The sequence below is a fragment of the Oncorhynchus tshawytscha genome, linkage group LG11, assembly GCF_018296145.1.
Source record: "Oncorhynchus tshawytscha isolate Ot180627B linkage group LG11, Otsh_v2.0, whole genome shotgun sequence".
Classification (NCBI taxonomy): Eukaryota; Metazoa; Chordata; class Actinopteri; order Salmoniformes; family Salmonidae; genus Oncorhynchus; species Oncorhynchus tshawytscha.
Genome location: NC_056439.1, coordinates 42,590,295 through 42,712,690, shown reverse-complemented (window position 1 = coordinate 42,712,690; position 122,396 = coordinate 42,590,295). Strand labels below are relative to the sequence as shown.

The 122,396-nt window shown below is 43.7% G+C and overlaps 2 protein-coding genes across 2 annotated transcripts; one reads left to right on the top strand and one right to left on the bottom strand.

Annotated features, from left to right (window-relative positions):
• Window positions 1–15,292: 15,292 nt before the first annotated feature.
• LOC112262026 (DNA-binding protein inhibitor ID-2) lies at window positions 15,293–17,256 on the top strand. The gene is made up of 3 exons (XM_024437692.2): window positions 15,293–15,755; window positions 16,036–16,096; window positions 16,680–17,256. The coding sequence occupies exons 1-2, from the start codon at window positions 15,405–15,407 to the stop codon at window positions 16,090–16,092; spliced, it is 408 nt and encodes a 135-aa protein (XP_024293460.1). The 5' UTR covers window positions 15,293–15,404; the 3' UTR covers window positions 16,093–16,096; window positions 16,680–17,256.
• Window positions 17,257–19,436: 2,180 nt separating this feature from the next.
• LOC112262021 (kinase D-interacting substrate of 220 kDa B) lies at window positions 19,437–118,205 on the bottom strand. Its single transcript, XM_042330149.1, is given in 33 exon segments — window positions 19,437–21,602; window positions 22,195–22,428; window positions 24,553–24,651; window positions 25,380–25,517; window positions 29,526–29,588; window positions 30,063–30,185; window positions 31,242–31,273; window positions 31,276–31,324; window positions 31,327–31,466; window positions 52,665–52,843; window positions 78,878–79,040; window positions 80,463–80,607; window positions 82,810–82,898; window positions 83,266–83,506; window positions 86,855–86,995; window positions 87,217–87,402; window positions 87,560–87,660; window positions 89,548–89,699; window positions 89,846–90,011; window positions 91,888–92,067; window positions 92,431–92,595; window positions 93,417–93,594; window positions 96,458–96,556; window positions 96,724–96,822; window positions 97,627–97,725; window positions 100,283–100,480; window positions 101,120–101,218; window positions 101,389–101,487; window positions 101,620–101,718; window positions 102,990–103,088; window positions 103,627–103,725; window positions 104,952–105,089; window positions 118,099–118,205. Coding segments are annotated over 32 exon segments (5,148 nt in total). The 5' UTR covers window positions 105,069–105,089; window positions 118,099–118,205; the 3' UTR covers window positions 19,437–20,525.
• Between the last annotated feature and the right edge of the window lie 4,191 nt (window positions 118,206–122,396).

The following is a 122,396-nucleotide window of genomic DNA, read 5'->3' as shown; positions in this document are numbered from 1 at the left end:
TCACTTCCTCTCTCTCTCTTTTCCCTCCCTCCCTCCCTCCCTCTCTCCCTCTCTCCCTCCCTCTCTCCCTCCCTCTCTCTCTCCCTCCCTCCCTCCCTCCCTCTTTTTCTCTCTCTCGCTCCCTCTCTATTTCTCCCTCACTTCCTCTCTCTCTCTTTTCCCTCCCTCCCTCCCTCCCTCCCTCCCTCCCTCCCTCCCTCCCTCCCTCCCTCCCTCCCTCCCTCCCTCTCACTTTCTCTCTCTCTCCCTCACTTCCTCTCTCTCTCTTTTCCCTCCCTCCCTCCCTCCCTCTCTCCCTCTCTCCCTCCCTCTCTCCCTCCCTCTCTCTCTCCCTCTCTCTCTCCCTCCCTCCCTCCCTCCCTCTTTCTCTCTCTCCCTCCCTCTCCTCCCTCTTCCTTCTCTCTCTCCCTCCCTCTCCCTTCCCTCCCTCCCTCCCTCCCTCCCTCCCTCCCTCCCTCCCTCCCTCCCTCCCTCCCTCCCTTTTTCTCTTTTTCTCTCTCTCTCTCTCTCTCTCTAATCTCCTCACCCTCACCCCCTACACTACCCACTGGACCCTCAGATGCCCCCCCAGTAAAGCATATTTTATGGGGGTTCGATGACAAAGGAGTTGGTCGGGGATCAGAGTCCTTTCCCACCCTCACTATACAAGGACCCAACCATACTAACGGTGAACATTAGCATTTCAAGGAGCCTCCATTAGAGATGGCAAGAAAAGCTGCCCCTCAGTGGGGGGAAATCCATTTTGTCCTTGCTCTCAACATCTGTTCCAACCTTTGGAGCCAGAAGGGGAACTAGATAATACCAAAGAGGCTTTTGATTTACAGTAATGACGGCGCTGACCATCTTTCTGCTGAGCTCGAGAAAAAATTAAGATAAAACCAACTTGTGCAACGCTACAGACTCAATCATTTATTTTCCCCTCGGTATAAGCCCTTAAGAGATCTGTCAGCCACTTAGTTGACTGTGTGCCAAACAATCACTTGTATGTCATTTTCTTGTATAGATTTTTTTCCTGAACTGGCCTTCTTGGAAATGTCATGTACAGTCTTTCATGCAGTCCTCTTGGAAATCCCATTTTATTTAACTGGTCCAGACTCAGTCGACACACAGACAAGCAATGCAATATATCAGGTGATGTACTGACAACCACACACACAGCAACTAACAGCCAGACTGGTTGTCATCTGTAGTGTAGTAGTTGAGCTGAGAATGACAGAGGGAGGAAGAGACAGAAACAGAGATAGAGAGACGGATGTAGGGCCTTGATCCCTGTCCCATCTGCCCTGCTCCTTACAGCTTGCAGCTCAGTGTGATCTTTCTATGTGTGTATGTGTGTGTGCGTGCGTGCGTGCGTGCGTGCGTGTGTGTGTGTGTGTGTGTGTGTGTGTGTGTGCGTGCGTGCGTGTGTGTGTGTGTGTGTGTGTGCGTGAGCATGTGCATGTGCATGAGCGTGTGTGTGTGCGTGTGTGCGTGCGTGCGTGTGTGCATGCGTGTGTGCGTGCGCGTGTGTGTGTGTGCGTGAGCATGTGCATGAGCGTGTGTGTGTGTGTGTGTGTGTGTGTGTGTGTGTGTGTGTGTGTGCAGGGTTCACTTTGGGCCGTTGATACTGGCACACAGACGCTGTGCCAGGCTAAACCCCTCGCAGTCATAAAGTCTGAATAGCATGGAGGTGATCGCTAACTTGCCCCAGTCAGCCAGGAGTCAAAGCTCTTACTGGTCTACTGTATCACCATAACACATGCTTCTAGGGAGACAAGAAGTCACTGTCAATACAATGCAGCTTGATTTATACTAGAGACTGTAGCAGAACTGTACTCATCGTCAATACTAATGTAACATGTTTTTGAAAGGCGCTGCTATCGACTAGCCAAACAAGGCATGCGTTGATGTTTTTGTTCCTTTTATAATGTGTGGCTTGGATGTCATTTAGCAGACACTCTAATCCAGAGAGACTTACAGTAGTGAGTGCAAACATTTTCATATATTTTTTCCCACAGGTCTCCATGCACGAATCAAACCCCCAACACTGGCATTGCAAGCACCATGCTCAACCAACTGAGCTACACAGTATCTCCACAGATATGGACCACTTAGCCACGAGAGCGTGGTAGCGCAGTCTGATTCCCGAGGAAGACTCCTCAACAGCACTCTTTGACACGACCAAGCAGCACACAGACAAACACAAACCCTCTGCGATGGTTACCGGTTATCCCGTTGCTCCCAGAACAAAATGACCAGCAACTGGACTTAGAAACATTGTTTTGTAGATGCAGCCTCCATGCTGCCTTGCTTCTGTGTATCTGTTGTCCACTCATAAGTTAAAAAGATACAGACTATAACAGTGTGCTTAAACAGACAATGGCTTGTGTTGAGTTGTAGCAGCTACGCTAGCTTTAACACAACCAACACTGCTCATTTGCCATAACACGCCTGTTGTAGAGAGAGAGTGATGTCATCAAAACGACTCAGTCGGTATCTCGGCTCAGTCGCCTGCAGTGAGCACCTGGTTTCTTTCACGAAGGGAGCGATTAGTTGTCAGGGCTTACACCATCATTTTGACAGCTGTGGGTCTCTAACTGGAATTGGACAAACAATAGATGTGCACATATATCAAGGCTCATCAAGGCTTTCTGGCTACATTGAAACCTGAGTACATTAGACACGGAAACATCCACTCTCTGTACAGTGCTGGACCGTTGGCTGGTTTACAGTATTAGGCTGGTTTGTGCCAAGCCAGGGGCCATCTTGTGTCAGTGTGGTGTCTGGCTTACGCACGGCGGGCTGACTGATGACTGACTCTGTGTGGTCCTGACGTAAGCCATCCAGGGCTCCGTGGTGGAGTGTTTATCACTGGGCCTCTTCTGAAACCCAGCATTCCTAATGACTATCTTAGGTGTTAGAACACAGATAGGGCACCTCTGCCTTCTCCCTGTTGCCCAGATGAATCACAACCCAGGGCTGGCGTGTGTGTGTGTGTGTGTGTGTGTGTGTGTGTGTGTGTGTGTGTGTGTGTGTGTGTGTGTGTGTGTGTGTGTGTGTGTGTGTGTGTGTGTGTGTGTGTTCGTGCCAGCCAGCCAGAGGAGAAAGTGTAGGAGGCTTACACTGCACTACTGTCAGCATAACTTTAAAAGGAAGGGCTGTGGTCCTAATACCTCAAATGGACCATATCGCACACACACAGAAAGACACACACACGCATACACTCACACACTCACACACACTCACACACAGCCAGATGGACTGCTGTGCTAAGGCTTAGTTTAATGACAAAAGGACCCTCAATCTGGACAAGCAGGCAGGGAGGGATTTATCTCTCACTTTAAAGTCCATCTGCGAGACGTTTGGCCTCAAACCCAACTGCTCAACCTCGCAGTCTCCCTCCCTTCTCTTCTCTTGTTTGAACAGCACCAAAACACAAACGCCAGAGGACACCGCTGCCCCAAACCTGTTTGCCAGTTAGCCGCATGTACCAAATCTAAATAATAAAGGTTTGACCAAGGGAACGAATCATACAGTCACACAGCCCCGGAGCCATATCGTAGCATGTGATCCTCTGCTAGCTAGCATGAATCCTTTATTTATTGAGCCAAACAGTGTCCAAGTGCAGCCAGCAGCCGGAGAGCAGAGAGAGAGAGAGAGAGAGAGAGAGAGAGAGAGAGAGAGAGAGAGAGAGAGAGAGAGAGAGAGAGAGAGAGAGAGAGAGAGAGAGAGAGAGAGGGAGAGAGAGAGAGAGAGAGAGAGAGAGAGAGAGAGAGAGAGAGAGAGAGGGAGAGAGGGAGATAGACAAGAGTGACAGCATGCAGATAGACTAGCTACCTATTTATATCCTGGGCCATCTGCAAAAGCTCCCTCTTGTCTTTGGTCATCCTGTTCCACAAAGGCTGGAGGCAGATTCCAGCAGCCGCCGCATTCACTATTCATTCCAGGAGCCAGGCGGCCCCATATGGATCCGGCCCACTGCTGTGCTGAGCAGGGCCTGTTTTCCCCTGGATTGACATGGTAATGAAGTCCTGGTGCAATGCTCTGAAACTGAAAGAGACTGGGCCCAGTATAGAGCCCTGACTCCCTCCGTTTCTTTTTTTCTCTCTCCTAAGGCCCCTTCTTTCTTTATGCTTGCTTCCTTTCACCCTATTCTTCTTTCTCTCTCTTTCTTTCTCTCTCTTTCTCTCTCTCTCGACCACCCAAATGATCTCATAATTTTTCTCACATCTGTGAAGAGGCTAATTTGGCCTTTGGTGCTTTATAGTGCCTGATCCCTCTCCTTCAATTGGCAAATGGATTCTTCTGAAGGATGTCCAATGAACACTTGAAGGCCTACATAAAGCTAGGCTAAAGGTAGAAATGTCCCCTAACCACAGGTCTAGGAACAGATGAACCCCTAATCCCTAGGATAAAATATGCATTTAGTTTCCTTTTGGCGGGAAACTTCATGGTCAGAACCACACACGAACACACATGCAGTCTGGGAAACACAGAAAAGGACTTATATATATATATAGGGGGGGGCTATGTGGAATTGGTCAGAGGGGGGGAACTGATCAGAGGGAGGGGGCTCCTGTGGAACTGGTCAGAGGGAGGGAGGGAGGGGGCTACTGTGGAGCTGGCCAGTAGGAGAGGAACTGGCCAGAGGGAGGGGGCTACTGTGGAACTGGCCAGAGGGAGGGGGGCTACTGTAGAACTGGTCAGAGGGAGGGGGACTACTGTAGAACTGGTCAGAGGGAGGGGGACTACTGTGGAACTGGTCAGAGAGTGGGGGGGCTACTGTGGAACTGGTCAGAGGGAGGGGGCTACTGTGGAACTGGTCAGAGGGGAGGGGGCTACTGTGGAACTGGTCAGAGTGAGGGGGACTACTGTGGAACTGGTCAGAGAGGGGGGGCTACTGTGGAACTGGTCAGAGGGAGGGGGCTACTGTGGAACTGGTCAGAGGGGGGCTACTGTGGAACTGGTCAGAGGGAGGGGGCTACTGTGGAACTGGTCAGAGGGAGGGGGACTACTGTGGAACTGGTCAGAGAGGGGGGCTACTGTGGAACTGGTCAGAGGGAGGGGGCTACTGTGGAACTGGTCAGAGGGGGGCTACTGTGGAACTGGTCAGAGGGAGGGGGCTACTGTGGAACTGGTCAGAGAGAGGAGAACTGGCCAGACAGACGTGGCTAGTGTAACCAATGTAAAATGGCTAGCTAGTTAGCGGGGTGCGCGCTAATAGCGTTTCAATCGGTGACGTCACTCGCTCTGAGACCTTAAAGTAGTTGTTCCCCTTGCTCTGCAAGGGACGCGGCTTTTGTGGAGCGATTGGTAACGATGCTTCGAGGGTGGCTGTTGTCAATGTGGGCAGAGGATCCCTGGTTCGAGCCCAGGTTGGGGCGAGGAGAGGGACGGAAGCTGTACTGTTACACAACTATGGAACTGGCCAGTGGGAGGTGGGCTAAAAAGCGGCTAAAATGGGTCTGGGGCCTCTAAGAGTGTGGGTGATACCATGAAAAATGGGCCCTAAAGAGAAGCCAAAAGCTTCAGGGGTCCCACTGTGGAACTGACCATAACCAGACCATCGCTGTTGGCTGCCCTTTATCCCCCTATCAGGCGATTCTCTCTGTCCTCCCATCCAACCAGATCTCAGAGGCCTTCGGAATTTCACCGCATCTCATTAGCATTGCTGAATTATTCATGAGGATTATCTCTGTATGGGGCTGGGGGCAAAACTTTGTAGCTTCAAATGCTGGTAAGGAGAGCCACAACATGTGATTGTGTAGATGCTATATGCTCCTCAGCACCCAGTCACAGTCAGTGTCCTAATCAGCACTCTGATGACACAGTTTATGAATAAAGGCATAGATACCTCTTATAACCTGCCTTATGAGTTATAATCAATGAATAAATAAATGAATACAACATGAGACTATATGAACACAATAAGGGATCAGCATCGGAGTAACAGAGCAGGAAAGATTGTCCAACCTGTGTACTAATCTGTGCCATCTATGTGCTTGCCTAAAGATTATAGCTACCTGCGAGAGATCGCAGTGGAGTATAGAAGGGTGTGTGGGTGGTACCATTCTTGTGCTACTGCAGTAGTCACCTTGGGAGACAGAGCCTGGGGCTAAGGCCAGCCCAGTTAGCCCTGTATACTGAGCAGACCCTAACCTAATTAGGTGTCGTCCCAGTGTCAACACTTCTGCGCTCTCTGATAAAAGACATATCAGTAGCCATTTTCTTTCACACTCTGATAGGGGGTTAACATTGTCATGGTAAAAAAAAGGACTTTCACATCTGCAATGTCTATTTTGTGCCTGATGTTGTTGTGTTATCTGGGACTTAGCGGTTAGTGTTTAGCCATTTAGCATTACAGTTGTGCTATGCTTTTTCGGATCTGAACAAAACACAAAAAATCTCACCACATACATCTAAAGTGAGGTCTAGTAAAGATTAAGACAAATTCCCTGGTTCTGTGACCACATATTTTTTGTCAAAGACTACAACAGCATAGCAAAGAGAAGAATATCCATAGAGGAGAAATGTGGAGTTTTTTTGTGAACAAAATCTCATAACAATCTCATAATAACACATCCTAATATTTCCTTTCTCAACGCAGATTGTATCCCTCTTCAGCTTCATTACGGCACATAAACATTTGTACCAAGACCTCAATTAGAGCCAATCAAATATGGTCGCCCGGCACTGGTATCCAGGCAACGGTTGCTTTTAATGCATCGGAAACCATTCCAGTAATTCCATTTATACGGATAAAACACTCTCGCAAATAGATTACCTGCTGCATGTGATCTCCCTTCTCTGTGAAATCGTGGCACAGGGCCACATCCTCCCACTGCCTCTAAGTCCATTAAAATACAGATGAGAGCATTTTACTGCATGGGGCCAGAAGCGACACCTCCCATCTAATCCGCTAACAAATAAAAACATCAGATGAATTACGTGTAATCGAGAGGCGCTATAACCTGGCACCGGCATTGGAGAAATGAAGCAAAATGAGGCTTTATTTGGGTAAATATTTGGATTTCATCTGATTAAGCTCTGTTCTGGGTGTATAATTAGCTAGTATGTATAGATTGAGAAAACGGGTCTATCTTGGAGAGTGGTTACGGTAGATGTACTTCTAACTGTTCTGTTTGGTACTGATGCTTGTGTTCGCCACGTGGATGGAAGCCTACACACAAGATGTATGTATGCAAGATTTGGGAGGAGCTGCAGAAAACATTTAAACACTTCTTTCCATTTTGAAAAGTTCCAGAATTTTCTAAAGCCAATTCCCAGACAGTCTTTCATAGATGCCTCTCTCCATGAATGGTCAGCACAGTAGCACACGTGAAACACTCAATATCTTCAAAGCCAAGCACACAATACTGCCCTGACAGCCCAATCGTTCCTCTGTCGGAATCTCATCTCCTTAAAGCACTATTTATTCAGCACACATCCTTTTAATGCCTGGTCTTGGCAAGAGAACCTGAAACCCTGCACCTTAATTCCATTAGCCTGTTCCTCCAATGAGGCCCAATAATCTAAGGCTAACAGGAACACAGACTCTCCCTCTGAAAACACTAGGCTTATTCTCTCAGGAGCACTTTAATATCACTAATAGCCACCAAAGTTTTGATCAATTATTCTGATATACAGTATGTGTAATGCCAAGTCAGTTTAGGCTAATGTGCAAAGATGGATGAAGATATGAAACGCCACACGGACATTCAGAAGCTAATATCAGTATACAAAAAACATCTCGTGCCATTGTTATAAAACTGTGATTAACATTTAATGTTGTACTCCACAACATAAGGGCGTTTTTTTGTTATTACACAAGCAGAATATGGACCATTGCTATTGCACTCGTGTAATAACACTAAACATAGAACTTGCAATTCGAAACTAATTACAGTATTAAAACTGTTCCTTCTAGTAATAGTGGGAAGGAATATGCATACGCTTAAACCTTATCAGTCTATGTCGGGAGTGCAGCTTCCCACCATTGTGGGTCAAAGACAGGCGCTTCATTTCAGTCCTCAAATGGGGCTTAGCTATTGTAGATGAGAGACTGGAGTTTCACTTCAAATGGGGCTTAGTTATTGTGGCTCAAAAGACTGAATCTTTATTTCAAACGTGACTCAGCTCTATAGAGGGGATTCTTTTTAGACCCTGATGCCCTTGACGAGTCAGGGGAGGGACATTGGAGAGAGTGAGTGAGAGTGAGAGTGAGAGTGAGAGTGAGAGAGAGAGAGAGAGAGAGAGAGAGAGAGAGAGAGAGAGATTGACATAGAGACAGAGAGAGATCATTCCAAAGGAGAAAGTGCAGGATAAAGTGTTTGTACCTTTGTGCCTGACCCTATAGAGAGTGTGGGAGAGAGGGATGAAGAGGAGGGTGAGGAGGGGTGAGGAGGAGGGTGAGGAGAGTGGGAGGGGGGGGAAGGGAAGGATAAGAGCCAAAGAGGATTAGGGGCGGTGAGACCTTTGTTGTTGTGATCAGTTAAAAGTACTAGCTCTCAATCACCCACCTGGCTAGTTGAATGCACTAGACCAGCACATTTGTGTGTGAAGAATAGGAGTACAGGCCACCTTGATGAAGCCTGTAGAGAAAAGAGAACTGACTTCAGTTCGACATTTCAGACGTTTCGGAGTGTGTGAAATTAGTTTCAGTTTGTTCCAATTTGCATGTTTCACGTAATGGCATGATCAAATACACTACAGTTTTTACAGAGCAGCAGCCAAGTAAGACAGGACCTACTGGAATATACAGTGTATGGTAACCATAACAACACCAAGGAACTCTGCACCTATTACAAACACATGACCCATAAATTACCCCCCTCGCAATAACAACTCTAAGTATGGGTGGTAGGTGTGTGAGAGTCTGTGTGTGTGTGTGTGTGTGTGTGTTTGTGTGTGTGTTGGACTTGTTCTCTATTCCTTGGTAGTCGGTCAAGCCAGTCACATGGAGAGGAGTGTGTTTCCTACATTAACTCTCTCTTCCCTCTGCGCTCTATAAACAGTGCAAGATTGAGTAAGAACAACATAGCTGTGGGTGATACCTAGGAGGAAGTGAGCCCCGGTGAAGGCATGGGATAGAGGTTAGGCAAGCGGACACTGGGTCTGGAGTGTGCCGTTAAAACTCAGGCAAAACAGTTACCGCAGAATCCAAGAAGTTGCAGGCAGAGGTAGTATCACAAGCCAGTTTCAGGGCTCAGGCACAACTCTCAATTCCCCATCGGTTAGAAGATCATGGGACGTGGGTTTGAAATGACACCGACATCACATGTCAGCGTCAAACTTTACATAGACTAGCATGGAGCGCAACACAAAATGATTTAAATCACAAATAAAACCAAACCCCCTGACAAACTGACACATTTGAGAAATCTATTCCTATAGGGTTAGAACAACAAGGCACGCCTGTAACTTCAATACCACCATTATCACCATGGATCAGACTGTTGCCTTGGCTACAGATTAACCTTTAGCTCAAAGGATGGACAGAGGGATGAAAAAAAGGACAGCAGCAGACCTTCCCCTCCATCTCCTCCCTCCCTTCTCCTCTTCATCAGAGGAGGCTGGTGGGAGGATCTATAGGAGCTCATTGTTATGGCTGGAATGGAATAAATAAAATGGTATCAAACACATCAAACATATAGAAACCACATGTTTTACTCCGTTCCATTAATTCCATTCCAGGCATTACAATGAGCCCTTTCCTCCTGTAGCTCCTCCCACCAGCCTCCTCTGCTCTTCATCCCCCAGAAGTGCCAGCTGTGTGATGGGCGAGGGGGGTGAGGATGGGGGTAAAGGGGACACCAGGAGGAGGGTTGGAGTGGGCCTCTCCAGCCTGAGCCTTCTGGCTGCGTCTCAGGGAGATACTGGCCCTTTGTCTCCCCTCCAATCTGGCCACATCTCCCCCTGAGCATCCTGCTTGCCTGCCTTGGGCTCCCTGATGCCTGCTGTAGCCTCTCACATATCAATGGAGCCCCAATTGGGTGGTCAGACAGAGAAAAGCCCAGCTAGGATGGCTAGTGAGGGGTGGCAGGGATTGTGGAGGGCCAGCTCTATGTTCCAAACTGGAGACTATCTGTCTGATTGGAGCTTCTGGTGTTGGTTGGTTCTCAGTAATTTACAGCCCACATACTTGAGTTCTATGTCTATAGTCCAATTGTCATTGTATCGTAACTGTAAATTATTCTTAGTTTTGCATAGAAAATATATTGAACTTTGTAACAAGCACATTCATATTGTCAGTTGAATAACTTATTTATATATTTCCTCAGCTTTTCAGTGGTTTATTATGTCCAGAGTGAAAGCGTGATATTGGTATTATAGCCATTAGCAGCCCAGATATCGGACTTTATGATGCATCAAATTGTTATAGCCTAATCGAACAAAGTGACTTCGGGTGACAACCTATTCTTTCAAGTCGAACAATAGGAAAACACTAAAGCCCCGCCCCTGCGGTCGATGTTGCTTCAAGAGTCGTGCGCAAATGTTTTATGTGTGCACTACTGCACGCGACGGCCTAGCCGTAACCTCTCAATCCTGCTCAATCAACAACAGAGCACTATGCTTACATCGCGAATACAGATTGGACACATATGTAAACTTCGCTGCGAACCGGTGCCAGTTGGATGCCCTTCTTCAGTAAACGAAAGGAACGCAGAACTCGCTCAAACCGAAACTGAGAAATCATTTTACCTCAGCCCCTATCATAATCGGATGATGAGGATAATAGACCGGATGATTTATATATATATATTTTTTTAAGGTGGTATGTTAGATAAAAACGAGATATAGGTGCAACTTTATAGGCTAATGTTAAGATTGATCTCACTTGTTTTCTGAAACGCGTTTTACAGTAAGCTTTGTCTGCAAGTTTTTCTTTAAACAGGCTATATATAATAAGCAATCTAGTCCTATGTAATTATTGCACTGCATAAAAAGGCTTGACATTTTTGTTTTGCTATTTTTAAAAGGCTGGCAGTTTATTCGAACTATTTTATTTTACAACTAAACTTCTTTGACGCAAAATCTTCAATTATTATGATAATGATAAATCTTATTTGATCTATAGTAGCTAGACTGAACGGAATCGAAAACAACTATTGGACTCTACAGTATGTCTTCACAATGTACATAGACTAAAATAACACTTTTAGGGATAGTAAAAAGTGCCTATTTTGTTGCAAAAGGCTGACAATCAGGTATGTGGAGCTGCAGACAAGTTCTGACGCTGGCCTGTGGGGCGCACGTCAACTATAGTCTACTGAACAAAAATATAAACGTAACATGCAACAATTTCAAAGATTTGCTGAGTTACAGTTCATATAAGGAAATCAGTACATTGAAATAAATAAAGTAGGCCATAATCGATGGATTTCACATGACTGGAAATCATAGGAGGCTGGTAGGAGGAGCTGCAGGAGGACGGGCTCATTGTAATGGCTGGAATAGAATTGATGGAACAGAATCAAACATGGTTTCCATATGTTTGATGTATTTGAATCTGTTCCGTTTATCGCATTCCAGACATTACAATGAGCCCATCCTCCTATAGCTCCTCCCACTAGCCTCCTCTGCTTGGAATACAGATATGCATCTATTGGTCACAGATACCATAAAAAAAGGTTGGGGTGTGGGTCAAAAAAACAGTCAGTATCTGGTGTGACCACCATTTGCCTTATGCAGCGAGACATCTCCTTCTCATGGAGTTGATCAGGCTGTTAATTGTGGCCTGTGGAATGTTGTCCCACAAGTTGCTGGATATTGGCGGGAACTGGAACACGCTGTCGTACACATCGATCCAGAACATCCCAAACGTGCTTGTCGTGATGTGTGTTTTGTCCTATATTTTTATTTAATTTATATTCATTTTTAATCCCAGCCCTCCGTTCCCACAGGAGGCCTTTTGCCTTTTGGTCGGTCGTCATTGTAAATAAGAATTTGTTCTTAACAGACTTGCCTAGTTAAAAAAGGTTAAATATATCTTCTTTTTTTAAAGCTTAATGGGTGACATGTCTGGTGAGTATGCAGACCATGGAAGAACGGACATTTTCAGCTTCCAAGAATTGTCTACAGATCCTTGCGACATGGGGGCTGTGCATTATCATGCTGAAACATGAGGTGATGACAGCGTATGAATGGCACGACAATGGGATCTCCTCACAGTATCTCTGCCCATACTATAACCCCACCGCCACCATGGGGCACTCTGTTCACAATGTTGACATCAGCAAACCGCTCACCCACACAACGCCATACATGTGGTCTGCAGTTGTGAGGCTGGTAGGACATACTGCCAAATTTTCTAAAATTACGTTGGAGGCGGCTTATGGTAAAGCAATGAACATTCAATTATCTGGCAACAGCTCTGGTGGACATTCCTACAGTCTGCATGCCAATTGCACACCCTCAAAACTTGACACATCTGTGGCATTGTATCGTGTGACAAAACTGCACATTTTACAGTGGCATCTTTTTGTCCCCAGCACAAGGTGCACCTGTGTAATGATTATGCCACACCTGTCAGGTGTATGGATTATTTTGGCAAAGGAGAAATCCTCAATAACAGGGATGTAAATTAATTTGTGCCCAAAATCTGAAAGAAATAAGCTTCTGCGTATGGAACATTACGGGGATATTTTATTTCAGCTCATGAAACATGGGACCAACACTTTACATGTTGCGTTTATAGTTTTGTTCTGTGTAGTTGGCAGTCCTGCATTTTTTACATTTTATTTAGAGTGGTTGAAGCTTTTATAAAAAAATATGTTTAATGAAGAATCAAGTTCTAGTTCAGTTTGGCAATTGTCATGTTGAGGAAGTAAAATATATTGAATATTTGAATTGTTTTATATTATTTTTATTTTGCATATCTACTTCAGAATGCTTTGAAAACTAAAACTTAGCCTGTAATGTTTAATGGGACAGATGTGTCCAAACTCCTTACTTTGTTATGCTGGCAGCCAGTCCTTTTCTTGTCAAATTATTTTCACAAACTGACGAAGGGAGACTTTTCCAACTCAAATGTAAGTTAAGAAATGTTAATGATGCAGGTGTGCGGGCCCCGCAGCACCGAGGTGACGAATCAAACTCCGATCTCTCACAGTTCGGTCCCATTGATCAGCTGAGACCTCGCGCTGATTGACAGCCCCCGTCGCCATAGCAGCCGCCTGAGTGGCGCCGTGAGGACCGGCCCGAGGGCTGCTGTGAATGGGTGACGTCACGGGGCTGGCGCCAGTGAGTCTGCGAGAGTATGAGCTCGCGGCGCAATTCAGTACTGCGGCTCGCTTGGTGCCAATTCATCACCTGTCAGGGATCAGTCAGGGTGTCATGCGAAATGTACACAGCTGTGAGAACAAAAAGAAGAGAGAAAATGAAAAAATCGGATTAGGCCGACACCAGATGTGGACACGACTGCAAGAATTCCACATCGCATCACAGTAGAAATGCATAAAGGCTTGTTAAGTAGGCGAAGTTGTCTCTTGGCTGCAAAATCAAAACTGTATAATGTGTGTAAGTTGCTGCCTTCCAAACATTGAATAGCCTCTTTTTATGCAAGTGTAGGCAATTTCTCTTTGAGAAATGTATTTCACATTGAGAAATGTCAAGCATGTTGCAGAATAGCTGGTGGGTGGGTGGGTAGATGGTGATATGCATTTGTTTGCATAAGATTTGTTATTGCACATGAGGACAGACTACACAGAGGACAGACTACATACACCAAACATAATCAATTGCACTGTGCTTGCCAGGATTGCATTTTTTTTGTTAAAATACTGTATTTGTTCTGCAATACTATTTAGGGCTTTTGGTGTTTTGCAGCGCATTTCTCTCAAATTTATTTTACCGTCATTTTTGGTATAGTATCCATATTATCATTGTTATGAAATATATCCACACAAAAAATATTTTCTAAATAATATTTTGTTGCAGCTGTGCTCAAGGAGAAGACACACATTCTCATCCATTGAAGACGTTGTCACTATGACCCCTAATGCGTTTGTTAAAAATTCATTGACTTTTGTGAGCAACCCAATTTAATCCACAAAGCAAAACGAACACCCGCTGCAGCCCACAACAGCCCCGGGGCAATTCGTTTGTGCCGCATCACTCCGCGCGCTTTGGAGCTCATTGCACAGCACCAGTTGGATAATGCAGCGTTTAATTTATACACAGGAATGCTATTATAGTCTTAACATGTTCGCAACCAAAGGATCTGTTTAACAATGAATTACATTATTGTCAATCTTTGAGGTCATATAATGGCCTTCCTGACGAAATGTTTTCTAAATTGTGTTGAGGACCTTAAACACAGTGTCAATCCAGATGTCATCCAAGTGGCCCCATACACATTGTGACAGTCACTCCTTGACCAGTAGTCACAGATTTCTCACAATAATGTGCATAATCATACACCTATATTATTTCAAATATTCCCTATTCTGCAGATTCAGAATCCATATTTCCCCACTGATCCAATTCGTGCGCAAGCATGCCATATAGGCTAGGTCCGAAGTCCGGTTTAGCCAGCCGGTTTAATGACCCATTCAAAGTTCACATTTCTCTTATCACCAATTTATACATAGCCGATGTAGAGATAAATTATATCAGTCCAAATGTATTCATTCAACATCCGATGCCGTGCCCTGGAATGCAATTTTAATAGCCAATTCCTACAATCACAATTCCTAGTTTTTCCGAATCTTTAGAAATACAATGTGTGTGTAGGCTACCCATCATTTCAAACAAGAGATAATGATGAAATTAATCACCAGGATGTAGTGTTATGTTGACAGTCAAGGACTGTGTGAGAGCGAGACCTCTCCTAATCTTGACTATAAAGCAAGATATTGTGACACTTATCAGCCCCTTCACTTTAATACATCGTGATGCGTAATTGCGCAATTTACGCATGGATACAAATCATTCTAAGATTTCGTATTTAATATTCTTAAATTAATTCATTGAGAAAGGCTTTAAAACAACATTAAAACCAACAGAGAAATGTACGCTCCAGCTTGACAAGCTCCTGGTTCCAAATTACAAATCATTAATTTTCTTGATCAGAAACAGGTAAGGGCTCAATTTTCCAAATTGCCCACCGGAGCTGAAGAGCGCTCTCACAGTGCTACCATCAACATGCGTTTTCACTGGCTGAGAAGACGGGAAAAAGGAGGGACCTGACTGTGAAGCATGCTCAAGCAATGGTTGGGCACGAGGGGAGTGATTGACGTAGATAATCCATCCAATCAGCACCAATAAAACCCCTGCGTAGCAAACCCAGCCTGCTTGCTATATAAACCACAATGACAGCTTGTTAAACCAGTCCGTTTGCTCACCGACCGTCTGTGAAGGAATAGAAAGAATAATATAACAAATATCTCAACGAACAAACTGAACGTCTCACACGAAGTGTTAATATGAAAGCGATAAGCCCAGTAAGGTCTTTCCGGAAAAACAGCGCAAATCTGTCTGAACACAATCTGGGAATCTCTCGGAGCAAGACTCCCGTGGATGATCCTTTAAGCCTGCTTTACAACATGAACGACTGCTACTCCAAGCTGAAGGAGCTGGTGCCCAGTATCCCTCAGAACAAGAACGTAAGCAAGATGGAAATCCTGCAGCATGTCATCGACTATATTCTGGACCTGCAGATCGCACTTGACTCCAATGTCGCAATAACGAGCCTCCATCACCCGCGACCAGGGCAAGCTACACCCAGGACTCCCCTAACAACTCTCAATACAGATATCAGCATCTTGTCATTACAGGTAAGGATGGGCCGGCCTACTATTGTCTGAAATATCCAAAGAATATAAACAAAGACGTAGGCTACATTTGGTTGGGTCGATTTTGCTAATGGTGTGAACGTATTTGAGTGCGTTTTCTATGCGCAATTATGGTATATTGTGAAATTACACCATTTGGTTACAAAAGGCATGTTTGCCATTATCAAGATTGAGAGGGTAGGACTTTTAACGTGTGCGCTCATTAATAATTCCACGTAGGCCTATTTGACTGCGGCAGTGCTAATGAAGGTTTGTTTTTCAGTCTCCGGAGTTCCCATCAGACCTGATAACGGATGACAGCAGGACTCTTCATCGTTAAAGCGGTAAATATGCTTTTATCACCTGTCTACAATATTATGTCTGGGATTTGCTTGTCTATTAGCCTACTACAGCCTGTTGTGGCAGAATAGAAATAAAATGAACGCCAGTGTATTTCTGACAGTATAATCACGCTCATTGTTAATGGTTCAATATATAAACTAATGCATTGCATACTGTTTAAAAAAATGAATAGGCAATTATTTGTTATAACGTCGTAATAGCACAGCTGCAGTGACGCTGTCTATAATGCAGAGCATCTGTAATATAAAATAAATGGTTCAGATTACTACTAGATGTCTGCACATAATTGGTGCAATCGGAGGCTAGGCGCCAGTTGAACTGCAATTACGATCTGATTCTCTCCCAGATTGTAGGCTGAAGTTGTGTGCGAAAGTGCCTTATGCTGCTCTAGTGTCTGTCTGTACTGTGTGTGTGTGTAGGCTACATCTGGAGCCCAGGGTTTGCTCAGTATTTGAGTGTTTGGTTAAATCTTAATACTGCGGCTTCCTCCCTGGCGCCAGTCTGTCCGGATCTCTGCCCTGTTTGCATTTTCTAAACATGCCTTTCTTTCTCAATCTTTTGCAGGCGTTTGGTTAAGACACAACACACACAGGACCTCGGAACCGGGCTTTTTCCCCCTCTATTTTTGTCCTCAGGTTCTGGAATTTCTTTAATTGAATCAAAAGACTTTGCTTAAAGGACAATCTATGTGATGTGTTTTCAGTTCGGACACTCATATTTAATTTAAGACTTTTTTTTAGTCCTTTCTTGAAATGGAAGGCGCGCTATATTCCCGAAACTGGGAGAAAAACAAATGAGATTTGTCACAAGGATTTCCCTTTATCCCCCTTGAAGTCTTTTTGTTTTTTTGCGGAGTTGGCTCGTGAATAGAAGACACATTGGTTAGTTACTGTTTAAAATGTAGTCTGTCTTGTCAGAATTGTTACTCTTCTTGGCACATGAAGGACTGGACATTGTAAAAAATGAAATGAACAAGTGAAACCTTGTGAACTCGCTCGGAGGTTTATCTTGTATAGTTAAAGGAATTGCACATTTCTGCAAAAGTGTAATGCTGTACTTAATTATGCTGAAACTTTTTATAAAAGTAATAATGTAAATTGTACCTTTTTTATACAAAAAATAAACCAAATGCATTATTTGAGCATGTTTTCCTGCTGTATGGAAGCTTGTAGCCTAGATTACAGACCGTGAGATATGCTGAAATTTGCAAAAGGTAGACTGACACTTTTGTCTGGCTGAAAATGGTTCTGCAATGCCAGGTTGTCACGAGTTTCAATTCCAGCACGTTAACCTGCCCATTCAGTGGTAATGTCAATCTTTTATAACAGTTGTCAACTGAATTATGATATTCTAAAGTATTTCTTTGGGGCGCAATGGACAAACTATACAATTCTTATTGACTACGTGAGTCTCTTACAGGCCACACACAGCAGGACTCTAGTTGACCTTTGTCATCTTGACGGTGTTCAGGAATTGAGACCTAATTCTACCTCAAAACACGCGCACTGCAGGGGCATATTCCCAGGGTGTATAGGACATTGGGCCATTAACGCGATTCTCACCTGAGAATAATTCTGCATTAATCTGCTCCTCGGGAAACTGCTAACCTCAACACTTAACAAAACAATGTCATTTTAAATGGCCTGCCAGTGTTGAATAGACTATTTTGTAGAAAAACGCAGAGCCATTTCATAGATCTCCCGGGTGTTGTCTGTTTTTACGATGTGAAAATATTAGGCAACGACACATTAGTTTGTCTGACAGTTACAACTGTACACTGGACCATATGCACCTAACACCACAATCTCCCTCCAAATGGCTTGGATTGACAGTTTACCATGCAAGCTTAAACTATTGCATGTGAAGCACTGTTACATTTGTACAGGTAGAAAACTCAGGTTCACAATTTTCCCACAAGTCTCATTGGCAAGCTCAAGTTCCTTAATTAATAGTACACTTGTAATTGAGCCTATACGTGTGCCCAACATACAAAGGGCATATAATAGGTTAAAATATAATTACATTGCATATGTATATTGTGACATATCAACTAACTTGGCCTTCAAATCATCTTTTCCCTCACAAGTGAAAGTTCATGCACACGGTTTAGTGACCATGGCTAATGAGTTTTTATGGGCAGTCCGCCACCTACTGGTGAAGAAAATACCGCGCTGACACCAGCTAATGCAATTGCGTCTTAACCCATTCTGTACTGACCAAATATAGACTCAACATGGAACAATTTAAAATGAAGTTTCTATAAAAAAATAGGTCAATTTAAATAAATTCACTAGGCCCTAATCTATGGATGTCACATGGCTGGGAATGCAGAAATGCATCTGGTCAGATACCCTAAAAGGGTAGGGCCATGGATCAGAAAACCAGTCAGTATCTGGTGTGACCCTTTTCCTCACGACATTTCCTTCACATATAGTTGATCAGTCTGATTGTGATCGATGGAATCTTCAATGGCTCTGAAGTTGCTGGATATTGCCAGGAAGTCTTAACACGCTGTCGTACCCGTCAATCCAGAGCATCCCAAACTTGGTCAATGGTTGGCATGTCTGAGTTTGCAGGCCATGGAAGAACTGGGACATTTTCAGCTTCCAGGAATTGTGTACTGATCCTTGCATCATCCTGCTGAAACATGAAGTGATAGCGGTGGATGAAATGGTACGACAACAGACCTCAGGATCTCATCACGGTATCTCTGTGCATTGAAATTGCCATCGATAAAATGTAATAGTGTTCGTTGGCCCATACCATAACCCCACCGCCACCATTGGGCATTCTGTTCACAACATTGACATCAGCAAACCACTCGCCCACACAACGCCATACATGTGGCCTGCGCTTGTGAGGCTGGGTGGATGTACATCCGTGGCGTTGTGTGACAAAACTACACATTTTAGAGTGGCCTTTTATTGTCTCCAACACAAGGTGCACCTGTGTAATCATTTAAAAAAAAATCATCTTTGTATGCAGTTGTCAGGTGGATGGATTATCTTGGCAAATTAGAAATGATAATAGGGATGTAAACAAATTTGTTCACATTTGAGAGAAATAAGCTTTTTGTCAGTATGGTAAATTTCTGGGATCTTTTATTTGAGCTCATGAAACATCGGACCAACACTTTACATGTTGCTGCATTTCTATATTTGTTCAGTGTGTATGGGAGCAAGGGATATTCATTTAATTAAATTATGAAATGAATAAAGCGGTCAACTTTTGAGCTCATAGGAAAAGTATAGTTGAAGGGACGGAAGCATGTTTTGAATTGTTATACTTTATGCAGGAAGTAAAACATGTTTCAGGCAAAGCTTCAGAGAATATGTTTATTATTTCACAAATACATGGCTTCACAATGCACTCTGAAAAAGGTTCAGAACCTCGGATGGACATCCGTAGTGCATGGGAAACTCAGGTTTACCACATCACTGTTCACACTAGAGTTCAAATATTTTTTTAATTAAAGCACAAAATATCAGTATATTCTTGGGGAAATAGACCTTTCAGTCAGAACGCCAATCCACAGCCACGCTACATATATTAACAGGTACTTGATAACTAGAAATTAGGAAAACTTATTTTGTTTTCAAGCACATAAAGCCAACTCAGATTTCAGTAACCAATCACAAAGTACAGAACACATTGCACCAATACACACCACTGTACTGTAATGTCACCACCACAACACAACATTCATACACACAACTCCATAATTCACTACCATTATCCAACAATTCACTACCATTATTTAACAATTCACTACCATTAATTAACAATTCACTACCATTATTTAACAATTCACTACCATTAATTAACAATTCACTACCATTATTTAACAATTCACTACCATTAATTAACAATTCACTACCATTATTTAACAATTCACTACCATTATTTAACAATTCACTACCATTAATTAACAATTCACTACCATTATTTAACAATTCACTACCATTAATTAACAATTCACTACCATTATTTAACAATTCACTACCATTATTTAACAATTCAGCTAACAGCTAAAGTGAACATGACAGCACACTTAATTGAATTAGAGGGCCATTTCAATTTGACGTATATTCCATTTTAGTCTGTCATCGTCATTAACTTTCAAATGATTTCACAAAATCTATTCAGGACATTGAATTTCTTCAACCCAAATGATTTAGTATTTATAAGGTTGGAAAAAAATGTGATTCTCTTCATGTAAATTGATGTTTACTGATCCGCATATCAACTTCTTCTCTCAAATATTTTTTAAACAAAGTCACAGATTAATAGGCCTGTTTTGATTGCCATCCATATCAATGTAACACAGGATTGGTAAAAGGCATTTATTTTTGTAGCACATCACAACATCAAACATCTATGGTACCTCCTCCAAAAAGGCCCGGGCCCCTCTCACAGGACACTCTCTCTCTCGTCCTCCAAGACAATAGCGTCAGGGGCCCCTGTGCAGCCTTTGAGGGTCTCGCCGGTGCCCAGCGGCCTCTTATGGATGATCCCACACAGGTTCTGGTTGTGGACGGGCCTCGTGGTGGAGGTAGAGCCGGTGCTGGAGCCTGGGGTGATGAGGACTGGGGTGGAGCTCTCTGTGTCTTGGTTGTCTTGGCTAGTGTTGGTGGTGGCAGCGTTGTTGCTGCTGTTTCTGTTGTTGTTGAGCGTGGTGGTGCTGGGGGTGCGGTTGAGGTTGCTCACGGAGGAGCTGGAGCGGAACCAGGTTTCGTCGGGACTGGAGGCCATTGGGCTGCCCTCGGACGGGGCCTCAGAGCAGATGGACATGCGGGTGATAGTGGAATCCTGAAGGCCGCTCAGACTGCTGGGCAGCAGGCCCCTCTTCTTGACCAGACCCTCCAGTTCCAATTTATTAACCCCTTCCTCTTCTGCTTCCACTAACACTTCCTCCAGGGAGTGGTCTGAGGAGCTCTCGCCAGACCTCACACCCGAGTCGGACGAGTCCTTCTTGTTTAGGGCGATGTTGCTGGACGCTTGGGCACCCCCTTTGTTGAGCAGAGGGGTGTTTTCTGATTCTTCCGGCCCGGACCCCTCCTCCTCGTTGCTGGGAACCTTGTGGTAGCGAGGCCCTGGTCCCTTTACCTTGGAACTGCCTGCTTTAGAGGCGTCAAGCTTCTCATCCTCTTCGCTGATGGGGTCCAGGGGCACATCAGTGTCAACCACGTCCGTGGCTTTAGCACCTCTCTTGGTAGGGAAAGAGGGCTTACGGCCATCCTTCTCGGACCCGTCTTTGGCATTCTCCTCTGGGTTTCTGGCATCTCGGTATTCGAGGAACTGGCCCAGGTGGGGCTGGACAGACTTCTCTCCCCCGCCTCCGGCCACGTCTAGCTGGGTCATCTGGGCGATGTACTCACGGTAGGCATCGCGGTACTCTGCCTGCTGCTTGTCCGTAAGCTTGCAGATGTCGTTGGATGACTCCTGGAAGTTGAGGCTGGACATACTCAGGGTATGGTGGGTGGCCGTCTGGGGGAGGGGAGAAGAAAAGGGGAACGGGGTATAAAGTGTTTCGTTATGGTTGAGGGGGGAACGAGCTCGTCATGGATGTTACTGGTATGGGCGAAAGGGTGAGAAAAAGCACAAACTCATGAAGTTTGTGGTTACGGTGCTGCCGTTGAACTTACAATGCTTTATTGGAGAGCAGAGAGAGCAAAAATAACGTATTTTCTAAGACCCTGCCTTTTGGGGGTGGTGTCCCCCCCCGCCACCTCAACTTCCTCAACCAAGGACTGCTTGAGTAAATGTAGATGTGTGACTGCTTAGATGTGTGACTGCTTAGATGTGTGACTGCTTAGATGTGTGACTGCTTAGATGTGTGCTTTAAGGGTGTTTGGATGGCTTGGTAAGTGTCTGTGAATGTGTTTATCTGTGTTATGAGCAAAAAACAGTGCCAAAGTCTAGGTATGTGTGTGCATATGACGTGTGTTTCAGTGTGTTTGTGTGTGTGTGTATATGTTCAACTCCCCACCGCTGAGTGTGTGTGTATGAGTGTATGTATATGTATGTATGTTCAACTCCCCACCGCTGAGTGTGTGTGTGTGTGTGCTGAACTCCTCACCATGGGCCAGTGCTGTGTAGTCTCTCTGTGTGTCTGGGTGGGTTCCTCCAGGCTCAAGCCCATGTTACTGAGCTCCTCGAAGCTGAGGTTCAAGATGTAGTCACCCACCTCATGGGGAGCTCCCTGGCCCTGGTGCCTGGCCGTCTCCATGTTGACCACGCTGCTGCCCTGCTCGCTGGCTGCACGTGACTCATCCTGCAGGGCCTGGCCCTCCACATTACGCTGTTCCATCACCTGGGAGACAGAGGGAAGAAGAGAGATGACTTGGACAGGCAAATATACTACCAGTTCTAGAGTAAACCTGTCACCACAATACAAGGTAGAGAATCAACATAGGAAATAACCACGAGCTACAGAGCCAATATACAGTATCACCACTAGCTATGAAACCCAACATACAACCACTAACTCTACAGAGCCAATATACAGTATAACCACTATCTATGAAACTCAACATACAACCACTAACTCTACAGAGCCAATACACAGTATAACCACTATCTATGAAACTCAACATACAACCACTAACTCTACAGAGCCAATACACAACCAACAGAAATAGACTCAAAACTGCATCTATAATATACCTGATAACCATCAGATACTGTATGAAGCCAATACATCACCATCATCTTAATAGGTTACAAACGCAAAGTCAGTACTAGTATTTTAGTTCAATACAGAAGGCACCACGGATGGTGATGTCAGAAGTTCGGTTGAACTCTACAGGGCCTGTAGGGGTAAGTGGTCCGGTGTCCACGTCAGATGGCTTGGGATGTGCTTTGAGGAGGAGCTTGGGATGTGCTTTGAGGAGGAGCTTGGGATGTGCTTTGAGGCGGAGCTTGGGATGTGCTTTGAGGAGGAGCTTGGGATGTGCTTTGAGGAGGAGCTTGGGATGTGCTTTGAGGAGGAGCTTGGGATGTGCTTTGAGGAGGAGCTTGGGATGTGCTTTGAGGAGGAGCTTGGGATGTGCTTTGAGGAGGAGCTTGGGATGTGCTTTGAGGAGGAGCTTGGGATGTGCTTTGAGGAGGAGCTTGGGATGTGCTTCAAGGAGGAGCTTGGGATGTGCTTTGAGGAGGAGCTTGGGATGTGCTTTGAGGAGGAGCTTGGGATGTGCTTTGAGGAGGAGCTTGGGATGTGCTTCGAGGCGGAGCTTGGGATGTGCTTTGAGGAGGAGCTTGGGATGTGCTTTGAGGAGGAGCTTGGGATGTGCTTTGAGGAGGAGCTTGGGATGTGCTTCGAGGCGGAGCTTGGGATGTGCTTTGAGGAGGAGCTTGGGATGTGCTTTGAGGAGGAGCTTGGGATGTGCTTTGAGGAGGAGCTTGGGATGTGCTTCAAGGAGGAGCTTGGGATGTGCTTCGAGGCGGAGCTTGGGATGTGCTTTGAGGAGGAGCTTGGGATGTGCTTTGAGGAGGAGCTTGGGATGTGCTTTGAGGAGGAGCTTGGGATGTGCTTCAAGGAGGAGCTTGGGATGTGCTTCGAGGCGGAGCTTGGGATGTGCTTCAAGGAGGAGCTTGGGATGTGCTTTGAGGAGGAGCTTGGGATGTGCTTTGAGGAGGAGCTTGGGATGTGCTTCGAGGCGGAGCTTGGGATGTGCTTCAAGGAGGAGCTTGGGATGTGCTTCGAGGAGGAGCTTGGGATGTGCTTCGAGGAGGAGCTTGGGATGTGCTTTGAGGAGGAGCTTGGGATGTGCTTTGAGGAGGAGCTTGGGATGTGAGGAGGAGCTTGGGATGTGCTTCGAGGAGGAGCTTGGGATGTGCTTCAAGGAGGAGCTTGGGATGTGCTTCGAGGCGGAGCTTGGGATGTGCTTCGAGGAGGAGCTTGGGATGTGCTTTGAGGAGGAGCTTGGGATGTGCTTCGAGGAGGAGCTTGGGATGTGCTTCGAGGAGGAGCTTGGGATGTGCTTCGAGGAGGAGAACATGCTAGTTTTTGTAAAGCCGCGCAACTGGTTTTCAGAATCAGACCCCTGGACTGCGTGGAGACTGGCTGACTGTAGCTCCGACTGACAATAACCTTCCTCCAGATCTCAGGCTGGACGGCCATGTTCTGGCAACACAACGTTAGTTAGTGGAAGGAGGCTCAAACGGACATCTGATCAACGCGAGCTACATGTGTTCCTGATTCCAGCCCCTCGAGTGAGCAAAGCATACTGCAGACTTTCTCTTAATACGGATGATAAAATCCTCCAATGTCTCCAGAAAAGGCTCAAGACGCCCCAATTTTAAGAAGACAAAGAAACAACACACAAAAACACAACTCTGGTGAATGAAAATCAGGATGCTGATATTACAGTACACATTAAATCAATAAAATAAGGATGTAAAGTATTTAAGAGCGGAGGTGGAGGTTTTGTCTTACCATCCCTCTGAAGAGCTGCCAGTCCCCAAAGTTCATGTTCATCTCATTCTTCAGCTCTTCCAGGTTGCACTGAGACAGCACCCGGCCATTCACATTGGCCTAACACAGAAAGAGGCAGAGACAAGTTCACTACTAACCAAATACAGGCACATAGGGCCGGTTTGGACACAGATAAAGCCAAATCCTGGAGTAGAAAGCACTTTCAATGGAGATTCTCAATCAAGATAGCTTTATAGTCTAGGACTATGCTGCTAGGCTTAATCTGTGTCCTGGAAACAGCCCCATACTGTATAAATTAGGGCATAAAAAGGCATAAGTATAAATAGGAATAAGTTGATTGAAGTAGGGCCATATGTTCAATAAAGAAAAGTAGAGGCATATGGAACTCTTTCAGATGGCAAGAAAGCCCTCTCAGAGAGGTTAAAGAAACGTATGCATTTTCAACAGGAGTCCTGTTCTCAAAAGGCGAGCTTGTATTACATATATTTATATACTTCCGGTTCTGTACCTCACCAAACAAGGAGGACTTTTCACATGAAGACACAAGAAGCGTTGTTAGCTGGGTAGACTGACTGTGGTCTAGAGGCTTTCATGACATACTGTCTATAGATCATTTATAAATGGACTAGAAGCTGCTCAATGCAGACAGAGACATTAGCTGTTTTGTTGAGCCATATAAAGTTGATCAAGATATTGATAGACAAAAATAAACCTTGTGTGCAAATGGATACAATTTAGAATCTTTTGTATAAACTTTATTGACTAAGATGTTGTATAAACAGGAGCAATATGTATGTGTGTGTGATGGTGTGTGTAGTAGGCCTGACCTTCTTGATAGTGGCGGTATACTGGCCCAGCATGCTAGAGTCCATGCCGGCGATCTGTTTGACGCGCTCACACACTGCGTCCGTGTTCAGAGAGCTGAGGAGTACCACAGGGGTTCCCGGTACCCCAGAGGCAGAATCCTATCACACACACACACATAAGTCCACACAGAATCACCCATTGATGTTGTAGCATAGCAGGGCTCACTCACCACCACTGCAAAGTCATACGGTTAGCGCAAACTGTTAGCACAACGCTTCAACAACCACAGAACAACGTTTCAACAACCACAGCTAGCTTAACATTAATGGTGGTTAACACTGGAGTAGCTAATCACTGCAACCAGAAACACTATTCCCTTTTTCACAGCATAGCACAAAGACAAAACACTCCAAACCAAATGCATTACTCTTTGTCAGTGCAAGCACCTGTGAGGTAACAATACTAGAGCATGGTAACGAGCGGCACCAGCTGTGCAGTATGGTCTCTGTTGGGCGTCTGCATGTTAATCTGAACACACTGTTGATGGTAGTGCATTATTCACTGTACACAGACGAGCCGTGTGTGTGTCTCTTCCACTGCTCTCCCTCCTTGAGGCTAGAAGAGTGGTCAATACCCTCGCCCCCTAATGCTCTCTAACCTCCCAGCTAACCTAATATGCCACCCACTAACAGAGAAACAAAACAACCTCTCTCTCTCTCTCTCTCTCTCTCTCTCTCTCTCTCTCTCTCTCTCTCTCTCTCTCTCTCTCTCTCTCTCTCTCTCTCTCTCTCTCTCTCTCTCTCTCTCTCTCTCTCTCTCTCTCTCTCTCTCTCTCTCTCTCTCTCTCTCTCTCTCTCTCTCTCTCTCTCTCTCTCTCTCTCTCTCTCTCTCTCTCTCTCTCTCTCTCTCTCTCTCTCTCTCTCTCTCTCTCTCTCTCTCAGCAACAACAAAACAACAGCTTTGTTGACTTGGGCGGGAAGGCGCAGAGGCTTAGAAGACGTCTGTGCTTGCTCTTTTGCTGCGAGAGCTTGCTTGAGAAAATAAGCTGTACACGTCTTAACAGAGCCTAGCAGAACAGGGGGGGGGTGTAACTGTCATCGCTGACTTGGGGAGGTTAGCTACTGTACACAGACAGTCCTGGAGAGTGCAGCGTACTGCGGTGTCAGCTGCACTAATAGGCCAGTGTGTGTGTGTGTGTGTGGCTTTAGCAGGTAACACACTATCTGCATGTCTTTCCCTGTTGCGGAATATAGAGGCATCCATATTAGCATCCGTTAAAAGCACCAGAGAGACTGTAGAGCTCCTCAATAATGACAGCCCAAATTATTTCTGTTTCTTAAGTATTTCTGGCTGGCATTTTAAATCATGCTTCTTAATTGGGTCTTGCAAATTTGGCAAGTAAAACTTTCTGGTGGGTTTTGTTGAATTCATTTAGAAGTAGAATTCATAATACATGCGTTGGATGACCTAGAAGAGACATTCTAGAACTATGTACATTCAACTAGAACTATTTTCAACTACATTATCGATAAACTGGTGGTTAGAGCACTGAATGCTGATTGGCTAACTGCCGTTATAAATCGAACTGTATACCACGGGTATGACAAAACATTTATTTGTACTCCTCTAATTACATTGCTAACCAGTTTATAATAGCAAAAATAATCTCTGGACTTTGTGGTATATGGCCAATATACCACAGCAAAGGGCTGTATCCAGGCACTCCGCGTTGCGTCGTGCATAAAGAACAGCCTTTAGACATGGTATATTGGCCATATACCACACCCCCTCGGCCCTTATTGCTTAAATATATCATATGTAGAGGTGGGCTATATGGAAGGTGGGTGAAGGTTCTTGTCTATGTTTCTAATGCATGACAGGTGGAGGGAAAAGCATGGCATGTTATATTAGTTGGAGGAGGTGAGATAGAAAGGTAGTGAGGTAGAAAGGAAGTGAGGTAGAAAGGTAGTGAGGTAGAAAGGTAGTGAGGTAGAAAGGTAGTGAGGTAGAAAGGTAGTGAGGTAGAAAGGTAGTGAGGTAGAAAGGTAGTGAGGTAGAAAGGAAGTGAGGTAGAAAGGTAGTGAGGTAGAAAGGTAGTGAGATAGAAAGGTAGTGAGATAGAAAGGTAGTGAGGTAGAAAGGAAGTGAGGTAGAAAGGAAGTGAGGTAGAAAGGAAGTGAGGTATAATGGTAGTGAGGTAGAAAGGTAGTGATGTGGTGAAAAAGTTAGAGATGGTGAAGTCCAAAGAGATGAGTGTACCTGCTTGGGTCTGAAAGGCTGAGACAACTGCTTCGGGGGGAGAAAGAGAGGCAGAGAGACAGTGGCATAGAGACAGAAAGGCAGAGAGACAAGAGGCAGACAGACAGAGAGGCAGAGAGCCAGAGGCAGACAGGCAGAGAGGTAGAGATTGATAGAGGTAGAGACAGACAGACAGACAGACAGACAGACAGACAGACAGACAGACAGACAGACAGACAGACAGACAGACAGACAGACAGATAGGAGCACGACATTAGGCCACATGCCGAAGTCATCATAGAACACAAGAGAACAGTAGACACATTCACGTCAGACTAGACAATAAAACATTTATCTTGAAACACAGCAGGCAAAGGCACTTTACAGCATCTCATCTAGCAAAGACTGAAACTGAGAAGCCATTTAGTTCAGAATTATTACAGGAGGAAATGAAATATATTTTTTATAGAGCGCTTTAAGAAGATAATCTTTGCAGAGAGGACGAGCAGCACAGAGCGTGATGTTTGTTGAGAGAGAGAAGCGTAAGGAGAGAAAGAGAGATATCCCCCACACAGAAAAGCAGAAGTTTCCACTTTGAGGAAGCCTTAAAAACTGGTCCTCCACCCAGACTAAGTGTGACTGTGTGTTACACTGTGCCAGTGCGAGTGTGATTACGTATACACGTGCGTTTGTATAGGCACACAAGTGTGTGTGTGTGTGTGTGTGACAAGAGACCCCTGTGTGAGATAAGGCTGTAATTCCAGCAGTGTGGGGCATGGGCAGAGCAGAGGGATGAGGAAACAGAGAGGAAACAGAGTGCTGAGATATTGGCCCTTTATTGGCCCTTTCATAATGTGTATCTCCATGACTGATTACCACGTAATTACATCATCAGTGTTTCCCCTATGACTGATTACCATGTAATTACATCAGTGTTTCCCCTATGACTGATTACCACGTAATTACATCATCAGTGTTTCCCCTATGACTGATTACCACGTAATTACGTCATCAGTGTTTCCCCTATGACTGATTACCATGTAATTACATCATCAGTATTTCCCCTATGACTGATTACCATGTAATTACATCAGTGTTTCCCCTATGACTGATTACCATGTAATTACATCAGTGTTTCCCCTATGACTGATTACCACGTAATTACATCAGTGTTTCCCCTATGACTGATTACCATGTATTACATCATCAGTGTTTCCCCTATGACTGATTACCATGTAATTACATCAGTGTTTCCCCTATGACTGATTACCCCGTAATTACATCATCAGTGTTTTACCCCTATGACTGATTACCCCGTAATTACATCATCAGTGTTTCCCCTATGACTGATTACCACGTAATTACATCATCAGTGTTTCCCCTATGTGCATCTAGCAGTGGCGCACCGGTGCTGCTAAATCGTGGCCGCCACTGCAAAAAAAAAAAAGGGAAGATCCCCCCCCTCCTGCTATCTCTGCCATCGCTGCTGAAAGAAATCCTAGGGGAAACTCTGCACCGACACTCATCTATACTTACTTGGACCTTCCTGTGAACTAGTCCTATATGAACATGCTTGGTATGTAGAATGGGAGCGGGCGCACTCGCATGGTGGTTAGTTCACTCCTGGACAATGAGACTCACATTCATACAGGACTGAGCTATTACACTTAGGTCCAGAGCAGGCCACAAACATGGGAGCCACGGTGCAACTAGTCAACATGAGACATGACATTGTCACTGACATACCCTGTCAGCTTTCCAAACCATGTTAGTGTATCTGGTTGATGGACAAGGTTAGCCATGTGTGTGAGTGCATAGCCTTTTGGTGAGTTTGTGTGTGTTTGTGTGTGGCTAGTCGTAACAGTCAAGACGAAAGGACACAGATGCTTCAGCTAATGCCAACGCTCCACACCAGCCTGTCGTGTTACCATAGGGGGGTCAGTGGTAGTGGGGGAGGGGAGGCCCTCTCTGGGATCCTCAGCAATTACATCCTGACATGGGCACAGAACGAGGCACGGGGTGGGTCAAGGGGCATTGGATATAGGAATAACCTAAACTAGAGCTGGAGCAAAATAGGATTGGAGTGTATAGGGGGGTAAAAAACACAAACTCCTTGAAGAGTGAAAGGGGTTCATTTCATACAAGCTTACACAACGGACCTGAAGACAGAGACCACCTGCTGACCCACTGACCCGCTGCATTAAATGGATCGTATTCATCGCAATGAAGAACACAAAGAGAAACAGGCCCTTTTACTTTTTTGGGAGGAAAATAAAAGTGTTGAGAAAATGTAGAAAGGTGAACACGTGTTTCACAAATAATATTGTCAAACAGAATCAGAATCAAAACAATTGTAAAAGTAATTGGCGCTTAACCACTAAAGCAACAAAAAAACTGTTACTATGACTACTATCTGACTAGCTACTAGTGCTAGGTGTACTACTGACAGGCAACTCTGTACTTACAAGCCCATTGGGGTCCCTGGGGTAGCCTGTTTTGAAGGAGGGGCGTGATTGGGTCGGGGCAGGGTGAAGATGGGAGCTGTATTGATGCCGGGGAAGGTGATACACATGATTGGGAAAATAGGGCTATATGGAAACCAGAGAGAGAGGAAGGATGAAGATGGAGAATGGTTAAAACATGTGGATTGTATGAGGGACCATTCTTATACAAAACATTAAGAACACCTGCTCTTTCCATGACAGATTGTCTAGGTGAATCCAGGTGAAAGCTATGATCCATTTTTGATGTATCTTATTAAATTCACTTCAATCAGTGTAGATGAAGGGGAGGAGACAGGTTAAAGAAGGACTTTTAAGCCTTGAGACAATTGAGACATGGATTGTGTATGTGTGCTCTTCAGTGAGTGAATGGGCAAGACAAAATATTTAAGTGCCATTGAACAGGGTATGGTAGTAGGTGACAGGCGCACCGGTTTGTGTCAAGAACTGCAACGCTGCTGGGTTTTTCATGCTCAACAGTTTCCCATGTGTATCTAGAATGGTCCACCACCCAAAGGACATCCAGCCAACTTGACACAACTGTGGGAAGCATTGGAGTCAACATGGACCAGCATCCCTGTGGAACACTTTCGACACCCTGTAGAGTCCATGCCCTGACAAACTGAGGCTGCTCTGAGGGCAAAAGGTGTGTGTGTGTGTGTGTGTAGGGAGGGTGGAACTAAATATTAGAAAGGGGTTCCTAATTTTAAGTAACACCAGAACTGTGAAGAATAATTTTTTCAAGTTGAGGTCAGCACTGTTACATTTCAAAATGAGGTTAAGTGAGTAAACGACACTGTCTTGTGAGGTTGGTGCTCTGAGGTAGCTGGGCAGTCACATTAACAAACAGAGGTAAGTAACCGTCACTTAGTAACCAAGTCCTGTGTGTATGCGAAGGTAAACTGAGGTAGGTACAACTGCACTGTGATTCTTTTTATACTAAGGTATGAATGGGCAAGACAATATATTTAAGTGCCTTTAAACAGGGTATGGTAGTCAGTGCCAGGCACACCGGTTTACTGGTATTCTGAAGTACGTTGAACAAACCTTCTCTACTCTACTGTATACTAAATTAATGTGTACTGAGCTACGTTCAGGTGCAGTCATCTGCCTGTCTGCTGCTGTGTTGTGCTGGCGTCTCACCCGGGTGTAGAAGGGGTGCTGGGGGCAGGCATGCTGTAGTAACTGCTGTGGGGCTGGGGGGCACAAGCCCTGGGGGGGGCAGGGAACCAACGTAGGAGCCTGTGGGGGAGCAGGCAGCCGAGTGCTGGCCGAAAGAGGAGGGGACGCGGGCTGGCACGTCCTGCAGGGGCAGCGTGGGATAGGCCACTCCTCCAATGTGCATCTGCTCCCTGGCAGCACGGACATCTAATGGAAGAGAGGGAGGGGAGGAGAGATGAGAGAGGGAGTGGGAGAGAAAGACAGAGAGAGGGAGAGGGGAGGAGAGATGAGAGAGGGAGTGGGAGAAAAAGACAGAGAGAGGGAGAGGGGAGGGGAGATGAGAGAGGGAGTGGGAGAAAAAGACAGAGAGAGGGAGAGTGGGTGGAGAGACAGAAAGATGTAATGAAAAAGAGGGAGAGGAGGGAAGGAAGGAAGAGTGGGGAGAGAAATAGAGACGTTTCATCTGTGAGGCTGATCGAGATCACGTCTTGGCCCCGAATATAAAGACACTTTAGATCCACCCACTCAAACTGATTCAGCCAATCATATTTGATCATTCTTATTGAGTTCAAATAGAGATGTTCTGTGGAGAGCAAGCAAATCATATTCCACATAGATGGAGAAACTTTGATTCTGTGATTGAGTGCACTTGATGGAGCAGGGTGAAAATTAAACTGTTCTTTATAGGCTTTACTGAAAATAGACAGCGTTCATTCAAACTGTCACTTTTGCCAAGAACACCGTCTTTCTTACTGATAAATTGTATTTTGACAAATAGAGTTACAACATAGTGGAATCAGTGGCCTGGTAAGAATCAGGAAAAAAATGACTCTGTCATAAGAGTGTCTGTTGTTGAATGATGGGTTGAGTAGAGACCCAATCCTGCAGCAGGGAGCACAATGGAGGCTTGATGCCCACTGGCTTGATGCCCACTGGATGGCTGCAGGACACTGGACACAGGAATGGATGACTGGCTAGGGACAGGGGTATACAGTTGAAGTCAGAAGTTTACATACGCTTACGTTGGAGTCATTAAAACTTGTTTTTCAACCACTCCACAAATTTCTTGTTATCAAACTATAGTTTTGGCAAGTCGGTTAGGACATCTATTTTGAGCATGACACAAGTCATTTTCCCAACAATTGTTTACAGACAGATTATTTCACTTATAATTCGCTGTATCAACATTCCAGTGGGTCAGAAGTTTACATACACTAAGCTGACTGTACCTTTAAACAGCTTGGAAAATTCCATAAAATGATGTCATCGCTTTAGAAGCTTATTTTAGGCTAATCATTTGAGTCAATTGGAGGTGTACCTGTGGATGTATTTCAAGGCCTACCTTCAAACTCAGTGCCTCTTTGCTTGACATCATGGGAAAATCAAAAGAAATCAGCCAAGACCTCAGAAAAAAATTGTAGACCTCCACAAGTCTGGTTCATCCTTGGGAGCAATTTCCAAACGCCTGAAGGTACCACGTTCTTCTGTACAAACAATAGTACGCAAGTATAAACACCATGGGACCATGCAGCCGTGCTCAGGAGGTTCTGTCTCCTAGAGATGAACGTACTTTGGTGCTAAAAGTGCAAATCAATCCCAGAACATCAACAAAGGACCTTCTGAAGATGCTGGAGGAAACAGGTACAAAAGTATCTATATCCACAGTAAAACAAGTCCTATTATCGACACAACCTGAAAGGCTGCCCAGCAAGGAAGAAGTCACTGCTCCAAAACCACCATAAAAAAAGACAGAATAAAGTTTGTAACTACACATGGGGACAAAGACTGTACTTTTGGGATTTTGTAGAAATGTCCTCTGGTCTGATGAAACAAAAATAGAACTGTTTGGCCATAATGACAATCATTATGTTTGGGGGAAAAAGGGGGAGGCTTGCAAGCCGAAGAACACCATCCCAATTGTGAAGCACGGGGGTGGCAGCATCATGTTGTGAGGGTGCTTTGATGTAGGAGGGACTGGTGCACTTCACAAAATAGATGGAATCATGAGGTAGGAAAATTATGTGGATATATTGAAGCAACATCTAAAGACATCAGTCAGGAAGTTAAAGCTTGGTCGCAAATGGGTCTTCCAAATGGACAATGACACCAAACATACTTCCAAAGTTGTGGCAAAATGGCTTAGGGACAACAGTCAAGGTATTTGAGTGGCCATCACAAAGCCCTGACCTCAATCCTATAGAAAACTTGTGGGCAGAAATGAAAAAGCGTGTGCGAGCAAGGGGGTCCACAAACCCGACTTCAGTTACACCAGCTCTGTTAGGAGGAATGGGCCACAATTCAGCCAACTTATTGTGGGAAGCTTGTGGAAGGCTACCCGAAACGTTTGACCCAAGTTAAACAATTTAAAGGCAATGCTACCAAATGCTAATTGAGTGTATGTAAACTTCTAACCCAGTAGGAATGTGATGAAAGAAATAAAAGCTGAAATAAATAATTCTCTCTACTATTATTATGACATTTCACATTCTTAAAATAAAGTGGTGATCCTAACTGACCTAAGACAGGGAATTTTTACTCAGATTAAATGTCAGGAATTGTGAAAAACTGAGTTTAAATGTATTTGGCTAAGGTGTATGTAAACTTCCAATTTCAAATGTAGGTCATCTTCCAGAGGAATGGATGACTGGCTAGGGACAGGGGTATAGGTCATCTTCCAGAGGAATGGATAATTGGCTAGGGACAGGGGTATAGGTCACCTTCCAGAGGAATGGATGACTGGCCAGGGACAGGGGCACTGGTCACCTTCCAGAGGAATGGATGACTGGCTAGGGACAGGGGTATAGGTCATCTTCCAGAGGAATGGATGACTGGCCAGGGAGGGACAGGGGCACTGGTCACCCTCCAGAGTGGAAGGTGGGCTAACAGAGGAGATCGCCGCCCCCCCCCCACACACACACACACACACACACACACACACAGATGAATATCAAGACAAATACACACACACTAAGATGAAGAGACATGTAAACATCAACACACAGACACAACAAGCATACACACACACTAAGATGAAGAGACATGTAAACATCAACACATAGACACAACAAGCATACACACACACTAAGATGAAGACTCATGTAATCATCAACACAGACACAACAAGCATACACACATGCACTCATCTCATACAAATAAGAATTATCCTAAAATACTACATTTATTAGAGTGGATTACTGGCCAGAGAGTCACTGGTCACCTTTCTGTCCCTGTGACCACCATGACAAAGGCGGTCTCTGCTGGTCAACAGACAGACTCAGTGTGACACTGTGGTCACTAACAGCATGGTGCCATCACACTAAGGCCAGGGTAACAACTGTTATGGTGGATAGATACATCTATTAACTGACCAGCTCAGTGCACAGTGACGCCTGTGTGACAGCACGGAATTGTCCCAAACACCATGTGGCCAATAAATGAGTAGGTGAGCATTGCGTCATTCACACTAAATAGCATCTCTGCTGATAGTGACGTCAGCCATTTGAGCTGGATAGCTGATCGACTGTTGTGTGAGAGTCTTTGGCAGCATTCAAATGCGTTTGGTTGCAGATAATGAGTAAGCAACAATTTAGCTAATTACACCACCTCACTTCTACCAACACGTCTCCTGCGCCAGATGACTGTGTGATCTCCAGATGACTGTGTGATCTCGCTCTCTGTGGCCGATATGAGCAAAACGTTTAAAGAGGTTAACAATCAGATGACTGAATACCAGGGCGTGTCTCTCAAAGCATGATCAGCTGTCAAGCGTCTTTACAGACATTTACAATCTCTCCTTGTCCCACTCTGTAATCCCAACATGTTTCAAACTGACCACTATTGTCCCTGTTCCCAATAGTTCCAAGGGTACCTTCTGACATGACTATGTCCCTGTAGCACTCACATCTGTAATTATGAAGTGCTTTGAAAGGCTGGTCATGACACACATCAACACTATCATCTCAGACACCCTAGACCAACTCCAATTCACATACCACCTCAACAGATCCACAGATGACACAATTTCAATTGCTCTTCACACTGCTCTCTCCCACCTGGACAAGAGATGAAATAACTATATGAGAAGGCTGTTGATAGACTACAGCTCAGCGTTCAACACCATAGTCGCCTCCAAGTTAATCACCAAGCTAGGGACCCTGGGACTGAACCCCTCCTTCTGCAGCTAGATACTGGACTTCTGACAGGCCGGCCCCAGGTGGTGAGGGTAGGCAACAATACCTCCGCCACACTGACCCTCAACACGGGGGCCCCTCAGGGGTGTGTGCTTAGTCCCCTTCTGTACTCCCTGTTCACCCACGACTCCGTGGCCAAGCACAAATCCAAAGCCATCTTCAAGTTTACTGATGACACAACGGTGGTAGGCCTGATCACCGACGGCGTTGGGACAGCGTACAGGGAGGCGGTCAGAGACTTAGCAGTGTGGTGCCAGGACGACAACCTCTCCCTCAACGTCAATAAGACCAAGGAGCTGATCGTGGACTATAGGAGAAAGAGGGAAGAGCAGGCCCCCCATCCACATCGACGGGGCTGTTGTGGAGCGGGTCGAGAGCTTCAAGTTCCTTGGCATCTACATCACTAAGAACTTAACATGGGCAAAGTAAGGTGGACTGAACACCTCGGTGCAGATAAAAACATAATAATATAATAATAATAATAACAACACAAAACAAATTAGAAGGCTAGAGAAACGTATCGACCAACATTACCAAAGCAATCAACATCCAAACATGACAGAGGGTAAACATGGAGAGCCAATCCCCAAAAGAAAACGTGACTCCTTGACGGACACGGATGATTTAAGCTTTTCACAACCGGGAATGGTAAGGAGATCTGTTAAAATCGATCAATGATAAACTGGGCATGAATTAGTCAGTAAAGATATAAAGGAGTTGAAGGCGAGCCTCTAGATGAGTGACGAATAAGCTGTTACAAGGAAGAAACAAACAAACAAGCTAAAAGGTACAGTCAATGAGATTGAAACAAACGTTAATGAACTTGAAAAGGAGAACATGTTTCTGAGAGAAGCCTTACTTGACCTACAGACTAGGTCTATGACAAAAAATCTGATACTTATTGCTATCAAAGTAAAAGAAAGGTGAAGATCCTGAAAGTGTGGTAAAATAATTATATTTTACAGCGCTACAGAGCCCAGGTGATGGTGCCAACAAAATCCAACTCGAACGTGTACAACGTTTCGGAAAAAGATATGAGCACCCAATCGCTGCCAAATTTGCATTCTTCAGAGATAAAATAAATTGTTAAAAGCCCGAGTAAAAGACTTGCTGGCCCGAAAATAGGAATTAATGATCAGTTCCTGAAGGAAATTGCAGAATGGCGCAAAGTTCTGTACCCAATCTTCAAGCAGAATAGATTAAAAGGGAAACGTGTAGCTTTCGTAATCAATAAACTGTATATAACCAAATGTTCTGAGACACAAAGACTACTCCATGGCTATTCTAAATATTACAAAGTTCCCATAGAGGAGTCGAATAATGGAACACCCAATAATATCCATGGTAGGGATTGTAATAAAAAAATATGTAGGAAAACAATAAAATACAACAATTGATACAAAACAACTACACCATCCCATTCAAGATAAGGAATGTTACAAATAAATAGAATTTGTCTTAATTAGTATTAAATAGATAAGACAGCATTATAATAAAGTATAATTATTATTAAGTAAATAAGACAGCATTAGAAGAAAGTATAATTAGTATTAAATAGATAAGACAGCATTAGAAAAAAGTATAATTAATATTAAGTAGATAAGACAGCATTAGAATAAAGTATAATTAGTATTAAGTAGATATACTTTATTCTAATGCTGTCTTATCTACTTAATACTAATTATACTTTATTCTAATGCTGTCTTAATTAGTATTAAATAGATAAGACAGCATTAGAATAAAGTATAATTAGTATTAAGTAGATAAGACAGCATTAGAATAAAGTATAATTAGTATTAAGTAGATAAGACAGCATTAGAATAAAGTATAATTAGTATTAAATAGATAAGACAGCATTAGAATAAAGTATAATTAGTATTAAGTAGATAAGACAGTATTAGAATAAAACATAATTAGTATTAAATAGATAAGACAGCATTAGAAGAAAACATAATTAGTATTAAATAGATAAGACAGTATTAGAAGAAAGCATAATTAGCTAAATAATACATCTAATATAAGGAACCAGAACACAAAAGTACTCAATCAACATGGTAGAGATAAAACACAGCAAACAGTGGACATAGAAGGCACAGTATGTGGGTATGTGCAAGTGTATTGTGATGGAAGGTGAGGTGTGTGTTTTTGTGTTTGGAAAAGTGTGGAGTTAAGTGAGAGAAAAAGGAAAATGGTTGCATATCCCAGAGCCCATGTATTGTCCCCGACGCTCTACCCCAGACACCCACCTGAGCGAGCAATACACTAAGGAGAAGTCCTTATCTGTTTTATGGGCCTAATGTAAGAAGTCTATACACAGCCAAAACAGAAAGATGAATGCGGTCAGAGAGCCACTGGAGCAGCACAGCCCCCTCAAGATTCTGAGCCTGCCTGGCAGGGTTGGTCCTACAAAGCCAAGGCCCCCTGATGGGAGAGCATAATATACAAGGAAATTCTCAAAGCTGCTAATGAGAACCTTGACGACCTTGTACCTAGCCAGTGGGGATTCCGGTGGGGTGCCCCCACCCAGGTAGTAGCAGTGCTGGCAACACTAGCTGAAGTAACCCACTGGGAGGGGGTCACACTCAGATAATCAGAAAGGGGGGCAAATTACTGTGGCCCTGTTGGCACAAATAATCAAAGGTCTGACAGCACGGAGATGCTTGAGAAAAAGGTCAAAACGGGGGACCAGCGTGTAGGTGTTTCAGGGTATAGGGCTGTATCTGAGCTCCATCAGCTAGGACTTAACATTGGTTAATAAAATCTCCCAATTTGTACTATATTTTTGCATGCCTTCTCAAAAAGCTGCAACTGTATATGTATTTGCACATTAAGTCCTTTCTTGAGTTGGGCTCGGGGATGGAAAAATGTTGAACATCTGAGCTTGTGGTTGTTTGTGGGGGAAAGGGGTCGAATGTGTATGAGTATGTTTGTGTGTGTGTATCCCACATCTGTTGCTATGGGGTAAAGATGTAAGGGACAACGTAGGATGAATCAAAATTATTCCTTGCTAAAATAATAATTGCTTGCCAAAAATGTAATTGATGTAATGGCAATCCTGGTTATACGTATTAATCCTTCTCATGAACTTCCTACGCATATTACTCGTTAATTGTGTAAATTAAGAGCTACAAGATTTTTTTATGTATAGTACCAGTCAAAAGTTTAGACACACTTACTCAAGGGTTTTTCTTTATTTTTACTATTTTCTACATTGTAGAATAAAAGCGAAGACATCAAAATTATGAAATAACACACATGGAATCATGTAGTAACCAAAAACGTTTCAACAAATCAAAGTATATTTTATATTTCAGATTCTTCAAAGTAGCCACCGTTTGCCTTGATGACAGCTTTGAGCCAATCAGATAGCCATATTTGGTAAAAGACCAAGCCCATATGGCAAGAACAGCTCAAATAAGCAAAGAGAAACAACAGTCCATCATTACTTTAACCTCTCTGCGCACGGAACCCGCTAGCGGGCTGAAATTCCACAACATACGGTGATCGCTACATAAATAGTCATATTAAACATTCATGAAAATACAAGTGTCTCACATGTATCGAAATCCTAGAATCTTGCTAATCCAACTGCGTTGTCAGGATTTACTGCGAAAGAATACGATGTGATTATCTGAGCATAGAGCCCCATAAAACATTTTTTTTAACCAGCACAGGCGTAACATAATCACAAACTGCATTAAAATAAATTGTTTACCTTTGACGATCTTCGTCTGTTTGCAATTCCAATGCTCATTGTTACACAATGAATGATCTTTTGTTTGATAAAATCCATTTTTATAGCCTAACACGAAACATTTTGTGAACCGCTTATGTCGTGAATTCCGTCTCATTCCATTTTCGACGACACATTCCAGGTAAGTCATTCGCTATTGAAGTTTCATACCGGAAGAGAAACACAAATTACGCACTGCATTGTTTGGTGAACGCGCAGATTCAGCCGTTTATATATCAATCAGTCAGGGAAAGCTAAATCTAAGCCTAGATATACAGATGTACACACAATTTTAGAATAAATTGATTGGGAAGGTGAGACAGAGATTGTTGTAGGACGATTCATTTAGCGATTGTGGAGGAATATTTTTTGAACGGGAGAGGACATCGTTTTGGACTGGTAAGTACTTATCATGCTAATGCCCTTGTTTGAAATTAATAATATAAAATATTATTTGTGATTTTTTTTTACATTTTAGAAGCAATATATAAACATGTAATGTCATGAAATGTGAGATGTGTGTCTGCCGCCCCACCCCAACCCACATGAAATAGCCTATTTGAGGCTGTTGAGGAGAGGGCAGGACCACATCAATGGTCAAAGTGAAATGGAGACAGTAGATACAGCTGGTATGTTGTAATATAATAAAGACAGTAGATCTAGCTGGTCTGTCATAATATATTAGAGACAGTAGATCTAGCTGAAATGTCATAATATAAAAGAGACAGTAGATCTAGCAGGTCATAATAATATATTCAACCTTATGTTCCCTGTACTCTCTCTATATATCTGTTTATTATACCTATTGATACAGGGCTCATATGTGAAACTATTCTAACTGAACATTTTCTTTCACAGTGACCCCGACTCCGAATGGGAGTCTTATCCGGTGTCCTGTGTGAATTTAAGTATGCTCTCTCTAATTCTCTCTCTCGAAGGACCTGAGCCCTAGGACCATGCGTCAGGACTACCTGGCATGATGACTCCTTGCTGTCCCCAGTCCACCTGGCCTTGCCGCTGTTCCAGTTTCAACTGTTCTGCCTGCGGCTATGGAACTGTTCATTTTTACTATTGAGGTGCTGTCCTGTTGCACCCTCTACAACCACTGTGAGCCCCTCTCGGCCCAGCCAGAAGAGGACTGGCCACCCCTCATAGCCTGGTTCCTCTCTAGGTTTCTTCCTAGGTTTTTGCCTTTCTAGGGAGTTTTTCCTAGCCACCGTGCTTGTATATATATATATTTTTTTAAATCAATAATTATTATTTTTTCCATTATTTATTTTTTTTTTTTTTGGGGGGGGTGTTAGAATAGCATTTTGGTATTTTGTATATAGTTATTTGTTTCCAAATGTATACCTTCACCAATTTGGTCACTTGGGTACATTTGGGCTACTTGTGTGGGACACCTGGGTGACTTCATGATAAATGTCATGTAAGCACACTCATTTTGAAAGTTATCATTCTGAAACTTTGCACAAGTAATGTTGCCCTCTTATATTTTTCACTGAAATTGTCCTCATCATCCTATCTGAATGTTTGTTTTATCTTGTTCATTTTAAAGATGATACAAAAATAAAAATAAAAAACGTATGCTTTTTTCCATTGTTTTATCTAAACCAGATCTATTGTGTTATATTCTCCTACATTCAATGTACATGTACACAAACTTCAGAGTGTGTTCTTTCAAATGGTACCAAGAATATGCATATCCTTGGTTCTGTGCCTGAGCTACAGGCTGTTAGATTTGGGTATGTCTTCAGGCGGAAATTGCACAAAGTAGGGGGGGAGCTGTAAGAGGTCCTGTTATGGCTGCGATCCCTGTACAGGGATCAACATCAGGGGAAATTTCAGAGTGACAACTAAAAATACAACGTTGTAACATTAAACATTCTTGAAAATGCAAGTGTCTTACATCCATCAAAAGATTAGAATCTTGGTAATCAAACTACGTTTTCCAATTTAAAATAGCTATTACAGAGAACAAATCCCATGCTTTTGTTTGAGAAGAGCAATCAACAACAGAAACATTTTCCGCCATGACAGTTTTTACACATTCACATCACAAGGTAAAATTATGACTTACATTCTGATATCTTGCTCTTATTTCTCTTCCTGAAGGTCCCAGTGATCAAATGAAGTGCCGTTTTCTTTGATAAAATCCATTTTTATAGATTAAATCGAAACATTTTGTAACCTGTTTGTGCCGTGAATTCCATATCTATCCATTTTTTACAGAGCATTCGGCGTAATTACACACGGTAAACCATAGTTTTATCTAGTCATCGTTGGTTTCAGTGCATTCCTCTGGATGTTTGCAACACAGCCAAACATCATAATGTTTTTTGCAGGGAGTATTGACCGAAATGAACTGATTGCCCGGGCGGTGTGTTCATTGTCATGCTGAAAGACCCAGCCAGGTTTCATCTTCAATGCCCTTGCTGATAGAAGGAGGTTTTCACTCAAAATCTCACAATACATGGCCCCTTATTTATTCTTTCCTTTACATGGATCAGTCGTCCTGTCCCTTTGCAGAAAAACAGCCCCAAAGCATGATGTTTCCACCCCATGCTTCACAGTAGGTATGGTGTTCTTTGGATGAAACTCAGCATTCTTTGTCCTCCAAACACGACAAGTTGAGTTTTTATCAAAAAGTTATATTTTGGTTTCATCTGACCATATGACATTCTCCCAATCTTCTTCTGGATCATCCAAATGCTCTCTAGCAAACTTCAGACGGGCCTGGACATGTACTGGCTTAAGCAGGGGGACACGTCTGGCACTGCAGGATTTGAGTCCCTGGCGGCGTAGTGTGTTACTGATGGTAGGCTTTGTTACTTTGGTCCCAGCTCTCTGCAGGTCATTCACTAGGTCCCCCCGTGTGGTTCTGGGATTTTTGCTCACCGTTCTTGTGATCATTTTGACCCCACGGGGTGAGATCTTGCGTGGAGCCCCAGATCGAGGGAGATTATCAGTGGTCTTGTATGTCTTCCATTTCCTAATAATTGCTCCCACAGTTGATTTCTTCAAACCAAGCTGCTTACCTATTACATATTCAGTCTTCCCAGCCTGGTGCAGGTCTACAATTTTGTTTCTGGTGTCCTTTGACAGCTCTTTGGTCTTGGCCATAGTGGAGTTTGGAGTGTGACTGTTTGAGGTTGTGGACAGGTGTCTTTTATACTGATAACAAGTTCAAACAGGTGCCATTAATACAGGTTACATGTGGAGGACAGTGGAGACTCTTAAAGAAGAAGTTACAGGTCTGTGAGAGCCAGAAATCTTGCTTGTTTGGAGGTGACCAAATACTTATTTTCCACCATAATTTGCAAATAAATTCATTAAAATCATGGGGAAAATGGTCCCCAATCTAAATATGATCCCCAATCAGAGACAACGATAATCAGCTGTCTCTGATTGGGAACCATACCAGGCCAACATAAATCACTAATCACCTAGATGACCCATCCTAGTCACTATCACGCCCCAACCAACATAGAGAATAAACAGCTCTCTATCGTCAGGGCGTGACAGTACCAACCCAAAGGTGCGGACTCCGACTGCAAATCCTGACTCAATAGAGGAGGGTCCGGGTCAGCATCTACCGTCGGCTCTGGTACGGGGTACCCACTCCGGTCGCAGATACGTCATCCTCCATAGTGGCTCTGGTGCGGGGATCGTCGTCGGAAGCTCCGGACCGTGGATTGTCGCCAGAGGATCCAGACCGTAGATCGTCGTCGGGGACTCCGGACCGTAGATCGTTGCAGGAGGAACCAAACCGTGGGTCGTCGCCGTGAACTCCAGACCGCAGGTCGTCGCCGGGGATTCTGGACCGCAGTTCGTCGCCGGGTACTCCGCACCGTAGGAACCAAACCGTGGGTCATCGCCGGGGACTCCGGACCGCAGGTCGTCACCGGGGACTCCGGACTGTGGTTCGTCGCCGGGTACTCCGGACCGTAGGAACCAAACCGTGGGTCATCGCCGGGGACTCCGGACCGCAGGTTGTCGCCGGGTACTCCGGACCGCGGGTCGTCGCCGGGTACTCCGGACCGCGGGTCGTCGCCGGGTACTCCGGACCGCGGGTCGTCGCCGGGTACTCCGGACCGCGGGTCGTCGCCGGGTACTCCGGACCGCGGGTCGTCGCCGGGAACTCCGGACCGTAGACCATTGCCGGAGGCTCCGGACTGGGAACCCCCGCTGGAGACTCTGGACCACAGACCGTCGCTGGAGACTCTGGACCGCGAACTCCAGACCGCGGGTCGTCGCCGGGGATTCTGGACCGCAGTTCGTCGCCGGGTACTCCGGACCGTAGGAACCAAACCGTGGGTCGTCGCCGGGGACTCCGGACCGCAGGTCGTCACCGGGGACTCCGGACCGTGGTTCGTCGCCGGGTACTCCGGACCGTAGGAACCAAACCGTGGGTCATCGCCGGGTACTCTGGACCGCGGGTCGTCGCCGGGTACTCCGGACCGCGGGTCGTCGCCGGGAACTCCGGACCGTAGACCATTGCCGGAGGCTCCGGACTGGGAACACCCGCTGGAGACTCTGGACCACAGACCGTCGTTGGAGACTCCGGACCGCGGACCGTCTCAGGAGGTTCCGGAACGCGGACCGTCTCAGGAGGTTCCGGACCGTGGACCGTTTCAGGAGGTTCCGGACCGTGGACCGTCTCAGGAGGTTCCGGACCGTGAAACGTCGCCAGAGGTTCCGGACTGTGAAACATCACCAGAGGTTCCGGACTGTGAAACGTCACAGGAGGTTCCGGACTGTGAAACGTCACCGGAAGCTCTGGTCTGGGAACTGTCGCCGGAAGCTCTGTGCGTGGGGCCGGCACTGGTGGTACCGCGTTGGTGACACGTAACTCAGGACGAGCACCAGGAGCAGGCACAGGACATACTGGACTGGAGGTGCACTGGAGGCCTGATGCGTGGGACCGGTACAGGTGGCACCGGGCTGATGACACGCACCTCAGGGCGAGTGCGGGGAGGAGGCACAGGACGTACTGGACTGTGGAGGCGCACTGGAGGTCTATAGTTTCAATAATTTGCAAATAAATTCATTAAAAATCCTACAGTGTGATTTTCTGGATTTTTTTTCTCTCATTTTGTCTGTCATAGTTGAAGTGTACCTATGATGAAAATTACAGGCCTCTCTCATCTTTTTAAGTGGGAGAACTTGCACAATTGGTGGCTGACTAAATACTTTTTTGCCCCACTGTATATGGGGGATACAACCATCCCAGCCCTGCAGATTTTGCTGCAGAGACAGAGTCATGAGATCATTTGTTATGGTATTGTCAATATGTAGCTTGCTTTTGGTCACAGGTCCAGGAATGGTGGAAGAATTGCAATATTTACCTGGAGCAAACTCTGCAGATAGCACTACTGGGTGATTTGAAAAGTCGTAGTCAAATCGATCAATAATATAATACTTTTAGCAAAGTTTATCTTTAATTTACAATCTGTTGAAACTATGAGAATAGAAAGGTTCAGAACTTTTGTGAAACACCACAGCACAGTTGAAACAGTTAAACAGTTAAAAATATATGGCAAACAGAAATCAAACTGGATGGTCTTCAGAAATAGATGGGAGGGGTTGAGGGTAGTGGCAGGATAGAAGTAAAAACAAACAAAAGAGAACTACTGTAAAATAGATTGTGTCCGTAAAATGTGTTTATAAGCTGGAAGTAGAAGCCTTAGTGTTGTTGTTCATTAGTTTACTCCAATTAGGCGAGGGGTGGTTGGGTTAGTGGAAAATAATAAAGGAAAATATATTTAAAAAAGAAAAAAAGAACTTGGCCGACACACACAACATAGTCGTGACGAGGGCATGGAAGCGCCATTTGCCTTTCAGAAGGCTGAAAAGATTTGGCATGGGCCCCTCGGATCCTCAAAAAGTTCTACAGCTGCACCATCGAGAGCATCTTGAATGGCTGCATCACCGCTTGGTATGCCAAATACACCGCCCTTGACTGCAAAGCACTACAGAGGGTGGTACGGACAGCCCAGTACATCACTGGGGCCGAGCTCCCTTACATTCAGGACCTCTATACCAGGCGGTGTCAGAGGAAGGAGCGAAAAAGTGCCAAAGAGCCAACCAAGCCATAGACTTTTCACTCTGCTACCATCCGGCAAACAGTACCGGAGCATCGGCTATCGGGCATACAAACTTCTACCCACAAGTGATAAGACTGCTAATAGCCAGACTGAGAAAATCAATTAATGTTACTCCAACTATTTGCACTAACCCTATACACACTAACTCAACTATATATACACCATATACACACTCACTAGACTATATATACACATAATATACACACTCACTAGACTATATATACACACCATCTACACACATTAACTAGACTATATATACACACCATATACACACTCACTAGACTATATATACACATCATATACACACTCACTAGACTATATATACACACCATCTACACACATTAACTAGACTATATATACACACCATATACACTCACTAGACTATATATACACATCATATACAAACTCACTAGACTATATACACACCATATACACACTCACTACACTATATATACACACACTCACTAAACTATATATATACACACACTCACTAGACTATATATACACATCATATACACACTCACTAGACTATATACACACCATATACACACTCACTAAACTATATATATATATATATATATACACACTCACTAGACTATATACACTCTCACTAGACTATATATACACACCATATACACACTCACTCGACTATATATACACACCATATACACACTCACTCGACTGTATATACACACCATATACACACACCATATACACACTCACTAGACTATATACACACCATATACACACTCACTAGACTATATACACACACCATATACACACACCAAATACACACTCACTAAACTATATATACACACCATATACACACTCACTAGACTATATACACACATCATATGTACTCTCAATAGACTATATACACACCATATACACACTCACTAGACTATATATATATACACACTCACTAGACCATATTCACACACCATATACACACTCACTAGACTATATACACACACCACATGCACTCTCAGACAATATACACTCACAAAACTATATATACACACCATATGCACTCTCACTAGACTACATACAGACCATATAAACACTCACTAGACTATATATACACATACACTGACTGGACCATATACACACACACCATATACACACAAACTAGACTATATATACACACCATCTACACACTCACTAGACTATATAAACACACCGTATACACACTCACTAGACTATATATATATACACACTCACTATACTATATATATATATATACACAATCACTATATTATATACACACCATATACACACTCACTATACTTTATATATACACAATCACTAGATTATATACACACCATATACACACTCACTAGACTATATATATACACACACACACCATATACACACTCACTAAACAACATACACACACTAGACTATATATATACACACACACTCACTATACTATATATATACACACAATCACTATATTATATACACACCATATACACAATCACTAGACTATATACACACACCATATACACACTCACTATACTTTATATATATACACACACTCACTATACTATATATATACACAATCACTATATTATATACACACCATATACACACTCACTAAACAACATACACACAACATATACACACTCACTAGACTACATATACACACCAAATACATACTCACTAGACTATATATACACACTCACTAGACTATATATACACACACAATATACACACTCACTATACTTTATATATACACAATCACTAGATTATATACACACCATATACACACTCACTAAACAACATACACACAACATATACCCACTCACTAGACTATATATATATATATATATATATATATATATATATATACACACACACACTCACTATACTATATATATATATACACAATCACTATATTATATACAAACCATATACACACACTCACTAAACAACATACACACAACATATACACACTCACTAGACTATATATATATACACACACACACACCATATACACACTCACACAACATATACACACTCACTAGACTATATATATATATATATACACACACACTCACTAGACTATATATACACACCATATACACACTCACTAGACTATATATACACACACTCACTACACTATATAAAGACACACCATATACACACTCACTAGACTATATACACACACCATATACACACTCACTAAACTATATATATATATACACACTCACTCGGATATATATACACACACACACTCACTAGACTATATACACACACCATAAACACACTCACTAGACTATATATACACATTCACTAGACTATATACAGTGCCTTGCGAAAGTATTCGGCCCCCTTGAACTTCGCGACCTTTTGCCACATTTCAGGCTTCAAACATAAAGATATAAAACTGTATTTTTTTGTGAAGAATCAACAACAAGTGGAACGACATTTATTGGACGGCCAATTTTTCAGTTTTTGACTTGTTAAAAAAGTTTGAAATATCCAATAAATGTCGTTCCACTTGTTGTTGATTCTTCACAAAAAAATACAGATTTATATCTTTATGTTTGAAGCCTGAAATGTGGCAAAACGTCGCAAAGTTCAAGGGGGCCGAATACTTTCGCAAGGCACTGTACATACACCATAAACACACTCACTAAACTGTATACACACACTCACTAGACTATATACACACACCATAAACACACTCACTAGACTATATATACACATTCACTAGACTATATACACACACCATAAACACACTCACTAGACTATATATACACACACTCACTAGACTATATACACACACCATATACACACTCACTAGACTATATATACACACACTCACTAGACTATATACACACACCATATACACACTCACTAGACTATATATACACACACTCACTAGACTATATACACACCATATACACACTCACTAGACTATATATACACACGATATACACACTCACTAGACTATATACACACCATATACACACTCACTAGACTATATACACACACCATATACACACTCACTAGACTATATACAGACACTCACTAGACTATATACACAGCATATACACACTCACTAGACTATATATACACACCATATACAGACACCTTTACATACAATTTGCTGCTGCTACTCTGTTCTTTATTTTACTCTTATTTTTTATCTGTCCTGATGCCTAGTCACTTTACCCTGCCTTCATGTACATATCTACCTTAAATACCTTATTATCTATCCTGATACCTAGTCACTTTACCCTGCCTTCATGTACATATCTACCTTAAATACCTTATTATCTATCCTGACACCTAGTCACTTTACCCTGCCTTCATGTACATATCTACCTTAAATACCTTATTATTATCTATCCTGATGCCTAGTCACTTTACCCTGCCTTCATGTACATATCTACCTTAAAATCTATCCTGATACCTAGTCACTTTACCCTGCCTTCATGTACATATCTACCTTAAATACCTTATTATTATCTATCCTGATGCCTAGTCACTTTACCCTGCCTTCATGTACATATCTACCTTAAATACCTTATTATCTATCCTGACACCTAGTCACTTTCCCCTGCCTTCATGTACATATCTACCTTAAATACCTTATTATCTATCCTGACACCTAGTCACTTTACCCTGCCTTCATGTACATATCTACCTTAAATACCTTATTATCTATCCTGACACCTAGTCACTTTACCCTGCCTTCATGTACAGTGCCTTGCGAAAGTATTCGGCCCCCTTGAACTTTGCGACCTTTTGCCACATTTCAGGCTTCAAACATAAAGATATAAAACTGTATTTTTTGTGAAGAATCAACAACAAGTGGGACACAATCATGAAGTGGAACGACATTTATTGGATATTTCAAACTTTTTTAACAAATCAAAAACTGAAAAATTGGGCGTGCAAAATTATTCAGCCCCTTTACTTTCAGTGCACTAAACTCTCTCCAGAAGTTCAGTGAGGATCTCTGAATGATCCAATGTTGACCTAAATGACTAATGATGATAAATATAATCCACCTGTGTGTAATCAAGTCTCTGTATAAATGCACCTGCACTGTGATAGTCTCAGAGGTCCGTTAAAAGCGCAGAGAGCATCATGAAGAACAAGGAACACACCAGGCAGGTCCGAGATACTGTTGTGAAGAAGTTTAAAGCCGGATTTGGATACAAAAAGATTTCCCAAGCTTTAAACATCCCAAGGAGCACTGTGCAAGCGATAATATTGAAATGGAAGGAGTATCAGACCACTGCAAATCTACCAAGACCTGGCCGTCCCTCTAAACTTTCAGCTCATACAAGGAGAAGACTGATCAGAGATGCAGCCAAGAGGCCCATAATCACTCTGGATGAACTGCAGAGATCTACAGCTGAGGTGGGAGACTCTGTCCATAGGACAACAATCAGTCGTATATTGCACAAATCTGGCCTTTATGGAAGAGTAGCAAGAAGAAAGCCATTTCTTAAAGATATCCATAAAAAGTGTCATTTAAAGTTTGCCACAAGCCACCTGGGAGACACACCAAACATGTGGAAGAAGGTGCTCTGGTCAGATGAAACCAAAATTGAACTTTTTGGCAACAATGCAAAACGTTATGTTTGGCGTAAAAGCAACACAGCTCATCACCTGAACACATCATCCCCACTGTCAAACATGGTGGTGGCAGCATCATGGTTTGGGCCTGCTTTTCTTCAGCAGGGACAGGGAAGATGGTTAAAATTGATGGGAAGATGGATGGAGCCAAATACAGGACCATTCTGGAAGAAAACCTGATGGAGTCTGCAAAAGACCTGAGACTGGGACGGAGATTTGTCTTCCAACAAGACAATGATCCAAAACATAAAGCAAAACCTATAATGGAATGGTTCAAAAATAAACATATCCAGGTGTTAGTATGGCCAAGTCAAAGTCCAGACCTGAATCCAATCGAGAATCTGTGGAAAGAACTGAAAACTGCTGTTCACAAATGCTCTCCATCCAACCTCACTGAGCTCGAGCTGTTTTGCAAGGAGGAATGGGAAAAAATTTCTGTCTCTCGATGTGCAAAACTGATAGAGACATACCCCAAGCGACTTACAGCTGTAATCGCAGCAAAAGGTGGCGCTACAAAGTATTAACTTAAGGGGGCTGAATAATTTTGCACGCCCAATTTTTCAGTTTTTGATTTGTTAAAAAACGTTTGAAATATCCAATAAATGTCGTTCCACTTCATGATTGTGTCCCACTTGTTGTTGATTCTTCACAAAAAAATACAGTTTTATATCTTTATGTTTGAAGCCTGAAATGTGGCAAAAGGTCGCAAAGTTCAAGGGGGCCAAATACTTTCGCAAGGCACTGTACATATCTATCTTAAATACCTTATTATCTGTCCTGATGCCTAGTCACTTTACCCTGCCTTCATGTACATATCTACCTTAAATACCTTATTATCTATCCTGACACCTAGTCACTTTACCCTGCCTTCATGTACATATCTACCTTAAATACCTTATTATCTATCCTGACACCTAGTCACTTTACCCTGCCTTCATGTACATATCTACCTTAAATACCTCATTATCTATCCTGATACCTAGTCACTTTACCCTGCCTTCATGTACATATCTACCTTAAATACCTCGTGCTGTATTTATACACATTGATCTAATACTGGTAATACCTGTATATAGATCCACATTGATCTGGTACTGGTAATACATGTATATAGATCCACATTGATCTGGTACTGGTAATACATGTATATCGATCCACACTGGTCTGGTACTGGTAATACCTGTATATAGATCCACACTGGTCTGGTACTGGTAATACCTGTATATAGCTCCACACTGGTCTGGTACTGGTAATACCTGTATATAGATCCACATTTATCTGGTACTGGTAATACCTGTATATAGATCCACACTGGTCTGGTACTGGTAATACCTGTATATAGCTCCACACTGGTCTGGTACTGGTAATACCTGTATATAGATCCACATTGATCTGGTACTGGTAATACATGTATATAGCTCCACACTGGTCTGGTACTGGTAATACCTGTATATAGATCCACATTGATCTGGTACTGGTAATACATGTATATAGATCCACACTGGTCTGGTACTGGTAATACCTGTATATAGATCCACATTGATCTGGTACTGGTAATACCTGTATATAGATCCACATTTATCTGGTACTGGTAATACATGTATATAGATCCACATTTATCTGGTACTGGTAATACATGTATATAGATCCACATTGATCTAATACTGGTAATACCTGTATATAGATCCACATTTATCTGGTACTGGTAATACATGTATATAGATCCACATTGATCTAATACTGGTAATACCTGTATATAGATCCACATTTATCTGGTACTGGTAATACATGTATATAGATCCACATTGATCTGGTACTGGTAATACCTGTATATAGATCCACACTGGTCTGGTACTGGTAATACCTGTATATAGATCCACATTGATCTGGTACTGGTAATACCTGTATATAGATCCACATTGATCTGGTACTGGTAATACATGTATATAGATCCACATTGATCTGGTACTGGTAATACCTGTATATAGATCGACACTGGTCTGGTACTGGTAATACCTGTATATAGATCCACATTGATCTGGTACTGGTAATACCTGTATATAGATCCACACTGGTCTGGTACTGGTAATACCTGTATATAGATCCACATTGATCTGGTACTGGTAATACATGTATATAGATCCACATTGATCTGGTACTGGTAATACATGTATATAGATCCACATTGATCTGGTACTGGTAATACCTGTATATAGATCCACACTGGTCTGGTACTGGTAATACCTGTATATAGATCCACATTGATCTGGTACTGGTAATACCTGTATATAGATCCACATTGATCTGGTACTGGTAATACCTGCTGTTTATAGCTCCACATTGATCTGGTACTGGTAATACCTGTATATAGCTCCATTCTTGTGTATTTTATTTAATTCCTCGTGTTACTATTCAATTTTTAAAGTCTGGATCATTGGGAAGGGCTCATAAACAAGCATTTCACAGTAAAGTCTACACCAGTTGTATTCTGCATGTGACAAATAATTTGATTGAATGATTGATAGAATGAATATCATGACAGAACACTGACATTCATTTTGGGTAATGGCATGTATCCAAAAACAGTCTCACAGTAGGAGTGGTGACATTGGATCAGTTTTCCCTTTTAGATCATAATGAATAATATTACATGGACAGGAGGCGCCTGATCCTGGGTCAGCACTGCTACTCTGATATGTTTTATGAATAAGGGCCTATAGGTCTTTGAATTAACTGAGTGTAATAGTGAAAAGTGGTACTTGTGTGTAAATATAAGGACCTGCAATGATCTCGCGGAGTTTGGGGTCCAGGTTGACGGTGCAGGGAAGGAACATCTCCACGTCGCGCGCCGTGAGAACGGGTGCCCGCGAGGACAGGAACACCTCGAAGCTGCGGATGTCCCCGTCGATCTCCAACAGGGGCTCCACGTCTTTGGTGGTGGGGATGTTTTTGGAGATTCTAGAGAAGAGGAAATGAGAGAGAGAGGAAATAGGAGGGAAGATCGTTAAAGATGACACTTCGATAGCTTGTCTATCTCTAGTAGGGGCCGTGCAGCGGTCACCGCTACTCTTGCTGTTCTGGTGTCACAAAAGGAGAGAAGTCCATTTAGTTGGTGACTGATCGCTCCAGTTTGTTATCTGGGTCTGACAGCAGAGGAAGCACAAGAGGATGGCAATCAGAGGTCTGCTGCTCAGTCTCATTAAATAGCTGTGTTGAAATGGGAGCCTTCTGCGAGGATGTTTCAGCTTTGTTTGTAGCCTCAAAGTAAATATATATATTTATGGAGATGTCATTGAACGTTATTTTACAAACAATGCAGGTCCATCCATTACATACAGATGTACGGACGGTGAACCAACTGCTTTGTGAGGTTCATTCCAACAGCACATATCGTTCATGTGACACCATTCATTCTTATGTAAAGACTCAATACACATTTGAAGCCAAGGAAGTCGGTTAAGATAGCATCTTGTGTGGGATATTTATGTGGACATATCATGGCCAGATTGAGCTAATCCAGGAAGTGACGTTGCAGACTAGTCAGTGCTGCCCCATCTGAGAACATCAAATTGAAGGCCCGACTGGTGTAATAGAGGCAAATATTGGTTCCATGATTGTCTTCAATTTTTTAAATATATTTTTTTAATTAACGCAGTCGGCCTTGAACTTTGTGGCTTCAATGAGAGGATGCAGTCGTTCTCCCCTGATCCATTCTAAGGCAGCACTGAATATATTATTAGGTAAAAATGTGAAAAGTACATATCAGTGAAATATATTATTGGAAAAGCACATATCATTATGCATGAGGAACTCAGCATGTCTACCCTTTTATGAAAACTAATTAACATATGACATTTTAGAGAGTGTGGATGGATGTCATAAAAAACAAGAAAGGGATCAAACGTTTATGTGACTTGATTTGGTAGGAAAAACTGACAGGAAGCAAACATTAACAACATATATCACTGGTAATCTGTTGATCCATTTAACCCCCATAATAATATAATTCAGACATGAAAATATGAACCGCAGTGAGATTCATGTCTCAGGCCATTCATCATTCATCCGTGTGGGCGTCGGCCTTATCAGATGAATGAGCAGTTTTCTCCAGAACACAGACCTTTCTTTTGCTTATCGTTTTCCCCTCTCTGTATATTTCTCGGTCTCTGTCTATGTGTTTTAAGTTGTGGGAAAGCCTGGATTTGGAGGGTATTTCCCATTGCCTGATCTGTTTTTGGGGAGGAACAGAGGTTGGTCTCTCTGCTGGTTGATTAGCCACTCACTGCACCATTGTGCTAAGCTAACTGAGGGTGAGTGAGCTCACAGCCTGGCCTGGGCCCAGCTTTGCTGCTGTCAGCTAATCACATTTCTACAGGACGAATTTGCTCAATTTGCAGAGGAGAAATCGTTACACAATTGAAGCTCAGATATCTTAATGGCCAGCTGAGCTGAGATCTGCTGGGTTAACAGACTGGGGTTAAGACCTTCCGAGGCATCGTTGTTTTACCCACACAGTGCATACACACACACACAAGCAGGAACACACACACGCAACCAGATGTATAGATGGTTAAATGCTGTTACAGAATCAGTGGTCTCTGCACCTACTGACACACAATCCACAGTCTACAAGCCCCTGACTCAGAGACCTCAGTAGCAGAGACCAGTGATGATTTGCTCTAGCTCGTGTTCTGGTTAACTGTGCTACTCCACATTTGACCTTGATCAACCTGGGTGAAAAGGGGTCAGAATAGTCTGAACAAGTCTACATAGATTGTTATTAGTGTGGTTCATTTCTGTGTCAATTAAATTATCATGACAAAATAAAGGAAACAGTTGAGTAAATGAGGGATAAAGTAGTGTAATTCTTCCTGAGTTAAACAATTAACATGTATAAAAATGACAAGTTGATCATTATTTTGGCTACCATGGCTAGAGGACGAGATCTCAGTGACTTTGAAAGAGGGGTCTCAAAGGAGCATAGGGGGTTTAAAGAGTGTGTGTGTGTGTGTGTCTCAGTCAGTAGATCTCAACTCATTTGAATAATTATGGGAGATTCTGGAGCGTCGCCTGAGACGAGCATTTCTCGTGGAAGAATGGTGTTGCATCCCTCCAATAGAGTTCCAGACACTTGTAGAATCTACACCAAGTTGAATTGAAGCTGTTCTGGCGGCTCGTGGTGGCCCAAAACAAATCAAAGTTTATTGGTTGCTTACACTGTTATGCAGATGTTATAGCAGGTGCAGTGAAACACTTATGTTTCTAGCTCCGACAGTGCAGCAATATCTAGCAATACAATAACAAATCACACATAATCCAAAAGTAAAAAATAAATAAAAATTAAGACATATCATAAAAGTAATGTCAAAATCCCAAATATAAATAAATATTTACCGTGCTTCAGAAAGTATTCACACCCCTTGACTTTGCCCACATTCTGTTACAATTTAAAATGGAGTAAATTTAAATTTTGTGTCACTGGACTACAAACACACAACACCCCATAATGACAAAGTGGACTGAGGATTTTCGAAGAAAAATTTTGTAACAAATTAAACATGAAATGCTGAAATGTCTTGAGTCAATAAGTATTCAACCCCTTTGCTATTGCAAGCATGAATACATTTCCTTAACAAATCACATACCGTAATAAGTTGCATGGACTCACTCTGTGTGCAATAACAGTGTTTAACATGATGTTTTAATGACTACCTCATCTCTGTACCAAACACAGATAATTGTAAGGTCCCTCAGTCGAACAGTGATTTTCAAACACAGAGTCAACCAAAGACCAGGGAGGTAGCAGTCAAAATTTTGGACACACCAACTCATTCAAAGGTTCTTTATTTTTTTAAACTATTTTCTACATTGTAGAATAGTGAAGACATCAAAACTATGAAATAACACATATGAAATCATGTAGTAACCAAAAAAGTGTTAAAGAAGTCTAAATATATTTAATATTTTAGATTCTTCAAAGTAGCCACCCTTTGCCTTGATGACACCACTCCTGCATTGTCTTGGCTGTGCGCTTAGGATCGTTGTCCTGTTGGAAGGTGAACCTTCGCCACAGTCTGAGGTCCTGAGCGCTCTGGAGCAGGTTTTCATTTGGGATCTCTATGTACTTTGCTCCATTTACCTTTCCCTCGATCCTGACTAATCTCCCAGTCCCTGCCGCTCAAAAACATCCCCACAGAATGATGCTGCCATCACCATGCTTTACCGTAGGGATGGTGCCAGGTTTCATCCAGATGTGAAGCTTGGTATTCAGGCCAAAGAGTTCAAACTTGGTTTCATCAGATCAGAGAATCTTCTTTCTCATGGTCTGAGAGTTCTTTAGGTGCTCCAAGCAAACTGTCATGTGCCTTCAACAGAGGATCTGGCCACTCTACCATAAAGGCATGATTGGTGGAGTGTTGCAGAGATGGTTGTACTTCCGGAAGGTTCTCCCATCTCCACAGTGGAACTCTGGAGCTCTGTCAGAGGGACCATCGGGTTCTTGGTCACCTCCCTGACGAAAACCCTTCTCCCCCGCTTGCTCAGTTAGGCTGGGCGGCCAGCTCTAGGAAGAGCCTTGGTGGTTCCAAGCTTCTTCCATTTAAGAATGATGAGACCACTGTGTTCTTGGGGACCTTCCATGCTACAGAAAGTTTTTGTTACAGATCTGTTCCTTCGACAAAAACCTGTTTCTACAACTTGGAGTCCAGCTGTGGTAAATTCAATTGATTGGACATGATTTGGAAAGGCACACACCTGTCTAAATAAGGTCCCACAGATCACAATGCATGTCAGAGCAAAAACCATGCCATGAGGTAGAAGGAATTGTCCATGGAGCCTTTGTGTGCCTTTCCAAATAATGTCCAATCAATTTAATTTACCACAGGTGGACCCCAATCAAGTTGTAGAAACATCTCAAGAATTATCAACGGAAACAGGATGCACCTGAGCTCCATTTTGAGTCTCATAGCAAAGGCTCTGACTACAAATGTATTTCTGTTTTTTATTTTTAACACATTAGCAAAAATGCCTAAAAACCTGTTTTTGCTTTTTCATTATGGAATGTTGTGTGTAGTTTCATGAGGCAAAAAAATTATTAAATCAATTTTAGAATAAGGCTGTAACGTAACAAAATGTGGAAAAAGGGAAGGAGTCTGAATACTTTCCGAATGCACTGTATATGATGGGATGTATAGACATTATGGACAGTATGCAGATACAGTGGGGCAAAAAAGTATTTAGTCAGCCACCAATTGTGCAAGTTCTCCCACTTAAAAAGATGAGAGGCCTGTAATTTTCATCATAGGTACACTTCAACTATGACAGACAAAATGTAAAAAAAAAAATCCAGAAAATTACATTCTAGGATTTTTAATGAATTTATTTGCAAATTATGGTGGAAAATAAGTATTTGGTCAATGACAAAAGTTTCTCAATACGTTTTCTGCAAGTCTTCACAAGGTTTTCACACACTGTTGCTGGTATTTTGGCCCATTCCTCCATGCAGATCTCCTCTAGAGCAGTGATGTTTTGCGGCTGTTGCTGTGCAACACGACTTTCAACTCCCTCCAAAGATTTTCTATGGGGTTGAGATCTGGAGACTGGCTAGGCCAATCCAGGACCTTGAAATGCTTCTTACGAAGCCACTTCTTCGTTGCCCGGGCGGTGTGTTTGGGATCATCGTCATGCTGAAAGACCCAGCCACGTTTCATCTTCAATACCCTTGCTGATGGAAGGAGGTTTTCACTCAAAATCTCACGATACATGGCCCCATTCATTCTTTCCTTTACATGGATCAGTCGTCCTGGTCCCTTTGCAGAAAAACAGCCCCAAAGCATGATGTTTCCACCCCCATGCTTCACAGTAGGTATGGTGTTCTTTGGATGCAACTCAGCATTCTTTGTCCTCCAAACACGACGAGTTGAGTTTTTACCAAAAAGTTATATTTTGGTTTCATCTGACCATATGACATTCTCCCAATCTTCTTCTGGATCATCCAAATGCTCTCTAGCAAACTTTAGACGGGCCTGGACATGTACTGGCTTAAGCAGGGGAACACATCTGGCACTGCAGGATTTGAGTCCCTGGCGGCGTAGTGTGTTACTGATGGTAGGCTTTGTTACTTTGGTCCCAGCTCTCTGCAGGTCATTCACTAGGTCCCCCCTTGTGGTTCTGGGATTTTGCTCACCGTTCTTGTGATCATTTTGACCCCACGTGGTGAGATCTTGCGTGGAGCCCCAGATCGAGGGAGATTATCAGTGGTCTTGTATGTCTTCCATTTCCTAATAATTGCTCCCACAGTTGATTTCTTCAAACCAAGCTGCTTACCTATTGCAGATTCAGTCTTCCCAGCCTGGTGCAGGTCTACAATTTTGTTTCTGGTGTCCTTTGACAGCTCTTTGGTCTTGGCCATAGTGGAGTTTGGAGTGTGACTGTTTGAGGTTGTGGACAGGTGTCTTTTACACTGATAACAAGTTCAAACAGGTGCCATTACTACAGGTAACGAGTGGAGGACAGAGGAGCCTCTCAAAGAAGAAGTTACATGTCTGTGAGAGCCAAAAATCTTGCTTGTTTGTAGGTGACCAAATACTTATTTTCCACCATAATTTGCAAAAAATATAATAAGAAAATCCTACAATGTGATTTTCTGGATTTTTTTCCCTCATTTTGTCTGTCAAAGTTCTACAGGCCTCTCTCATCTTTTTAAGTGGGAGAACTTGCACAATTGGTGGTTGACTAAATGCTTTTTTGCCCCACTGTATACTATATAATCTATCTGTAGAACACGTAGGATAGAATAGTATATGTACAGAAATAGTTGAACAGAATAGGCCTTGACTACAATTCAGTATATACATATGAAATTAGTAAAACAGCACATAAACATTATTAAAGTGATCAGTGTTCCATTATTAAAATGACCAGTGTTGCATGTCTATGTACAGTTGAAGTCGGAAGTTTACATACACCTTAGCCAAATACATTTAAACTTAGTTTTTCACAATTGCTGACATTTAATCCTAGTAACAATTCCCTGTCTTAAAGTGGTGATCCCAACTGACCTATTTTAAGAATGTGAAATGTCAGAATAATAGTAGAGAGAATTATTTATGTCAGCTTTTATTTCTTTCATCACATTCCCAGTGGGTCAGAAGTTTACATACACTCAATTAGTATTTGGTAGCATTGCCTTTAAATTGTTTAACTTGGGTCAACCGTTTCAGGAAGTCTTCCACAAGCAATCGGTTGAAGAGCATGCACTTAGTTTTACTAGCATTTAAAAGCAGTTGGAGGCCACGGAAGGAGTGTTATATGGCGTTGAAGCTCGTTTGGAGGTTTGTTAGCAGTGTTCAAAGAAGGGCCAGATGCATACAGAATGGTGTCGTCTGTGTAGAGGTGGATCAGAGAATCACCAGCACCAAGAGCGACATCATTGATATACACTGAGGAAAGAGTCGGCCCGAGAATTGAGCCCAGTGATAGCCCCATAGAGACAGCCAGAGGTCCGGAAAACAGGCCCTCGGATTTGACACACTGAACTCTGTCTGAGAAGTAGTTGATGAACCAGGCGAGGCAGTCATTTGAGAAGCCAAGGCTATTGAGTCTGCCGATAAGAATGCTGTGATTGCAGTGGGTCTAGAATGTTGGGTAAGGTGGAGGTGATATGATCCTTAACCAGCCTCTCAAAGCACTTCATGATGACAGAAGTGAGTGCTACAGGGCGATAGTCATTTAGTTCAGTTACCTTCACTTTCTTGGGTACAGGAATCATGGTAGACATCTTGAAGCAAGTGGGGACAGCAGACTGGGATAGGGAGAGATTGAATATGTCTGGAAACACTCCAGCCAGCTGGTCTGCACATGCCCTGAAGACAAGGCTAGGGATATCGTCTGGACCTGCAGCCTTGCGAGAGTTAACACGCTTAAATGTCTAACTCATGTTGGCCACGGAGAACGAGAGCTCATAGTCCTCTGGAACGGCCCACGTCAGTGGCGCTGTGTTATCCTCGAAGCGGGCAAAGAAGGTGTTTAGCTTGTCCGGGAGCAAGACGTCAGTGTCTGTGACGTGTCTGGTTTTCCTTTTAGAATCCGTGATTGTTTGGAGTTCCAGCCACATACTGTATGTCTTGTGTCTGAGCAGTTGAATTGCGACTCCACTTTGTACTGACATTTTGCCTGTTTGATTTCCTTACGGAGGGCATAACTGGACTGTTTGTATTCAACCATATTCTTGCCGTGTGTAACGGTTCTCTTTAGTAGGTGAAGTAGAGGCGGACCTAAAACAGTCCTATCTGGTACAAAACACAGAGACAGGAACAATCACCCACAAATATCAGGCCAGACATAGAAATAGACAAACAAGACATCCAACATAGAATGCCCACTCAGATCACATCCTGACCAACCAAAACATAGAAACATACAAAGCAAACTATGGTCAGGGTGTGACACCGTGGTTAAATGCAGTGGTTCGTTTTAGCTTTGCACAAATGCTGCCATCTATCCACAATTTTTGGTTTTGATAGTTTTTAAATCGTCACAGTGGGAACAAGATCCCTTTTACACTCAGTCACCGTGTCAGTGTATACATCAATGTTATTCTCAGAGGCAACCCAGAACATATCCCAGTCCACGTGATCAAAACAATCTTGAAGCATGAATTCTGATTGGTCAGATCAGCGTTGAATAGACCTTGGCATGTGTACTTCCTGTTTGAGTTTCTACCTATAGGAAAGGAGGAGCAGAATGGAGTCGTGATCTGATTTGCCAAAGGGAGGGTGGGGGATGGCCTCGTAGCCATCCCGGAAGGGAGAGTAATAATGGTCAAGAGTTTTTGAAGCGAGCGTACTGCAGGTAATGTGTTCGGTAGCTTTTTCCTCCGATTTGCTTTATTAAAGTCCCACGGCCACAGGGTATGCGGTTTCCAGTTTACACAAAGTCTAGTGCAGTTCCTTGAGAACCGTTGTGGTTTCAGCTTGGGTGGGAATTTACACAGCTGTAACCATGACCGAAGAGAATTCTCTCAGGAGGTAATGTGATCGGCATTTGATTGTGAGGGTAGCCTAGTGGTTAGAGCGTTGGACTAGTAACTGAAAGGTTGCAAGTTCAAATCCCCGAGCTGACAAGGTACAAATCTGTCGTTCTGCCCCTGAACAGGCAGTTAACCCACTGTTCCTAGGCCGTCATTGAAAATAAGAATTTGTTCTTAACTGACTTGCCTAGTTAAATAAAAGGTAAAATAAAAAAAATACTAGCTCGGGTAAACAAAAAGACTTGAGTTCCTGTACATTTCCACAATCACACATGAGGAGTTATTTATGAAACATACACCTTCACCTTTCTTCTTCCCTGAGAGTTCTTTATTTATTCCTATCCGCACAATGCACTGAAAACCCAGCTGGCTATATGGACGGGGACAGTACTGTATATCCAGAGAGAGCCATTATTCTGTGAAACAGAGTATGTTACAGTCTCTGATGTCTCTCTGGACATATAATGTGAGGAATAACAAACATAAATAAATAAAATACTGCAAAGTTGCTTTTGGAGCCAGAACAGAGCCGCAATGTCTATCAACACCATCTTGATACTCTTATCTCACTACCAAACACATGGTCCACTACTAAACACATGGTCCACTACCAAACACACACAGTCTCAAACATACAAAACACACAGCCCACTACCAAACACACAATGTCCACCAATGTTCCCTCTAAACTGCATATGTGAGCAGCGGCGCACTTGCACCAGGACTGCTGCGCAGAAGAAATGCTACGCTGCGCAGAGACGCAAGAGATTGAATTTCATTAAGTTTGCCCCATTAGTTTGCACTATGGATCAACGTTTTTTTTCTGTGATCGAATCAACATTATAGCAGCCCCTTTTCAATGCAACAAACCAAAACAAATCTAACTTTGCAAGATTGAGTCTCTGATTTTGTTGTAGGCAGAGTCAGAGCGCAATGGAGTAGATTTCAATGAAGTAGAATTCTATAGGCAGGGCAGCCAAAGAGCGATCTTTCAATCGCCCTGCGCAAGTTAGTGAGTTATTAGCCCAGTTATAGATAAGCACAGCTCAGCAATGGGGAGTTACTGCTTCCTAAAAGAGCACAAAACATGTATGCTACATTTCAAGCTATCTTTGAAAAGCCAGTCAAGTAAAAAGCTTATGTCTTAATTAAAAGGGCAGTGTTGTATTTTGATACAGGCTTGAATATGAAAATAAGCCAATTTGCAGAGGTGTAGCCTACTGTCTAATTCTCTGTATGGTAATACTCATTAATTGTATTTTGTAAAGTGGTTTCTTACATCATACAACACAATCTACAGTCAACTATTTGGCGTGGTATTACAGTCCAAGTAAAAAAAAATCCTTAATTAATGTCAAGCCATTCATTGTTAAAATGTCTCATGCAGTGTAGGCCTGCATTGAACACCACATTTAGGCTACTGTAGGTTATACCATGGAAATCAAAATCTATTTCCATGTGAAAATGTTATGGGATTTACTCCATTGGTTTTGTTGGTAGGCCTATACTATTCTCAAATAGACACAATAGCCCATTGGCTACGGTCTAAAACTGTAAGGGTACAGCCTCAGAGCTCACTGTAAATTGCATAAAATTCGCACAATGTTCAAGTTTCTGCTCACAAGACCTAAAATTTGCTCAGTGCCCTCCGAAAATTGAGGGAATATTGGTGTCCACTACCACACACACCTGGGATGCTCAGTGCCGATGGGGATTTCCATAGATAGATGAATGGTAATGAGGGAATGTGAGTTTGACTCCATTTCCCTCACGCTGAGAGCCTTGTGCTCTTCAGCAGTCCAGCTTGGCTCTATGTTTATTTGTGTGCTCAAAGACGGAGAACAACAGGAGCCAGTGACACATGTACACACACACACACACGCCATTGAGGGGGACAGTGGTTACACAGAGTACATACTCCACTACTGCCCATCTATCTAAAGAATCTTAAGTGATGCGTTGTCTTTCTTAAGAAAGCCCAGAGCAATTCCTCATAGTTTAAAAAGATTATGCCAAAGAATGGCAAATGAATGTGGCCACACGAACGTATTCTGAATCCTTCCCCTCAGAAGTCACCGATTATGGATTAATACATTATTTTGAGTATTAACTCCCTATAACACGTATTTCACACAATACTTTTTAAAAGGACCAAAGAGTTTGGTCTGCTTCCCATTTTCATTTTTGCCCTGGAAATAATATTGGGATACTGGTATCGTCACAGCCCTAGAGGAGAGTCAAGCATACTTTTACTGAGATAGAGCTACACATGTCAGTACTTAGAGGAGTCTTCTATTGACTCTGGTACATTGAGGCTCACAGCACACATGATGTTACCAGCATCTTCCAAAGACAACTAGAAGGGCCTGCATGGACTAAGTAAATGCATCCATCACTGTGGCACCGAGACCCCATTCCTAGCATTCATTCACACCAGGCTCTCTAGTTGGAACTGTCTGCTGGCAGGCACAAGGGACTGAGCCATTCAAACGTCATCCCTCTTCATACCAGTGGCCATGTTCTGATAATAGCACAGGTCAGGGAAATCAGACAGGTTCATATGATGGCATGGGTTTATTATCTGGTGTAACACTCCCAAGTGGCTCAGTGGTCTAAGGCACTGCATCTTAGTGCTAGAGGGATCACTACAGACCCTGATTCGATCCTGGGCTATATCACAAATGGCCATGATCGGGAGTCCCGTAGGGCGGCGCACAATTGGCCCAGCGCTGTCTGGGTTAGGAGGGGAGGGTTTGGCCGGGGTAAGCCGTCATTGTAAAATAAGAATTTGTTCTTAACTGACTTGCCTAGTTAAATAAAGGTTAACTAAAACACATTAAACGCCATCCAACATGTTAACCATCCTATGGTAGCATGAAGAGTGCCCTTTTAATTGCTACCAAACGATCGAAAGGGACACTTCAAGAGACAGATTTTCAGTCAATTGAGGAAGAGTGGTTGGCCTTGACATTAAGTCATTGATGTTAATAGCTTTTGACACCGGTGGAGGGAGATAGGCAATCGGAAAAAAAAGCCACTCCTATCAGGCCATCTTTCATGAGACTGACAAGCTGGAGGATTGCACTTTGGCGAGTCCAGACGCCGACATGTTACTTTTAAAAGGCTGTAGACAGTGAAATAAAGCACGTCAGGATTCCTGCAGCCGGTTTCTCACAATAGCCCCATTGATGGGATTTTGCGTTACAAGCACAGGCTCTTATGCACTGTCTCTGTGTTGCAGCGCCTAGTGCTTGGGAGGTTTCTAGGCTTCTCCAAATGCTAATCGATCCCAAAGCTGGCTCAGCGAGCCTTTCTTCTCCTCCAACACTCCCACATACTGCAGCTGATGAGAAAGAGAACATTTCTCCCTCAATTCCTCCCCTCTCTCCTCCCTCTGCAGGCGCTGAATGTGCCACTTGACTTTGCTTACAGCCACCCTCTGTGTGTGGACCACGTGCGGATGCCCCACAATGAGGCTCAAAGCATTTCCATAAAGGGGCCCGGAGAGAAGCGAAATGCCAACACACATTTGTTTTTCGGAGGGCCATAAAGAGAAAGAATGTTCGGCTGTGAAGAGAACAACAGTCGCCAGTCACAATGGTGAGCCCGGGCCTTGGTGCTTTCCTCAGGCCGACGGGCAGTCGGGAGAACTAGAAAAGGACAGACAGGCCTCTAACCAACGGACAGACAGGCTGGAGCGTGGCCTCATAGCGACAACACTCCAGAGTGGAGTATTATTGTGCGAGAGGAGCTTACCAAGCCCTGGCTACACAAAAGCAGAGAAGAAATATGTTTTCACTTGAGATGACACCATGTTTTCCTCTACTTAAACTGTGGTTTCTTCGGCTGAATTCTGAAGAGTTATTTACAGAATTATGCGTTCTTTGCTTGGGTCTCGTCTTCTCTCCACTATGCCAGCGGACATTAAAAGCGATTTTTCTTTTCATATACATTCGTGTCAAAGTTTAAGCCTGTAATTCCATTCCTATGTACTAAGCCGGACCTTTGCATTTGAAATGGACCGCAGAGAAATGCAGCGTAATAAGAAACATACCACTCTGATAAAAACGCTGTAGCCTTGGAATGGCCTCTCTGAAATGGGGTTGGGATTCAGAATTTCTCTGAAATGATTAAACTCATCTGTACACAAACCGTCCCGTTCCAGACCTCAAAAACCTTAGCTGAACCCTTCATTCAAGGGAGATAAACTCAATTCCTGACAAACCCTGTACAGGATATTAGGAAACTGGGCCCAGTTTGATGATTTATGTAAAAGGGAACATTTTGGACTCCAGTCCACTGCTGACTGTGGCTAAATGGTAATAAAATGAGGCATTCCTGACATGAATTGAGCTGAGAAGTCAGTCAACGTGGGTGTTTGATGCGTGTCAGGATGGAGACGGTATATGAGAAGTCAAACATCCGGACCGAGCCCATGTCCTAAATCACCCATGAGTGATTCATATGCAAACCTTCTCGGTAAATAAAGTTTGTTATTTTCTAGCAAAACCATGAAAACAGCCCCGACAGGTAATCCTTTCCTTAACATCAATGAGGAGGAGATACCTCAGACACAGGATGACCTGGTGAAGAGTCAGACAGAATCATAAAGGGAGAGAGAGAGAGATGGTTCTATTTGGGGATGATTCAGTTCTGCACCTCGTCGCTATTCACCTTCCCGTCTGGGAAAGGGAGAAAGAGGGGCCAGCTAAGAGCAGGATTCTCAAGAATAACTTCTCAAGAATGATTCCAAGTATAACTCGTCAACCAAGTACTCTGTACCAGAGTACAGATACAGTGGCTGCATAACTACGGTCAGAGTAAGAAGCAGCTTTTACATGCTTGTGGTGAAAGAAACCTCGTTCTTTTTAAAACCAGATCGAGGGCTTTCCAGAAAAGACTTCTGAGAAGAGTTGGCATTTTCACCACCAGGCTTTCCTCTACACACCTTTATCTCTAGTGACCATCCTTTCCTCTACACACCTTTATCTCTAGTGACCATCCTTTCCTCTACACACCTTTATCTCTAGTGACCATCCTTTCCTCCACACACCTTTATCTCTAGTGACCATCCTTTCCTCCACACACCTTTATGTCTAGTGACCATCCTTTCCTCCACACACCTTTATCTCTAGTGACCATCCTTTCCTCCACACACCTTTATCTCTAGTGACCATCCTTTCCTCCACACACCTTTATCTCTAGTGACCATCCTTTCCTCTACACACCTTTATCTCTAGTGACCATCCTTTCCCTCCACACTAGTGACCATCCTTTCCTCTACACACCTTTATCTCTAGTGACCATCCTTTCCTCTACACACCTTTATCTCTAGTGACCATCCTTTCCCTACACACCTTTATCTCTAGTGACCATCCTTTTTACACACCTTTATCTCTAGTGACCACACACATTTATCTCTAGTGACCATCCTTTCCTCTACACACCTTTATCTCTAGTGACCATCCTTTCCTCTACACACCTTTATCTCTAGTGACCATCCTTTCCTCTACACACCTTTATCTCTAGTGACCATCCTTTCCTCTACACACCTTTATCTCTAGTGACCATCCTTTCCTCTACACACCTTTATCTCTAGTGACCATCCTTTCCTCTACACACCTTTATCTCTAGTGACCATCCTTTCCTCTACACACCTTTATCTCTAGTGACCATCCTTTCCTCTACACACCTTTATCTCTAGTGACCATCCTTTCCTCTACACACCTTTATCTCTAGTGACCATCCTTTCCTCCATGCTTGCTTTGTGGGCCTGGGTGCCACCTCAAAGTTAGAGGGGGTTGAGTGTGCACTAGGCCCTGTGACAAGGAAGTCACCCTGACCCTCGCAGCCCAGCACTTCTATTTATAATACCCCTGCCACCTTCTCCCACTCACGGCACAATAGAGAGGGAGGGAGATCACTGACATGTCCACAGGCACATCCAGAGAGACAGACGCCAGCATAAACATGCTCACTCACCCACACAAATCCTCATGGGCTCACCACACACTAGCATATACAATAGCAGACAAAGCTAAAGTGATAACCGTGTAGTCACACAGTGTAGTCACACAGTGTAGTCACAGGTAAAAATAAGCACAACATATAACTGGGCAGTTTGATTCCTTATGTTCTGATTATGCGGTTTAGTCTTTCCTTTATTTACATCATTTTATATCACTGTCGCCTATACAGCTGATTACAGACTCATTTTATATCACTGTCGCCTATACAGCTGATTACAGACTCATTTTATATCACTGTCACCTATACAGCTGATTACAGACTCATTTTATATCACTGTCGCCTATACAGCTGATTACAGACTCATTTTATATCACTGTCGCCTATACAGCTGATTACAGACTCATTTTATATCACTGTCGCCTATACAGCTGATTAGACTCATTTTATATCACTGTCGCCTATACAGCTGATTACAGACTCATTTTATATCACTGTCGCCTATACAGCTGATTACAGACTCATTTTATATCACTGTCGCCTATACAGCTGATTACAGACTCATTTTATATCACTGTCGCCTATACAGCTGATTACAGACTCATTTTATATCACTGTCGCCTATACAGCTGATTACAGACTCATTTTATATCACTGTCGCCTATACAGCTGATTACAGACTCATTTTCAGCCGGGCACTTTTTCCACTTAAATTAACTAGGCCACTTTTCAATTCGCTAGTCAGAAAAAAAAGTCTGCTGAGCCCTCTCCCGCTAGAATGAATGATATGCATCTTCTGGCGATCTATTGATATACCTGATGTCTGTCACGCCTCTAGGTACCTGGGTGTGTGTGTTGTGTGAGCTGTGGTTGTAGTCTAATTTCTTTACGTGGAGGGAGAGAGCATGAATTTGCACGTCCCATATAGTGTGTTAACGACGAGTCGAAATCCACTTAACCGATTGTTTTCTGTGACATTCATTGACTTTCTTTCGTGTGGAGAGTCTGACATTAACGATGGCCCAGGGCCAGTAAAAACATGTGCTGAGACAGAGCATCTCATCAGTCAACTTTCATGGGCATTTTTGCATTCCAGTTCAACATTTACCTGCTCTGCCGCAGTCTACCATTGAAGACCAACACGCGTAAATGTCATGCTATTTGAGCAATATGATTGGCCGTTCATTCAAGCACCACCATACCATCATGCGAGTCACAACTTCTCGAGCAGTACAAGTTGATGCACACGCGAGCTGTCCAGAAGTTCTACTCACTGAGCTTATTTATTTTAGGCAAAGGGATTTACAAAAGTAAACCTTCAATTGTGAACATACTAGAAATATGCTGACTACTGTTGATAGTCTGCAAAAACAAAAGCTATAAAAAAGACACCTGACATTCCTAGTCTACTGTAGCCATGTTGATGTCTCTCTGGAACGTTCCTCTTAGTCCTCTAGAGTCGGTATCTGCGGGCCCGCGGAAACCTAATTAGCATAATAAAACAATTCCCACCCAAATCAGTCAGTTAAAACTAGAGAATTCAGGTGTTTTTGCATGTTTTTTTTTTTGCATGTATTTTCCTGCGTCTCAATCCACGGCATCCGCTGATGTCACCCTTCCTCATCTGCTGCGAAAGGTGACAGATATAGAGCGGTGTTTGTCAGACCATGAGACGTACCGAAAATCGGTCTTCTTACGACAACATTCTGTCCAAACAGTTTGGACTACAAAACTATTATGACCCCTCTAATGAAAGATGAGACTCTCACAAACACAGTGGTATTCCATTTTGCATCAGGGGACTCGTCTGAAGTCGATCCATCCGATGTGACAACTTCAGTAGCGTCGGAACAGTTTGGGCTACGCACTAATACAGTATTACTCCATGTATATGTCAGTTTTTCACCTCTACAAGCCTCACAAGACAAGTCTCAAGGTAGACAGGTACATGAAGTATATATGTAGATAGTTTAGTGCCTAAAATAAGGGGTTAAATACATTTTTAAAAATGATTTCCTGATATTTGTTAGAGCTCTCAGATGTAGGACAGACACTTCAGAACATACTTCCTTTAGAATTTTTGGGGACGATCTGTTTATCCATATGAAGCTGTTAGTTAATGCATTTGCATGGGCTAATAGCAGTAAAGCCAAATTCAATGTTTCATCAAATATATTTTAAATATATTTGACCTTAATATATTTTACATCCTCCAACCCTAACCCTAGCTTGACTCGTTTATTAAAGGTGTTGAACTGACTGAATAAAGACGATCTCATATAACCTTCCCATTCATAAATTATACAACGCACATATATATCCATGGTAATGCATTGGGAAAACTCAAGATCTCGTTTGTATTTTTGATATGAAGTTCATCAGGACTTGCCAGACAGTGATGTTAAAGTGAGTTACCCTTCAGTAGTCTACCGAATTGAATCGATAAGAGTGCTGTTCATTTGGCTCCCTCATTTGCGTAATGGTAGGCTTTTTGGCGATTATCTACAGATAAATGATGAAAACATTTGATGAATATGGTGAATAATATTGTTCCGCACTGCAGGAACAATAGTTAGGCTAGTGGAGACAGCATCACGCTGGTCCAAAATATGATAAAAGAAAACAGATTGTATTGTTTTAAAAGCAAAAATTATACTTCTATGGCATTTTGAAAGATACTGATATACATTACATGGCCAAAAGGTGTGTGGACACCAGCTCATTCTAAAATCATGGAGCATGATTTTATGCATGGAGGCATTGTCATGCTGAAACAGAAAAGGGCTTTCCCCCGAGCCTCCCGAGCTGTGCAGTGGTCTAAGGCTCTGCATCGCATTGCTAGCTGTGCCACTAGAGATTCTGGGTTCGAGTCCAAGCTCTGTCGCACCCGGCCGCAACCGGGAGACCCATGGGACGTTGCACAATTGGCCCAGCATCATCCGGGTTAAGGGAGGGTTTGGCCGGCAGGGATGTCCTTGTCCCATTGCGCACTAGCGTCTCCTGTGGTGGGCCGGGCGCAGTTCACTCTGACACGGTCACCAGGTGCACAGTGTTTCCTCCGACACATTGGTGCAGCTGACTCCCGGGTTGTAGGCATTGTGTCACGGAGCAGTGCGTCTTGGTTGGGTTGTGTTTCGGAGAACGCACGGCTCTCGACCTTCGCCTCTCCCGAATCCGTACAGAAGTTGCACGATGAGACAAGACTGTAACTACCAATTGGATACCACGAAATTGGGGAGAAAAAGGGGTCAAATATAAAAAAGAAAAAGGGCTTTCCCCAAACTGTTGCCAAAGTTGGAAGCACTAGAATGTCATTGTAGAGTGTAGCATAAAGATTTCCCTTCACTGGAACTAAGGGGCCCTAGCCCAAACCATGAAAAACAGCCCCAGACCATTATAACTCCTCCACAAAACTTACAGTTGGCATTATGCATTCGGGCAGGTAAGCGTTCTCCAGGCACCTGCCAAACTCAGATTTGTCCGTCGGACTGCCAGATGGGGAAGCATAATTCATCACTTCAGAGAATGCGTTTCCACAGCTCCAGAGTGCAATGACGGCAAGCTTTACACCACCCTAGCCGACACTTAGCATTGCGCATGGTGATCTTAGTCTTGTGTGTGGCTGCTCGGCCCATTTAATGCAACTCCCAATGAACAGTTATTGTGCTAACATTGCTTCCAGAGGCAGTTTGGAACCCGGTAGTGAGTGTTGCAACAAAGAACAGAAGATTTTTACACGCTACGTGCTTCAGTACTCGGTGGTCCCGTTCTGTGAGCTTTTGTGGCCTACCACTTCGCAGCTGAGCCGTTGTTGCTCCTAGACATTTCCACTTCACAATAACAGCACTTACATTTGACCGGGGCAGCTCTAAGCAGGGCTGAAATTTGACAAACTTACTTGTTGGAAAGGTGGCATCCTATGACAGTGCCTCGTTGAAAGTCACTGAGCTCTTCAATAAGGCAATTCTACTGCCAATGTTTGTCTATGTAGATTACATGGCTGTGTGCTCGATTGTATACACCTGTCAGCAACAGGTGAGGCTGAAATAGCGAAATCCACTAAATTGAAGGGGAGTCCACATACTTTTTTTTATATATAGTGTAGGTCTACTGATTTAATCAAAGCATTGACTATGGAGTAATGGGGGAGCATTGCTGGCTACTTTTTCTATTTGGCTGGCTACTCCATGTGCTTGTGGAAAACACTGTTTAATCTGAAAACAGTCTGGATCTCTTGTTTCAAAGTGTTTAATTAAGTTCAACTTATGAAATAATGAAAGGGCTCAAAGTGGATTTAATAACAAGGAATGCTACATAACAGACCCCTTTTCCATCACATAGATATTAAAGAAATGCTCCAGAACTTTGGCAACTTCTAAGTACTTTTTAAACCTCCTGCCTTGGGCTGGATGTGTCAATGTGTACTTCATACATGCATCATCTACTCTATGAGCACAATTACTGTTTTACCTCAATTAGCCACAATATTCCTAGCTTGAAAGCGACTGTTTTTCTGGAAGCTGTGCCACACCATTTTCCCTCCATTTTCCCCCACGTGGGCCAGCCCCCTAGCAATTCAATTTCTAGCCAATGATCTTCAGCCCCCCACCATTTGAGTGACAGCTAGCAAGATGCACACACAGCAAAGCGAGAGAGTGAGCAATGACGTGGTGCGCATATCTGCATATATGTGACAATTTTCGGGGACCACTTTAGGATCGTGAGCAGTACTTTTAGAACTACTGGCTAAAAAGTATACACAAGTACCAGAGAACATCTTTAACCGCCAGAGTATGTAGTTGGACATGTGGCATCCAAGTGCTGCCTCATCTGTGCCGCTTCATCTCCACAAAAACTGATATCAGGGACTCACCTCAACACAAAGGTTGGGCCTGTGGACATCGACCACAGCTCTGTACTAAATTGCTTTTATTCATTTTCTTCACATTTTGAGCCATAGACTGTGTGGACATTTTGTTTCCTCTGTGGGAGCCTGGTGGAGCTCGTCTAACTCCTGCTGATTCATCCCTTAGTCACAACGGTCCAACACCTGAGGGATGTGTGTAGCTAACACACCCACACCCGGGCCCTGGTGCTTCTCACATCTTCACACACAGAACAGATGGGTAGTGCTGGACCAGTCCAGGGCTGTTCCCACTGGAAAAACATGTCCATATGAGAGGCGAGGGCAGAGTACGCCTCAGTGAAACATCACCACCTGGACTGACCAACACTCTCAGCCCACCAGAGAGAAAACATGCTTTACTACCAGGTGGACACTGGACACAGCAACAACCAGGGCATAGGGCATTAAATTGGCCGCTGCTCGAACACTTTTCTGTTCAGCACTTGTACCAATACTCTGGGAATCACTTATAAATGATGAAATAGACCTACCAGTCCCAGTAGTCGCTGGAACCTATGTGAGTGCCATGTCAACGTGCCAACAATCATGGTTTATTGACATGGGGTATTCACATCAGCCACAATTGTAGTCCTGTAGACTTCATAATAGCTCTGTATAGAGGTCCCTTTACCCTCTCCATCTTCCCTATCTGGAGGTCATACGGTTTGGCACAGGCACTGTGTGGACTCAATAAAGAGCTCCCTATCAGAGATAGACCACACTCTATTGGGAAATGGCTTTTCAGCAGCTTTATAATTTAGAGCGCTTTAGGGCCTCTTGGCAAATAACGGCAGCGCTATTGAATTACAACAGTACTCTTTCCACCAAAATGCCTCCTGAAGGATTTAGCTCAGGGACAAAAGGATCCCTCTGAGGGAAAAGGCGACAGGGAGAAAAGTGTTTTTCTACTGTTAGCAGTGCAATCAAGATTTTACAGACAAATTGTGTACGTGATGGAAATATAGTATTAACAATAGCGTACCGAGGGAGAAAAGCAAAAAGACATTCAAGGGCATCGAAGTTCAAAAGTGTTATAGGAAAAAAAGCTACTCTTCTTTTGTGGCCAAGTATTTAGAAGCTTATTAGGATTTTACATAAAGAGAATCACACACATTCTCTTTAGAAAGCGCTTTTATCTCAACACGTAATTGCGATGAAATTACAATAATTGTCCCAATTAAAGTAATCCCGAATGAACAGTATGTCATCTTAATGTTTCAGTACTTGGGAGAAGAGGCTTCCTAATTAGCCCAAATTGCCTTGCCCGTATTCATTTCAAGTGTCATTAGTTAAAAGTTTTGAAGCGCTCAGAGAATCGCTTGAATGCCTGGATCGGGGCATGTCTCTGAGAGGCCAATTGTTCGCTGGATCAATGAGGGAGGGGATGATCGTGACAGCGGCAGATTCAGAGAGAGCAGAACATATAGACGAAAGCATCAGAGTTAAATACCTTCCTGCTAAAGAGAATAGCCAGGGACAGCTTAGTGATGGAGGCCTCTGGCCAAGCAATAACGCCTAGCTGGAAGTTTAAGAAACATTGTTCTTGTACTGGGATGTTGTAATCTATATAAACGTAACATGTGTTGGTCCCATGTTTCATGAGCTGAAATTAAACAACAAAAAATCCATACACGCAAAAAGCTTATTTCTCTCAAAGTTTGTGAACAAATTTGTTTACATCCCTGTTAGTGAGCATATCTCCATTGCCAAGATAATCCATCCAGCTGACAGGTGTGGCATATCAAGAAGTGGATTAAACATCATGCTCATTACACAGGTGCACCTTGTGCTGGGGGCAATAAAAAGCCACTTTAAAATGTGCAGTTCTGTCACAATGCCACAGATTTCTCAAGATTTGAAGGAGCGTGCAATTGGCATGCTGACTAGAGAATTTGGCAGAAGCACAACTGGCCTCACAACCGCAGACCAGGTGTAACCACACCAGCCCAGGACCTCCACATCTGGTTACTTCACCTGCAAGATTGTCTGAGGGGGTGTGGAGGGGAGTAATGAGGAATATTTCTGTCTGTAATAAAGCCCTTTGTGGGGAAAACTCATTCCGATTGGCTGCACCCCTGCCCAGTCATGTGAAATCCATAGATTGCTTTTATTTTAATTGACTGATTTCCTTATATGAACTGTAACTCAGTCAAATCTGACATTGTATTTTTGATCAGTATAATTCATTGAATTAGTAAAAACAATGTTTCCTATGTGTAATAATAAGAAATAAATGCAGACATGTATTGCAACATGCTCTCAGTGTAAAGGAACTATTGGTTTGCCTTAACCCAGAAACTGAATACAGTTTTTGAATAGTGTGATGTTGTGAGAGACAGAACGAGCCAATGAGAGACATATGGGCCAAGGCTTTATAGAGTAGTCGAGAAAATTATTTTTGGTGCTTGACACGCATTCCTGGCCTTCTGTTTCCAGTGAGGGGCTGTGTGTGTGTATGTGTGTGTGTGTGCGTGCAAATGAAAGTGCCTTGCTTGTGTCTCAGGGTCTGATTAATTACAGTGATCCTCAGAGGAGCAGGGGGTGACATATGTTCCTGTGCCGCACTGCTCCTGCGTGAGAGTTTGGAGGCTTGGAGGTGTGTGGAGGGCACAGGGAGACAGGGGGGCTCAGGTACTGAGCCAGGCCTGTGCGTGTACTGCAGGGGCATTCTGGCATAGACAGGGCACCAGATGTCAGACCCAGGACCCGGTCCGGCTTGAAGGACTGACCAAACAACACTTTTCAAGCTAAAAATCCAATTGGAGCTCCGGAAATAGACTCCCTGAGGATCTGACTGGGCTCAAACTTCCCCACAGATCCCGGATACCGACAGTCGGAAATCTCTACTCGTGTTCTTTTGTGATCGCCAAAATAGTTTCCATTTGCTGCTTTCCGGAAGCTTGCTTTTTTTGGTGAGATGCTGAACATAACATACCACTCTCGAGTACTGATCTGAAGATATGTATTCCTGGTCTGAGAAAAACCCAAAAGAGAACCCAGCAGCAGTTATTCATCAGTACAACGACCAGAGGGACCCTGATTCACATCTCTATTAAAAACTGAAATGAGAAGGCTGCTTAGAGCCTTTTACACCACACAGACTCTCAAGACTCTAATTCAATTTGATCAAAACAACAGTAATAGGCCATCTTAATTCAAATAGTAAACCTGACAGCTAGAAATACTGGAATTCTCAGAAACACGTCCGTAAGTGTGTTAGGCAGTCACTGTACGCTGGCTCGCAAGTGAGACAAATATGTTGGCCGTTGCTGTGTGTGTGTGAGTGTGTGTGTCTATGTGAGACTGTGGTTTGGGGCTTTTAACTATTTTGATAGCCTGTTGGTGATTACAGGAAAGCACAAAGCATGTGTCTGAGAAGTCAGACATGCTACGTTTACGTAAAACTGTTACTGAGAAATAATCATTCTGTTGAATATTTTTTGCAAAAGGACATTGTGACAGTTACACAGAACAACATGACTAACATGACTAGGCTATATAGCTAATATAATAAGACTATAAAATACACTGACTGTAACAAACATTAGGAACACCTTCCTAATATTGAGTTACACCCCCCCACCCCCTATCTGCCCTTAGACCATTCCATTCGTCAGGTCATAGACTTTACAAGGTGATAAAAGCCTTCCACAGGGATGCTGGCCCATGTTGACTCCAATGCTTCCCACAGTTGTTTCAAGTTGACTAGATGCCCTTTGGGTGGTGGACCATTCTAGATACACACAGGAAACTGTTGAGTGTGAAAAACCCAGCAGTCGCAGTTCTTGACACACTCAAACCCGTGTGCCTGGCACCAACTGCCATGCCCTGCCTGGCACCAACTGCCATGCCCTGCCTGGCACCAACTGCCATGCCCTGTTCAAATGCACTTAAATATTTTGTCTTGCCCATTCACGCTCTGAATGGCACACATACACAATCCATGTCTCAATTGTCTCAAGGCTTAAATATCCTTCTTTAGCCTGTCTGTTACACTTCATCTACACTGATTGAAGTGGATTTAACAAGTGACAACAATAAGTGATCATAGATTTCACCTGGTCAGTCTATGTCATGGAAAGAGCAGGTGTTCCTAATGTTTTGTACACTCAGTGAAAATCACATCACTGTCTTCCAACGACATGCTGCTCTCTGTGGCCTACATGGGCTGCAATAAACCTTCCAGAGAGAGAGAGCACTCTGCAGAGAGAGAGAGAGCACTCGGTCTTATGACTGAGATGTGGAACGACAGTTGACCTATGAGGAATTGACTCACCCCACATACACTTCAGCAGTAATCTATTCACTTATTAGACGCTTTGGGGAAATGAAGCGCTCTAGTGTAGACCACTGAGCATCACACCTCTCCCCAGTCATGTTACACTCCAATGAAAACTGACAAACCCTTCATGAGGGGTAAAGATAGCCGTAAAGATAGTTTATTTGATTATGCCGTGAACAATTATCTAATTGGCGGTTGAGCAGAAGAGGACGTGCTGAGTTTTGGTTGAGAGAGAGGACGCTGTGTTGACCTGACCACAACGCCACCGTAAAAACAAGAAGCCGCTATCTGGTCCTCCAGGGAGACAGGGGCCTGAGGTTGAAGTGAGGCAAGCGACAGTCAAGAAAGACAGGGAGTGTGACTCACCCGGCTATAAAAAGAGAATGGGAGCCTAGACGACGCGTCGCATTAGAAGAGGTGCTTCGGGGAGAGGAAGAAAAGAGCAGTGAGAAAGAGAGAGAGAGGGAGAAAGTGAGAGGGAGAAAGAGAGAAAGAGGGAGAAAGTGAGAGGGAGAAAGAGAGAAAGTGAGAGGGAGAAAGTGAGAGGGAGAAAGAGAGAGGGAGAAAGAGAGAAAGAGGGAGAAAGTGAGAGGGAGAAAGAGAGAAAGAGGGAGAAAGTGAGAGGGAGAAAGAGAGAGAGAGGGAGAAAGAGAGTGAGAAAGAGAGGGAGAGGGAGAAATAGAGGGGGAGAATGAGAGAGAAAGTGAGAGGGAGAAAGAGAGGGAGAAAGTAAGGGAGAAAGAGAGGGAGAAAGTAAGGGAGAAAGAGGGAGAAAGTAAGGGAGAAAGAGAGGGAGGAAGAGAGGAGAAAGTAAGGGAGAAAGAGAAAGTGAGGAAGAAAGCCTGATCAGTGGGGAGATCTCTCCAGATAAGGGCCGCTTGGCTCAGCGTGGTGTCCAAGTTGGTTTGGTGCTTCCTTTCATCACTTACCACCATTCCAGTGGCCATTTCATACGCAGCGGCAGTCACGTTTTGGAAACAGACAGTGCATTGACGGACAGTGCATTGACGGACAGTGCATTGACGGACAGTGCATTGACGGACAGTGCATTGAGGGACAGTGCATTGACGGACAGTGCATTGACGGACAGTGCATTGACGGACAGTGCATTGACGGACAGTGCATTGACGGACAGTGCATTGACGGACAGTGCAATGAGGATAGCCTAACATGGCCATTTTAGATGATACCTGCAGGTCAAACTCTTTGCTTAGGATTCCTTCTAAAGCACAAGCTTATTATACAGCACAAGTCTATTACACTCTGAGGAAGACGTCAGCTTGATGTTGAAACGCCAGTCACCTGCACGCATCCTGAACAATGGACTAAAGTGAGCAAATAAGAAATGTATCTCTGCCTTGTTTTTTTGAGTGCTCCAACTCCTCTGCCTCGAATTAGTCCTTTTGGAAGTTTTTTTTGGTGAGCTCTTTTATTGGATTTGTGTCGCTGTTGTGGAGCACCTTTCTTTGTCTGGAGCAGCAAGGAGGCCTTCCTGAACTGTCCTTTAGATGCGCTGCCTCATATATATTTGTCCAGAGCCATTTATTTGACCAGAAGCTCAGTGAAGGATGGGGATGGAGGGGGAGTGGTGATGACTGTGTGACACTGAGTGCCGGTGACACTTCAGCGCCCCAGGAATCCTGGGCGCTAGTGTATTGTGACAGAGTGGCAGAGTGCAACCTTTAAAGGGCAGCTATTGATGCAGAACAGCTCCAACCCTAATGACTCAGACTATGTGCCGATTCCCTTCCCCTTGTCCACACTCTCATGCCTAGTTAACCAGTCGCTGGCTGTGCTTCATACACTCTCATGCCTAGTTAACCAGTCGCTGGCTGTGCTTCGTACACTCTCATGCCTAGTTAACCAGTCGCTGGCTGTGCTTCATACACTCTCATGCCTAGTTAACCAGTCGCTGGCTGTGCTTCATACACTCTCATGCCTAGTTAACCAGTCGCTGGCTGTGCTTCATACACCATCATTTAAATCAACATATTAATAATGATATGCTTCTTATTTCAATGCATTCAGCTACGTGATTCGAATACAACGTGGAAATTCAGTCTATTTAGTGGTGTTCAGAGAAACCTTCGGGTGTCTACTACTAAATGATGTGGTGGTTGAAGTGGATATGAAGATCCTCTGCTGCCCTCTACTGGTCAATATGATTTTTTCTACTGGTTTTCAAATTAACTTTCTTTCATTGTCCAGTAGCCAAAAAGCACAATCCTAGTCATATTAGCAACCCATGCTAGTTGTTGCATCTTTAGATGCCTCTTTCAAAATGTCTAACATATATTTTCATCTGTCTCATGAAACCGCTTGTATGTGCGTTGTGATTTTGACAAAGGTTTTTCTGAAAATTGCATTATGGAACGCTACCTTGTGCGCATTGCTGCGCTTATGTGTGAAGAAATAATAGTTTATCAACACTGGAAGCTAAACGTTCTGTTCTGTTGCATCAGACTCATTGTTTAAAAAAATATATATGTAGCTTTGGCCTACTGGTTGTATGAATTTGGGATCTATAGTCCCACAACTGTTTGTTAGGAATGGCTCATTTCTATCTCGTACAGAACGACAAGCTGACCAATAGAATAGGTACACGTTTCTACTATGGGGGATAATAGATTGACAGACTAGTGAGCACGGTCGACACCCAATGCATATGGGGTCCGGTCAACTTCTCAAACGTCTGGAAACACTGGCGTGTGTGGTGTAAAAGGAACCTTTCAGTAAATACTCTTCAACATCTGCTTGTGTGTGTCTGCCTGTGCATACAGATGTGCAGATGTGTGTGTGTGTACGTACCTCTCGTAGATGGTCTTCAGGGTGACCTGGTCTGAGATGCCGTCGGTCTCCTCCAGGAAGAGGATGAGCCAGGAGGTCCTGTAGGGCCACTCCTCCGTCATGTTGATCCATGACGCCAGACGGTCCCAGTTAAAGATGATATGATTGGCCCTCAGCAGACGACCTGGACATATCACACCCAAATGAAAAGTCAGGGAGAGTTTCTCTACGAGTGGAGGGACTCTGTGGACAGGCTTTTGTTCCTGCCCTGCTGTAACACACCCAATTCTACTAATCAGTGACTCATCAGGACTAACTTGATTAGCTGAAGACATTGTGTTAGAGCAGGGCTAGAACAAAATCATCCACACCAAGAAGGTTGGCCTCCCCTAAGCGACTAATAACGCTTTCTTTCTGATTTGGTCCTGCCGTACATACCTACACGTATGCTACGGTCACAAGACGCAGGCCTCCTAATTGTCCCTAGAATTTCTAAGCAAACAGGTGGAGGCAGGGCTTTCTCCTACAGAGCTCCATTTTTATGGAATGATCTGCTTACCCATGTGAGAGACGCAGACTTACCCATGTGAGAGACGCAGACTCGGTCTCAACCAAACAGGAAGGATATAACCTCGAGGTTATATCCTTCCTGTTTGGCCCTGTCCGGGGGCGTCATCGGATGGGGCCACAGTGTCTCCTGACCCCTCCAGTCTCAGCCTCCAGTATTCATGCTGCAGTAGTTTATGTGTCGGGAGGCTAGGGTCAGTTTGTTATATCTGGAGTACTTCTCTTGTCTTATCCGGTGTCCTGTGTGAATTTAAGTATGCTCTCTCTAATTCTCTCTTTCTTTCTCTCTCTCTCAGAGGACCTGAGCCCTAGGACCATGCCTCAGGACTACCTGACATGATGACTCCTTGCTGTCCCCAGTCCACCTGGCCGTGCTGCTGCTCCAGTTTCAACTGTTCTGCCTGCGGCTATGGAACCCTGACCTGTTCACGGGACGTACTACCTGTACCAGACCTGCTGTTTTCAACTCTCTAGAGACAACAGGAGTGGTAGAGATACTCTTAATGATCGGCTATGAAAAGCCAACTGACATTTACTCCTGAGGTGCTGACTTGATGCACCCTCGACAACTTCTGTGATTATTATTATTTGACCCTGCTGGTCATTTATGAACATTTGAACATCTTGGCCATGTTCTGTTATAATCTCCACCCGGCACAGACAGAAGAGGACTGGCCACCCCTCATAGCCTGGTTCGTCTCTAGGTTTCTACTTAGGCTTTGGCCTTTCTAGGGAGTTTTTCCTAGCCACCGTGCTTCTACACCTGCATTGCTTGCTGTTTGGGGTTTTAGGTTGGGTTTCTGTACAGCACTTTGAGATATCAGCTGATGTAAGAAGGGCTATATAAATACATTTGATTTGATAAGTGCCATGGTGATAGGACGCCCCTCTGCCCTTGGGTAATATAAAGGTCATAGGTCATCTAATAGGAGATGTGTTACCGGTATGGCTCAGTTGGTAGAGCATGGAGCTTGCATTGCCAGGATTGTGGGTTTGATTCCCGAGGCCACCCATATGTCGGCTAAATGGCATATATTACCTGTGACAGACACGATGTTGAGCAGCCTCCTCATGGTCTGGGGGCTGATGTCACTGAACCAGTCCTCAGTGACCAGCAGCTTGGTCAGGTCAAAGGACATCTGTCTGGTGACGGTCCTCTGAATCTGCCTCCTGCGGTATGTGTCCTACACACAGAGGAGACCTCAAATTAGCCTAAAGACAATCTTTAAACTATTTGTAAATGCCCTTGGTCTTTCCACAATCCGTAGTTTTTATATAATTAAGAGTTGACCTTGTCCGACCTGTCCTATGCTCAACGTTTTAAGTGACCCTGTGACCGAGTGGGTGACCATCTCATGATGGCATCATCTCCCTGTGCAGTGTACCATGTGACCATGTGTGTGACCTCTAGTCTAATTCTCCTTCCCACACTCTCTCTATCCTTCCTTATTTCACCACTCCACCCATCCCTCACCCACCAACACACAAGGGCATCTGTTCCTGAGCCCAATCAACTGGGAATGTCCCTTGTCGGACACAGAAATGCACTGTGTGCTACTGACATAGATCCATCAGATAGGAGAGGAGATGACTGTTTTTCTCATTTTGTCCACAGTAAGACAGTAACTTTCAATACACAGTTTGACAAACGTGTATTTGGATCCCCACTAGCTGTTATAATAGCAACAGCTGCACTTCTTGGGGTCCACTGTAACGTATACGCAGGGAGTCAGGAAGCAGGTGTAGAAGGTGAGTTTAATCACAAGACACATGAAGATAATAGAAACAGTAGCAGCGTACTGAACGTAAACAGAACCAATACTGCCTGAAGACTGACGTTACTGAGGGCTAAAGAAAGGGAGAGTAATCAGGGTGATGATGAAGTCCAGGAGTGCATAACGATGGTTGCTAGGACCGGTGGTTAGTAGACCAGAGCAGTAGGAGGCGTGACATCCACACAGTGTTGTGCGTGTGATTCATTAAACTATGAGGCTACATATCACCTCTTATCTGGATTTCTCTAAGTTCAAACCGTGTGGAATGCAGGACAACAATAGGTACTGATTGCTGAACAGTACAGCAGTGGCAACCAGAGGAGAAAGCTCCTCTGGTCACAAGCCTTCAGAACATCACCATCACTAAGCTGACTTTGACCTCACCGGTAGAGAGAGATAGTACCAGTATGGCCAGTAATGAGTCAGTACTGGATCAGTAAGGAGGAGAGAGACTAGCTCTTCTTTGATTTTAACTTAGATGTTTTGGACATGCTCAAAAATGGAAAATGATTGGTGAAAATTAATAGTATTATAGTTTTATTGTTAGTCTGGTTATTCAGAAAAAAACTATCAGGAGCAATTGTTGAATTTTGATCATGAAAAGCCACTGTGATAGTTGGAATCTTTTCTCCCAAAAAAGCAAGCTAACTTTGTTCACATCAGGCTAACTTTGTTCACATCAGGCTAACTTTGTTCACATCAGGCTAACTTTGTTCACATCAGGCTAACTTTGTTCACATCAGGCTAACTTTGTTCACATCAGGCCAGAGCCGAGCCCCCATCTTGTTTACAAGCCTGAGCTGGCCTCGCCTGCCTCCCATGACATCTTGTAAAGATAGACTCGACTAAAGATCCACAACTCTGCAATTAAGCAGCTGAGAGACAGAAAGCTTTTGTTCTCCCTCCATCCTCCTTCCTTCAATCCTTTTTATCTCCTCTTGTAAAGAGAGCCCCTCACTGCTTCCTGGCAACCAACGAGAGGGCCAACAAAAAGAAGCGTGCGCCGAAATAAAAAAGGACCCAATAAAATAACAAAAAAAGAAGAACAAAAAAAGAAAATAAACCAGGCGCCCAAACAAACAAACAAAATGGGAAGGAGGCAGAGCCACTTAGCCTCCCACCGGCAGCCGGGACACACTGCTGCTCCTCCCTGCCATTAGGTAGTGTGGAGTCGCAGCAGGAAGGATAAACACACGTTGCATCAGAGGCTCCTCCACGACGGAGACACAGACACTGGCTTGTTTGCTCCCGACCTCCTCCATCCCTCTTTGCTATGTTCCCTACAAGGCTGGAGGAAGCTAGCTAGGCCCCCGTGCCTGTGGGTTTTGGTGCATCATCTCACCCTTTCTATGTTAGTCTTCTCCATCTGTGTCTATCAGGTATTTCACTGAGCTTTCATTTCCAGGACAGACGACCAATCTGCTCATGCTCCTTGTTGAATCACTTGTCTTTGTGCCAGAACTCTGCAGGTAGAGACCTCTAGAGCACCTCTGCAGGTAGAGACCTCTGCAGGTAGAGACCTCTGCAGGACCTGTGCAGGTAGAGCCTGGTCCAGCCTGGGCATGAATAGCGAGGTAGGAGAGAGTGTGGTGGATGGCTGTTAGAGCTTACTCTGCGGTTGAGGGCCGTCTTGCTGCCAAACTTGGCCTGATCCCCCAGACTGTTCGAGGATAGCTTCCTGTCCATCTCATCATGCCATCCTGTGAAGAGAGAAGTGGAAAAGGAGAGAAAGAGGAGTTGAAAGAGAGAAAGAGAATTAGGACAATCAAGGATGTCTCATCACAACACCTGATATAAAGAATCAACCTATTCAGTGAACACATATGATTCCTATGTCCTACTGAATCATAGCAAGATAGAATGTTAGAGCCGTAACCCCATGAATCCCATAGTGTGTGTGTCTGTGTGTCTGTGTGTGTGTGTATATATATATATATAAAAATGTGCACCCCTTTGGGTCCCCAGGACCAGGAAACACTGACCTATGTGGGTGTATGCATACAGGCTTTTGTGTGTTTGTGTGTGTGTGCATTCCTGCAGGCCTGCCTATGCATATGTCTTGCATACCCTCAGGGTTGACCAGGTCTCCGTTGGGAGTGGGGGCGGCCATGCACAACTTCCTGGTGGTGCTAAGACTTCGGCTGTTGAGAAAGACAGGCAGGTGGACGATGTTCCTCATGTAGTCGTGGCCGTTGATGTTGGAGTCCCTGAGCACGCTGTTCAGGTTCTGGTTGATGGCCTTGATGATGATGTGGGGGTCACTGGCAAAAATAGAGATGAAGGGGCCTTTGGAGAACAGCACTCTCACCTGGTGGAGGGAGGGAATAGCAAGAGGATTTATGACCAGGACCCATATCCACAAAGCCTCTCAGAGTAAGAGTGCTCATCTAGGATCAGGTCCTCATCTGACCACATAATCTTATTCATTACAATCTAAAACGTTCAACTGATCCTGGGTGCATTCACTACAGTGCTCTTCTGTGGTGTGATAAAATGATGGAATGATAAAAGCCTGAAATCCATTGAGCATGAACCTTGTGTGTCAGGTTTGTAGTGTCCTATTAGTGTGTTCGTACACACGACTGGTGAAAACTACTCAACATCAACTTCTTAATATCTGTCAACTGCGGCCATCATTTGTAGTTTCTTGTTAGTTTGTGGGCTTCTGTTGATCACATTTCTGTTAATCACATTTTGTTTCTTAAGGAGCATGCAACAACAATTCCACTGGGGGACTCCCTACTACTAGTCTCTCTAAATGAATGTGGTGAGACCTGATGGAGGACAGACAGTACACACACAGCGGGACTTTCCAAGCTGATGATGAGAGACGTCGTCCAGGTGTCACAGGATCCTGACCCTCGGGGTGTGTGTGTGTGTGTGTGTGTGAGCGCAGCCAAACAACTATCTGATTATACTGAGTTTGTCCCTGTAATTCATTTATAGCTGATCATCACTCGTTCTGTACCTCTTCCAACCCCTCCTATTCATATCCATGTACTCATTATATGAATATAGCGCTGTTATATCATAAATCTATCTGCATTAAATGGAAAAATATTTAGTTCACCGAAAAATTCAATTTGCTAATATTCGCATATAAATGAGAAACAAAAAGATGAGAATTTAAGAGGGCCTCGTTGGTTCATTTGTGCCACAAATGGGGCTTTTGAGTTAGCTGGGAAGGAGGCACTGGTTCGTTCGCACAGAAGATTTCATTAGCGCACAGGAGGCTGTCAAACTACTAGGGGATTACTTGTCCCCAAATAATAACATTTAGCCGGAGGAAATTCTATTACTCCAGCTGGGAAGAGGAATTTGATCTAAGTGGAGCCTTTAAAGGGGCAGAGCGATAAAGGGGATGGCTACTGTATATGTGCTTTGTGTCCATAGTCAATACTATTTGTACTTTGTGAAAGAGGCTTTAAAAGGTAAATCGTGGTAATATGTTATTTTACGACACTGTAGGAACTTTTCCACATGTGTTTGACTTTGGTGCCAATGACTACTTACCAATGAGTCATGGTAATGACTTAACCCTGGGTGGTTATGGGTAATGACTTACCCGTGGGTAGTTATGGGTAATGACTTACCCGTGGGTAGTTATGGGTAATGACTTAACCCTGGGTGGTTATGGGTAATGACTTAACCCTGGGTGGTTATGGGTAATGACTTAACCGTGGGTAGTTATGAGTAATGGCTTAACCCTGGGTGGTTATGGGTAATAAATTAACCCTGGGTGGTTAAAGGTAATGACTTAAAAGGTACTACACACAGGATCTTTTTTTGAATTTTTGCATTGTAACTTCATATATCTGTAGTAATAGTGGAATGGTAGTGTTTCACATTATTACTTACCTGCCAGTGTTGTGATTGGCTGTGATATTCACCTATTGATTTGTCCTGCCGGAGCTGCATCTGTTGTCAAAATGGGAAAGTTGTTCTGACTTTGTGGCTGTGCTATCTAGTGGAAATAGCTCTGTCATTTCCTAGTTGCAAAAATTCTACACCGTTTGCTCAATTTCAGTTTATGTGAGAAAACAAGCACTGACTAGTGTAGGGAATTGTTGTACCATCTAAAATGCTGTTAAATATCTTTTCAATAACAGCAAATATCGTTTTTACAGATGTTTGAAGCTGGTGGACCAACACTGAAAGTAAACAGCTCAAGCTTGAGTCTCCACCATTTTACCGGGAAATGGGATACGGGGGAGAGGGGCGATCTGTTTTAAATGCAGCCTAGTACTAGGTGAATTGCAATATATTTCACAGCGATTTAGATGGTACAATGATTCCCTACATTATTCATTGCTTGTTTTCTCACACAAATCTAAATTGAACGAACAGTGTAGGAAATGACATAGAAATTTCCACTAGATAACACAAACACAAAGTCAAAACATCTTTTCCCTTTTGACAGCAGATGCCACTCTGGCAGGAGAAATCAATAGGTGAAAATTGCAGTCAATCACAACACTGGCAACTAAATAGTACTCTGAAACACTACCATTCCACTATTACTGCAGATTTATTATAGACATTTTCTGAAATTACAATGCAAAAATGTAATAAAAAAATCCTATGTGTTGCACCTTTAACCCTGGGTGGTTATGGGTAATGTCTAAACCCTGTGTGGTTATGGGTAATGTCTAAACCCTGTGTGGTTATGGGTAATGTCTAAACCCTGTGTGGTTATGGGTAATGTCTAAACCATGTGTGTTTTGTAATGTAGCCATTGTTACAAACAGACACACACAGCACAGGCACACACATTTACATGCTGACCACTACATCCACGAGCATTGCAAATAAATGTAGACATACATGTTATTCAGCCATTGCCCCCACACTGCTCGCGAGTGTCTGCATGGCCAGGCGCTAAAATAGAACTTGGTTCTATTTGTGACGCTCAACGCACACCAAGTCCGGCATCTCCCATCTCCTCATTGGTGTTTAGGAGCATATTACCCATGTGGGTGATTGAAAGATGAACTGAGATCCACACTCCAGTGCAGTTGGTTGTAGTAATGCACCTTAAAGTTGGTTGTAGTAATGCACCTTAAAGTTGGTTGTAGTAATGCACCTTAAAGTTGGTTGTAGTAATGCACCTTAAAGTTGGTTGTAGTAATGCACCTTAAAGTTGGTTGTAGTAATGCACCTTAAAGTTGGTTGTAGTGATGCACCGTAAAGTTTGTTGCCAACCGCCATATAAAGTCCAAAGAAGAAAAAGAAGCCTGAAGGAAGAGAGATGACGAGTTGGTTTACTGTTTTATCTGTGGATTAATTGGTCGGAGTAGAGGACCTTGTGCATTTCAGGTAAAAATAACAACCCAATGTTTATATCCCAGGACAAATTAGCTAGCAACAGCAAGCTAGCTAAATAGGACAATTTAGCTAGCAACAGCAAGCTAACTAAATAGGACAAATTATCTAGCAACAGCAAGCTAACTAGCTAAATTGACATGAATGTTTCATGCATTTTGACCTGTCCCCAAATTAATATAATTTATTCAGAGTTTGCTTTGATATTTCAATCTGCGTGTCCTGATCGCGTCTGGTGTGGGTGAACAAAATCAACTTGCGCACGATGGCATACCGGACGAATGCGCGCGTATACGGTTTGGTCAGCATGTTACACACACACACACGCACACACCGTGTCGAGCATCTGCAGCACTTTGTCCTGCTCGCAAGCGTCCAGGCCGTCGATGATGACCGTCATGCGGGTCTGGTTCTGGGTGAAACCGTCGATGGTCTTGGCCATCTTTGACATCAGCTCCACCTCCTGCTTCAACACCTGGCATGGAGAAACCAAACACATACACACACTCAATCAGTACACACTACATATTGTATTCAATAGACATACAGACATACAACATATGATTAGTTCTAATTAACAACACAGTTAATATCATTTTTTTAACATTGAGGTTTTAAGTGTCTAACATTATCATGTAACCAAACATCTGAGGAGTGAGACTGCCCCAGGAGAAATAATATGACTGTTTACACTACCTTCATGAAGCCCTCGCTCTTGAGCTTGTGCATCTTGTTGGCAGCACTGTGCAGCCTCTTCCTCTGAGAGTTGAGGACGGAGTCAGCCACCTGCCACCAAGTCCTGCAGTTCAACAGGAGGGCCAGGCCCACCACGCTGGCCATGGCAATCAGCACCGCGTTCACTGTCAGGTTGTCATGCTGCACCTTCATAGCAAAATAAACAAGTTCCACTTTCAAAAAGTCGTTTTCAATTATTATGACTTTTTATGTACAGGGGAATCATACACAGACCTAAGTCACACACAGTACTGCACATACTCAACATTTTTGTGTGTGTGTGTGTGTGTGTGTCTGTCTGTACCTTGAAGATGGCCAGCAGCGCCATGGCTGTGATCAGGCAGCCCAGAGTCACGACAAACAGCATGAAGCTGGGCACGCAGCACGTCTTCTTCCACTTCTTACCTGGGGGGTTATGCAAGCGATAATGCATGACAGAGTGTGCATTATTAGGACCTGGTACGATATCAACATCACAATACTCATTAGTATCGTGGAAAGGAAACGAAACCCGAAGCTTCTTTATGAAAACAGGCCTAAATGGTGGAAACAAACATCATTATGTTGTCATCCAGAGTCACATTTACATTCCAAGCTGTAGCACACAATATTTTACCTACAGCAGGTTTTTAAAGGACCATAGAGTTTGGTCTGCTTCGTGTTTACATTTTGCCATGGAAAAAATATTATAATACTGGTATCGGGGCAGCAGGGTAGCCTAGTGGTTAGAGAGTTGGGCCAGTAACCGAAAGGTTGCTGGATCGAATCCCTGAGCTGACAAGGTAAAAATATGTCATTCTGCCCCTGAACAAGGCAGTTAACTGACTTCCCTAGTTAAATAAAGGTTAAATTAAACAAAAATAAATAAAGACTCGTAACAGCCCTATGCATTATAGGGAAATAACTACGCCCTTCCAGTAGATAGACATGAGGCCAATGACAGCCACATTAACACTGACTGTACCCTGTACGCTACCTACATGTACAAATGACCTCCACTAACCTGTACCCTACCTAGTCCCTTTACACCTACCTACATGTACAAATGACCTTTACCCCTACCTACATGTTCAAATGACCTCCACTAACCTGTACCCTACCTAGTTCCTTTACACCTACCTACATGTACAAATGACCTTTACTCCTACCTACATATACAAATGACCTCCACTAACCTGTACCCTAGCTTGTCACTTTACCCCTACCTACATGTACAAATGACCTTTACTCCTACCTACATGTACAAATGACCTTTACTCCTACCTACATGTACAAATGACCTCCACTAACCTGTACCCTAGCTAGTCACTTTACCCCTACCTACATGTACAAATGACCTTTACCCTAACATGTTCAAATGACCTCCACTAACCTGTACCCTAGCTAGTCACTTTACCCCTACCTACATGTACAAATGACCTTTACTCCTACCTACATGTACAAATGACCTTTACCCTACCTACATGTTCAAATGACCTTTACCCTACCTACATGTACAAATGACCTTTACTCCTACCTACATGTACAAATGACCTTTACTCCTACCTACATATACAAATGACCTCCAAACCTGAGCTTGTCACTTTACCCCTACCTACATGTACAAATGACCTTTACTCCTACCTACATGTACAAATGACCTCCACTAACCTGTACCCTAGCTAGTCACTTTACCCCTACCTACATGTACAAATGACCTTTACCCTACCTACATGTTCAAATGACCTCCACTAACCTGTATCCTACCTAGTCCCTTTACACCTACCTACATGTACAAATGACCTTTACTCCTACCTACATGTACAAATGACCTCCACTAACCTGTACCCTAGCTTGTCACTTTACCCCTACCTACATGTACAAATGACCTTCACCCCTACCTACATGTACAAATGACCTCCACTAACCTGTACCCTACCTAGTCCCTTTACACCTACCTACATGTACAAATGACCTTTACCCCTACCTACATGTTCAAATGACCTCCACTAACCTGTACCCCTGCACATCGACTCAGTACTGGTACCCCCTGTATATCGCATTGTTATAGTGTTATTTTATTTTTTTACCTCAGTTTATTTAGTAAATATTTTCTTAACTCTATTTCTTGAACTGCATTGTTGGTTAAGGGCTTGTAAGTAAGCATTTCACGGTAAGGTATTTGGCGCATGTGACAAATAAAGTTTGATTTGATTTGGATTGGATTTGACTGTACAGGAAGTAAACTGTATAAGAGACAGGTAATAAGACAAGATTCTAAAGGATATCCAAAGTGGACACATAAGGTAGTACCTTGGTTCTCCTCGTTCTTGAACACCCTGAAGAGGCGGGTGGCCATGAAGCCAAACTCCCTCTCACAGGCGTCAGAAAGAGTGGCTATCATCTCTGCCATAGACGTCTCTCCTCCCACACTGGACAGACGGTTGTAGTCTGTGAACAGGAACCTGACACAAAGACACACACAAGGTTTCTTGAAAATACTATTTCTATTCAAGGCTGTACACATCAAGGTGTAAGTGTTTATGTGTGTGTGTGTGTGTGTATGTGTGCATACGTGTGTCCATCTGTGTGTGTCCTGTATGTGTATTACCTGACAGGCAGGGCGCGGGTGGTCTGCTCAGGCAGCTCGGGGGGGTTGACGAACATGAGTTTAAGAAGCAGCTCCAGGTAGCCCACCTGACGGGCCAGACGGGTACTGAGGACCCACGCCCAGTTCCAGTTCTCCCCCTCACGATGACCCCCATAGTACACCAACACTGGAGAGAGAGAGAGAGAGAGAGAGAAGAGAGAGAAGAGAGAAGAGCGAGAGAAGAGAGAGGAGAGAGAAGAGAGAGAGAAGAGAGAAGAGAGGAGAGAGAGAGAGAGAGAAGAGAGAGAGAGAGAGAAGAGAGAGAAGAGATAGAAGAGAGGAGAGAGAGAGAGAGAGAGAGAGAGAGAGAGAGAAGAGATAGAAGAGAGAGAGAGAGAAGAGAGAGAGAGGAGAGAGAGGAGAGAGAGAGGAGAGAGGAGAGAGAAGAGAGAGAAGAGAGAGAAGAGAGAGAAGAGATAGAAGAGATAGAAGAGATAGAGGAGAGAGAGAGGAGAGAGAAGAGAGAAGAGAGAGAGGAGAGAGAGAGAGAGAGAGAGAATACATCATATTTCTGATTGACCATCAGACTTTCACCCACCTATGTTGACATCCAGTGGCAAGAACCTTAAAAATGTAGTTTTATTTAATGAAACACTGTACAGCTGCTCAAAACTAACAGACCAATGGCGCCCTCTAGTGATATAATACGTGCAACTTTCCCTAACTGCAGAACACTCAGGCCAAGGCCGAAACTTCTTATTTGACGTATTCTACTGTATAATATTCTCTTCTGCTCCATTCTATTCTATAAACATCTCTACTCTACAAAATATTATCGTCTTCTGCTCCATTCTATTCTATAAACATCTCTACTCTACAAAATATTATCGTCTTCTGCTCCATTCTATTCTACTCTATAAACATCTCTACTCTACAAAATATTATCGTCTTCTGCTCCATTCTATTCTACTCTATAAATATCTCTACTCTACAAAATATTATCATCTTCTGCTCCATTCTATTCTACTCTATAAACATCTCTACTCTACAAAATATTATCTTCTTCTGCTCCATTCTATTCTATAAACATCTCTACTCTACAAAATATTAGCATCTTCTGCTCCATTCTATTCTATAAACATCTCTACTCTACAAAATGTTATCAAATTCTGCTCCATTCTATTCTATAAACATCTCTACTCTACAAAATATTATCATCTTCTGCTCCATTCTATTCTACTCTATAAATATCTCTACTCTACAAAATATTATCATCTTCTGCTCCATTCTATTCTACTCTATAAACATCTCTACTCTACAAAATATTATCTTCTTCTGCTCCATTCTATTCTATAAACATCTCTACTCTACAAAATATTAGCATCTTCTGCTCCATTCTATTCTATTCTATAAACATCTCTACTCTACAAAATATTATCATCTTCTGCTCCATTCTATTCTATAAACATCTCTACTCTACAAAATATTATCGTCTTCTGCTCCATTCTATTCTATAAACATCTCTACTCTACAAAATATTATCGTCTTCTGCTCCATTCTATTCTATAAACATCTCTACTCTACAAAATATTATCGTCTTCTGCTCCATTCTATTCTACTCTATAAACATCTCTACTCTACAAAATATTATCATCTTCTGCTCCATTCTATTCTATTCTATAAATATCTCTACTCTACAAAATATTATCATCTTCTGCTCCATTCTATTCTTCTATAAACATCTCTACTCTACAAAATATTATCTTCTTCTGCTCCATTCTATTCTATAAACATCTCTACTCTACAAAATATTATCATCTTCTGCTCCATTCTATTCTATAAACATCTCTACTCTACAAAATATTATCTTCTTCTGCTCCATTCTATTCTATAAACATCTCTACTCTACAAAATATTAGCATCTTCTGCTCCATTCTATTCTATTCTATAAACATCTCTACTCTACAAAATATTATCATCTTCTGCTCCATTCTATTCTATAAACATCTCTACTCTACAAAATATTATCTTCTTCTGCTCCATTCTATTCTAGTGTTTCTCACCAAAGAAGACATAGAGCAGGGCGAGGAGGCTGAGGGAGACGGCGATGGCCAGGCGGTGGGTGACTGTGAAGCCCAGGACCAGAGCTACAGAGCCACACAGCAGCAGCGTGAGGAAAACCACCAGCCAGGAGAACTGGAACAGAGGTTCAATCTGCTGGCCTGCAAAATTCTTCATCTCATCTGTAGGAGGGGGGGAAGCAGGTTACACATAAGAATAGGAAACTGCAAATGAGTCAGGGCCTTTAGCTGGTCCTGCCAAACACGGGGACCTACAAATGAGTCAGGGTCTTTAGCTGGTCCTGCCTAACACGGGGACCTACAAATGAGGCACTAAGGCAGAGAACTGGGACTGAGTAAAAATGAAACACATTGTCCAGGTAATGTCCAGAACTTTAATAAATAGGCTGACATGTTCACTTCAAGATTGATATTGTTGTTGTAGTAGTATTTTACTATTTTTAGATTAGCGCGCTTTGTGAAGCTTCAGCTGAAACAAAACAGTCGAAAACAGCCTCAGTGGTGTTCCTGGTGGTCCTCTCTTACCCTCCAGTTTCTTGAGCAGGAAGGACTTGCCGCTGCCCCACTGGGCGTACAGGCCCACACAGATAGGAGGCTGCATGGTGGGCTCACTGAGGATGTCTGCTAGGGCACTGCTGTACAGATCATACCCCAGCATGTCACCGTCAGACTCAGAAGGAGACAGGTGCTCTGACAGATAGGGGCAGGGAGAGAGAGAGAGAGAGAGGGAGGGGGAGGGAGAGAAGGGAACGGGGAGAGAGAGAGAGAGAGAGAGAGAGAAAGAAGGGAACAGAGAGAGGAGAGAGAGAGAGAGAGAAAGAAGGGAACAGGGAGAGAGAGAGAAAGAGAGAGAGAGAAAGAAGGGAACAGGGAGGGAGAGAGAGAGAGAGAGAGAGAGAGAGAGAGAGAGAGAGAGAGAGAGAGAGAGAGAGAGAGGGAGAGAGAGAAAGAAGAGAAGAGAGAGAGAGAGAGAGAGAGAGAGGAACAGGGAGAGAGAGAGAAGAGAGAGAGAGAGAGAGAGAGAGAAGGGAATGGAGAGAGAGAGAGAGAGAGAGAGAAGGGAATGGAGAGAGAGAGAGAAGGGAATGGAGAGAGAGAGAGAGAGAAGGGAATGGAGAGAGAGAGAGAAGGGAATGGAGAGAGAGAGAGAAGGGAATGGAGAGAGAGAGAGAAGGGAATGGAGAGAGAGAGAGAGAAGGGAATGGAGAGAGAGAGAGAGAAGGGAATGGAGAGAGAGAGAAGGGAATGGAGAGAGAGAGAGGGGGGAGTGTCAGTGGTCATAACTTCATTAATACCACAATTTATCCAAAATAAGAGTGAGCGAGCTAAACTTTCAGAGTAATGATTCATATTAACAGGTGACTTAAATAATAGCATTTGAATGTTATATTTTCTTTGTTACATTTTTCTTTCATAATAACAGGTTCATATTCAACACTAGAGTACTTCAACACTAGTTGACTATATCTGTTTTAATATGCATATCTTCATGATAAAGTATAATTTCTCACTGGCTCCAAATATCTGGGTGAGGATGCTTTTCTGGTGGGTGCAGTCAATGTTGTAAGGCGTCTCGCCGGCTTTGTTGGGGCGGTAGAGCAGGCGGCCATCTTTAGGGTTCCTCAGGAGGAGCTCAGCCAGCTTGCGGCTCCGCCCTCTGATGGCAATGTGAAGGGCTGTGTCTCCTTTCTAGACACAGGGAGAGAGAGATGATTAGAGTAGAGTAGAGATGATTAGAGTAGAGATAATTAGAGTAGAGTAGAGATGTTCAGAGTAGAGTAGAGATGATTAGAGTAGAGTAGATCAGAGTAGAGTAGAGATGATTAGAGTAGAGATGTTCAGAGTAGAGTAGAGATGATTAGAGTAGAGTAGATCAGAGTAGACTAGAGATTATTAGAGTAGAGATGAGTAGAGATGATATGATTAGAGTAGAGATGAGTAGAGATGATATGATTAGAGTAGAATGAGTAGAGAAGATTAGAGTCGAGTTGACATGATTAGAGTAGAGATGAGTAGAGATGATTAGAGTATAGTAGACATGATTAGAGTAGAGTAGAGATGATTAGAGTAGAGTTGACATGATTAGAGTAGAGATGAGTAGAGATGATTAGAGTATAGTAGACATGATTAGAGTAGAGTAGAGATGAGTAGAGTATAGATGATTAAAGTAGAGATGAGTAGAGTAGAGATGAGTGGAGATGATTAGAGTAGAGTAGAGATGAGTAGAGTAGAGATGAGTGGAGATGATTAGAGTAGAGTAGAGGTGATTAGAGTAGAGTAGAGATAATTAGAGTAGAGTGGAGATGAGAAGAGTAGAGATGAGTAGAGTAGGGGAGAGAGATGATTAGAGTAGAGTAGGGGAGAGAGATGATTAGAGTAGAGTAGGGGAGAGAGATGATTAGAGTAGAGTAGGGGAGAGAGATGATTTAGAGTAGAGAGATGATTACAGTAGAGTAGAGGAGAGAGGGGAGAGAGATGATTAGAGTAGAGTAGGGGGAGAGATGATTGATTAGAGTAGAGTAGGGGAGAGATGATTAGAGTAGGGGAGAGAGATGATTAGAGTAGAGGAGAGAGATGATTACAGTAGAGTAGGGAGAGAGATGATTAGTAGAGTAGGGAGAGAGATGATTAGAGTAGGGGAGAGAGATGATTAGGGAGAGAGATGATTAGAGTAGGGAGAGAGATGATTACAGTAGAGTAGGGGAGAGAGATGATTTAGAGTAGAGTAGAGGGGAGAGAGATGATTACAGTAGAGTAGGGAGAGAGATAGGAGAGAGATGATTAGAGTAGAGTAGGGGAGAGAGATGATTAGAGTAGAGTAGGGGAGAGAGATGATTAGAGTAGAGTAGGGAGAGAGATGATTAGAGTAGAGTAGGGGAGAGAGATGATTAGAGTAGAGTAGAGGAGAGAGATGATTAGAGTAGAGTAGGGGAGAGAGATGATTAGAGTAGAGTAGGGAGAGAGATGATTACAGTAGAGTAGGGGAGAGAGATGATTACAGTAGAGTAGGGGAGAGAGATGATTACAGTTACAGTAGATGATTACAGTAGAGTAGGGAGAGAGATGATTAGATGATTAGAGTAGAGTAGGGAGAGAGATGATTACAGTAGAGTAGGGAGAGAGATGATTACAGTAGAGTAGGGGAGAGAGATGATTACAGTAGAGTAGGGAGAGAGATGATTACAGTAGAGAGAGATGATTACAGTAGAGTAGGGAGAGAGAGTAGAGATTACAGTAGAGGAGAGAGATGATTACAGTAGAGTAGGGGAGAGAGATGATTACAGTAGAGTAGGGGAGAGAGATGATTACAGTAGAGTAGGGAGAGAGATGATTACAGTAGAGTAGAGGGAGAGAGATGATTACAGTAGAGTAGGGAGAGAGATGATTTACAGTAGGGGAGAGAGATGAGTAGAGTAGGGAGAGAGATGATTACAGTAGATGATTAGTAGGGAGAGAGATGATTACAGTAGAGTAGGGAGAGAGTAGAGTAGGGAGAGAGATGATTACAGTAGATGATTACAGGGAGAGAGATGATTACAGTAGATGATTAGTAGGGAGAGAGATGATTACAGTATGAGTAGAGTAGGGAGAGAGATGATTACAGTAGGGGAGAGAGAGAGTAGGGGAGAGAGATGATTACAGTAGAGGAGAGAGATGATTACAGTAGAGTAGGGAGAGAGATGATTACAGTAGAGATTACAGTAGAGGGAGAGAGATGATTACAGTAGAGTAGAGATTACAGTAGAGTAGGGGAGAGAGATGATTACAGTAGAGTAGGGAGAGAGATGATTACAGGGAGAGAGATGATTACAGTAGAGTAGGAGAGAGATGAGTAGAGTAGGAGAGAGATGATTACAGTAGATGATTACAGTAGAGGAGAGAGATGATTACAGTAGAGTAGGGAGAGAGATGATTACAGTAGAGTAGGGGAGAGAGATGATTAGAGTAGGGGAGAGAGATGATTACAGTATGAGTAGTAGGGGAGAGATGATTACAGTAGAGTAGGGAGAGAGATGATTACAGTAGAGTAGGGGAGAGAGATGAGTAGAGAGATGATTACAGTAGAGTAGGGGAGAGAGATGAGTAGAGTAGGGAGAGAGATGATTACAGTAGAGTAGTAGGGGAGAGATGATTACAGAGTAGAGTAGGGAGAGAGATGATTACAGTACAGTAGAGTAGGGAGAGAGAGAGTAGATGGGAGAGAGATGATGAGTAGGGGAGAGAGATGATTACAGTAGAGTAGGGGAGAGAGATGATTACAGTAGAGTAGGGGAGAGAGATGATTACAGTAGAGTAGGGGAGAGAGATGATTACAGTAGACTATAGAAACTTTACAGTTACACACAATGTGGATATATATTTGGCGGTCACATCAGACATAAAACAGTAACATCATTCAAATGTCAAGAACGTTTCACCTCCATTTAACTTTCCATCTAATAAGCAGTCTTGTGAAAAGCTAACTGACATCCATGAAATTCTTTGGCTTGAATACAGAACCTGTGATGATATTTGAAAGACATAGGCTCTATATGTTGTGTTTCTCCAGTACCTTGTCCACAGCAGCCACCTTGGCCCCTCTGTGCAGGAGCAGCTCTACTATCTCAATGTTCCTCATCTTGGTGGCTTTGATCAGAGGGGTCTCTGAATCCTGAAACACACATCATCATCATCATCTCAGACCTAGAGAATATAAGCAAGCAAAGGTTTATTTGCAACTTTAATGACTTGTGAAAAAAATTATTTTGAAACAAGGATAACTTCATCACGGTGAAGAATTTGTCATAGTGCAATGAAACAGCTGTGGCGGTTCCTTACCTTGGTGCAACTCTCAGTGTCCGGGTTGCACTGAAGGATGTCTCTCACCATGGTGCAGTTCCCCTTCTCTACCGCCCAGTAGAGAGCAGTCTTACTGTCCTGTTTAGCACAGTTGAGAACATGGTCGTATTCATTAAATCAATTCAAATGTTCTTTGTCACTTGCTTTTTAAACAACTGGTGTAGATTAACGCTGAAATGCTTACTTACGGGTCCTTTTCTAACAATGGAGAGTTAAAGATTAGAATCATGACAAGTGGAATAAATGCACAGCGAATAGCGACAGAAACAGGGAGGGACTACCTGAATATGCCCAATAAAAAAATGCTTGTTTTTGTTTTCCATTGTAAAACGTTTTGCTACAGTGTGCCCTAATGAATGGGACCAGTATTGGCATGATGATAGATCAAATAAATGTTAAAGGCCCAGTGCAGTCAAAAATGAGATTTTTCTGTGTTACATATATTTCCACACTGAGGTTGAAATAAAACTGTAAAATTGTTTTAAAAAATGATGATAATGCCCTTTTAGTGTAAGAGCTGTTTGAAAAGATGCATAAAACTTTTAGCCTGTTTTGGTGGGATGGAGTTTTGGCCTGCCTTGTGACATCACCCGGTAAAATTAGTTAATAGACCAATAAGAGAGAGAGTTCCAAACCGCTCTGCCAATAACAGGTTGTTTTCAGTTTTCAGTTAGACCACTCCCAGACGGTCCTATCTAAACTCTAGCTTGAGAAATTGCTCTTTGCTAAGAAGCTGTTTTTTGTGTTTTCAATTAAAATGGTAAAAAAAAAAAAAATCACAGTAAGGTACTTCATTGTTACCCAGAAATGATTTGATATGGAGATAGAAACGGCTGCATTTGACTTTTAACAATGTGGATGTGTCACATTAGAGACTCCTACCTGTCCCCTGACGTCAATGTCGGCATATTTATTCAGAAGGGCTCTGACGATCTCCACATGTCCTCCTCGCACTGCTCCAATCAGTACCGTCTCCCCACTCTGTGTGACACACACAGGAAACACCACAGGCTTTCACTACAGAGAACACACACTGAATCATCACAGAACAGAGGAGATAGACTATAGTGTAGAGCAGCTGATGATACTGTTACCATCAGCACATTTATCCATATATCATGACATTTATCATTCAGGTTGATTTAATCATGTCTAGACTCTACGCTGTGTATTGGCAGGGTTGTCAGGGCAACACTTCAGCTAATCTTTAGTGACTGGTGATGGTTGCCTACCCTGTCTGGTACGTTGACCCTCCTTTAAACTAACCATCTTTACCTACAGTATGTATCTCTTCCTATCTAGTCTATAGCAGTGGGCACCAACCTTTTCTGAGTCAAGATCCCTTTCACAGTCAAAAAGCAAACTGAGATCTACTGCTCAGATTTTATTTTTTTTACATGAAACTCACACAAACAGTTCTATAGGAATGAGGTTTCAGCAGTAGGCCTAATACATATCACAGCATATTGGCTATATGCCTGGCCTGACAATATTGTTAATCAGACCATATTAGATTTCAAAACTCGAGCTTTGATAACAGAATAGATCCGTTGGTTTAGCACTTGTGAGGCACTGTGGAGCATGCATTGAAATAATTAGTTTTTTTATTTTACTGGACTGATGGTGTTTGCATCTGATGGTCAACGACGTCAAATCAAAACATCCGTGATCTTCAGGTTGAAAAGTCAGAGCTCTAGAAAGATGCCAGAGTTTCCGACTTGAATTTCAAGTTGAAAACGATTTTTCGTTCAAAACGATTTTTCCCAACCGCCATTCACGGTCCCTGCTCTCTTCTTCCTTTCCTCTGGTGAGACTGACCAGAGAGGTGAGACTGACCAGAGAGAGGGGACACCGTCTTCTACCTGCTCTCTCCTTCCTTTCCTCTGGTGAGACTGACCAGAGAGAGGTGAGACTGACCAGAGAGAGGGGACACCGTCTTCTACCTGCTCTCTCCTTCCTTTCCTCTGGTGAGACTGACCAGAGAGAGGTGAGACTGACCAGAGAGAGGTGACACAGTCTTCTACCTGCTCTCTCCTTCCTTTCCTCTGGTGAGACTGACCAGAGAGAGGTGAGACTGACCAGAGAGAGGTGACACAGTCTTCTACCTGCTCTCTTCTTCCTTTCCTCTGGTGAGACTGACCAGAGAGGTGAGACTGACCAGAGAGAGGTGACAGTCTTCTACCTGCTCTCTTCTTCCTTTCCTCTGGTGAGACTGACCAGAGAGAGGTGAGACTGACCAGAGAGAGGGGACACCGTCTTCTACCTGCTCTCTCCTTCCTTTCCTCTGGTGAGACTGACCAGAGAGAGGTGAGACTGACCAGAGAGAGGTGAGACTGACCAGAGAGAGGTGACACAGTCTTCTACCTGCTCTCTTCTTCCTTTCCTCTGGTGAGACTGACCAGAGAGAGGTGACACCGTCTTCTACCTACTCTCTTCTTCCTTTCCTCTGGTGAGACTGACCAGAGAGAGGTGAGACTGACCAGAGAGAGGTGAGACTGACCAGAGAGAGGTGAGACTGACCAGAGAGAGGTGAGACTGACCAGAGAGAGGGGACAGTCTTCCACCTGATGGCAAAACTAGAGCCACACCGCATCTGCCTCATGTACAAAATCATGTTGTTCCTATAACCAGAGAAAGTTCAATATTCCTTAATATTAAAATCTACACGACGAGCTGCTAATAATAATAAAACGCAGGGCTGTCGATACCTGGCTACTCATTCACTACAGCTGCAGCCCGAGTGGAAGTACGGAGAAGCACATTTTGTAATAGTGTTGAATAAAAACAGTGACAGTGCTGAATGTAAACTTAAACATGAACTCAGTCATATAACCAGCAGCTCTTTGCTGTATTCATTGACAGCCTCTCTGTGGTCATGGTTTTAAAAGTTATTACATCTTATGTAGGCTAGTAGACTATTAAAAACGTGGCTGTGGCCAGGGTCACGGAAGCTATCCGATTGGGCAGCGCAGCAGGTGCACTCGATTTAGTCACAGATTTGCCAGTCTGCCGGGTGGGCGGAGTTTGTGTCATGGGAACACGTTGCTTACCCGGTGTGCAGGACTTTTGAATCAAGTGCACCTACTGGCAACAGCTCAACACGAAAAAAAGAGTGCAAGACTATCGTTCATTGGCTTTTCTACAGAAATATTTGGTGATCGACTAGGAATGTCTTGAAGATATAAACCGGTTGGCAACCACTGGTCTATCTGTCACGTGTGCTACCTCTCCGGCCTCTAGGTCACCAGGCCGATCGTTATGGCGCACTCCTGTCACCATCGTTACGCGCACCTGCACATTATCAGACTCACCTGGACTCCATCACCTCCCTGAATACCTTCCCCATATATATAGTGTCTTTGGTTCCTTCCCCAGGCGTTATTGTTTCTGTTCCTATGTCAGTTCTGTGCCTTGTTTGTGTTTCTTATTTTTGTATTATGTTGTGTTTATTTATTAAAACACTCACTCCCTGAACTTGCTTCCCGACTCTCAGCGCACATCACTACAATAGTATACAGCCTGTGTTGTTGTCACCTACCCTGTCTGGTATGTTGACGTAGGTGCCAGCATCCAGCAGGTCCTGTACTATCTCAGTGTAGCCCTCCTTGGCAGCGATCATCAGGGCTGTGTTGCCGTCCTTGTCTGTCATGTTGACGTTGGGGTTCCTCTTCAGAAGCTCCTTCACCACCTCATTGAAACCACCCCGCACCGCCACAATTAGAGCTGTCATGGAATTCTGTTAGGGGGAGAAGACCAGTCTGATTTAGCACAATGCTGATAGGGGGAGAAGAACAGTCTGATTTAGCACAATGCTGATAGGGGGAGAAGAACAGTCTGATTTAGCACAATACTGATAGGGGGAGAAGAACAGTCTGATTTAGCACAATGCTGATAGGGGGAGAAGAACAGTCTGATTTAGCACAATGCTGATAGGGGAGAAGAACAGTCTGATTTAGCACAATGCTGATAGGGGAGAAGAACAGTCTGATTTAGCACAATGCTGATAGGGGGAGAAGAACAGTCTGATTTAGCACAATGCTGATAGGGGGAGAAGAACAGTCTGATTTAGCACAATGCTGATAGGGGGAGAAGAACAGTCTGATTTAGCACAATGCTGATAGGGGGAGAAGAACAGTCTGATTTGAGTGATTTAGCACAATACCCAAGTGATATGACTGGGAATATCATCTGGAAAGACGTTATTATACAAGGCCTCATGTCACAGTGTAGTAAGACGTTTCAACCACAACCTCTAACAATACTGAACTTGTTTGGTGAAAATAGCAAACGCCTGTCTTGCATGAGCCTTTAGTGAGACGTTGTGACCGTATAGGGATATCCTGGAGTTTTAATAAGAGTAGGGAGGTCCACTTACCGCTCCCTCCTGGTCCACATCAGCCCCATTGACCAGCAGGTGCATCACACTGTCAAAGTGGCCCTTCCTGGCTGCCCAGATCAACGGGGTAGTGCCATACTGAGAACAGGGATGGAGAGAGAGAGAGAGACAGCATTGATGATTATTGAAACACCTTAAGTAGGGTCATTGGCGTAGTTTAAATAAGATCCTAACTTACTTCAGGTTGCTTTTTAAAAATAATTTTGTATAAGACAGAACCGGTGGTGAGTATGTGTCTGTGTGCTTACCTTGTCAGAGCAGTTGACTTTAGCGCCATGCTTAATGAGGAGATGGACGATCTCAGCATGGCCTCGTCCGGCTGCCCAGATGACAGGAAACACACTGTACTGGAAGGACAGACATTAGCATATTTAACTAACACTGTAATAGACTAATGATATACAGTACCTAATTATGACAATAAGTTATTTCATGTATGAATAACTACACGGTAAAAGCTCTTTATATAGGAATAGTACCTGGCCAGTGATGTTGGGGCTAGCTCCTTTCTCCAGCAGCAGCTGGGCCACCTCCACACGACCCTTATAGGAAGCCCACATGAGGGCGCTCCATCCCCCTGTACAGTAAAACACACACAGAGAGAGAGAGAGAGGGCAGCAGTGGAGTAGTCATATAGCACGACGTGTACGTAGCCACACAGTGGATGTAATACTGTTATTAGTACAGACAGGCTGGCACCAAACCCTGCCATGACTGATGTCACCTTAGAATAGAACAAGACAACTAAATAAAACATCTGAAATGAAAACAGCACATCTCAGAAGGTAAAATGCATCCTAAGTGAGAAAGCCTTGGCCATGACGACACTCATAATGAACAAACAGGCATTAGTATTTTCTCCATTACACCCCCCCCCCCAATGCTACTTCAATACCACTCTCTGAATGCTTTCCTTTGCAGAGGAAAACCAAAAGGCTTATCTCTCTCATTGGCGTATTGCAAAAACAAGGCATTTAGAATAGCCTTGAATATGAACTATACTATGAAATTTGAATGAACACAGAACTGTGGAAAGATACTGTAGGATATGAAATGGGCTTCCTTCCACTGAGAGGTTGTTTTACAGTTATTAACCAGGTTAATGTACTCCAGACACCCAGAGCTCACGAAATGCAATTATTACAAAATGGAGGAGATCATAATGAAGCTAATGGAATCGTGTCTGAAGCTAACGGATGAGTCACTACAAAGCAGGCCGTCATTGTAAATAAGAATTTCTTCTTAACTGACTTGCCTAGTTAAATAAAGGTTGAAAACCTTTTTAAAAAGCAGCCTGGAATGGATTGCAGTGACACAGAACAAATAGAGGAAGAATGTGAAGAAACTAGTTCTACCATTGTATGTCAGGTCTGGTAGTGTGACAGCAAAAAATAAAGAATATCCGTGCAAATGGACCAGTAAAGAAAGTATTGTATTGTATTGTTTAGTGTTCTGCGGTTTTAACCAATCAGCATTCAGGATTAGACCCACCCGTCATATAAATTGTATTGTATTCTAGCTCTCATACGGAATATCCTATGGACACTATTAATGACAGATACACTGCTGTGCCAGAGTTGTAAGCTACCTTCTTCACCCCAGAATGTTTTAGACATGAAAGCTTTTCAAAACACATTATTATCCCCCCAAAAAAGAAGGCCAGATCAAGCATAATCATCCTTTCATATTTTTCTAAAGATGTTTTTCCGAGCTGTTTCAATCAAACTAGTTTTTCAAGAGAAATGTTACACACCGGTTCAAAAGCTTTACTGTTTCCTTCAGAGTACCCACTCTGCCAATGTCTCTTCCCAATACCCAGTACCCAGTGCCATCCCCTCTACTCTCCTACCATGTCCCGGTGCTCCAGGCTGGCATTGTTGGCCAGCAGCTCCTTCACCACCTCCACATGGCCCTCCTTAGCCGCCGAGATCAGCGCCGTCCAGCAGTCCTGTTGACGGGCAGAACACACAGGGGTTACACTGGGTCGCCACGGAAACCCCAATCACATTGTGGCTCCACAATGCTGTACCTACCAGCTGGTCGTACCAGGTGCTCATGGATGCAGGGTGGAGACAGTTAGTGTCAGACAGAGAAAAGAGAGAGAGAGAGACAGTGCCCAGGTCTGGTCAGTCTCACTCAGTCTAGCATAGTGAGAGTCTGAGTGTGTGTGTGTGTGTGGTTTAGTAAGAGGTTGAGAGAGTGTGTGTGCGTGTGTGTGTGTGTGTGTGGATGGAGACAGCAGATCTACACCCTGTCATTTACTCTAACTGAGGCCTGAGGCATTCTACAGGTGTTCATTATGGGGCTCTGTATTAACCCAACCACAGTGTGGTGAGTTCTGCAGCCTGGACACTAAGACCTCTGTGCCATGTCTGAATAATGTGGCTAAAACAACACCAAACCTCAAAGCCATGGTCTAACTACCATTTGGTGTGTGTGTGTGCGCGTCTGTGTATGCGCGTCTGTGTGTATGCATGTCGGTTTACCACGTCATCCAGGTTGACATTGGCTCCCCTCCTGAGGAGCTCCTGGACCATCTCTAGGCTGCCCTGTTCTGATGCCATCATGAGGAGAGTCTGACCATTCTGAGGAGACAGAGAGAAGAGAGAGAGAGAGAGAGAGGAGAGATAAGAAAGAGAAGAGAGAGAGATAAGAAAGAGAAGAGAGAGAGAGAGAGAGAGAGAGAGAGAGAAAGAGAAAAGAGAGAGAAGAGAGAGAAGAGAGCGAGAGAAGAGAGCGAGAGAAGAGAGAGAGAGAAGAGAAAGAGACAAACAGTTATCAATCACACCAAAGTAGCCTAACTACTAAGCCCAGATTTCATTGGAGCATCACTTTAATATGATGATATAATTAAGCAATAAGGCCCGACGAGGTGTGAGATATGGCCAATATACCACAGCTAAGGGCTGTTCTTATGCACAACGTAACGCGGAGTGGCTGGATACAGCCCTTAGCTGTGGTATATTGGCCATATACCACAAACCCCGGGGTACCTTATTGCTATTATAAACTGGTTAGCAATATAATTAGAGCAGTAAAAATAAATGTTTTGTCATACCCGTGGTATACGGCTGTCAGCCAATCAGCATTCAAGGCTGGAACCACCCAGTTTATAATGTGGTATGAAAGATTCAAAAATGGGTTTACACAGAATACTAATGGCTGTTTTAGTTGCTTATTGACCTGGTAAAGTGTTAAATATGTGGAGGTTGGATTATTTGGTAGATTTAAGCTGCGATCGCACAGCCAGTCCAATTCTGATATTTTTTCCACTAATCACATCAGATCTTCTCACATCAATTCATTTTCAGAAAATAATATCAGAATTGGGCTGCCTGTCTAAAAAAACAATCAGCATCCAGGATTTAAAATACCTGTTTTAAAATCTTAAATAAAATGGCTCAGGCTTCATCCGTACTACAACGGTGGATATTGCTCTAGCATGCTTGTAGCAGTGTGTGCATGTCACATATGGCTTGTGGCTGAACTCTTCATTGAGCCAATGTTAAAGGGGAAGTTCACCCATTTTTACATATGGCCTTATTTTCATTATTTCTGTGCTAGTAGTTGATCCCCAAAACTGTTTTTAAAAATATTTTGTTTCATCAATCTCACATTTTGCTGAGTCATCGCTTGCCATTGATTACAATGCATTATGTAAATGTGTCTAAAGCATGTTATGAAACACTCCAAACCAACTCCTATTACATCACAATCTCACTCTAGATAATATCTCTGCACTAAATAAGTCCACATGTAAAAACGGGTGAACTTCCCCTTTAATGTATACTTAGCAGTGCCTTCCACTCACCTCGCTCCTGCTGTCCACCTCCTTGAACTTGTCCAGGTGGGCTTTGATGGCCGGCACGTTGTCCTCCTCCACGTAGCTGAACAGGCTCTGGATGGCCAGAGAGGTGCTGGTGTCCATGGCTACACCTCACCGCCACAACTGAGACACACAGAGAGGGGTTATTATGACACATAAGCCTGGCTGGCACAGTAGCTGGCTGGACATATTTGAAGCTCATGTTCATAAGAACATCATAACAAAACCCATTCATAAGCCAGAAAGTAGTGCGTATGGCCCAGTACATCACTGGGTCAAAGCTTCCTGCCATCCAAGACCTCTATACCAGACAGTGTCAGAGGAAGGCCCTAAAAATTGTCAAAGACTCCAGCCACTGTTCTCTCTACTACCGCACGGCTTGAGGTACCGGAGCGCCAAGTCAACGTCCAAAAGGCTTTGTAACAGCTTCTACCTCCAAGCCATAAGACTCCTGAACAACTAATCAAGGGCTACCCAGAACCCTCTTTTAAAGTTGCTCTGTTTATAATCTATGACCAGTCACTTTAACTCTACCTACATGTACATATTACCTCAACTAACCGGTGCCTCCGCACATTGACACTGTACCGTTACCCCTTGTATATAGCTTCACTTGTTATTTTACTGCTGTTTAATTATTTGTTACTTTTATTTTCAATGTTTTACTTGTCTATTTTACTTGTCTAAAAGAATGAAACAGCGTCTGTGCCACCAGTAAGTACAGATAGTAGTATAAATGCTCTCATCTTATCTATGAACATAGACAGGGCTCTAACTCCTCTAGCTCCACAATGAAATAGGGTGCAGGCCAGGCAGCAGGCTGTTAGCCAGCCTACCAGCTTAGTGGAGTCTGCCACTAGCACAGTCAGTGTAGTCAGCTCAGCTATCCCCATTGAGACTGTGTCTGTGCCTCGACCTAGGTTGGGCAAAACTAAACATGGCGGTGATCGCCTTAGCAATCTCACTGGAATAAAGACCTCCTCCTTTCCTGAAATTATTGAAAGAGATTGTGATACCTCACATCTCACAATAGAGCTACTTAATGTTAGATCCCTCACTTCCAAGGCAGTTATAGTGAATGAACTAATCACTGATCATAATCTTGATGTGATTGGCCTGACTGAAACACGGCTTAAGACTGATGAATTTACAGTGTTAAATGAGGCCTCACCTCCTGGTTACACTAGTGACCATATCCCCCGCGCATCCCGAAAAGGCGGAGGTGTTGCTAACATTTATGATAGCAAATTTCAATTTACCCCCCCAAAAATGTTTTGTCTTTTGATCTTCTAGTCATGAAGTCTATGCAGCCTACTCAATCACTTTTTAGAGCTACTGTTTACAGGCCTCCTGGGCCATTTACAGCGTTCCTCACTGAGTTCCCTGAATTCCTATCGGACCTTGTAGTCATGGCAGATAATATTCACATTTTTGATGACTTTAATATTCACATGGAAAAGTCCACAGACCCACTCCAAAAGGCTTTCAGAGCCATCATCGACCCAGTGGGTTTTGTCCAACATGACTCCGGACCTATTGCCACAGTCATACTCTGGACCTAGTTTTGTCCCGTGGAATAAATGTTGTGGATCTTAATGTTTTTCCTCATAATCCGGATCACCATTTTATTACGTTTGCAATCGCAACAAATAATCTGCTCAGACCCCAACCAAGGATCATCAAAAGTCGTGCTATAAATTCTCGGACAACCCAAAGATTCCTAGATGCCTTTCCAGACTCCCTCCGCCTACCCAAGGACGTCAGAGTACAAAAATCAGTTAACCACCTAACTGAGGAACTCAATTTAACCTTGCACAATACCCTAGATGCAGTCGCACCCCTAAAAACAAAAAACATTTGTCATAAGAAACTAGCTCCCTGGTATAGAGAAAATACCCGAGTTCTGAAGCAAGCTTCCAGAAAATTGGAATGGAAATGGCGCCACACCAAACTGGAAGTCTTCCGACTAGCTTGGAAAGACAGTACCGTGCAGTATCGAAGAGCCCTCACTGCTGCTCGATCATCCTATTTTTCAAACTTAATTGAGGAAAATACCTAGGACCAAGGGAGATACTCAAGTGTTTTAGTACTATATCTCTTGACACAATGATGAAAATAATCATGGCTTCAAGCTGCATACTGGGCCCTATTACAACTAAACTACTGAAAGAGCTGCTTCCTGTGCTTGGCCCTCCTATTTTGAACATAATAAATGGCTCTCTATCCACCGGATGTGTACCAAACTCACTAAAAATGGCAGTAATAAAGCCTCTCTTGAAAAACTATTGGCCTATATCGAATCTCCCATTCCTTTCAAATTTTTTAAAGAAAGCTGTTGCGCAGCAACTTGCTGAAGACAAACAATGTAGATGTAGAAGCTAGATGCCCTCAATCTCACACAAATCATCAAGGAACCCACCAGGTACAACCCTAACTCTGTAAACAAGGGCACCCTCATAGACGTCATCCTGACCAACTGGCCCTCCAAATACACCTCCGCTGTCTTCAACCAGGATCTCAGCGATCACTGCCTCATTGCCTGTATCCGCTACGGAGCCGCAGTCAAACGACCACCCCTCATCACTGTCAAACGCTCCCTAAAACACTTCTGTGAGCAGGCCTTTCTAATCGACCTGGCCCGGGTATCCTGGAAGGACATTGACCTCATCCCGTCAGTTGAGGATGCCTGGTCATTCTTTAAAAGTAACTTCCTTACCATTTTAGATAAGCATGCTCCGTTCAAAAAATGCAGAACTAAGAACAGATACAGTCCTTGGTTCACCCCAGACCTGACTGCCCTCGACCAGCACAAAAACATCCTGTGGCGGACTGCAATAGCATCGAATAGTCCCCGGGATATGCAACTGTTCAGGGAAGTCCGGAACCAATACACGCAGTCAGTCAGGAAAGCTAAGGCCAGCTTCTTCAGGCAGAAGTTTGCATCCTGTAGCTCCAACTCCAAAAAGTTCTGGGACACTGTGAAGTCCATGGAGAACAAGAGCACCTCCTCCCAGCTGCCCACTGCACTGAGGCTAGGTAACACGGTCACCACCGATAAATCCATGATTATCGAAAACTTCAATAAGCATTTCTCAACGGCTGGCCATGCCTTCCGCCTGGCTACTCCAACCTCGGCCAACAGCTCTGCCCCCCGGCAGCTCCTCGCCCAAGCCTCTCCAGGTTCTCCTTACCCAAATCCAGATAGCAGATGTTCTGAAAGAGCTGCAAAACCTGGACCCGTACAAATCAGCTGGGCTTGACAATCTGGACCCCCTATTTCTGAAACTTTCCGCCGCCATTGTCGCAACCCCTATTACCAGCCTGTTCAACCTCTCTTTCATATCGTCTGAGATCCCCAAGGATTGAAAGCTGCCGCAGTCATCCCCTCTTCAAAGGGGGAGACACCCTGGACCCAAACTGTTACAGACCTATATCCATCCTGCCCTGCCTATCTAAGGTCTTCAAAAGCCAAGTCAACAAACAGGCCACTGACCATCTCGAATCCCACCGTACCTTCTCCGCTGTGCAATCTGGTTTCCGAGCCGGTCACGGGTGCACCTCAGCAACACTCAAGGTACTAAACGATATCATAACCGCCATCGATAAAAGACAGTACTGTGCAGCCGTCTTAATTGACCTTGCCAAGGCTTTCGACTCTGTCAATCACCATATTCTTATCGGCAGACTCAGTAGCCTCGGTTTTTCGGATGACTGCCTTGCCTGGTTCACCAATTACTTTGCAGACAGAGTTCAGTGTGTCAAATCGGAGGGCATGCTGTCCGGTCCTCTGGCAGTCTCTATGGGGGTGCCACAGGGTTCAATTCTCGGGCCGACTCTTTTCTCTGTATATATCAATGATGTTGCTCTTGCTGCGGGCGATTCCCTGATCCACCTCTACGCAGACGACACCATTCTATATACTTTCGGCCCGTCATTGGACACTGTGCTATCAAACCTCCAAACAAGCTTCAATGCCATACAACACTCCTTCCGTGGCCTCCAACTGCTCTTAAACGCTAGTAAAACCAAATGCATGCTTTTCAACCGATCGCTGCCTGCACCCGCATGCCCGACTAGCATCACCACCCTGGATGGTTCCGACCTTGAATATGTGGACATCTATAAGTACCTAGGTGTCTGGCTAGACTGCAAACTCTCCTTCCAGACTCATATCAAACATCTCCAATCGAAAATCAAATCAAGAGTCGGCTTTCTATTCCGCAACAAAGCCTCCTTCACTCACGCCGCCAAGCTTACCCTAGTAAAACTGACTATCCTTCCGATCCTCGACTTCGGCGATGTCATCTACAAAATGGCTTCCAACACCCTACTCAGCAAACTGGATGCAGTCTATCACAGTGCCATCCGTTTTGTCACTAAAGCACCTTATACCACCCACCACTGCGACCTGTATGCTCTGGTCGGCTGGCCCTCGTTACATATTAGTCGCCAGACCCACTGGCTCCAGGTCATCTACAAGTCCATGCTAGGTAAAGCTCCGCCTTATCTCAGTTCACTGGTCACGATGGCAACACCCATCCGTAGCACGCGCTCCAGCAGGTGTATCTCACTGATCATCCCTAAAGCCAACACCTCATTTGGCCGCCTTTCGTTCCAGTACGCTGCTGCCGGTGACTGGAACGAATTGCAAAATCGCTGAAGTTGGAGACTTTTATCTCCCTCACCAACTTCAAACATCAGCTATCTGAGCAGCTAACCGATCGCTGCTGCTGTACATAGTCTATTGGTAAATAGCCCACCCATTTTCACCTACCTCATCCCCATACTGTTTTTATTTATTTACTTGCTCTTTTGCACACCAATATCTCTACCTGTACATGACCATCTGATCATTTATCACTCCAGTGTTAATCTGCAAAATTGTAATTATTCACCAACCTCCTCATGCCTTTTGCACACATTGTATATAGACTCCCCCCTTTGTTTTCTACTGTGTTATTGACTTGTTAATTGTTTATTCCATGTGTAACTCTGTGTTGTCTGCTCACACTGCTATGCTTTATCTTAGCCAGGTCGCAGTTGCAAATGAGAACTTGTTCTCAACTGGCCTACCTGGTTAAATAAAGGTGAAATAAAAAATTAAAAAAATTAAAAAATGTAGACGAAACGCTTCAGTCTGGTTTTAGACCCCGTCACAGCATGGAGACTGCACTTGTGAAGGTGGTAAATGACCTTTTAATAATGGCATCAGACCGAGGCACTGCATCTGTCCTCGTGCTCCTAGACATTAGTGCTGCTTTTGATACCATTGATCACCACATTATTTTGGAGAGATTGGAAACCCAAATTGGTCTACACGGACAAGTTCTGGCCTGGTTTAGATCTTATCTGTTGGAAAGATATCAGTTTGTCTCTGTGGATGGTTTGTCCTCTGACAAATCAACTGTAAATGTTGGTGTTCCTCAAGGTTCCATTTTAGGACCACTATTGTTTTCACTGTATATTTTACCTCTTGGTGATGTCATTCGGAAACATAATGTTAACTTTCACTGCTATGCAGATGACACACAGCTGTACATTTCGATGAAACATGGTGAAGCCCCAAAATTGCCCTCCCTGGAAGCCTGTGTTTCAGACATAAGGAAGTGGACGACTGAAAATCTTCTACTTTTAAACTCGGACAAAACAGAGATGCTTGTTCTAGGTCCCAAGAAACAAAGAGATCTTCTGTTGAATCTGACAATTAATCTTGATGGTTGTACAGTCATCTCAAATAAAAGTGAAGGACCTCTGTGTTATACTGGACCCTGATCTCTCTTTTGACGAACATATCAAGACTGTTTCAAGGACAGCTTTTTCCATCTACGTAACATTGCAAAGATCAGAAACTTTCTTTCCAAAAATGATTCAGAAAAATTAATCCATGCTTTTGTCACTTCTAGGTTAGACTACTGCAATGATCTACTTTTCGGATACCCGGATAAAGCACTAAATAAACTTCAGTTAGTGCTAAACACGGCAGCTAGAATCTTGACTAGAACCAAAAAAGTTTATCAAATTACTCCAGTGCTAGCCTCTCTGCACTGGCTTCCTGTTAAGGCAAGGGCTGATTTCAAGGTTTTACTGCTAACCTACAATGCATTACATGGGCTTGCTCCTACCCATCTTTCCAATTTGATCCTGCCGTACATACCTACACGTACGCTACGGTCACAAGAAGCAGGCCTCCTAACTGCCCCTAGAATTTCTAAGCAAACAGCTGGAGGCAGGGCTTTCTCTTATAGAGCTCCATTTTTATGGAATGGTCTGCCTACCCATGTGAGAGATGCAGACTCGGTCTCAACCTTTAAGTCTTTATTAAAGACTAATCTCTTCAGTAGGTCCTATGATTGAGTGTAGTCTGGCCCAGGAGTGTGAAGGTGAACGGAAAGGCACTGGAGCAACGAACCGCCCTTGCTGTCTCTGCCTGGCCAGTTCCCCTCTCTCCACTGGGATTCTCTGCCTCTAACCCTATTACAGGGGCTGAGTCACTGGCTTACTGATGCTCTTCCATGCCGTCCCTAGGAGGGGTGCGTCACTTGAGTGGGTTGAGTCACTGAAGTGATCTTCCTGTCTGGGTTTGCGCCCCCTTTTGGTTGTGCCGTGATGGAGATCTTTGTGGACTCTACTCGGCCTTGTTTCAGGATGGGAAGTTGATGGTTGAAGATATCCCTGTAGTGGTATGGGGGCTGTGCTTTGGCAAAGTGGGTGGGGTTATATCCTGCCTGTTTGGCCCTGTCCGGGGGTATTGTCGGATGTGTCCACAATGTCTCCCGACCCCACCTGTCTCAGCCTCCGGTATTTATGCTGCAGTAGTTTGTGTCAGGGGGCTAGGGTCAGTCTGTTATATCTGGAGTATTTATCCTGTCTTATCTGGTGTCCTGTGTGAATTTAAGTATGCTCTCTCTAATTCGCTCTCGGAGGAGGAGGACCTGAGCCCTGGCCTGATGACTCCTTTCTGTCCCCAGTCCACCTGGCCGTGCTGCTGCTCCAGTTTCAACTGTTCTGCCTGCGGCTATGGAACCCTGACCTGTTCACCGGACGTGCTACCTCCCAGACCTGCTGTTTTCAACTCTAGAGACAGCAGGAGTGGTAGAGATACTCTGAATGATCGGCTATGAAAAGCCAACTGACATTTACTCCTGAGGTGCTGACCTGTTGCACCCTCGACAACCACTGTGATTATTATTATTTGACCCTGCTGGTCATTTATGAACATTTGAACATCTTGGCCATGTTCTGTTATAATCTCCACCCGTCACAGCCAGAAGAGGACTGGCCACCCCTCATATCCTGGTTCCTCTCTAGGTTTCTTCCGAGGTTCTGGCTTTTCTGGGGAGTTTTTCCTAGCCACCGTGCTTCTACACCTGCGTTGCTTGCTGTTTGGGGTTTTAGGCTGGGTTTCTGTACAGCACTTTGAAATATCAGCTGATGTAAGAAGGGCTTTAAAAATAAATTTGATTTGATTTGATTTAGGCTCTAAAGCACATTCATACATGAGTCAACAACGGCAAGTTGATGTTTTGGTTAAATGTCAGTCAATATGCTTATGAATGTGTTATGGCTTGTACATACATAGGCTCTAAGCCAAGCAATGTAAAAAATGTGATGTCTGTTGTCCACTCGCTGCTTTCGGTTTTAAAGGATGGTATTTCTTTGAGCTTTAAGCTCAGAAACATTATTAGTTGAAACAATGATCTCACTTGGTGGCAGCAAACAGTGAGAAGTGCAGACTTTCACTTGCATTTCACATGGACCTAATAAGGAAGGCAAAGTACATGAGACTGGGCAGCAGCTCATTATGACAGCAGGCTATGGAGGACATGAGACTGGGCAGCAGCTCATTATGACAGCAGGCTATGGAGGACATGAGACTGGGCAGCAACTCATTATGACAGCAGGCTATGGAGGGCATGAGACTGGGCAGCAGCTCATTATGACAGCAGGCTATGGAGGACATGAGACTGGGCAGCAGCTCATTATGACAGCAGGCTATGGAGGACATGAGACTGGGCAGCAGCTCATTATGACAGCAGGCTATGGAGGACATGAGACTGGGCAGCAGCTCATTATGACAGCAGGCTATGGAGGACATGAGACTGGGCAGCAGCTCATTATGACAGCAGGCTATGGAGGACATGAGACTGGGCAGCAGCTCATTATGACAGCAGGCTATGGAGGACATGAGACCGGACAGCAAAAAATACAGCCCAATACAATACTGAGATAAGCTTCATTGTTGAAGGCAAAGAATAGGCCTAAAGCCTGTTAAAAGAAAGATTAGCTAGCTACTTAATTGGCAGTCATGGACCTACTAGCCTATACAAATCAAATCAAATTTTATTTGTCACATACACATGGTTAGCAGATGTTAATGCGAGTGTAGCGAAATGCTTGTGCTTCTAGTTCCGACAATGCAGTAATAACGAGCAAGTAATCTAACTAACAATTCCAAAAAAAAACTACTGTCTTATACACAGTGTAAGGGGATAAAGAATATGTACATAAGGATATATGAATGAGTGATGAATGAATGAGTGATGGTACAGAGCAGCATAGGCAAGATACAGTAGATGATATCGAGTACAGTATGTAAACCAAGTGGCATAGTTAAAGTGGCTAGTGATACATGTATTACATAAGGATGCAGTCGATGATATAGAGTACAGTATCAACGTATGCATATGAGATGAACAATGTAGGGTAAGTAACATTATATAAGGTAGCATTGTTTAAAGTGGCTAGTGATATATTTACATAATTTCCCATCAATTCCCATGATTAAAGTGGCTGGAGTAGAGTCAGTGTCATTGACAGTGTGTTGGCAGTAGCCACTCAATGTTAGTGGTGGCTGTTTAACAGTCTGATGGCCTTGAGATAGAAGCTGTTTTTCAGTCTCTCGGTCCCAGCTTTGATGCACCTGTACTGACCTCGCCTTCTGGATGACAGCGGGGTGAACAGGCAGTGGCTCGGGTGGTTGATGTCCTTGATGATCTTTATGGCCTTCCTGTAGCATCGGGTGGTGTAGGTGTCCTGGAGGGCAGGTAGTTTGCCCCGGTGATGCGTTGTGCAGACCTCACTACCCTCTGGAGAGCCTTACGGTTGAGGGCGGTGCAGTTGCCATACCAGGCGGTGATACAGCCCGCCAGGATGCTCTCGATTGTGCATCTGTAGAAGTTTGTGAGTGCTTTTGGTGACAAGCCGAATTTCTTCAGCCTCCTGAGGTTGAAGAGGCGCTGCTGCGCCTTCCTCACGATGCTGTCTGTGTGAGTGGACCAATTCAGTTTGTCTGTGATGTGTATGCCGAGGAACTTAAAACTTGCTACCCTCTCCACTACTGTTCCATCGATGTGGATGGGGGTGTTCCCTCTGCTGTTTCCTGAAGTCCACAATCATCTCCTTAGTTTTGTTGACGTTGAGTGTGAGGTTATTTTCCTGACACCACACTACGAGGGCCCTCACCTCCTCCCTGTAGGCCGTCTCGTCGTTGTTGGTAATCAAGCCTACCACTGTTGTGTCGTCCGCAAACTTTGATTGAGTTGGAGGCGTGCATGGCCACGCAGTCGTGGGTGAACAGGGAGTACAGGAGGGGGCTCAGAACGCACCCTTGTGGGGCCCCAGTGTTGAGGATCAGCGGGGAGGAGATGTTGTTGCCTACCCTCACCAGTCAGGAAGTCCAGTACCCAGTTGCACAGGGCGGGGTCGAGACCCAGGGTCTCGAGCTTGATGACGAGCTTGGAGGGTACTATGGTGTTGAATGCCGAGCTGTAGTCGATGAACGCATTCTCACATAGGTATTCCTCTTGTCCAGATGGGTTAGGGCAGTGTGCAGTGTGGTTGAGATTGCATCGTCTGTGGACCTATTTGGGCGGTAAGCAAATTGGAGTGGGTCAAGGGTGTCAGGTAGGGTGGAGGTGATATGGTCCTTGACTAGTCTCTCAAAGCACTTCATGATGACGGATGTGAGTGCTACGGGCGGTAGTCGTTTAGCTCAGTTACCTTAGCTTTCTTGGGAACAGGAACAATGGTGGCCCTCTTGAAGCATGTGGGAACAGCAGACTGGTATAGGGATTGATTGAATATGTCCGTAAACACACCGGCCAGCTGGTCTGCGCATGCTCTGAGGGCGCGGCTGGGGATGCCGTCTGGGCCTGCAGCCTTGCGAGGGTTAACACGTTTAAATGTCTTACTCACTTCGGCTGCAGTGAAGGAGAGACCGCATGATTCCGTTGCAGGCCGTGTCAGTGGCACTGTATTGTCCTCAAAGCGGGCAAAAAAGTTATTTAGTCTGCCTGGGAGCAAGACATCCTGGTCCGTGACTGGGCTGGGTTTCTTCCTGTAGTCCGTGATTGACTGTAGACCCTGCCACATACCTCTTGTGTCTGAGCCGTTGAATTGAGATTCTACTTTGTCTCTGTACTGGCGCTTAGCTTGTTTGATAGCCTTGCGGAGGGAATAGCTGCACTGTTTGTATTCAGTCATGTTACCAGACACCTTGCCCTGATTAAAAGCAGTGGTTCGTGCCTTCAGTTTCACACGAATGCTGCCATCAATCCATGGTTTCTGGTTAGGGAATGTTTTAATCGTTGCTATGGGAACGACATCTTCAACGCACGTTCTAATGAACTCGCAAACCGTATCAGCGTATTCGTCAATGTTGTTGTCTGACGCAATACTGAAACATCTCCCAGTCCACGTGATGGAAGCAGTCTTGGAGTGTGGAGTCAGCTTGGTCGGACCAGCGTTGGACAGACCTCAGCGTGGGAGCTTCTTGTTTTAGTTTCTGTCTGTAGGCAGGGATCAACAAAATGGAGTCGTGGTCAGCTTTTCCGAAAGGGGGCGGGGCAGGGCCTTATATGCGTCGCGGAAGTTAGAGTAACAATGATCCAGGGTCTTTCCACCCCTGGTTGCGCAATCAATATGCTGATAAAATTTAGGGAGTCTTGTTTTCAGATTAGCCTTGTTAAAATCCCCAGCTACAATGAATGCAGCCTCCGGATAAATCGTTTCCAGTTTGCAGAGAGTTAAATAAAGTTCGTTCAGAGCCATCGATGTGTCTGCTTGGGGGGATATATACAGCTGTGATTATAATCGAAGAGAATTCTCTTGGTAGATAATGCGGTCTACATTTGATTGTGAGGAATTCTAAATCAGGTGAACAGAAGGATTTGAGTTCCTGTATGTTTCCTTCATCACACCATGTCACGTTGGCCATAAGGCATACGCCCCCGCCCGTCTTCTTACCAGAGAGATGTTTGTTTCTGTCGGCGCGATGCGTGGAGAAACCCGCTGGCTGCACCGCTTCGGATTGCGTCTCTCCAGTGAGCCATGTTTCCGTGAAGCAGAGAACGTTACAGTCTCTGATGTCCCTCTGGAATGCTACCCTTGCTCGGATTTCATCAACCTTGTTGTCAAGAGACTGGACATTGGCAAGAAGAATGCTGGGGAGTGGTGCACGATGTGCCCGTCTCCGGAGTCTGACCAGAAGACCGCTTCGTTTCCCTCTTTTTCTGAGTCGTTTTTTTTTTTTTTTTGGTCGCTGCATGTGATCCACTCGGTTACACTGGTTGTAAGGCAGAACTCAGGATCCGCATCGCGAAAAACATATTCTTGGTCGTACTGATGGTGAGTTGACGCTGATCTTATATTCAGTAGTTCTTGTCGGCTGTATGTAAAGAAACCTAAGATGACCTGGGGTACTAGTGTAAGAAATAACACGTAAAAAAACAAAAAACTGCATAGTTTCCTAGGAACGTTTTGAGGCGGCCATCTCTGTCGGCGCGGAAGTACAGTGTTCCAATGTCTGCTGCTTAGGCTAGGTTATGTCAAAATGTGCTGTCCGTTCTTAACTTTGAATTGTAGGCCTACTTTCGATCCATTCGTAACCTATATGTAGTGGTCTATTACACAAGGGCAGGGTCTAGGCCTAACATGCCAAATTCCTTTCACTTTCAGCAATTCTTATGGTCTAATGCTCAAGTCCGAGGCAATGGGATGGTAGGCGGTCATTACGCCTTAGACTACATAGCATGATTGACTTGAAATAATACTCCAACAAATGAGATAGGGAAAACTTTTAAGGATTGGCTTGGCGAGTGTTGCCACGACTTGCAGAACTATGCGGTACACTCTTAGAAAAAAAGGTGCTATGTAGAACCTAAAATAATTATTTGGCTGTCCCCATAGGAGAACCCTTTGAAGAACCCTTTTTGGTTCTAGGTAGAACCCTTTTGGGTTCCATGTAGAATTCTTTCCAGAGGGCTTTACATGGAACTCAAAAGGGTTCTACCTAGAACCAAAAAGGGTTCTACCTAGAACCAAAAAGGGTTATCCTATGGGCACAGCCCTCTTGGAACCTTTTTTTCTAAGAGTGTATGCTCAATTAAATAAATTCCCAAATTGGCATAATTTTAAGCAAAATTATGAATTTCAACCCAAGACAAAAAAAAAGAGACAAAAAAGGTCTTCATTTGGCAATGCAGCCTGACAATCTATGCCTAAACAAAAAAATATTAATTTAAGACTACAAAAATGTAAATACTGGTTGTAATACGATTGTAAAAAATAAGCATGTTTTGAGAACCAGTGACTGGCTAAGTTAGTCTGCCACGAAAGAGCAGATGAAGAAATTGAATCAGTCAACACGTCTCTATTCAACCTCAATTATCTGCCCATACATAACTCTAAAGAAAGTATGGCTAGGTTAACAGGCTTTGTTAAAAAAAAAAAAAGGTCTATAATACATTTTCTCTCTGATCAGATCATTCTGTCACACACAACTGTGTAGAGCCTTTGTTTACAGTTCAGTTGTTGAGGCAACAGGAACCTGCTGAGCTGACACACCCTCATGTGCCTCAGAGGCAGCACAGCTGCTATAGGCAGCGCCAAAGACTAGACATAGTGACACCAGGCAACAATCAATGAACCTCAAGGATTCTCTGCACGTAGTATTGAGTGAGGAGGCTCACCACTTCACCTCATCCACTACCATTGCAAAACAGAAGCCAACAAAAGACCAACAAAGAAACGCCAAGAGGTAGCCTAAGACAAGTATACTAAATAGTCTTAGTAGTACACAGGCCTCAAACATAGCAATGAGCAAAGTAATTTAACAAAGAACTAAGTGACTTACCTTTATGTAAAATGTCAGTTTGACTGCACTGAATGGCAATGGTAGTTCTTCAATTACTGTCCCTCAGCCAAACTGACTGAGTATCAACAAGCGTTGCCTAGGCTCCACATCCCTCCCTGTCCCTGACTGTCATGAATAATTGATGAGCAGGCAGAGCAACGCCCCAACCCCTCTCCAACACAATAGACACACGCCCCTATTACCATACGTGACATGCCCTACTGTTGCAACAATAGAGTTGTATGGGTACAGGCTTTAGATGTGAATGTAGGTATATTTAACTGTTCAGGCTATGCATTCATGTAAAAAAAAAAAATAAAAAAAAAATTAACGTAGGAATCAACGAGAAAATATAATGAGCATTAATTGTCACTGAATGCATCTTTTGTCAGCTTAAAAAAAGTGATTTCAATGATGCAACGATCAAATACTAATTGATCAATAAATATTACTTTCTCATGTACATTTACAACAACAAAAAAGTAAGCAAAAAAGTGTTAAAAATACATTTTCAGTTGTTTTACACTTTTTTGGTTACTACATGATTCCAAGTGTGTTATTTCATAGTTTTGATGTTTTCACTTTTATTCTACAATGTAGAAAATAGTCAAAAGAAAAGAAAAACCCTGGAATGAGAAGGTGTGTGTAAACTTTTGACTGGTACTGTAGGTCCAGGTCCAAATGCCACAAGAAGGACAAGGTTAAAGGGATACTTTTGGATTTTGGAAATGAGGCCCGTTATCGACAGTACTTTCCCAGAGTCAGACAAACTTGTGGATACCATTTTTATGTCTCTGTGTCCAGTATGAAGGGAGTTTGAAGTATACTAAACAAAAGTATAAATGCAACATGCAACAATTTCAAAGATTTTACTGAGTTACAGTTCATATAAGGAAAGTCAATTGAAATAAATATACACTGCTCAAAAAAATAAATGGAACACTAAAATAACCCATCCTAGATCTGAATGAATGAAATATTCTTATTAAATACTAAATCCTTAATATTAAATCCTCCCAGACCTGGACTAAAGCATCCGCCAACTCCTGGACAGTCTGTGGTGCAACGTGGCGTTGGTGGATGGAGCGAGACATGATGTCCCAGATGTGCTCAATTGGATTCAGGTCTGGGGAACGGGAGGGCCAGTCCATAGCATCAATGCCTTCCTCTTGCAGGAACTGCTGACACACTCCAGCCACATGAGGTCTAGTATTGTCTTGCATTAGGAGGAACCCAGGGCCAACCACACCAGCATATGGTCTCACAAGGGGTCTGAGGATCTCATCTCGGTACCTAATGGCAGTCAGGCTACCGCTGGCGAGCACATGGAGGGCTGTGCGGCCCCCCAAAGAAATGCCACCCCACACCATGACTGACCCACGGTCAGTCCTGCACGGTGTTGGGCTGTAAGCACAACCCCCACCTGTGGACGTTGGGCCCTCATACCACCCTCATGGAGTCTGTTTCTGACTGTTTGAGCAGACACATGCACATTTGTGGCCCGCTGGAGGTCATTTTGCAGGGCTCTGGCAGTGCTCCTCCTGCTCCTCCTTGCACAAAGGCGGAGGTAGCGGTCCTGCTGCTGGGTTGTTGCCACCCTACGGCCTCATCCACGTCTCCTGATGTACTGGCCTGTCTCCTGGTAGCGCCTCCATGCTCTGGACACTACGCTGACAGACACAGCAAACCTTCTTGCCACATCTCACATTGATGTTACCTTGGCTTCTACTGCATTCGCGTGACAGGCAGGCTCCTCGTGGAGTGCAATGAGAGGCAGGTGGTTAGAGCGTTGGACTAGTTAACTGTAGGGTTGCAAGATTGAATCCCCCGAGCTGACAAAGTGAAAATCTGTCGTTCTTCCCCTGAACAAGGCAGTTAATCCACCGTTCCTAGGCCGTCATTGAAAATAAGAATGTGTTCTTAACTGACTTGCCTAGTTAAATAAAAGGTATTCATTTTTTATATATATATATTTTTATTGTCAAACTCGGCGCCGAAAAATACCGATTTCCAATTGTTATGAAAACTTGAAATCTTCCCTAATAAATCGGCCATTCCGATCGGTCGACCTCTATTCTCTACTAGCAATTTCCTTCAAACTGCACACAGACCTAGAAATGGTATCCACAAGTTCATCTGACACTGGGGTAGTAGATAAAGGGCCTCATTGCCAAAATCCTTAAGACTATCTCCCGACATCAACCTCATACCTCTGCTATGTGTGCACTGCTGGCGGGAGAGATTAAGTTCCAAGATCTCTAAATGTAACCAGTAAGCTCGTTATAGCCTGTCTGTGGAGGTGAAACTGCTGAGGATACGTTTCCATGGGATGTGTTGCTCACAACAAGGTCTTATTTCTGGAACAGCAGAGGGACAAGGGTCAAACAGCTTAGAATAAAATGTATCTGAATACAGCCCATGTACAGAGAAATATAGCCCGAATACAGCCCATGTACAGAGAAATATAGCCCCGAATACAGCCCATGTACAGAGAAATATAGCCCCGAATACAGCCCATGTACAGAGAAATATAGCCCGAATACAGCCCATGTACAGAGAAATATAGCCCGAATACAGCCCATGTACAGAGAAATATAGCCCGAATACAGCCCATGTACAGAGAAATATAGCCCGAATACAGCCCATGTACAGAGAAATATAGCCCGAATACAGCCTTTGTACAGATAAATATTTCTTCATTGGGTCAAGGCGTAACATATAAATTAAGAATCATAGTAGCATCGCAGCGCTAGCTGTGTCACCAGAGACTCTGGGTTCGAGCCCAGGCTCTGTCGCAGCCGGCCGCGACCGGGTGTCCGTGGGGCGACGCACAATTGGCCTAGCGTCGTCCGGGTTAGGGAGGGTTTGGCCGGTAGGGATATCCTTGTCTCATCGCGCACCAGCGACTCCTGTGGCGGGCCGGGCGCAGTGCACACCGTTTCCTCCGACACATTGGTGCGGCTGGCTTCCGGGTTGGATGCGCGCTGTGTTAAGAAGCAGTGCGGCTTGGTTGGTTGTGTTTTGGAGGACGCATGGCTTTCGACCTTCGTCTCTCCCGAGCCCATATGGGAGTTGTAGCGATGAGACAAGATAGTAATTGCTAACAATTGGATACTACGAAATTGGGGAGAAAAAGGGGGTGTAAAAAAATCATAGTAGACTAGGCTATATAATGGCAGGGCTCCACACTGAAATGTTTTTCAAGGAGTACACGTGATCCTAAGCTGAAAACTGTAGGAGCTAGAGGTCGACCGGTTAATTAGGGCCGATTTCAAGTTTTCATAACAATCGGTAATCTGCATTTTTGGATGCCGATTATGGCCGATTATATTGCAATCCACGAGGAGACTGCGTGGCAGGCAGACCACCTGTTACGCGAGTGCAGCAAGGAGCCATGGTAAGCTGCTAGCTAGCATTAAACGTATCTTATAAAAAAACAATACATCTTAACATAATCACTAGTTAACAAACACATGGTTGATGATATTACTAGTTTTACTAGCTTGTCCTGCGTTGCATATAATCAATGCGGTGCCTGAAATTGTGTTACTTCTCTTGCGTTCAGTGTAAGCAGAGTCAGGGTATATGCAGCAGTTTGGGTCGCCTGGCTTGTTGCGAACTGTGTGAAGACCATTCTTCCTAACAAAGACCGTAATTCATTTTCCAGAACTTTACATAATTATGACATAACATTGAAGGTTGTGCAATGTAACAGCAATATTTAGACTTAGGGTTGCAACCCGTTCTAACGGTTCTGTATTTAACTGAAAGAATAAACGTTTTGTTTTCGAAATTATAGTTTCCGGATTTGACCATATTAACGACCTAAGGCTCGTCATATTTCTGTGTGTTTATTATATTATATTTAAGTCTATGATTTGATATTTGATAGAGCAGTCTGACTGAGCGGTGGTAGGCAGCTGAAGGTTCGTAAGCATTCATTCCAACTGCACTTTCCTCCGTTTTCCAGCAGCTTTTCGCAATGCTTGAAGCACAGCGCTATTTATGACTTCAAGCCTATCAACTCCCGAGATTAGGCTGGCAATACTATAGTGCCTATAAGAACATCCAATAGTCAAAGGTATAGGAAATACAAATGGTATAGAGAGAAATAGTCCTATAATAACTACAACCTAAAACTTCTTAACTGGGAATATTGAAGACTCATGTTAAAAGGAACCACCAGCTTTCATATGTTCTCATGTTCTGAGCAAGGAACTTAAACATTAGCTTTTTTACATGGCACATATTGCACTTTTACTTTCTTCTCCAACACTGTGTGTTTGCATTATTTAATT

What these genes read in the sequence shown, in the direction of transcription:
- LOC112262026 (XM_024437692.2), top strand. Translation starts at nt 15,405, where the DNA reads ATGAAAGCGATAAGCCCAGTAAGGTCTTTCCGGAAAAACAGCGCAAAT. An exon ending in TCAGCATCTTGTCATTACAG is followed by an intron (nt 15,756 to 16,035) that starts GTAAGGATGGGC and finishes TTTGTTTTTCAG; the next exon opens with TCTCCGGAGTTCCCATCAGA.